General features: G+C 41.2%; 1 protein-coding gene and 1 long non-coding RNA gene across 5 annotated transcripts; one reads left to right on the top strand and one right to left on the bottom strand.

Annotated features, from left to right (window-relative positions):
- Positions 1-8293: 8293 nt before the first annotated feature.
- LOC114020047 lies at positions 8294-13607 on the bottom strand. The gene is made up of 4 exons (XR_006292643.1): positions 12539-13607; positions 10846-11005; positions 9586-9700; positions 8294-8579 (listed from the first exon to the last, which is right to left on the bottom strand). It is a non-coding gene; the product is annotated as an uncharacterized LOC114020047 (long non-coding RNA).
- On the top strand, positions 12119-119339 carry USP24 (ubiquitin specific peptidase 24). Of its 4 annotated transcripts, none has more exons than XM_037907490.2 (67): positions 12121-12559; positions 33816-33981; positions 35068-35135; positions 37432-37575; positions 38442-38564; positions 40351-40386; positions 40991-41056; positions 43733-43798; positions 45744-45818; positions 47171-47329; positions 48411-48525; positions 49092-49195; positions 53229-53336; positions 53813-53908; positions 54004-54165; positions 56033-56140; positions 56804-56953; positions 57646-57777; positions 58488-58599; positions 58865-58941; positions 60008-60148; positions 60312-60365; positions 60901-61016; positions 62312-62378; positions 62576-62686; positions 63082-63180; positions 63262-63432; positions 64472-64557; positions 64715-64808; positions 65102-65257; positions 68666-68763; positions 69530-69625; positions 69805-70033; positions 71098-71257; positions 71501-71656; positions 72788-72858; positions 76261-76421; positions 77242-77303; positions 78097-78288; positions 79272-79389; positions 80142-80286; positions 80782-80901; positions 81400-81525; positions 82607-82705; positions 87972-88054; positions 88966-89107; positions 89799-89918; positions 90329-90549; positions 91337-91461; positions 91914-92055; positions 93225-93375; positions 94526-94621; positions 95391-95494; positions 96354-96467; positions 98193-98289; positions 100458-100574; positions 101151-101243; positions 101573-101675; positions 102673-102794; positions 103155-103268; positions 103561-103626; positions 106664-106730; positions 114130-114208; positions 114965-115040; positions 116783-116869; positions 117203-117313; positions 117545-119339. In XM_037907490.2, exons 1-67 carry the CDS (start codon positions 12236-12238, stop codon positions 117605-117607), a joined length of 7812 nt encoding a protein of 2603 aa, XP_037763418.1. In that variant the 5' UTR covers positions 12121-12235; the 3' UTR covers positions 117608-119339. The 4 variants fall into 4 exon arrangements, 3 of the variants coding, with proteins under 3 accessions (XP_037763421.1, XP_037763418.1, XP_037763419.1); XM_037907491.2 differs by having other exon boundaries at positions 101154-101243; XM_037907493.2 differs by lacking the exons at positions 114130-114208; positions 114965-115040; positions 116783-116869; positions 117203-117313; positions 117545-119339 and adding an exon at positions 108065-108203 and having other exon boundaries at positions 12120-12559.
- Positions 119340-122740: the final 3401 nt, after the last annotated feature.

A 122740-nucleotide genomic window follows, 5' to 3' on the forward strand; every position in this document is an offset into this window, starting at 1 on the left:
GCAGAGCCATGGCGCTCAGGCCTAGTAGTCAGAGCTGCAGTCAACATCCAGGAGTCAGAGCCCAGGGGCAGGAACTGGGAGTCAGGAGCAAAACTGGGAACAAGGCAGGGACAGACACAATTGCAGCTGCAGGCGTAAGTGCTGAGTAGCCACGGGTCAACCCCTTCTGCTGGGCCTAAGTGCAGTCCTAGCAATGCCACTCAGTCAGATGATCTGGCCAATTCGGGGTTTTGGCTGCAGTGAGCTGACTGATCCCAGGCCCTGATTCCTAACACTGGGCTTTCTTTAGAAGTCTCCCATCCTTTAACTGACCTGGCTGGATCTTGTTTAATTTGAGATTTGGTCAAACCAAGAGACCTTCAGGAAAAAAAAATGGGTACTATAAGAAGCAAGGATGGTGATTTAGCAGGTCGTACCGTTCCCCGAATCAGTATGAGCTCATGTCCCTGCATGGATGTATGGGGCACCATGTTGCTGTAGGTGGTGCCTTTCAGATGAGCCTATGAGAACCCTCATGTCCTGAACACATTTCATCTTTTAGCCTATGGATAAATACCTGCTTTTGCTTCACCTGGTGCAGTGATTTTTCAGGTCAGTTTCCTAATGACTGTGTTGTAGTGTTACTTCCTTTGATCTCAGAAGTAGTTGTATTTCCGCACTGGGTCTATGATTTCTAGTTTGTAGAGTTATGGGATTCGTCTGGATTTTAACCTACTCTTTTGTTAGGATACCTAGCTGCTGCAGGATGTGATTTTGGTAATTCATTATTAGTAGTATCTACTTGTAAGTTACACAACACTAACACCTGTAGCCTCCAGTGATGCTTCATTGTGTTAGGTGCTGTACACATATAGCAAAGAGACAGTTCCTCTCCCAAGAGTTTATAGTTAGGCTAATAGCAACAGATGGATAAGATGAGCAAATATGGTGGGGAGAGGGAGGACAAGGTCTCAATCATTTTGACATAGACTAGCTGTGTGCATAATGTTGTTCACCACTGACCTAGCTGTTATCTACTAACAGCGTTTGGGAGACGACACACTAGAAGTGAGTCTTGAGGAGGCTAAAAATGTGTCTTTACAATACGTGTGGGGGCAGAGGGAGAGGAGTTTCTGCGATGCATAGGGGCAGCAAGGTAGAAAGCAAGGAAGTGCTGGTGGGAGAAGTGGACAAAGAGGCTGGAGATGCTGGTGAAGTAAAGGTAGCCATGGATGATGTTATAAGGTAATACTGCTGATAAGTGAGGTGGAGCTCAGTCCTGGGTATGCCTTAAAGGGTAAGGGCAGGAAGCTCCTCCTATTGAGTCATTATTAGACCAATATCCGTTTGATTTTAGGGATACATACAGTACTGCTTTAGCTGAGACAAAAGAAAACCAAGGCCCCTATCCAATCATGACTACTGAAGATCTCTTGGTACTTCTTGAAAGCTAACCCTGCTGTTCTAACCAAATTGAATGGCCTGCTTGAAATTCCCTTGTAGTTCCATCTGCAGAAATTATTCCTGAATTCCTTTCCTAAACTCTTTGACACAGAATGGCTGCGGCCTTCCACCCTAGAGTGGTCCAAGTTTTGGTGTTGGTGGGTGAGTGATCCTGGTACGTGCATTTAGTAAAGTGCTTTGGAGCCTGTTCGAATGAGAAGTGCAGTAGAAATGCTATTAAGTGCAATGGAAATCTAGAAATGTCCCAAAGGGAAGTACTCTTCTACCACAACAAAAACTGCTCTAAAGATTTCTGTCTAAATTCCCTGTGGAATTTCAATTGGAGAAATTATTTATCATTTCCCTTCTTAAAAACCGCTGCATGGTGTTCCAGGTGCAGAATGGCTGCTGGATGCTACCCAAAGCAAAGCCCCAGTACTAAGAACGTGACTGTGTCCTTGAAGACAAATAGGGTTACATTTCTTTTCAGTATGTGCATGTACCTCCCATGAGCATGGTAGGAATTATGGACCAGATCTTCATGTGATGTAAATCAGCTACGCCATGCTGATTTACACCAGCTGAGGATCTGGCCCTACTGACACCCACTTGTTTAATAAATGTGTATTTAGTGCTAGTTTTTGTTAAAATCAAATATAAAACCACACAGGATCTGCAAAGTAAGAGTCCATTCCCCCTCCCTCTTGTTTAATTTCTTTCTTGAGGCTCTTCGTCAAAATAATAGCGTTAACGCCCATCAGCCAAGCGTCTCCCCCCGCAGAATGTTTTATATCTATTTAATGCTTTGTTAATAGGAGCTTTTAGAATTATTTACCTTTATAGACTTGTTTCTTCAGCTCTGACATTGAATTTACACAATGAAGAGCTGAAGAGGCAGGTTCTGCTTTAAAGGTAACACAGTTGGAAAGAAATCTATACAGGGTGAAAGACCAAAGAGGAGTTTCTCTGTTGCTTCAGCATGTGGCACTGTACTGCAGCAAATCAATACAATCTGAGGCAGGAAACTCTCAAGCGGTTTTGTTTCCTGCATATTCTATATACACACACTACAAAAAGCTGCCTTAACCCTCAGAGCACTGCACACTAATACAATCATCCTCAGTGCATTGCACTGCAGTGCACTAGACAAATTTGCTCCTCCATAGAGTGCTCTCATCCCACCAGTGTTAGGCTCAATCTAAATTCCTTCCTAGCTACCTAATTCTTCCATTATCCCCCACAAGTGACCTGATTCTCTCTACCTCCTAACACTCACAGTTTGTCCCAGATGCGCCCCCAAGATGCTCCCTGTCTAAAAACTGCATTGTAAAAGTGAAAATTATGTCAAGGGTGTGATTGACCACAAAAGCCACAATATTCAGCTGCAGACAGCGGTCCTTATACCACAGTCACAACATTACAGTGGATGACCTAAAGAGGAGCTCTATGGAGCTCCAAAGTGTGTCTCTTTAACCAACAGAAGTTGGTCCAATAAAAGATCTTACCTCGCCCACTTTGTCTCTCTTATTCCTTTTATTTACATATGCTTCTGCATCACAGAATGGAAGATACGTATGATCAGAGGCTGTTCTAAGGTTCCTCTGAGAGCTACAGCACACAGGTATACTGGGACAATGAAATTCTGAAATAAAATCACCTTGTTTTCAGCCCCTCCAGCCCCTAGAAGAATTCAATGAAGCTATTTGGACATTAGGATGCTAAAGTGATCGGAACTGAGATGGGCACATGTCTAACAGATTGGAGTGATCCAGGCATCAGCACTGGGAAACTTCAGATGTTTGTTTCATAACGAGTGTCTTCTTTAAAATGTCACTACATACTTGTATGCAGTGGTGTTATTGTAGCCATGTCGGTCACAGGATATTAGAGAGACAAGCTGGGTGAGATAATATCTTTTACTGGACCAACTTCTTATGATGATAGAGACAAGCTTTCAAGCTTACAAGAACTCTTCCTCAGGTCCGGGAAACTTCCTCAGAGACTTTCCCAGAGCTGAAGAAGAGCTCCGTGTAAGTTCAAAAGCTTGTCTCTCTCACCAGCAGAAGTTGGTCCAATGAAAAACTGGATCACCTTGCCTCATTACATATTTGTGCATATTGGTTGATTGCTTTTTTGGCCCTACAGAGAAGTATGGCCTTTCTTCCAAAAAGCCACGGTCCACTTCCTTTCCAAATCAAAGGACGGCATTTAGGAACGTTATAACTTATAGTGATCCCTGTGTCTTCACTGTTTCATTGCCACCAAGAACCTTATCCTGCTCTTTGAAGTCAGTGGAAAAGGCTTCTCTGTAATGCTCTTTCTGAATCCTTGGTCATGTGCTCACAAGCGTGAGTGCCCAGCCAGGTTTCCAGTGTTAACAGTAAATGAGGCATTTTAATGTAATTCAGCTTTGCTCTGATTGAGGTCTAGCATCCACTGTATTATCATCATCTTCATGCTCAGCCAGGTTTAATATCTGTGGTGGCTATGGTTGAAAAATAGCTGACAGTTATATTAAATTGCAAATCTTTATTCCTCCATGGTGATGTCACTGAATCTTCTAAGTAGTCTCATGGATCCTGGGTAAGAGCTGCTGGGTTACTCTGGTGGTCTTTCCTTCCTGATTTGTTGAACGAATGCTCATATTCCATACTTAATCTAGTTTTTGCATCCTTAAAAGTGAAACTTTCAAAAATTATGTAGATGCTCATTATAGCTCCTTAGTTAAGATTGAGTTGAATTTTGCACTTAAAACCTCTGTTATTTGTGAAGAATACCACATATCCTCCCCAAAACTGCTAGAGAGATGAACAGTGTGTGTCTGAATGTCTGTGGTTGTGTATATGATTGAGAGCTGATTTATGAAGGGGTAGGCTTTGCATAGTATTTCCTGTTAGGAGGACGGGTTGTTACTTTTAGTTTTGTGTTATTGTCCCTTAGTAACCTTAACTGTTTATCATAAAGGTGGGGTGGGGGGGTTTATGAATAGATTATAGGCAGAATCAGCCCAATAGCTCTGGTTATGCTTAACTGGAGCCATTGTGACATCAGAGATAACCAGCCATCATGCTCCTTCTACAGCTAATTTGCATGCTATGATTTTATTGACTGCAATGAGGAACTAAGTATGATGCTTTCCAGGGGTACCCAGGGTTGTGAGGCACCTCGCTATCACTTGCCCTTAGCATGTGGAAGCCTTGTCTGTGCCCACCCTGGGTCAGCTCCCCAACTCTACTAGCAACATAAGCCCTTCCCTCTAGACCTGCACAGGCACTGTTCTCTCTGACAGGCACATTCCCACCTCCAAGCATCTCTCTAGAGTGTCCAGACCCTGTTCTACTGAACACCCATAGTATTCACAGAAACCGTACACACCAGTTTACCAGCTCCACCTCCAATCACAATTCTGCTTAACACACAGTACTTAGATATGTTTACAGTGAAATGATGTACGAGTTTATTTAACAAAGTATAGTGATTCAAGTGATAGCAAGTAGAAGCATTGGAAACAAAAGGTTACATAGAAAATAAAATCATAATACTCATTCTAGAGCCTAGACTTAATTAACAAGATACTCTCACCAGTTCACCAGTACTTTACAACCAGGCTTGACTGTGATCTTCTGTTCATGAGACAAGTCACACTGTCAGCTTGCCTCCTCAATGAAATGTCTTTTGGTACCCTTAGATATACCAAGACAGTCCCTTGGTCCTTTTCATAAACAAGAACCCCACTCCACCCACCCCAACCCTCCACCCTCCTGCTGATTGTTCCTTCCTGTGGCTTCCCTCTCTTGTCAATTTCTCTTGATTAGGATCTGGTTCAGTATGCAAATAGACCTCCATTGTGAAGTGGACAATACAGAATACACATATGACCAGACAGGGAGATAAGCATCTGTTAGCTCCTGCCTGAAAGGAACCTGTCTGATGTAGATCACCTCTTCCAAGATATTAAAACACAATTTTCAGTATAGATATATAACTTCTTAAATACTATTCTTACATACATTTTGCAATGATTGTGATGACCAGCTGCCTACTGGCTCTCAGTAGAGGCATTACATGCCACCCGTCGGTGAACTAATATGTATATATCTGACCCAGGCAGTCTCTGTAAACCCCTGTGCCCTCTGCCAGTTGGCACTAAGTGGTCTCTGGGTTGCTCTAAGGACCATCATGAACTTCACCAGCTTGCACTCCAATTGCAAAGGTGAACTTCATTGACCTGCATTCTCTAACATAAATACATAGCAACTTGCATGTATAAATCATACCAAAACAAGATGCCCCACTGCACACACTTCGGCTCCTGAGGAGAACATGAAAGAATAAACAGCATGACAGATGTTAGTCACATCATTTAACGCGCTACTGGAAGACACTCAGGTACTACGATGAGGAGCGTGGTATAAGAACTTTTGTAGAACCGAATATTGTAAAAGCATTGCGTTTACTCAGCTCATGAGGGAAAATATAAAAATTATGCCTAGGAGTCTTGCATTTATTTGTTGTTTTTAACTACTTGCCTGTATCACATGGTGCCAAATAACACCTACAAACTCTTTGTCTCTGTTAAAATCTTCATTTATATATTTTGCCTATATTTGCCTAGATGTCTTAATATCTAACTGCATTTGTGTGTTTATTTTGTTAGTATCTGTTATTGTATTTGTATTTTATAGGATACCTTTCATGATCCTTACTGAGCCCTTTTGATTCCTCACTTTAAAATTTCTCTTTAAAATTGAAGAGAAGCTAAATTATTCCTTCACAACTTCACCAGAGAAGCTACTGGAGACAGAACTCTCTCCGATATCCTTTCTTCTGGTAATACATATTGATGTGTTAAAAGAGGAGGTGCTGCAGCAAATAGCTATATTAAAGAGCTGGAAGTCACCTGCTACTATAAAGCACACTCATTAGGCCATCCCTCGTTTATAATGTTTTAAGTTAATATGTATTATGTTTGGGGTGAATGAAGATAGAGACGGGATGTACCTGTAGCCGATGATTTAAGTTTATTATTCATTTATTGTGTGATTTTATGATTAATCAACATGTTATATCATATATATTCATTGTATGTTAATTAGAGTTAATTAGTAGGATTATAGAAGTATAAGATTGATCAGTATTTACAGGAAATTATGTATTAGATATAAGTAAGACAAGCTAAAATGCAAGAACCTGTAGGCAGATGCCTGCAAGATTTTAGTTTAGCTATTTTAGGCCTTGGAGACAAGAAATGCTGACATAAGTAAATGACCGACGAATACGCTCTAAAATTATGGGAAAAAAGGCACCAAGTGGTAATGTTGCGAAAGTCTAGCCGAAAGATTAAATTTTAAATTATAAAATGCTGTAAAAGCAAATCTTGTCTCCAACATGTATCTTAACATGTCGTATGTTAATGAGAACCTACACGGCCTATAGAATTCAGGGTCCCTTATGTTTCTAGGGGACACAAACCAGTAAGAGAGGGTTGACGCTTCCGTGTACATGCGCAGAATGTAAGTATAGACAAAATCATTATAAAAAAGGGTGCCCACAGCGGGAAAATTGAGCTTCCTATGGGAAACCTCCAACAGGATCCATCCCCATACTGATGATCAATCCATGAGACGGCCATCAGACTCTAACACCATCTAGGAGGATGTGAGTATGTCTGTAGTTATAAATGGTGCATGGATATATTTAGGAATTGTATATGCTGTAACATTTATAATTTGTTGGCAGCTTTAATAAAACGACTAAAAATAATGAACCTTCTTGTAATTGTGTTACTTGCCTTTGGTTTCATGTGTTCCTATGAGCTCTAAATATAAAACAAACAGAGATAACTCTTATTAAACTTAAGACTGTAGCCGCCAAAGGCAAACCCACTGTAGCATAACCATGCTAAAATTAACATTAAATAAAATAAAAGGCTACATACCTAACTAAAATAATAAAAACAACCATCTCAGCTCAACAGCAACGTACTATTAATTTCTTAATTTATTGCATAATCCTGCCATGTTTGTTGACAGTTGTGTGTGCCAAGTTCTCACCCACAGTTTTCACCCTTCTGCTCATGGAGAGAGATGCTGTTCATTTGGCTGGCTACCAGGCTGGAAATCTCCATTATCATCATCTGACCTGCCTGCGTCAGGTGCCTTATCCTAAACCATTAAAGTGAGTCAAAAAGAGTGTTCTTCCCTCCCAAACAGAACACAGCTGCTTTTATAATGCACATGACTTGCATACTCTGGTCACCCCTGGTCTACACGACAAACTTATGTCAGTATAACTATGTCACTCGGGATGTGGAAAATCCACACCTACCGACCGACCTACGTCCTGGTGTAGACAGTGCTGTGTCAACAGGAGGGCTTCTCCTGTCAACATAGCTACCGCCTCACGGAGAGGTGGAGTACCTACGCTGACGGGAGAAGCTCACTAAACGCTACAGCAATACAGCTACACCAGTACAGCTATGCCGCTCCAGTGCTGTAAGTGTAGACAAGCCTCATGTCCCTTCATAGAATGTCTGGAAAGAGAAACTCTTTGTGGAAACCATTAATATATATGTATTTCTTACTCCTGTTTTATGCAACTCCTATTGCTTACCTACCTGAGTTTTGAGTATTAAAAACAATAATGTACTTGTCTTTTTATTCCACTTCCCTGTATGTCTATTTATTCATAGCTTTAAAGGATTTATAAACAGGAAGGTTTAATCTCATAGCAAACTCTCCTTGATAACATGTTACTCTGCTACTTCAGGGAGTCAATCCTTTAGCATAAATAAATTATACAGACAAAATAAAGGATTTGATGGCAGTATAACAAATTTAAATTCTCCTCTACTAAAATCGCCAAACATTTGTTAGCCACTTTCAGCTACAAGGAGCTGAAGCTTTATTTATAATAGGCACATAGGAAAATAAAAACATGATCACAAAATTTTTTTCCAGTAAATTCAAAGATTTTGGGTGAAATCCTCACTCTGTTGAAGTCAATGGGGAAACTCCCATTGGGCCAGGATGTCACCCTTTGCCTGTGCTGTGCATGCATGGTCTCCACAGCAATACAACTGTTTGTTCTCACAGAGTGAAAATGTTGCATTTGCTGTTTAAGTAAAGGTGATCTCTAAAACACAGCATTGCTTGGATCTGTGAAGAAAAGAATAAACAGCCAGTTAAAAATATAAATCAACACAACAGCCCTGCATCAATATCTCTGCAAAAGTCATTGTACTTGATTCAGTCACATCTTATTTTTAGGCTGGTTGTCTATCCAAGCTATCCAAGGTAGCTATGACTGCCATCCCAAAAGCTGTCCACAAGGTCATGTACTTCTGGCACCTACCAAAACATTAGTGGATACTGCAAAATACTCTTTTGTGAGTAAGTAACATTCTTGGGGGTTCTTAGGTATTTGCATACCATTGATTCTGTAGGAACTGGTTAACTTCTGTAGAAATAACACAATCCAAATAGCCGGTAAATTCACACTATATTAAATAGGAACACAATTAAATCAATCACTGAATACATACCCACATTCCTGGTGACCAAAGTACCCATTTTGATGCTCTAAATTAGGGGTGGAAAACCTATGGCCTGCAGGCTGGATCTGACCTGTTGCTTAATTTCACTCGGCCCGTGGCAAGCCCCGAGCCTAGGCACCCCGCAGGGCTGGAGCTGTGAGCACTGGCTTGCCCCGCCATGGGCGGGAAGCCCCGAGCCTCGATGCCCCCCTCCCCTACCCCAAGGGGCTACATGTGGCCCGCCATTGATTTTTTCTGTAGGCCAATGGCCCATGATAGAAAAAAGGTTCCCCACCCCTGCTATAAGCATCCTGTGACCTTAAGAACCCCTCAGTGCCAATTGGCAATGGGATTACAAGAATAGCCTGATATGTACATTCTCGTTCACCGAAGAATATCACGTGAGGTCTTAAATGAAAGCCAACGACATTTTGGTCATTAATATTGTTGTGAAATGTGAGTACAGTAACTATGTAAGGAATTATGTGTGTATATTGAGAATATGTTCCTAAAGTCTGTATCAAGGCAGAATTGACAGACAGGTTTTCTGTCATAAAAATGATGTTTATCACCTGTCTCGCTGGCATGTAAGTTAAGCATATAAGTTAACACAATGGAGACTCACTTACATATGAAGTCAATGGGAGGGTTGTGAACTCAACAGGGAGGCAGCACACCAGAGAATATGCTATGAGGGTAGGGGTCATCCAAATTCTGAAGTTCAGACAATGAACTTTGGGGAAACTAAGGAGAAAGCAAGGAAGACAACCCTTTATCCTGCACTGAGCACGTAACTGGGTAATACAATTACATTCACGAAAACAGGATCACAACCTGCCATGGTGGGAAATGCTACAAAGAACATTTGGATGAGATAAACTTCTTTAGACAGAAAGTTCGCCTGTTAGGTTTAGTCTCTAGAAATCATGTTATAAATATACATGTTTTATTTGACCCTTTTGTTCCCTTTATCCTTTTTCATTGTCTCTTGTATCTTGAACCTTTGATAATAAATGTATTGTTGTGCTTCCTTGCACCCTCCAATGCCCTTCTGGGTCTCTAGGCACCACATCCTCTTTGCAATGCTCCATTTGGGCGCGTTTGCTCAGCTAACCTCCTCCATCTGGGGCATAAATTCCTTCTAGTGATATCACAGGAAAAATGTGTGCAACTTGCGACCCACAACCTTCCTGGAGGATTATTTGACATCCTCCCCAGCACCTCCACTGAGCTGTAAAACGTGGTCTTTGCCTGAGGGCAGTCTCCAATGAACCCTGTCTGGTGAGATGGTAAAAGGCACCTTTGGGACTGGCACTCCTGGTTTCTAAAGTGACACTGCACTGTTATCACTCAGTGCTACCTCCACACTTGGCCAAAATGTCATCAGTTTGCCCAATATAAAATTACAGCTAGCTAGTTTCAGCACTGCTTGACTATAATAGAGCATCTATCACTACAACTGAGTCCACGGCATTCTGCTTCCCTACTACTTCTGCCTGCAAGCTAATAAGACTTTAATTCATTCACCTGCATGCAAAATTACAGATGTAGTCTGCTGAGCTGAGTGCTGGGCTTCCTCTGTATAGCCTTAGGCAAGTCACTTAAACTCCGTGTGCCTCAATTTTCCCATCTGTAAAATGGAGATAAGTCTGACCTACTCACAGTGTGTTGAGGACTAATTAATGGTTGTAAAGTGCTTCGAAAATGAAAAAGTGAAATATAAGCACTACTGTAGGTAATATGATTGACTGAAGAGTCAACATTCAACATATTAAATGGATCAACCAGAAATGCTGGAATTTTTCTGGAGCCTGCCACATTTGAGCCTCGGCAGCTCAATGAACTCTAGTACCTCATGACTGGAGTCAGTGTGAATGAAAGTGCCCTACCTTGTTCTGGAAAGTGAATTCCAAAACAGCTCACAACTTCCACACAATTGATTTGTACGTAGTTCCATTAAAAGAGTGAGAGGAATTAGAAAGTCTATATTGCGTGACTTTTTCTGCCCATTGGTTTGTTGACATGAGGAGTGTGATGGCTAGTGACATACTGAAATACAAAATGAGTCAACATTATGATGTCAAGTTGTCCGTTGTTTCACCTAAAAACTGTGTCTCTCAAAATCTTGATCTTCATAGATAAGTACTGTAACAAATCCAAGGCCATCTGGGACATCAATGTCACTGCATGCCATACCATGGCCACTTGGAATTTCATAAAGATAGTGAAGACGTAGACGATCCTCCCACTCCAAAAGCACAGGTCCTACTTCTTGAGTTAAAGGAGACTCTTCATTAATGGCTAGCAGTACAGAGCCTATGGCATACAGTTGAGCAATTCTAATTATAGTCAGTAGAGAATACATACACAGTACTCAGCTCATTACAGCATTATAACCAATGCCTCTTTCTTACTTGTAGTGTCCCTGATTTTAGGATCAGCTTTTCCAATTTCCTCCTAAATTGCACCCACAGGGTTTGCCTCTACATCTGCAGAATCCACCACGTTTGCGCCCGCGCTCCTTGAGCCTGCCTGACCATTTGCACACGTACCTCACATTTACCTCTGTCAAGTCCTCATTTATGCCACCAGTTCTGCCAGCCTGTGCAAGTACAGGGTTTATGGGCACAGCAGAGATAGGCACAAATAAGCAAAGCAGGCAGAGGCAGGTTTGGGAGGCTCTTTCCCAGTCCTCGCTGCCCGCCCTCTAAAGGACAGGGTGGCATTAGTCTGGAAAACCCTCGTCCACCTCGCTTTCTGTCTCCCCCTAGCAGCCTCCTTCTTCTCTCCTTGCCTTGCAGCCTCCTCCATCAGATCCCTGGCAGCCCCCTCCATTACCCTCCTCCTCCTCCTCCTCCACTCCTGGGAGCCTCCATCCCACTCCCTCAGCCTCCCCTGGCACCCCCCTGCCCTGAGACCCTTCGCCCCCTCAGGATCCCAGGAGGCGGCATCCACCCCCTGAGAGCCCCTCCCTCCTGTCCCCTCTCCCTGCCCCCGCAGCAGCCTTTCCAGGTTCCCATGGCAACCTCCTCCTCCCTCATACCCCGCCCCTGCCTCGCCTCCATTCATGCCCAAGAAGCCACGCCCCTCCCTTGTCACGTGACCAGGGCCCCAGGCGCGTTCCCCACCAGGGCTTTCCCGGCCGCTTCCGGGTGGGTGCGGGGCTCGCGGTCCTGAGGTGGAGGGGGAAGGCGGCCGTCAACATGGCGGCGCGCAGAGCGGGCAGCGCCTGAGCCCGGCTCCCGGCCCCGATCCCCCCCCCCCCCCCCCGGCCCGGCCATGGAGAGCGAGGAGGAGCAGCACATGACCACGCTGCTGTGCATGGGCTTCTCGGACGCGGCCGCCATCCGCAGGGCCCTGCGCCTGGCCAAGAACGACATCAACGAGGCCGTGGCGCTGCTCACCAACGAGCGGCCCGGCCTGCACTACGGCGGCTACGAGCCCATGGACAGCGGGCAGGGCCAGCCGGGGCAGGGCGGGCACGGCTCGCCGGCGGGCGGGCAGGGCTCCCGCGGAGGGGACGGAGACGGCGGCGGGGGGAGCGGCGGCGGCGGCGGCGGGTTCGACCCACCTCCCGCTTACCATGAGGTGGTGGAGACCGAGGTGAGGCGCGGGGGGCTGCCTGGGACGGGGCCCCTCACCGCTGCCTTGGCTCCCGGGCGAGCTGAGCGCTGTCAGCCGGTGCCGGGCTGCGCCTAACGGACCGGCCGGTGTCGCCTCATCCCCGGGTTAACGGGCCGATCCCCCGCAGGGGCCCGGCCCGGGAGGGTGGGATAGCGACCCTGTGAGCAGAGCCCGTCCGCTCTGCTCAGCTCCCACCGCTCGCCCGGCAGCGTTGCGGGCAGCTCGGCCACCTCCCAGCCCCGGTGCACAAAATACCTGGCCGGGGCCCCGGCATCTTGGTGTAAGGGTGCCGGTCGCTAACTCCACCCAACCTGGATGACTGGGCTACTGGGCCAAAGGCATCGGGGAGCTGGTAGGTCTCCAGTGCTGCGTTGGGGCGGTTCCAAAACTCAGTGGGTGCACGGGTGAGTGCTGCTCCCTGATGTGCTGGCAGAGCAGAGTCTGATGGTAGCTTTAGCTTCTCCCACAATATGGATCCTGTTGTAGGTTGCCCCCAAAATGGAGCAGCTCTACCCGTGGCATGTGGTAGCCAGTTTCAGCCATCATCAGCTCAATTAATTCAAGGTATCGGTGCCACCGCCCCACTAAAAGCGTTTTTCTCCTCTTTGGTGGTTGTGGAGAGAATATGCCGTATTTATTTATTTCAGTTTCTGGAAAGAGAAGTGCTTGCCATTCGCTCTAAGCATTTTAGGAACACCGCATTATCTGGCTTTGCCAGGCTTATTTTTTTTTCTTTGCCTCATTGCATCAGCCAGGTGGCTCTACACTGTAATGTTCTTTTATTATTATTATTTTATTTGGTTAAAAGAAAGAAAAAAGAAAAATTACAGTGTGATTACCTTGGTTTATGTTGCACAAATCAAAATAGAGTTGGGTTTGTTACTGGATGCTAGGTTAATACAGATAGAAGTAATGGGAATAAGAATAAATGACAACTTAAAAGATGGTGAACTGGAATAAAAATGCTTTAAAATATTGATTTTTCAAACATTATAATTTAAACTTATCTGTATTTCAGAATAGCTTTTTGATAAAGGTACTGAAGAATACTGCCCCTTCACAACTTTGTCTCTTCCTACTGGTCTGCTTTTGTCTCTTCTTTCATCTCTCCTCTGTCAGTTATGCCAGTCTTGTCATCAACCCTTATGCCAGCTTCTCATGCAAACCTCTTCATGCCTCCTGTGCTGCCTCTTGTGTGGATGCCTTCTCTGACCTTACGTGTAAAGCCATTACCCTTTCTTCCCTCAAATCTGAATTCAAAACTCACCTTTCCCATGATGCCTTTAAGAAATGAGGCAATAAATGTCTAGATTGTTGAATATAGGGGGATGGCTGGTGCTTATCTCTATTTTTTAACGTTGCTATTATATGCGTGTGTGTATGTTGTACCCCTACTTTCACTGCATCACTTTACTTAGGCATATCTTAGGAACGTGAATAGCCCTGTTGAACTCAATGCGTTAAATCTTCAGTAGATGTGCTTTGATGAATTATCTTACATGCATAAAGTTACTCATGTGGAGGTGTCTGCAAGATCAGAACCATATATTGTTTGAATCAACAAAGTTACAATGGGTAAACCACAAACTGGTTTTTAGTGTCTGCCTTGGAGAGGCTGGTGGGGGACGGGTATCGTGATCCCAATATGTGTGATCTGTTGTCAGTAAGCAGTTTATGACCAAAGAAGGGATATTTAACGTCTTTAATTTCAAATAAACGTGTATAGTTACACATGAGATAACACATGCTTTTTTCAATATGATATTTAAAGGGACACGGGCCATTTAAACATTACATTTGTCTTTTTTTTAACCTATTCTTGTTACAAATGATATCTAAGATTATGATACTACCTCTGATAGAATAGAGGGGGGAAATTCCTTTGCTTGTGTATTTGATGCTTTGTGTGTAGTGAACTTCACTGTTTCCCTTTCATAGTAAAATATTTCCCTTTTAGTGGTAGTGTTACAGAAACTAGGGAAACAGAAACAAAATACGAAAAATATGACAAATTGCAGAGGGTTTAGGAGCATTTGGGAGTACAATTTCAGCAATAGGATCCACACAGATGCAAGGGTTCTTCCACACTGACAGATCTGATTACAAGATTGAGAGCCTAATTTTTTGTAATGTAAAAGTCTTACTCACAGGAATAGTTTAGGGAACAAAATTAGATATTTTTGTATTGCATTGTTACGGTTCTTTACTTATTCCAATTTTTCCTCTTTTAAGGTATGAGCTGTGACCAGCTATTGTATTTTGTGTTCATTTTTTTTAAATTGTAACCTGGAGCATTCCTATATATGCTCATATTAGGAGACTACTATAATAGACACCTTCTGAAGCAGAGCTTCAAGATATACAATTGGTTAAAGAGACACAGACCACTGAGAAATGTTTGTTTGCAACATAAGATGCTCTTTCTCTTACTAATGCTAGCTTACATTATTAAAAACTAATACATTTTAAAATCCAGTTTACATTTTAATTTATTTTTCTCATCTTGGACAATGAAAATTAAGAATCTTAATGTTCTTAATGTTGCAGTGTTCAGGTTCAAACACTGCAGGGGAGTTGCTTGAGCGGGACTGGTTATGTTTTATAAAAGCTTGTCTTTACAAAATTAAAATTTTGGCCAAATATATGTTGATGCTTTTTCTTGTTTCCTTATAGTAGTTTTAGATGCCCCCTTTGTGCTTCAGCTGAGTTGTTTCTGGGATAATTTTAATGAGGTTTTAAATAAGGTGTTCTCTTGAGAATCCATGAAACTTTCCAGAGAAAAATATTTCCACAGCATTTGGATATTCCTAGAAATGCCTATATATTATGTTTGTTGTGATTACTAGAGTTGCATGTTAAGCACTTGTATTCACAATTTTTGATAAATAAGCAAGGTGATGGAATTTAGAATAGTTCTATAATTCACTTGCTGATTATGATGCATGCCATTATGGTGGGTTATATTATTGCAGAATTCCCTACCCTGAGCTACCAAAAAAGTCTGTTCAACCATCATCAACTCCATCCATCTTGGAGATATATAACGGGGAGCCTGTTTGCTTGCTGCATTATCTGCCTGTGTGGGCATGGAGTCCATTAAATTTAAGGCTTAAAAAAAAACCCAAAACACATTTGACATTTTGGAGACATTTCTGTGCTCTTAATTCCCCTTATACTGTCCTGTTCTTTGAGGCCCCATGGGACTGGGGCTTTTGAGCCTGAGGCTTGCAAGAGGAGATTGTGTCTTGGTGGCTCTGGGGTTGTGGGATCTCTTCTCTTTGGAATTTATGGTAATAACTTAATAAGTCCTCTTTAGAAATTCAAATCCTTTTTTATTTCAAATCCTGTTTTAGTATGGCATGTTTCTTATTTTTGAATTACAAATTATAAACTTTGATTCAATGATTAAAATGCCAAAACTGCTTGTAAATATATGCTACGTACATTTAATAATAAAGTCAGTGATGTACATTGTAATTGCATAAATAATATACTTGTTAATTTGTATTTACATTGCACGTTAAGGATATGCAGTCTAAAACTAGACAAAGCCAAAGGATGAGAATCTAAAAGTTGGAGTGTTCAGATAAAATCCCAAGAAAATACAGGAAAGGAAGAATTTAATCAGGAAGGTAATATCTTGATCAGGAATACTCTGTAGTACATTAATAAAAGTGATGTAATTAATAACATCTCTTGGTTTAAGCTTCGTGGTGAATGGGTGAGTTTCAGTGAGCAAGGCCCAAGGGTCTTAAACATTTGTTATGTGGGGAGAAGAGCTAAGGAACTTTCTCATCCTTTGAAGATAGTAGGGAGGATTGTGACTGTTATATTGTTACCATCCTCTAAATGGATCAGAATAAAAATTCTCCTGTGAAGTCAGAAACTGATCTTAAAGAGAGAATATGGTGGTGGTGGTAACTCTCTTACTCCGGTTATTGAGAGGAAAATTTAGAGGGCTGGGAGCTCATTATATAACTTAAACCCTGCAGTATGACAGAGTGGTAACGTGCTGTGTGCTTCACCCATACTAGATGCACATGCTGATCTGCAGTTTTATGTGCTAGTTTCATTTCCTAACTTTGCAATTAAAAAGAATCTGGAATTCATATTAGTTTTTCAGGTTTTTTAGATAGGAATTTCCTTGGTGCTCACTCCCTAGTATCTGAACAGTTCACATACCTGAGGTGTTACTGCTTTTTTCAGCTACCAGTCTAATTAGCAGTGATGGCTGGGAAACTGAAACTATGTGATTCAGTGTCTGATTCTTGGTGTAGTCCGGAATCAGTGTCATTGCGCACCAAGAGCCAGTAGTACAAAGTTTGATCAGTTTCATCAGGCTAAAGGTGTGTACCTTCTATCTCTGTGAATCTGGTTGTTAGTTTTGACCTGAATTAGGGGTCTGCTGCTCTCTTTCTCCCCCCTCTTATCTCCTCCACTGACTGACACTTGTCTCGAGTGCTGAGCAGGGCAGAGCTGAGGCCCTTGCTCAGTACTGACTTCAGGGGGACTGCAAAATGGGATCCTCCAGCTTGGGGAGTGCTGAGAATTCTTGCAATTCTTGAGCATGGCCAACCCTTGAGATGGGATAGCAAATATAAAGTTCTGAAATGTATGAGATATGAAAAGACAGCACGTTTTCTGTTCAGCATTTACTTCTGGCATATAATGCTGTTTAAAAGTCAATGAAAACAAATGATAGTAATAGCATTCAGCATACACTAGCATATTTCTGCTGTTTCTGTTGAACTTCATGTTAGCATTTTAAGACTTGCCAGAAAGTGTGCACGGTAGAGTAATTGCCTGTCTGTTAAATCTATTTCTAGATTATCACTTAACAAGTGGCACACAGTGCAGGGATGTTATGCTTTTTTATCTAGATGGTATGTTTCAATACAGTTCATGAACCTGTGGATGGAATTTATTTTTTTCTACAGGATGTTTTTCTCTGGACAGAACTGTGGTGGTCTGGTGAATTACATTGTATTAGTGTGTTTGCCTTAAAAAAGTTACCATTTTTTGTAATACAAAATGGAAGAGCTTCAGGCATAATATAGGTTACAGAATCGTTTTGTATTCCACATTTTCAGTTGGAGTTCTGTTACCTCTGTATAATTCATATTGCAGGTGTAAATAGATTTATAAATGATTGAGTGCTTTATGTAGTGGTGACTGTGAAGGCAAATGTGACCATTATGCGGTCGCTAATGTACGCAGAAACTTGGATGTTAGAATCTGTTACATTGAGTGAGAGAGAATGTTGGCCAGAACAGAGGTTCGTTCACCTTTTTTCCTTTTGAAGATGACATGACACTGGATATGTATTGAATGCTGGAAGAATGTCACTTTAAGATAACATGAAGGATACCAGATCAGCTGCCCCTTTTCTTCCCCCCAAGTACTGCAGTGTCAGCCTGGGAGGGGATCCCTGATCATGGTGTGAAAACTGTATGCCTCATCTACTAGCCCAGTGGTTCTCAACCAGGAGTACGCATATCCTTGGTGGTACAAAGAGGTCTTCCAGGGGTTACTCAACTAATTTAGATCAGTGTTTCTCAACCTAGGGGTTGCACCCCAGGGAGGTCACGGGTTGGGTTAGAGGGTTGCAAGCGCAGGGCTGGCATTAGGGGGTGGCAAGCAGGACAATTGCCCAGGGCCCCATGAAGCTAAGTTACATGCTTCAGCCTTGCTGCGTGCAGTTCAATCTTCAAACAAGGCTCACAAGTGAAAAACAGCCTGAAATATCACGCTGAAATGTAAGTACAATATTTATATTCAAATTGATTTATTTTATAATTGTAGGGTAAAAATGAGACAGCAAATTTTCAGTAATAGTGTGCTGTGACACTTTTGTATTTTTATGTCTGATTTTTGTAAGCAAGTAGTTTTTAAGTGAGGTGAAACTTGAGGTATGCAAGACAAATCAGACTCTGAAAGAGGTACAGTAGTCTGGAAAGGTTGAGAACCACTGCACTAGCCCAGAAGTAAGGCTGCTAACACTGAGCCATCCTGACGCACTGAATATATTTTGTATGTCATGGTTGAGAAAAAGGGAAAAATTATAAATTCCTCTTTGTATGTAGACTGAAACTTGAACTATACAGCAAGCTAGTTTATTTACTTAGAGTGAACTAACTTTTAACTAAATGTCATTGCAAATAGGTGAGGCCTATCGATTAGTTAATCTTGTTTGCATCTTCATGCGCATCTCACCAAGAAAAATAAAAATTGAATGTCAAAATTCAAAGAAATGCCCCCCCCCCCCAAAAAAAAAAAGTTTGATTATTTTTGCTACTCTTCTAAAACATAATTATCACAGTAGGGTTTCGGTTGCCCCAAAAGGTCCTCCCTGTATAAGACAAAACACCTTGGACCAGCTAAGTTATACCTGCTTATACAAGTCTTGATTAGGCCCTGTTAGCATAACATAAATTGAATGCATATTAGATTTACTCCAACCAGCAGACAAATTGATTTGGAAAAAATATAGAAATCTGCACACCACATTCTTTAAACAACATGGATTTTTAAATTAAGCTGTTTTCACAAGAAGTATGAAGTGTTTACTCTTTTCATATATCTCTTGCTGATCATAATAGAAGCTGTTGTACATGCTTGAAACAGGGTTGTGAATGAATGATGAAGATGAATGTCAATTTTTTAGCAGTAAATCTACATACTTTCTCTTCAGAGAGTGGTATCAGAAAGTGAGCAAAATGTGTAATTCTCTGTCAGGAGGTTGACTTCTGTAGAAGGAAAGGAAGAAAGCAAGAAAACTCAAGAAGTCTGCTTGCCATACAGACTTCCTTAAATTTGAGCATTTACTGAGCCATATAGGAAAAATTCTTCTCGCCTTATGGCCCAGTATTGAGTATATTATGATAAAGCCTCTCCAGTGAAAAATCCTGTCATACTTAAAAGCAGAAGTGCAATATCTTTTTCAGCTTGATTGGCTTTTGTTGAATGTGCAGGATCCTACTCAACCAGCTTCCTTTTATTCCTACTAACATTGCAAAGTGAAATGTGTAGTAAAATTTTAAATTTTATTTTATAGTGATGTCTTGCCTGGGAGGGAAAGGCTCAAAATGGAGCAGACCCACCAGTGTGCAGAGACCAGATGCAGGGATTCTGTAGCGAGGAGCAGCAAGGGTTTTGGTAGGCAAGCCAGGAGAATGCTGGAAGCATGACCAGAGAGTCCACAAATTCTGTTGATCCAATAAGAAACCATGACTGATATTAAACTCCCGGAATGTAGGAGCAACCATGCATGTTATAATGGTTGTAGTGTCTCGTTGGATATTCTCTTACTCTGTTAAATGGTTTCTAACCATCATTACTGTGATCTTCTTGTTAAAGTGTGACTAATAGATTGTATGCCTTCTAGCTGTCCCTGACTCACTTTAAATATGTCCTCTCTTCGTCAATTTGTGATGTATGAGTTTTGGTTCCGCTTTATACCATATTGCACGAGGATACCGTTGTACTATAGACTCATCAAAGATTGTTTTCAAAGGTAGTTTTATGTTCTAGGTAGAATTCCATCATTCTGCCAACATTCTTCCCACGTTCTACCTCATAGAAAAGAGACTTTGTAAGGGAAATGGGCCAGTAACCTTTGTGAACAATGTGACAGCAGCAATTTTTCACTAGCTATACTGTACGCATCTCAAAACTGTGTTGCAATAATGAGGCGAGAGAGTAGTTTTTGTGTTTAACGGTAATGTGACTCAGGAAGTGTGGATTCTGTTCCTGGCTCTGCCACAGATTTACCGTGTGGCTTTGGATATAGTTCTCTGTGCTTTTGGATTCCCTCTGTAAAATGAGAATAACGATACTTGTCCACCACATAAGTGTACTGTGAACGTTAAGGCTTTTAAAGTGCTTTGACATCATGGCATAGAGGGAGCTATATGTTTGCAAAGAATAATTCTTTTGTCATGTGTGATAAATCTTAGTCTTTAACTAAACAAATGTGTTAAATTTAACCCCATGATCTTGCTGTAAATTTCAGACAGTCCTGTTTATTGCACATAGTGATTTTGAATTATACAACATGAAGATCTTTGCATGTAATTCTGGAAGTTTTTACAATGCGTTTTACATAAGAATTGGCCTTGTAAAAGAATTAAGTAATCAAATAAAGCCTTGTGGTGGATGCTGTCATTAAATTCCTGTCTAGCTGCCATGTGGCTATCAAGTGGCATTAGAATTTTAACACGCTTCCAGTTCTCTGCACTTGCATTTCTAAAGATACTGAGTAAGCTAGAGTACGTTTCTTGGTTTTGCCTATTTAAATTTTTCAGCACTTTTTTTTTAAGTAACTTGACATATCTTTCACTGTTTACAAATCTTGATGGGCCAAGAGTAGAGACAGATACCAAGAAACAACTTGAAGAGGGTAGTACTGGATGAGAATTAGACTGAGTTGCTAATGCTAAATTCTGGCTTTGTATTCAGAGGACTTGCAAATCAATTGGCATGTAATCTGCAGTGTATTGAAGTAGTTGTCACATAAAAATTAATGCTTTTGAATTACTAGATTGACTCAGGACACATGTTATAGAGGTGATGTTTGTAGTCCATGCAGATGAGAGGTCGACTTCTCAGCTGGGCAGGAAGTCTCTTTGATATAACATTCTCTAGCTGCATTTTCTGGTCATCTTCCCAGTCTAAAGCACTATTCTGTGGCAGATGTTTAATAAGGAAGTGAAATACTGAAGGAAAATGGGGATAAAAACAAATTGCCAGTGTTAGAAGTTAATTCCAGCAGATCATTAGGAATGCTTTTGGATTAGCAAACAGTAGCTCTTTGTAAGAAGAGGGCTGGGAGGGTAAGGGAAGTGCTTATTTATTTGTAACCCTTATTTTCAGAAGCACTTGGGTATGTTAAATTTGCAATAGGAATAGTTTTCAATATGTAAGTTTCTGCCACACTCTGAGCCAAATTCAGAGGAGTCTGGGGTAGTCTGAATTTACCTTGCTTCTTCAGCTCCTCCACTTGCCTTATTTACACTAATGCAGACTCCCTTTCTACTTGCACATGCTTCACTAATGTGAAGTTTACACCTCCTTGCTCATGGTCTCTGTATGTGGCCTGTGGAGTTTAGGGAGCCTAGCATGGTGTAGTTCGCAGGCTGTAGGGGTAGAGGAAAGGACTGTTGTGGGGGGAAAAAGAGCAGCTAATAGAAGCGTGTAAGAAGATGAGTTAAAGAAAGCCACCCCCTACTTAAATTTACATTTATCATAGCTCCTTGCTGTGTAAGTTTCGTCATTAGACTCCTTTTACACTCCTACATTAGTAGGTGGGAGTAAGTAGGACTAAATATCTGAGTTAAGCTCCATGTATGGAGGCTTAGAACTGACGTGATATATTATTGTTCTCTTCATGGCAAGCAGGATTAGGCACTTGCTGATTTTCATAAGCAAGATGGCCTAATGGCTAGTGCTACATACTGAGATTTAAGACAAATGTCAGTTTTGTTTTCCTTACTAATTTATTGTGATCACCCTAATTTAATACCTAGTTTAGAATCCTGAAAATCTTTCCCTACTGACTTATTTTGTCACTGGGCAAACATTTTTATATCTCTAGTGATCTTGCAGCACTGTAATGTCAATACCTAGTGTCCTGGCAGAAGCAAATAACACTACTGATGATTTTTTTTTTTTTTTAAATTCTGGAAATCTGTCATTCATTAAGGCACAATATTTAATTCCTACTAAAGATTGTTTTTTGGAGTTCTGGCAAGCAGTATGTTTGTGTGTGATCACTCCAAAATGTTTTATAATTATTTACTCCTCAGGATCGGCGCAATGACTAGTCTATAGAATTGCATCTATGAATGTGGAATATTCCTGTACACAATTCTGTTTAAAATATTTCTTGTCATAGTATTTAAAACATTTTCACCTTCAGATATGTTTTTACATGTACATGGCATATACACAGCCACAGAAGAAGCTTACAGTATCAATGGCATTCCTTGTAATGGCTTTATTTTCCCCTTTCCTAGACTAATGCTAGTTACCTAACTTTAAAAATGAGGCCAAACAATGTTTGCAATAGGTGCCACCTGATCTCTCATGGTTTTCAGGACACATGATGGTTACACTAAAGCAATGGTTCTCAACCTGTTTACCATTGTGGGTTGCGTATGCAGCTCTCTGTGTTGTTTGGGCCGTATCCACACAATATATATACTACCTGTATGGCCCTGAGGATGTCACAGGGGCTGCAGCTGTATGCTGATTGGGCTGCAGGTTGAGAACCACTATGCTAAAGGGATCAATATTGCCCTTCCTTAAGCCACATATCTCCCAGGAAATCAAATATGTGCAAAACATAGGCTTAGGATCCCATTGTCTTTTTTTCAGCTATAGCCCTACTAATATTTGTGCACTGTGTTGGACTCTGAACATCTAGTCAGTTGGGCTGGGGAACACTGAATGGTAACGTCACACCATTACCCTGGAAACCAGGAATTGCAGTTCCCACCAGTACTCTTATAAAATTTTAATTAAATAAGTTTAATTTCTAGACTGGCTTTGGGCTAAGAGGATTTCCTCTTGGAAATGTGTATAGCATTCCTGTATCCAGTCTTATACAATACACTGGCTTTGTTTATGTAGCTTGCAGTTTTGAATGAAAAATAGGAAATCGAAGAAGATAACTTTATTGGGCCTAATTTTTAATAGTTATTAGGGATTGTAACAAAGAAGATTAAAAAGAACAGGAGTACTTGTAGTCTCTAAGGTGCCACAAGTACTCCTGTTCTTTTTGCGAATACAGACTAACACGGCTGCTACTCTGAAAGAAGATTAAGCCCACTGATAGACCCTTGGTAACAGTCTGAAGCAGTGGTGAGCTGGAGCCGGTTTGCATGGACCAGTTGTTAAATTTTGAAACCGGTTTAGAACTGGTTGTTAAAGGGGTGGGCAAACTCCTGCCCACGGGCCACATCCAGCCCGCGGGACCATCCTGTCCGGCCTGCCTGAGCTCTCAGCTGGGGAGGCTCCCCTGAGAATCCCTTTTTAATTTTTACTCACCCAGCGGTGCTCGGGGTCTTCGGCGGCACTTCAGCAGCAGGCCCTTCAGTCGCTCCGGGTCTTTGGCGGCACGACCAGTAGCAGGTCCTTCAGTCGCTCTGGAAGTGCCGCCAAAGATCCGGAGCGACTGAAGGAACTGGTTCTTTAGCTTTTGGCAGCTCATCACTGGTCTGAAGTAGCCTCAGAGCCTATATCTTGCTCTGTGTGTGTACACTGACTTAGAGGCTTGATGGGAGCATATTTAAATTCACCTGTAAAAAGGATCCCAGTTAGCTTCAGCTAGATGGAGCTAGCCCTAAGACTTCTCTTGTGAACTGAAAAGCAATCCTCATATACAAGTGCTACAAAATGTTAATTGCTTCCCATACCTATGCTGCAAGCTACACTTACATTTGTGTGTAATACCACAAATTTGAGCTAAAGGAGTTGACTTTCTGTAGAAATTAGGTAAATCATCCAAATGCTTAAACAGTCTAGGACTTTTTTGGTATCACTTTGGTAGCAGAACAGCAATAAAGTATAACCTTCCTGACTTTGCTAATCAGCTAAAACTTCATAATTTTCACACATGAAGCAGTCTCCCTCCTTTACAAAGATGTAATAGCAAAGTGCTGTAGTGGCTTCTTGTCTTGCTAAAACTTAAGTGTTCTGCATATATATGGTTAGAATAATTATCTAAATATTATGAAGTATTATCAACAATTTAAGCTAGATTGCACTCTCAAAATAAATAAACACTATATTTATAGTACATTTTGGCATGTACTATACTTACTAACTGGTAAAATTCTTGTAAATCACAATGAGTCTCTGTCACTAACTTGCACTAATGAAGTTCTGCAAAGTTTAGTTTTGATTCTCTTAAGATTAGAAATGGATGCCAAGTTTGCTGCGAGCAGTATGTATTAGATGAATTTAGGGTAATGTTGGGAGTTGAAAATCTTTGGTTCTGTTCCCAGATCTTCCACTTGTAGGACTTTGAGGAAATCACTTAACCACTGTGCTGATGTCCACCAGTTTATAAAACAAATAGAAGACAAACATTACATCTCACTTTATAAGGTAGACAGTGTTTTGAGATATTTGGTTGAAATTACTGTGTAAGATGCAAAAAAGTGACTCTGGGTGGTTGATTTAAAAAAAAAAAAAAAATTCAGCTTTCAGCATCTGCCATAATAGATCCTAGACTCAGAGACCAAAAGGTGGATTTGTAAATTTTTTTTAAAAATTGAGGTTCACAGACAGACTGCAGAACATACGTGCTGTCTTAAATATGAAAATTCCTCTGGATAGCTAACTAGAAGAGGAACTGGAACTGTCATGTGTCGATTTCAGGATTCATTTCTGTCTCTTAGGTTGACAGACATCAAACATTACAGATCAGGGAGCAGAGATAAATGCTCCCTGTTTTTATGAGTATCTGATGTAGTGCTTTTACACTGCCTTTCATCTCAGCATTTTGAAGCATTTTGCAAATACTCATGAATCGTGCCTCAACACACTGAGGTAGGGAAGTACCATTATTGCTATTTTATAGCTGAGGAAACTGAAGCACCAGGAAGCTGTGACTTAGCCATTGTCACTGAGCCATGCCTATGGAAGAGCTGGAAACAGGTTCCATATGTCTTGGCTCCTCATCCTGTGCTTCTTAAGCACTAGGACGTATTCCAAATGTGTTACTTACTGATCTTAAAATGTGAGTTGCGTTTACATATAGGCACAGATTGAAATCACTGGGGAAGTCTCTGAAACAACAAATTGAGGCACTTAGATCTGTTTTCTTGGCCGTGAGACATTCCCTTCATATTGTAAAAACCACAGATTTATTAGCGGGGACTAGTGAGACTTTTAGGTTGACCGCTAGTATTCATCCCAGGTCCTCAAAGGTTCTGGTCCCCCATTGCTTATTGAAAGAAATATGATTCCATATCTGTTTCTATTTTAGGAACTTCATTAAAAGTCTTAAAGTAAAACTAAAATTAAGAAAACATCACCAGAGTTAAGTTGCTATTAATAGTACTAAATTACACTAAGAATAAAATGCTTTGACTGTTAAATCAGAATTAAATTAACAAATGCAATCTTAAATTAATCTTAGTATTGGATAAGTATTGGATAAGTGTTAAATTATCCATTTAATACCAAAAATATTTAATACTTTTAAATTCTGAGAGGGAGTTGAGGAAGGTGGCTGTCTGATTATAAATCATAACTAGAGAATTTTGCCAAAGTCAATTAAATCTACAGTTGGGTCTCAGTAAATAGTGTAATACTGAAACATGCATGCATAGTGCATTTCTGCAGGATATCTGGCTCTCACATCTGCTATTAAACCCTAATTTTCAAGAGCACTACACTAATGCTTTTTTTTAAAAGTTGAATAATAAACCATTTGAATTAGTATCCAAGGATGATATTAACAAGAAGCAGCCATGCATTTCTAGGGGAGTTACTACCCATTTCAGGTGTGTTGTAAGATACAAAATTGAGTCCTTGGTAGTATAAACTACTTGAAAAAGGCAATAATATTCCAGAAATGAAGGGTCTGAAATTTTACTATTATGAGGTAGAAGCTGACTTTGCCTTGTAAGCCATTTCTGTGTTTGCTAAAGGCCGACGACATAGGCTTGACATCACTTGTAAAGCTGCTTTTCTGTCTTGAACACTATATAATTACTATTTAGTTGTTTGATATCTTTTTGGGGCAGGGTTTTAGCAGAAGAAAAACTCAGCTATATTTTCTCCAATCAAAGGAATATGACAAGGGATGCTTTCCCTTTCCCAAAATGATGGCTTAAGTTATTAAGTCAACTTTCTAACCACCCAACATCACCGTTTCCTCATGTAAATGGCATTCCTTTCTCTATACTGTTAGTGAAGGTATGTGGCTGACCCCCTCAGAAATACACAGATTGTTGGGGGAATTTGTATTTAACATCTCCTCTCTCATTTCCTCAGTGGTACTGACTTAAGTGATCACCTTCTGTTGTATGGTTTTTAATCTCTGTGGGGAAGGAAGCATAAAAGGTCAGTACTGCTGAAAGATAATAGTGACCCACACAATGGACAGCTGAAGTCCTTTAACATGTTCAGGGTGGGTAGTAGCAGTTGAGTATCCATGCCAATTTAAGAATAGGGACTGGTCTACACCTGAAACTTCGGTCGACCTAGCTAAATGGCTGAATTTTTCACACCCCTGAGTGACATAGGTCAGCTGACCTAAGTCCCAATATAGACACTTCTAGATCGACAGAAGACTTTTTCCATTGACCCAGCTACCACCTCTTGGGAGAGTGGATTTACTACGGCGACGGGAAAACCCCTTTCATCGCCGTAGCAAGCGTCTGCAGTTCTGCTGCTGTAGTGTAGCTATGTTGCTGTAGCGTTCGTAGTGTAGACATACTGTTAACCTCTCCTAAAACTGCCAACAAGATGCAAACTGATGCCAGCAGTGGATTTATTTTTTTAAAAAACACTGATGCTTATCCACTAAGAAATGGACTGAGTCCACAACTTACTTCACGTAAACGAGTCACTAAAAAGTCATTTTCAGTCAATACAAGCCTGGATAGGAGTCAGATCCATGACCTAGGTTCTGCACTGATGTGCCACTGACACCTCCTTGAGTTATTTTTCTTTTTTACTGGACTAATAATTATCCTATCTTGTACTAGAAAAAGATGACTCATTTTAATAAATGTACAGTCTTTTTTTCTGGTCTACATGAAATGAGTTGTGGTTTCAGTCCATTTCCTGGTGGATAGGTGGCTGTGGTAGCACCTGTTAGCAGTGTTTGAAGAGGCCAAGTCTTAAACTGGTGTGAAGGTTCAGCTGTACTACTTACATTGTATGTTTTAGAGCAGTGACTCTCAACCTTTCCAGACTACTGTACCCCTTGCAGGAGTCTGATTTATCTTGCGTACCCCAAGTTTTACCTTACTTAAAAACTACTTGCTTACAAAATCAGATATAAAAATACAAAAGTGACACAGCACACTGTTACTGGAAAAATTGCTTACTTTCTCATTTTTACCATATCACCTTGATCGAGCAATCCTTCAGCCCTCATATAGATTGTGCCAATCACAACACACCTTCCATTCTTCTCATATCCTGGCCTTCCTTTTTCATGTGCGGCCATGTATTTTCACGATAAAATCTTCCCATCTCTTTGGAGGTCGGGCGAGTGGGCATTTCGGTCCCAGGGGTACCACTCGGCGACAGATGCAGTCCATCGATAGTGAGCCTCGCTATATGCCCGGCCCATCGCATTTTACTATGCATGCTCTCAACAACAACATCCTGCACTCCACTCTGCTGTCTGATCGCTTCATTGGGGACTCGGTCGCTGTTGGAAATTCCCAGAATTCTTCTTTCCATCGCCCTCGCCATGACAGTCAGTTGCTGTTCCTCTGTCTTCGTCAGCTCCCATGTTTTGCTGCCATACAACATTGCTGGCAGTACTGTTGAGCTGAAGAGGCTGGCGCATGTTGCCTTGTTGGTTTTTCTGCTTGCTTTCTTCACGAGAGCTCACCTTCCTGATCGTGGCACATGTTAATTTCTTGGCCAAAATAGACACATTGCTCAACTTCTACTTGTTCTCCTGTGATTTTTATTTGGGCTTTTGGCAAGGTATCAGACCACATAAATTTTGTTTTGGAACTGTTAATTTTCAGACTGACTTGGCTGCTTTTTGTGTTGAGTTCTCGCAGCATTTTCTGTAGTTTGGTAGTATTTTCTGCGATCACACAATATCGTCCATGAATCTGAGATGGTTTAAGTGCTCTCCATTGATGTTGATTCCACCCCTCTAAATCATCTGCCTCGTTACCATTTTGAGGCTGGCTGTTAAGAGTTTCTCTGAAACGGTGTCTCCTTATTTCACACCTTCCTTAACTGGGATGCGAAGGGGAATATCAAATAAAGTTATATTTGTAGTGCAGTCAGAATTTGCTTCCTTTAATGGTTTGATGTAGTTTGTGTCGATGCCCTGCTCTGCAAGAGCTGTCAACGCTGCATTGATCGCTGTCAAACGCTTTTCATAGTCGACGAAGGCAGTACATAAAGGGAATTTGTATTCCCTTGAGTGTTCCAATAGCTGTTTTATAGTGAAAATATGGTCCATTGTGCTGAAATTCCTTCGAAAGCCTGCTGCTCTCTCGGCTGCTGCTCATCCAGACTCTGTGAGAGTCTGTTTGTTACTTTGGTGAACAGCTTGTAGACATGTGAGAGTAGGCATATTGGACGATAGTTCTTTAGATCTTCATGATCGCCCTTCCTGTACAGCAGAATGGTGTTGGACTCCTTCCAGCTAGATGGTATCTTCTGCATGTCCAAGTAATGGCTAAACCTCTGAGCAAGGGTTTCCCAGAGGTCTTGGCTTCCAGCTCTTATAATTTCAATTGTCAGTCCATCTTTATCTGGGGCTTTTTCCTTCCTTCATTTGGTGAACTGCATGTCAAACTTTGCTGGCAAGGACTGGGAGTACGTGCTCATTGGTTTGTTGAAGTGTTGGTACTGGGACATTTATCTGAGAGGCGAACAGTTCGGTGTAGAAATCTTTGCAGACCGCTTTCATCACTGTTCTGTCAGTTACTGGTTTTCCCTCCCTGTTCTTCAGTGCCATTATTGTATCATATAATTATAAAATAAATCAATTGGAATATAAATATTGTACTTACATTTCAGTGTATAGTACAGGGATGGCCAAACCTACTGACCCTCTGAGCTGTGCATGACAATCTTGAGAAGTTCGAGAGCACCTGCAGTCCTGAATCCCCTCCCCGCCCCACTGCCAGAGGTGATGCATGGGGGGAGGCACATGGGGTCATATCTCCCCCGCCCCCTCCGGATTTTTGCCAGGGTTTGCTGGCTCTGCTCGGTCACATGATGCTGCCGGGCCCCCTCCCTGCCAGGCAGCTGCTGGAGCCAGCAAGCTGGGAGCTGTGGCCATGGGGAGAGACAGTGGCAAACAGCTGGGAGCTGCAGGGAGAGCTTCTGCTTTTACTGCTGCCTCTCCTTGTGGAGCTAAAGCAGTGCCTCTCCACACGGAGCTACCACCTGGAAGTTGCAGGGAGGAGCTGCTGGGGGACGCCGGGGGGCATGCCTGGGTGTGTGTGACTTAAGCTGTTGGGGGGGGGCCTTTAAATTGTGCCCCCCACTATCAGTAGGCACCAGTTGTCTCGCACAGAAGCTCCTAGACCCACCACCCTGCCACAGAGAAGAAGCCCGAGCTTCTGGTAGGCAGAGAATGGAGGGAGGCGTCGGGGGCTCCGTGAGCCACACTTTAACTGTAAAAGAACCACTTGCAGCTCATGAGCCACAGTTAGGCAACCCGGGTATAGTATAGAGAGAGGTATAAACAGGTCGTTGTCCGTATGGAATTTTAGTTTGTACTGACTTCGCTGGTGCTTTTTATGTACAGACGCTCCCTGACTTACGCAATTGTTCGGTTCCGGAAAGCCTTGCATAACTCTAATTTTGCATAAGTCAGAAACGTATACCCGAACGTTACGCCAAAAAAGAAACCAACCCCAAAACCCTCCTATTTCTAGCTTACGGAACTTTTTCCATAAGTGTGAATTTGTGTAAATCGGGTCTTGCGTAACCCAGGGAGTGTCTGTAGCTTGTTGTAAAACTAGACCGATATCTAGATAAGTTGATGACCCCCGGAACTCCTCTGTGTACCCCTAGGACTACATGTACCCCTAGTTTAGAACTACTGTTTTAGATCACTTGTGTTGTCAGTTTTGTCTCCAATATCTTTCAGCATAATAAATTCATTAAGGGTATGTCTACTCTGGAGCTAGAAGGTGTAATCTCTGGCCTGAGTAGACCTATTCATGATGCATCTGATGAACTAGCACACTAAAAAAGCAGTGTAGCTGCCGTGGGATGGGCTAGCTTCCCCGAGTACATTCTTAAGATCTCAAATGGGATTGTGTTCAGGTCGATTAACCCATCCCACCACTTGTGCCACTGCAGCTACATTTCTGTTTTAAGCACACTAGTTCTATTAGAGCTAGCATGGGTATGTCTGCTTGAACTGAAAATTACACCTTCCAGCTCCGTACATACGCTTAGACTTTCAAACTCCTCTTACCTAAAAAGCTTACTAATCCGCCCCCCCCCCCCCCCAAAAAAAAAAAAACTAATTTCAGACATAAATTACATAGGAATGTATTTACCACATCAGATCAGGCTGTTTCAACAGCAGTGGCCAACACCTGATGCTACAAACGAAATACAAAATCCTATAGTTGCTTGCCAACTACATAGTGTTTTTCACAAAGTTGGATGTGGGGGAAACTGCTTCCTGTCTGCTGACAAGCTTGTGCCCTGAAGCTTTGGACTTAATTACTCTTTTGGGCTGTGCAGCTGCAAATATTAATGGTCATGGTATCCAGCCTTGTTCTGTTTTACTTCAGCAACTGTATCCCAGTAACACCTGTAATAGTGAATGCCATAGGTCAGTTATATACAGTCTGAGTTTATTTCTAAACCTACTGCTCTTGAATCACTGTTATAGTTAGGGTAGAATTTTTTAAAATAAACTGGACAAAACCTCCATATAGGGGATGCAGTGAGAACTAGGAGCTCCATTATTTGCTCAAACAGACTGAATTCTTTACTACTTTCTCATGGATTCTGTTTTCTTTTGATTTTCTTTCTTTTGTTCATTTCGCTTCCCTGACACTGGTGTGGGGGGTTTTTTGGTTTTGTTTTTTTTTTTTACACTTGAGTATGTTTTATCCTTGTCCTTCCTCCCCACATTACTCCTAAGGGAATTCTGGCCCCCAAAAATAAAAATTCTGCACACAATATTTTAAAATTCTGCAAATTTTATTAATTAATAAACAAATATGGAGGCTCTAGCATTGCAGTGGGGAGCACCCTGCAGCCCTTGCCCTGGGAAAGGGACTCAGCGGTGAAACTGCACCCACCCCTGACAAAGTACAAGGGCTGGGCCTGCCCCAGAAACACCCTGGGGCCCTGCCCTTCTGTGTCAGGCACACCAGTTGTGGGCAGGCAGGCTCAGCCCAGCAGAATCCAAGTGTAGAGGGATTTCATGTGGGGAGAGCCCGGTGTGGGACAAGAGGGCTCTTTGTGGGATAATCTGGGTGCGGGCAGCTCATTGGGGGGATCTGGATGCACTGGGACTCATTTGGGGCTTTCTGGGTGCAGGGGGGTACAGGTGAGGGTGGTTGGGACTAGGCAGGAAAGGTCTGGGTGTGTCATGATGGGGCTTGGTGGGGGTTTATATCTGTGGGGGTCTGGGTGCTGGGACTGTGGGGGGGCTCATTGAGGTGGTTCAGGTGCAGGGGGAGGGCTTGTTTGGGGTTCAAAGTGCCTGCTTATTGGGGGAGCCCCAGCTTCTGCCACCAAAGGGATGCCACATGCTGGGCTCCCGCTTCCCCTGTCCACTTCTCATCCTCCTTCCCACCGTCTCCTGCCCTCACTCCCACATCCCTGCCCTATCCTTCCCTACTGCCTCTTCCCCTATCCTGTTCACCTTCCCCTGCCCCCCTTGCCCTGCCCCACTGCAGGCACTCATTCCTGTACAGAAGACAGGATGGCTTCTAGCACACAGAAAGGGAGGACCCATGAGGCAGCGTCCGAGCGGCACCCTCCTTCAGCTGGGCAGCCCTGTGCTCCAAGAAATGGGAGGGGCAGTAGCATGTGACCCTGAGTGCCCCCCATGCCTAGCCTTTGTTTGGGAGGGCAGTGCCCCTCCAAACTAAGCCCGTTGGCATCCCCTGGGCCCCCACCCCCTACGTGGCTTCCCTTTACTTCCGTATCATTTTCTGTGGGGAAGCAAAGAAATCTGCGAGGAGACATGAATTCTCTGCATGTGCAGTGGCACAGAATTCCCCCAGGAGTATCACATGGCTTTTCTCCTGAGTGCAGTCCTGTTGCTGTTACTGTATTTTTGTTTTCATTTATTTCCAACTGGTGCAGGACCTGAGCCAAATTCTGTCCTTTCTCCTGTTAAAGTTCTGCCTCCTGTTTTCGTGTCAGAGGGAAAATTCCTCTTTGTGAATCCCACTACCCCACCCCACGCTGGGTGATCAGCATTTGAAACAGAAAAAATGGTAGCTTGTTTCCCAGGCCCTTATTTTATCTGGCATCACTGCTTTACCTCACGTGGCACTTCACAAAGAATGTTGGGCTAATTTTGTGTGTTCTCTCTGTGTGCAGGAATAATTGCAATTCAGTGGCAATTACTAGGAAAAGGATAACGTTGATCTGAGCAGATTGCTGCTTGTCCTGTGTGGGAGGGGGATGGGAAAATACAGCACTGCTTTTTTTAATGACTCATTTTGACTGTAAAAAGGGCAGAGTTGTGATTGAGATTTGGGTTTTTTGATAAATCACTACTTTATGTACAGCATATTCGAAATATTTTAGTCTGTCTTGTTTCTTAAAATGGGGGAATGGTCGTGTCATGCAGCTGAATTACCTCAAATGATACAATATCTTGTCTAGTCAAATGTTTCACAGTGAATATTTAGTAGAGAATAACTGAGATGAAATTGCAGAATTCTGAAGTGAATAGGATACTTCACACTGTAAGCATGAGACATTTATTACCTTTAGTATGTAATATGTTCTGTGATAGTGTTTGAGTACAGAATATTTGGTATTTAATTATTAGAAATCAAATTATAAAAATACTAGGGGTGTTTGTTAGATATTATTTAAATACAGTATTGCTAACCCCAGGTGTTCAAGAATCATGAGGCAGGCCCCCCAAAACTGAGAGTGGCTTAAAAGCTTAAAGCTTAGAAAGAAACCGAGCTTATTTTTAATTTGTCTTCTAGTTTTTGAACCTTTAGGGTTCATGTTTTCCAGCTTTCCTTCACGACCAGGGCAGTTTTTTATTCAGCTAAGATTCTTCTGTCGCAAGACTCCAGGAATATTAATATCACAAGACTTAAGTTTAAATCATTAGTTGGCAAGCCTGGAAATAAGACATGTAAATACACACATGTATAGAGGAAAGTACAGTCCCTGTATCAATGGGTATTCAATTGAAACGTCAAATTCTGACCTCAAACATACTTGCAACTCCATTTGAAATCAGTGGGAGTTGTACATGCTAATTTTGTCTTAAAGGAGTTGATGAGCTAAGTAATCACTAGCAGCGGCTAAAAATGCCTTCTTCATTTGTATCTCTTTTCATTCACAGAAAAATGATGAAAATGGGAACTGCTCTGGAGAAGGTATTGAGTTTCCTACAACCAATTTGTACGAACTGGAGAGCAGAGTCTTAACAGATCACTGGTCCATACCATATAAGCGAGAAGAGTCCCTGGGCAAGTGCCTAATTGCATCTACCTACCTAGCAAGACTTGGTAAGTTCTGTTTTTGACTTGTTTTTAATGAGTCCAGTGTGTATTTAGGAAGAGTACTTACGAATTCTGTGTAAAGGTGTATACAGAGGATACGCTCTAGAAAACTGCAATTTTTATACTTGCTAACTAGTGCCATACAAAAATATTGCTAGAACAGTTAACAATCTGCTGTTGTGAGCTCATACTGGTTTTGCAAAGAGGGTTTCAATTTTGTCTTGCTCATGTGTGCTTGATTGTAGGATAGAATAGGCATGCAGTTCTTTCTATGTTTTAAAGATTGTAAATATTTTTGTATGTAAAATGGTTTCATTTTAAAAATTACTGTCAATAAAGAGCTGTATTAATTTACTTGGGCATTTATTATTATATTAATGATGTTTGTGTCCAAGCTCACTCCATATTAAGCTGTAGAGTGGGTTATTTGACCAGACTGTCCTAGTGGAAATACTCTCTATTGCCATATCATAGACTTGGGTTGATTCCTCTCCGGTCAACAAGTTGTCAGGGGCTGAGGGTGCTGTGGAGGCAACATGTTCAACTCCTGAAGTTGAAGGTATACATGAACTTGCTTTTCAGTATGCCCTCTGGCGAGTTAAAAGGAGGTTATGCTATGTTGTTGCATTGGTGGAAGACAATACAGTGCGTAAAAAAAAAAAAAAAAAAATTAGCTGAGTGTACTGTAGTCTGTCTGTGAGTTTGTTATGGTGGATGAGCAGCAGCAGAATGATTTGTGCAAGTATCAAAACATAAACTGTGTCGTTGAAAGGAAAAACACCTACAGAGGTGAGGTTCTGTTAATGCCATGTAGTTGTACCAGATGGAATGTTTGGAAACTAAACTGCCCCTAATTTCTAAAAGGCTGGAAATCTAGTTTCTTTGACCTCCAGTCCCTTTTGGTGGAAGATGTAGAGCACGAGTAATGTAATCCCAATAGGATGCTTATTGCTTTGTGTTGCAAACCCCTTATTTGATGAGCTCATCTTCTGTGACCTCAGTAGCAAGGCTTTGAGATCTAGAGCTCAAGAGCCTGTAGGAAACCAGCGAGAGGTAATCCTAAATTATATACCCTCTGTCCTTTCTGAAAAGGTCTTTCTGATTCTGATGAGAATTGCAAAAGATTCATGGACAGATGTATGCCTGAAGCATTTAAAAAGGTAAGGGGGAGGAAAGTGCACAAATCCAACTTTTGTGTTTGGGAGTCCATTTCATGAAATGTTCTGTTCCATTCTGATGTGTCTCTGATATTATGGTGACTGGGGTCATATAAATTTTTCAGTAAAATTGAACGCTTATGCCCCAATCCTGCATCTGTGCTGAGCTCCATTTAAATCAATGGGGTCTTTCATATGGATGCGTCCCTGCATCCGTAGTCAGTTGCAGGATCACGGCCTTAACTGGTATATGTTGATACAGTGCTTTTGAAGGTCTAAAGTTCCATAAATATTAGGATGTATTATTGTTTAGTACTAATGATCAGTCTTCCTCCCTCATTCTTCCATTGCAATCGTTCTGTCCCCCAGGTCTGAAAAATTGGAGTCATCGATTCCTCTCTTCTCTCCATTACCCTACACAGTTAGACCCCTAACTCCTGCCACTTCTGCCTTTTACAGCCTAGCCATAATTTGTCCCTTCCTTTCTGTGCTTACTGCCAAAACTCTCTTCCATGCTTGGTTTTCCTGCCTGGCCTACTGTGAACTCCTACGCTTTGGAGTTCTCAATATCCATCTTGCTTTCCTCCTTCCTATTCCATATGCTGTGGCCTAACTTTGTTCCTTGCCCATCACTCTGACTATATCACGCTATCCCACTTAAAATTACCTTTACTGGCTTCATGTCACCTTCCACATCAGTCTCAAACTTTGTCCTTCCTTTCAAAGCTATGAACAAACTCTGTCCTGCTTCTGTGTCAACACTGGTTGCATGACACTTTCTTATTTGGACCCTGTCTTCCACTAATTCTTCCTCCAGACCACTCTCTTCCCTGCCCCAATAATAGTCTCCATGGCTTATCCTAAGCAGCCCCTACACTTGGAATGGTCTTGCTTACCTTGTATGCTTTGCAGCTTCTATCCCCCTCTCAAATCCTTCCTTACAAGCCATCTTTTTCTACAGTCCTTCCAAACCATGATTTTCTGAGCCTCTTTTAATATAGTAATTTAAAAATATCAAATCCAGATACTGACATGTACCATACCATATGAGCAACTCCATTACCCTGTTTCTGTGTATTTCCCTCTCCATGCCATTGCCCCTTCGTCCCGTGCATTCTTTCTTGTCATGATCATGTCACATAAGCATGATGGTGCACAGACTACCTTATCCTGCTACATAATGTGCCATGCGCATCTATGGTCCTATATTCCAATGGTAAACAAGGGATAGACCTTTGAAACTAACTGGTATTTTAGGAGTTAAGCATAATGGTCTTGTGTATGATTTTCTAAATGTACATCAGTTATTAAGCCCTATAATTTCCAGGAAAAATTGTATTTCAGGTAGAAGGATTTAAAGAAAATAACATCATGTTCCAATTGGCTTCAGAGTAATGTCTGTGCTTTTTAACCACTGAGTGCTTTGTACCTACTTAGTTTTCATCCTGTATAGTTGGGGTGTGGGTGGGGAGGAGGAGAGATGGAAAGAGGGTAGCTGAAAGATTCTGTTTGCGGAGGTTAAAGTCTTCTGCTGGGTTACATTTACTCTAAAATACCCATAAGCCATTCATGAAGCTTAATGCACTGTAGTTTCTGAAAATCTTAAAAAATAAATTAAATAGTCTTTGGGTTCTGTGAGGTTATAAAGCTTAGTAATTTGAATGCAAGCCCAGCAAACACAGCGGGTAATGTTTACCTAATTGCTGTTTCTACCTTTTAAAAACCTAATGTAGTTCTGTTATCAGTTTGGCCTAACATGGCGGTTTAATGCTGCCTCCCAATCCATTAAAAATGTTCTTTAAACATACATACTCTTCAGTAGTGACATTTTCCTTGATTTCTAAGAAAAATTATATTAGAGAGGTGATGTAGCAATCCATGACTGCAAGCAAAGTAATGTGGCCATGTGACAAGCTTATTGCAAGAATTAAAAATGGATTATCTAACATCCTACAAACATGTCAACAGAGTTACTCAAGCATTTAGGAATAAAAACATTAAAGTGAATGGCTCTCTTCCATACAAAACTTTTCTGAGTTAAATAGTAATTTCCAGGAGAAACCGTCAGTGTATTTTGATGATTACCTCTTAGTGTCTGCTATATCCTGTTTCTAATTAGGAAGTTTTAAAATGGTGGAATTATAACTATCACTGTTGCTTTTCCTACCTTTCTGCTGTATAAAGATATCATAAATAGTATTTATATTAGAGTACTGCTACCAAATACTGTTACGGAAAAGTGTTACTCTGAAAATAATGATCAGTGCCAGAGATTGATGCATCTTTCTCATTTTGGTAGCTGCTGACATCAAGTGCTGTTCATAAATGGGGTACTGAAATCCATGAGGGAATCTACAACATGTTGATGCTGCTAGTAGATCTGGTCGCAGAGAGAGTGAAACAAGACCCAATTCCTGTTGGCCTTCTGGGTGTGCTTACAATGGTACTGTATTATATCCTGCAATCTCTTGTAATGGTACTATTTTACATCCATGGAGACATTTGACTCACTTGGAGGGAGGATAGAAGGAATTAATATTCATTAGTTTTATTAATGTCCTTAAAATATGAAAGTCTCTAGAAATGAGTTCTTAAACATCACAGATGGTTTGTTTACAATCTTCAGGAAAGCTCTTGTGACCTCTAATATTTCTGCTGGTACTGTTTACCATTTAAAGCATGAACTCAAACTGTGGCCAAAATATTAAAAAGTAAGTAATGATTTTTTGCATGTCTCAGGTTTTGTGTGTCGAACTTGAGAGATCTGACCGGGGCCTGATTTTTCAGATTGAGTGGTCAATGCTTTCTGAAAATCAGCCCTCTTTAAGGTATTTCATGTGTAGCATTCAAATCATTGGTCACTTTTTAAAATCTTCCCTTGTATTACTGCTCTAAAGAGGCTACCTTGCCAAAAGAATGACCATAGCCCTGGGAGGGGGGAACTCCTGTCTTCTGATCCCTGCTCTGACACTATTGTGGCCATGTGCAAATCACTTTAACCCCCTTTCAGTCTGTCCTCCCTCTCTGTAGAAGAAAATCAATAAGGGGATATCTATCTGCCTCACAGGATTGTTGGAGATTGTTTGTACTGTGTTCTGAAGTTGTAATACTGTATACATTAAGTACTAAGTATCATTGACATGAATTATCCACGCTAAACTGTTAATTTATATTTCACTTGGAAAAATTAGCCATGCTCAAGAACTGTGTTCAACTACTGAAGTCAAATATTAACAAGATCAGTCTTCGAGACTCACAAATAAGCCACGTTGTGACTGGTTTTTTAATGTTTTTTTTTTTTTTTTCAAGGCTTTTAACCCTGACAATGAATACCATTTCAAGAATCGAATGAAGGTATGCCAGAGAAACTGGGCAGAAGTCTTTGGAGAAGGAAATCTGTACGCTGTCTCACCCATATCTACTTTCCAAAAGGTGATCATACATATTTTTGTCTGTTTTATAGAACAGAAATGCTTTATACCTAGAGTATAAAAGGCTTATCCAATATATGTAAATGCTTATCCAAAATAAGCTGAAGTAAATCTTTAAAAAATATTGAGTAGCTTTTGAATACCAAATGTGGTGGTTCTTTAGAAGAGCATTCCCTTTTCATGATTGCGAGAATGTTCTACCAGAGGGACTGGATCTGGGGATTGGTGCCCATTCCTCTCTAAATCTGTCATCATTACTACTAGTCCAGTAATAAACAAAAGACCATCTAACACAGTGGTCATCAACTGGTAGATCGCGATCGACTTGTCGATCCTGGTGCCATTGACAGTCTATCACAATCTTCAGCGCTAAAAATCTGGTGGCGCAGCGGGGCTAAGGCAGACTCCCTGCCTGCCTTGGCCCATGACGCTCCCAGAAGTAGTCTGCATGCTCCTGTGGTCTGGGGGGGCAGGGGTCTCCATGTGCTGTTCCTGCGTGCAAGCACCGTCCCCACAGCTCCCATTAGCTGGGAATGGGGAACTGCAGCCAATGGGAGTTGCGGAGGTGGTGCCTGCAGGGGAGAGGCAGTGTGCGGAGCTACGCGCATGCCACCTCCCCCCCAGGGGGGGCTGCAGGGGCATGCTGGCTGCTTCCGGGAATGGCATGGGTTGAGGCAGGCAGGGAGCCTGCCTTAGCCCCACTGCACCACCTCCCGTGAGCTGCCCAAGGTAAGTGCTGCCCAGTGGGAGCCCGCCCCTGAGCCCCGTTGTGGAGCCAGCACCCTGTACCCCCTCCTGCTCCTCAACCCCCTGCCCCAACCTGGAACCAAAGTCTGTCCCAGAGCTTGCACTCCTCACCCTCTCCTGCACCCTAACCCCCTGCCCCAGGCTCAGCCTGGAGGCCCCCTACACACTCCGAACCCCTTGGCCCCAGCCCAGAGCCTGCACCCTCTGCCCCAGTACAGTGAAAGTGAGTGAGGGTGGGGGAGAGCAAGCGATGGGGTGAGCGGGGTGGGGCCTTTTGGAAGGGGCGGGGTAGATCCTGGGTTGCACTTAAATTCAAAAAGTGATCTTGTGCAAATAAAGGTTGGAGACCACTGATTTAACATCTCTAGCTTTTGCTATATAAAATGACCTAGTTGCTCTTTTCCAGATCCTAATATACCAGTGTCCACCTCACAAAACCGCCGTCTTAATTAACCCTCTTGTTAGCAGTCTCAGCAGACAGTTCAAAACTGATCAAGTCTACATGCTCATTCAGTCTCTCGCACCTAAAGGTGGTCCCTTCAGGTCAGGGTGGTGGCACTCCGGTAGAGATGCAGTTTGAGGCTTGCAATGCCATTGTGGGTGCTGTATCTGTTGTGTGGATGAAAATTGTTTCAGTCTCTGGTTATCACTCTGTTGCTAAAAAGAAAGCACGGGGCTTGTGAAAACAAAAAGAAACTGCCAAAATTCAGGGAAGATTCTTCCATCATATTCCACACTACTGATAAGTTATAATTATGGCTGTGTGTCAGTCAGCAGCCACATAGCTTAATGTTGCCGCAACCCATAGTCGGTAATGACAGGCATTGTCCAAAAAAGGATGATGGTAATAAGAACAACTCAAAGCTCCAGCTGCACTCAGTAAAGGAGGTAGCATAAACACACAAATATATTCTTTGAAGTAGTAGCACATACATAAAGCTAATTAACCCAAAATGCTAAATACAGCACACAATAAAAAAAACTGCCTTTCACATATTGTTTTAAAATATGTTGCCAATTAACTTTTTTTAATTATCTAGGAACCTCATGGGTGGCTGGTGGATCTGGTAAACAGGGTAGGTAAAGCTAAACTGAAAAGAACTGTTGATAGTATCTGGTGTCTGTCACTTGAATTCATTGCTCTTAAAAGTGATGCTTCATATTTGTTCGCATAGAGGATGGCAACTGTAGAGCAATGAGTTTTATACTTTAACCCTGCCCAACATAGATGGTAAGGTCCTTGCCAAGGCAATCATGCTGGGTTGCCTCCCTCTTCCTTTCCCACCTTTGCACTACTGATTTGTACCCTTCAGCTGAGGAAGGCCAAAGGTCACCTTTGGGGCTGCCATGCCATTCCACAAACAGCTGCTAGGGAATGCTAGAGAGATGCATCCTGCATGCTGTCCCTCAGCTTGTCATCCTGTGTGGATCTTCTATGTTGTGTTCCCCAGTGAGCCATCAAATAGACATGAAAGCACAAGTCTTATGTTAAACTTAAAATCCCACTGTGGAAGATCCTTGTTGACAGCTCAAGCATCTCGTCTTGAATTCTTATTTCAGAGATGATCATTGGAGAACAAAGCTTTATACGCTCCAAGTTAAAGCTTGGAATATTTGCTTTAATCACATATTTAAAATGCAGACAGTTGTAATTCATTGACTTGATACTGCTTTTTGCAGTTTGCAGAGTTGGGTGGATTTTCAGCAATTCAGTCTAAACTCCATTCAGAAGATATTGAACTTGGGGTAAGTTAATCTTCTGTTGATGTCGTTCTTTATATGTTAATGTTCTATAGCAAGTGATACTGGTAATTCGATACATAGAACGCTTTCTTCCGTACTGAAGAAGTACTCCAAAAAGAATGCTGGGAGAATTCTTTGGTATGGGATGGTTGGAGGTCAGGGAACTATATATTTGAGATGAGACTTAGAGTTGGTCTCTACAGAGAGTTGACACCTGGCAAGCTGGGATGTAAATGTACACATTACATTTGCATCCTAACTAGCCACATGTACCATGTTAACATGCTCTAAAAGTTCTGTAATGCATTATGGTCTACAGCTGCTTGAAAGAAAAACAAAGGCTTGACCACTTGTTACTAAAGATCCCATGAATCTACCCAGAAGAGAGCAGTTATTAGCATTGGTGTCCTGAATTAATTTCAGTTTGGGTAATTATGTTCAGCATACCAGTTTTAAGTATGTGTAAACTGTTATATAGTTTTAGCATTCATCACTGAAGTAGCTGCATTTCAGTTGCAGGGAAGGTGATTCCCATGTGTAAATTATTTTTAAAATATCTTTGGTTTATATATTTCGTCTGTCTATCTTATCAATGGAAGAAAGCATAAAATCATCACTCATGAAGTTTGCAGATGGCCCAGTCATTGGGAGAATGGTAAATAACGAAGAGGGCAGGTCACTAAAACAGAGCAATCTGGATCACTTGGTAAACTGGATGCAAGCAAATAATATTTTAATATGGCTGAATGCAGGCCATACTTACACAATGGGGAAAAATATCCTGGGAAGAAGTGCCTCTGTAAAGGACTTGGGAGTCATGGGGGAGGATCAGCTGAACATGAGCCCCCAGTGCCATATTATGGCCAAAAGGGCTAACGTGATCCTTGAATGTGTGAACAGGGGAATCTCAAGTTGGAGTAGAGAGGTTATTTGTCACTGGTGCAAGCGCTGCTGGAATTCTGTGTCCAGTTTTGATGTCCACAATTCAAGAAGGATGTTAAAAAATTAGAGAGGGTTGAGAGAAGAGCCACAAGAATGGTTAAGGATTAGAAAATGTGCCTTATAACGGTAAACTCAAGATGCCGAATCTAGTTAGCTTAACAAAAAGAAAGTTAAGGATTGACTTGATTACAGTCTATAAGTACTTACATGAGGAACAAATATTTAATAATTGTATGTCCAGACTAGCAGACAAAAGTATAATGTGATCCCTTCCCTGAAAGTTGAAGCTAGACCAATTCAGGCTGGAAATAAGGTGTAAATTTTCAACAGTGAGATTAATCATTGGAACAACTTACCAAGGGTTATGGAAGAGTCTCCATCACTGGCAATTTTTAAATCAAAATTGTATCTTTTTCTAAAAAATATTCTCTAGGAATTACTTTGGGAAAGTTCTATGACCTGTGTTACAGAGGAGATCAGACTCTGTGATCACAGTGGGCCTTTCTGGCCTTGGAATCTCGGCACTAAACTCTAAATATGTTAACTACTGCATCAAAATTTGACACATTTAATGACTACATAAACTATACGAGGTCTTAGGTCCATAGAGCCTAATGGTGTTTGGTGTTGAATGTAATCTAGAAGACTCGGATATAACAGATTTCAAATCTAAGTAACCATGTCTGAGAACCAGAATACTGAGAGGAAGCACATTTTTTCAAATTTTAATTGTCTGTAAAGTAATTTGTTCATCACCTGCAGTTGAGCTACAAATTTGGAAAATTCTATTTCCTTTTAGTGGGTTGATTTCTTCTTCCTCCCTCTTCTCCTCCCTCTGCCCTCCCACACACACTTATTAAGGACAGGCAAGTAGTTTATATGCAAATATGAGAGAAGGGGAGTTTATCTCATTAAATTTAGACATTGCTATAGATTCTCTCCTCTTAACTTACTAGTAACTCCTTTCTTAAAGTGATTTTTGACTAGGGACACTTAACTTACAGGCTGTTGGTTGTAGTGAGACACTCACTATTATGTAAGTCATTGCCTCTTCTCAGGAGGAAATTGGTCTTGGTATGTCATAATGGCAAGTGAATTTCCTTCACTCTACTTGAAAATTGATAAAATTTGGGAACCTTGGATCTCAAGATTTTTTTCATTCCATATGTGAAGGAAAATCCTTGTGTGACTGATCTGCATGAGAAACATTCTTCAGCATTGGGTCCTACACAGAAATCCACTTTCTCTTGAAGCCGTCTGGCAGATAGTGATAGGATTGATGAAGAAGGTGAATGTTGGATTTGGGAGAAGAAATTCTCTTTTGTGGCTTTCCACCAGAGAACATGCATTTGTACTCTACAGTGCTGCAGCGTGAACCATCAAAGCATTTATTGGCTCTTGCATTGGACCAAAACAGACCATGAACAGACTATAACAGAACCATAAAATGACCAAAACCACTGAAAGTTGAGATGGTCCTTTTGTGTTAGCAAGCAAGAGATGCAATACTTAATGCATGCCATTATTTTAAGTCTGTTTCTTGAACTGCGTGTTGTCAATCATAACTAGTCAAGACGTCCCTTCAGTGCTGAAACAAAATTGTAAGCAATGGGAGGATAATTGGGATGTATGATACATGCTGCTTGTAAACCTTCACCTATGTTTTAAAGAATTTAATCATCAGTCTTGAAAGGGATTACTGTGTCTGCGCCTAAATATCTACTATCTTTCTTCCAGGCAGTCTCTGCATTAGTTCAGCCATTGGGGGTGTGTGCAGAGTATCTCAACTCTTCTGTAGTGCAGGTAAAACACCATTTTTATGAGTTAATTTCAGAAAGTAGAAAAACAAACTTTGAAACACACAGCTATATTGCTCCCTTGAGTTTTGTATTTATTTTTCTGTGTTAAAATGGATCTCTTAAAAAATGGCATCCAGAAGGCAACACTACTGGTACTTAAGTTTGGCATGAGAATCGGAAAGTTAACATGGAAAACTGAATTAGTTTATCACCGACTTAGTATCAAAGTGGTGGTTAATTTTGAAACACTCTTAAACATGTCTGGTTTAGGGTGCAGGGTACTTGTTTTGCATAGGCTGCTAATATTGGTTGAGTGACACATTTTGTGCTGTAAGATGTGCAAATACCAATTTTTAGATGCATTCACAAGTGAAGGTGGGGAAATAAGTTGCCTTTCACAACACATGGCTAATAGCCACCAGGTTTAGATATGTCAATTTTTGAAAACTTTATTGAAGAAGATCTCAGCATACTTTCTTCATAAACAAGGGCTGAAGGAAAGTTGCATGCATTAGAGAAATGTCTGCATATTACAGTGGTGGGGAGCTACCCAGAACAAGGAGACCATATGTGCCATTTGTTACCCAAGAGAGTAGAAATGCCATTTTTAATTACAACTATGTAGTCACGGGATGAGATTTTCAAAGTCAGTTGAAAATCTCAACCTAATTTTTTGGTTTATACAGAGTAGAAGGGTTTCTCACTGTGTGAATATTCATTTGCTGAGGATGGTAATCCTGAATCTCCTGATCTTCATCAGTGTAAATCAGAAGCAACTCCTTTGCAGTCAGTTGAATTATCCCAGGGTAAAACAGGTGTGACAAGAATCTGCCCCAATGAGTACCTCTTGCTTTAGACTGCTAGCTTTGTGACTGAGATCTAGTGTGGGTATGTGAGCATCAGTTGGAAAATACGTTGCTAGAGAGAAGTGTCTCTGATCCACATACCTTTGCTAAATTGTGGCAGATATTGCAACCCCATGCAGTATCTTTAGGGGCCATTGTATTAAATTTATGAGTGGATTATGTGTGATTGTGTTCTTCTTTATGGGGGAGGGCTACCAGAGCTCCTCTAAAACCTAAAAACAGTGAGGGCGGTTAAAGTGAGTCACTGAGACTGAACAGTTAAAAGAAATGCCACACCCTGTGGTGGTTTGCAAATGTACTGGTTCAAACTGAGTTTTCCAGAGACCACCAGCCAAAGAAAGGGCTTTTGGGGATAAAAAGACTGGATTTAAACTGATTCAGGGCCTTCTCCCGTTTCTTGGATCAGAAAGGCCCCAGCTCTTGTGAAAGAGTTGGAAAGACTTTGGCCTACTAGGGTCCTGTAAGACTTGTGGGTGAGTCCTAGTATGTTGTTTAAATCTATTTATTATTTTTATATGTTTTTTTTTTCTGTAATATTTTTACCTTGAGAATAAATGTGCTTGCATAGAAAGAGCTGTGTGGTAATTTCTAGATGCTGGCAATACACTATTCATAGCCTTCAGAGAGAAAGCAACACAAGTTCTGGTTGTAAGGCACACTGGCTTGCTGGGAATATTGCAGCTGGTTTTGGGAGGGGGGTTTGGTCACTCTGTTCAGAAGAGTGGCAGATAGGAAGCCACTAGGTGTCAGGTTGACTTCATTGTACGTATAGCAAGTGTTGTGTGTTGAAAAGATTAGGTCTCTTTACTAGATACTTTTATGGTACGATCTGCTGTTAATTCATCTGGGAAATTTTGACTTCTTCCTTTACATTACTTCATTCTCTGTTCATACCAGCAGGATGGTTTATGTATGCCATATTTGTGTTAGCTTATGTATTCAAAGTAAATGTGATCTTAAGTTGTTTTAGCCTTTTTAGAGAGAGAAGCTTTTGTATTTCATTTTACTGCAGCCAGATCTTCCAAGTAACTTGACTTTGGAAAATAAAAAATGATTGTCCTTGTATTTTCTCAAATTCCTTAGCCCATGCTGGATCCAGTCATTCATAAAATGATTAAATATGTACAGAATGTGGAAGAGAAGGACCTAAAAGACAAGGTAACATTCTGATTATATCAAATATACATGTAGAAACTACTGTAAATGTTAATGCTAAACCACCATAACTTGAGAACAAATTATACTAGTTTCTGTTTGGAAAGTATCACTTGAGCTAAATTTAGACTGAGAATGTTTGTAATAGGAAATTGTGCTAGTGGGTTGGCTGAACTTACCAGGATCCACTTTAAAATCTTACTCAGTGTTAGACCTTCCTGTCTAAAAAGACTTTCCCCTCATAGTTGTCCAACATGTTCCCCTAGGTCCAGTCATGCAAGGTGCTGAATACCCTCTATTCTTGTTGACTTTCAGGTGCCTAGTACCTTGCAGCATTAGGCCCTATAGCCTACATTTTTAAAGGCATTTAGGCATTGCTCTGCTGAGTGTTGCAACACCTAACTGACTAAGGAGGCTAGATTTCATTTTCAAAAGTGACTTAGGTGGAGCAGAGCCTAAATATCTTTTAAAATCCGAGGGCTACATGGCTGCTTTGCTCTGCCGTGGCTGCAGCAGATATAAAATTGCATTTCTTTACAGATACAAATATTGTATTGTTTCCAAAAGAGTTTGCTGATCTTTATCAGAGGAGATCATTAGATTTCAACATCTTCTGACATATTTTTGTTCTACATTGTACTGAATTTGTCCTCTGTTTAATGAGTCTTTATAGTGTCTTTTTCATGAAGCTTATTTTAGGTTATAGCTGCACTGAAATTTTGTGGGTAAAACTTTTGTCAGTCAGGGACGTGAGAGAAACGTTCTCCTGATGGATGAAAGTTTTACTGATGCAAAGCCATGCTGTGGACAGCACTTTGTTGGAGGGAGACGCTCCCCCGCCAAGAAAACAACCGCTCTTCATTGTGGGTGGTTTTATTTTGTCAGCAGGAGAGCTCTCTCCTGTTGATGACAAAGAGCAGCTACACTGCGTACGTTGCAGCAGCATGGCTGTAGCAGTACACTAGTGCTGCTGTAAGGTGCACAGTGTAGACGTAGTCATAATGTTGTGTTGAAAATGTTACTGTTTGTGCACTTAAAAAATAGTGATAGACATGAAATATGTATCTTACAAATTAGAACATTTTAGCACATTTAACTTTCAACAGAAGTTTCTTCATTACCCCTAAACTTTGTCTTCAGAGTGATTCTTTCTAGTAGTGTGGGTAATACTTCTCCAGATGTTCACAGAAAGACAAAGTATTGTGGATTATAGATCAAGCAGCCTTCACCAGGTTACTGTTGTTACCCTTAGTGTCTATTATCCACGTCTAAAACATGACAGAACTTATGCTTAAAATAAAATGTCTAAAAATCTGTACAGCCATTACTTTAAAAAAAAAAAATGTTTTCAACAGAGGCTAGTTAGTATCCCTGAACTCCTGTCTGCTATAAAGTTACTGTGTATGCGCTTCCAACCTGACCTGGTAACTGTGGTGGATGATCTACGATTGGACATTCTGTTGCGCATGTTAAAATCTCCCCACTTCAGTGCAAAAATGAATTCCCTCAAAGAAGTAAGTCTGAATTTTTGTTTGAGTATGACAGGCTATTCTTGCTATACTAAAAGTAGTGTCTGAAAGGCAAAGGGGCGGGGTGGTTTTATGCAAATCATGTGGACTTAGGGAAGTCTTAATTCCAAGCAAAGAACAAAGGAAGTCAGTCTAACAATTATTATTTTTGCAAGTTAGCAATGGATGCAAGGGTTTTGGTTTCCTTGGAAAGAGTCCAAGTCATATCAGCCTTCTCTAAGGACTATTGTTTCAGCTGTATTTGTGAGCAGTAGTCTCTGCCATGCCTGGGCCATTCATGGGTATTCCACAGTAAGATAAATCTTAGATGTATCCCAAAGGCTGTGCTGAGCTAGCAAACGTTTTATTCTTCATGTGGAACTGCATAAAAAAACAAAACTCTAAATTCAGCCTCTCCAGATGTCACTTACAGTATGCAGGTGTAGTCATTCAGTTCTTATTTCCAAAGCGGGTATATCTTAGTACTCCAAGAAATTGCTTTTTTAAAAGCCCACCAAATTAAAAGTATTTGAAGGCTTTCTTGGTTCAGTTCTTGTTTCTGGGATATATTAAACCTTTCTCAATTGTCATTTGAAATCAGTAACTCCAATGTGTTTATCATTAATCTTGGGTCCTTGGTCATAAGTGTATTGCATTCCTCGTGAAATTACATAAATGCAGCATTTTGGGTTTCGTCCAGAACTTGTACTTTGGTCACCTTTATCACTAGGCTGAGCTGAAGTGTAATGGTTCCCTACCATGGAGACAGGGAACTAATTTGAGAGCCACAAAAAGAAACCTGTTCTGCAATAATAAAATTTTAGTAAATCTAAAGAAGTTTGCGGAACAGGAGGGCCCTCCTGTCTGTGACAGAATGGGATTAGGAAATTGATGTAATAATGGTACCCAGCAGGCTTTTCTCTTTTTAATAACTGGCCTTTGGCAGTGCATTGTTATATTCTCCTGATGCTTGTACTACTTTGGGCTTTGCAGGAGAGTGCGCCTTTTGAATGGACTCGTGTGTGTGTGTGTGGAAGAAAGAGACATATATAATACAGCAACAGTTTTAACATTCTGTGATTTATAGGTAACCAAATTAATAGAAGACAGCACTGTATCGAAATCTGTAAAGAATGCAATAGATACAGACCGATTATTAAACTGGCTAGTTGAAAACTCTGTTCTATCAATTGCACTAGAAGGTAAGCTTTTTTACCAATTGTTTTACACTATGAACTTTGAATGAATGTCATAGGCTTCAAGGGACTGTCAGCTGGACTTTTTTAAAATTGTTTTCTGATAGAGTACCCTTTATAAAGAAGTGCTTGGATTTTTCTACAGTGTTTTGATTATTTAGAAGGGTTCTGAGAATACCACCACCAACCATGCTGAAGCACACTTCTTTCCTTTTTGTCTGCTGATGCCTCCTTCAGTTGCACTTTCAGCTTTGCTGGTCTTATAGGTTACCACTTGCTGAGTCTAGGGGAGAGTGTGAGGTTTTTCAAAGCTGACTAGATGCAATATGCTGTCAATTACACAGAAAACAAGCTGAAAAAATAGAGAAATTATGGGTATTTCTTTGATTTTTTTTCTTTTAGTAATCTTAAGAATTGTAATAATAGCAGGCACAGAATTTTCAGATGGAAATGGCTTTTCAAATTGATACTCTTCCTCTGAAATAAAGTACCAAGTTTCTTGCTATAACTTGTATTAAATTATTCATTTTTATATTATTCACAATTTCTAATTTAGCTGTCTGTCCGATTAGGTAATATAGACCAAGCACAGTACTGTGACCGCATAAAGGGAATTATTGAACTGCTGGGCAGTAAACTGTCTTTGGATGAGCTCACTAAAATTTGGAGAATACAGGTAAGCTTAAGGATTGTTCTATTTTATGTATCATTAAAAAAACACTTAGGCCAACATTTTCAAACTTAAGTGCCTAAATTTAGGCATATAACTTTGAAAATAGTGAAAATCTAGCTGTCCATTTATGTGCTGGATCACATCACTTTGTTCGTTCCCTATGGAATCGTGGTGTACATTATTAATGGACTTAAATATCAGTGTAGACTCCTTACATTCAGTTTTCAGCCATGGTCGTTAGCATTTCACTTACCTCATGAGCACCATGGCCCTGGCCGCAAAAGTGCTTCTGGGAAAGAACGCCTTAACATGTACACGTTTACCAGTCACTTACTATTGTAACTACTGCCTTCAGCTAAATAAGTTTAGATTCCTGTTTATTTTGTACCTGTGTTAATCTTTATTTCCTAATAAACATCTCTCCCTTCAAGGCTGCACTCCTTGTTCTAGCTCAGTGTTTCTCAACCAGTGGGCCATGACTTTGTGGGGGTGTCACAAAAGGCAATTGAGGGGATCGTGAGGTATTGAAAAGGTTATTACAATCTAAACCAAATAAAACCTCTCGCCCATTTCCCACGCACCCTTACCACTTAGTCAAGTATTCTGTTAACCTCTCAAAACACATTCACATAAATTAAATAGGCTTCTCATTGATACCCTTTTTTACGCTTTTATAGTGAATGTAAGAGGGTTACAAAAAACTTAGATTTTAAAATAAAGGGTGAAACATTATATTAGCCTATGACCATACTTCAGCATTTTAATTTTCTTGTATGAAGGTATGAATCTGAATCCAACTCTCTATCTGCCTTTAAATAGAGGGAGCTCAAATTCTGTTAATTGTCTCTTAATGATTTCTACTCTATTACATATTTACTATTGACAACAATCTGTTGGTCGTCTTACACTCACATTAATCAATGTGTAGAAAATGATTCTCAAATTCTTAATGCAAACTGCTGTTTGAAAGCTCTCTCCTCAATCAAAACTGCTTGGTCTGAAATTTAACATGCTAGTGCCAAGTTGTAGTCAACACAGAAACAGTTTAGCCTTTTATATTTTGTACTAAATAGTTTAAGCCTTTCGGACACTTTGTATAAATTTACAGTAGGATTGGGGATAATAGCAAGTCTCTCTTGCTCAGTGAAGCTGTGACATTGACATGACTCATCTTGCACTTCTGAGCTCAGCTGTAATACTTTGTCTTCCTGCTGGCCTGTTTGTGACATGGCTTTTGTATTAAGAGGCTTTGTATCACTTCCCTCTGAAGAGTCTAAATGTGATGGGGGAGGGGGGGTGAATAGAGTGCCCTGAGCGTAAAACGGTGTAATGTTGGTGGAAGACTTCGATTTTAACTAGACTTTGGGTTCTGTTCAAAATTCCCAGTCTGTAATGTAAAGAAGTTGTTGATAGCTTGGCTGGTCAATGCACTATTGCATATTCAGATTATCGTTCTGTTATCGGCCTGTTTTCACATCCTGTACAGGATGGTATTCATGTGAAGTTTCCTAGGTTCTTTTTAATGATCTGGTAGCTGCTGACACAGCGCGTCACCTCAGAGGAGGACAAATCAGTGCAGCATTTTAAAGATGCTGCACAAATGAAACCGTTGATTTTATTTTCCTTCCGTTTCCTTCGAGACTGAGTGTGTCCTCTCTGCCTGAAGAGTAACATTTCTGTACACTACTGAACTTGAAGGCTCTTGGAGCTTGCATAGAAGGCACTCAACTATTTGCATTTTGTTTTTAATAGGAACATTTCAACTGGGCTTCCCCCACTTCTTGCTACGGATTGATTAATCTGGTGTGTAATGGTGCATTCAGTGTTGATGGGTTTTTTACTTTGTAAAATCATAATGCAAAGATTTTTTTTTTTTTATTCAGTGTAACTGTTTGGCTGCAGCCAAACAGGACACTTTAGCTGAATGATTATCATGTCATTGTCCAGATCTCAGGAAGAGCTGTGTGAATCTCAAAAGCTTGTCCCTTCCACCAGCGGTATTACCTCACCTGCCTTGTGTCTCTCATTCAACTTGGTATTTTAATTCCCTCAGTTATAAACCCTACCTTCTGAATGCAGGAACTGTATTGAATGCTACAACTTCCTCATGCTTCCTTCTGGGATCTACCGATATTTCGGCCCAAATCTCCTCTTTCCTATTTTTATTTCTGATTTTATTTTATTTTTAGGGAGATGCATAGCTTAGTGGTTAGAACACTACAGACTAGCAGGAGTTTTGGTTTCTGTACCTAGCTCTGCTGCTGATTTGCTCTGATCTTGGACAAGTTGCCTATATCTGTGTTTGTTTCCCAGTGTGTGAAATCTTGCCCTGGGGTGTGTACATTGTAAATGGAGTGCGTGGTATGTGCCAAGAAGCAAGTGTGTGAGTGGTGCGTTTTAGCCATGGGCCTCATTTGGAGTCATGCTTGTGGTTTTTTATTACTTCATGGTCATTTGCGAGTATGACTAGGGTGCGTAGGACACCTGGAAGAAGCATGATGTTGAGGAAAGGATGGAAGCATAGCAAAGCCAGTTTTGGGTTTAGAGAGATGCATAAAAGAAGATGCACAGAAAAAGAGAATACAGGGTGATGAAATGTGTTCTGGGAGACATCAAAAAGATTTGATTGCCCCCCACAGCTGGTGTAGAGTGAAGGTTTAGGCTCCACTTTTTGATGCAGCATCAAACCAGGATGACACCATGCAGTTTAGGTTCATCAGGGTTATGTTTTTGGAGCTGGGATTCCCAAGCCAAATTTTAAATTAACAGCACTTCTGTTCTCATAATGGTAGAAACCTACTGGTCACTGAGTTCAATTTTCATTTTCCCCCCCCTCTGGTGAAAGCCTCCCATGCTCATTCTGTGTTCCCATGTAATGCAATGAAAAGTTCCAGCACAGGAGTCGCGGATACTGCCAGCACTGCAGTCAGTGGAAGTGCTTCAGCTGCAGCTCCCCCACTGTAAATGGGACTGAGCAATTGACAAGATATTTTCTCTGAGAACCCTTGATTCTGGATTTTACTTCTTCCACTACCGTATCCCACAGAGCCTGGAATCTAGTAACTTTCTGATCACTGTGCAAAGCCTACTTCATCTGTCAAGCACTCACTGGGTTGTATAGATTGATGATTGGGGTGGGAGAAGTGTTTATAGAAAGCTACTTATTTATATTGCTGGTGAGTGTTTGAAGGCTATGTGAGATTCAAGGATTGTGATAATTTTCCTCATGAGGGAATCCCAGTGGTTTCAGTGGGGCTTTCTAGAGGTGCAGGAATTGGGGCCTTAATGTTCATAAACAGAAAAAACATTTCTATATATGTACGTAACTTCCATGAATAGCTTTGGAAAATGTATGGATGGATGGATGGAGAGGAGAGATCTGCCATTGTCGTGTGCAGTGGTGCAAGACAATTGCGGATAGCATCAATACCTTCCTGTTTAAATGTTAAAGTATTTCCATATGTAATTTTAGACTGAACATCTTGACAAGCAATAAACTGACAGCTGTACATTCAGCAGATTGATGGATATTGTGGTTCCTCGTTCTACTTCTATGGGTTCCACCATCCTACCTTAATTGATGCAATCAAAATTCTGTAATGGTGGCCACTAGGATGTGGAAATCCTGCAAACACCTGTGTTGGCATATCTTTTCCTAGTTCTTAAAATGGTTAAACACTGAAATAGAAAATACTTCTGAAAGAGTGAGCAGTTAATTTAAAGTCAGTTACTCCTGCCCTACAGTATCTGCCTAGAATATTTACAATTAACATAGCATTTCTCACAAATATCAACTGTTTCTTTTTGGACAGTATTTCAACCACCTTTGGGGGTTTGGTAGATTGAGAGTACTGTCCTGTCTTGTTCTAGAATGATTCTCTAAATGATTCTCGATTTCCATGAGATGCGGCGATACTCATTTTTTCCATGGTTGCTCAGACATCTGAAGGATTTTACATGAAACGTGTACAGTCTTGACTTTCTCCTCCTTGCAAAGAACTAGTTGTTGTCTCTCATTTCCTCCCCTCTTATTTAGTCAGGACAATCATCCACTGTGATTGAAAACATACACACTATTATTGCTGCAGCTGCTGTGAAATTCAGCTCCGATCAGCTTAATCATCTGTTTGTTCTTATTCAGAAGGTAAATCTTTATCTGAATTTAAATTCCTCACTAAACCAGGAATGTTGATATGTTTGAGCATCTAGTCTACAAATAACATTTCTAAATACAAATTTCTTTTGAAACCTATAATATGACTTTGTGAAGATTAAAATATTTATTTTAAATAACTCAGCTCCCATTGTGCTGTCGATTTAATCTTTTAACTCAGGTTTCAACCATGTTATGCGTTCTTACTGCTAAAGTATGTTCAGAAGAAGATTTCATTATTGCCTCTAGCCACTCATGATAAATTTTTGGAACAGTGTTTGGTGAATTAGATCTCCTATTAATGAAACTGAGTTCACATCTAATCAAGCTGGCAGTGGCACATGTTGAAACTGTGCCCCTTTATTAATTGGTGATATCACAGTAAAATAGGTCATAGGTGGAATCAATTAATTTGAAACTTTGCGTATTTGCTGCTGTAATAGAAATTCTATTTCTTTGTCTTGCAGAGCTGGGAGACTGAGAGTGACAGAGTGCGACAAAAACTGTTGAGCCTGATAGGACGCATTGGTCGGGAAGCTCGCGTTGAGACAACCACTGGAAAGGCATGAGAAATAAAATCTGCCATTGTTAGGATAAAGAATAGAATTACATCTTTTGTAATTACTAGTGTCCCTGACCATTCATGCTGTTCTTGAAGGTCCTAGAGGTGCTTTGGGAACTGGCTCATCTTCCAACGTTACCCTGTGGACTAATTCAGCAGGCCTTGGAGGAACATCTGACAATTCTTAGTGATGCTTATGCAGTGAAGGAAGCAATCAAAAGGAGCTACATCATCAAATGCATAGAAGACATTAAGAGGGTTCGTTTCTCTGTAGAATTACTTTTTTTTCCAAAATGGCATATTCTCTAAAGAGTGGCTTGGGCAGTATCGACACTTCTTTCAAATGACATGGAATTGGACACTTGTCGCATCTGTAAGCTTGTACCTCGGGGGACTCTGAGAGGGGGAGATTTTACGTGAGCCAACTTGTTTACCGTGAGACTCATAGTAAGTCTCTTGCCTTTGTTTTAAACAAATTTGCAGCCCCAGGAGTGATTAGTTTGGGGGAAAATTTGAGTCGACTCAGGGTTAGAATTTTCAGATGGAAATACTATTAAGATATGTCAGTGTTGAAACTGTGTCCCCTTAATATAAAATATTTCAGATTTTTCTTTGAAAGAGTAAATCATGTTTTCTGGTTTGTCTGCTAGACAAGTCTCAAAATACAGATTGGTTTTTAAAACCCAGTAATATTCTTTGTTTAAAGAAACAGGCATGAAAAATGTCTTCTGATATAAGAACCCATTTTGCAGCAGAATTTGCCAAGATGTCTCCTGGGCAGCAGCAGCATGCTGTTGCAGGGAGAGGGTTTTGACCATGTGAAATTCATGGCACATAGCTTAAAGGATTTCCCATTCTATTTACAGATCTGCCCACATAATAAATGATCTTTCTGTAGACCTGCAAGAATGCACCTGTCCTTTTTCCATAGTCCAAAATGAGCCATTATGAAGGAAATGGCTTGTTGTTACTTCGGTTTCCCCCTCTCATGCTAACCTGACTTAGACTAGCCTTTCTATCTTTCCAACACCATCCAAGAGGTGGGTTTTTTTGGTGGTTGTTTGGTAGAACAGATATTCCTTCGGTGCCAAGGTACCTTGCATTCTTGCTTTTCTCTAAAAATCAGAAGTGTAGATCTCAAGCTGTCTGCCCTAGGGGAAATGTTTGTTGAAATCCAGAGTATTCTGTATCTGGTGTTCACTTCTCTTTCCTGTTCTTGCTAGAAACTCCTCAAATATATCCTGAGGCATCCTTCTGTAACAAGTTTTTTTTCTTACTGCTCCCTGCCGCAGTATCTCCATCTAGAGCTTTGATAGTATGTAGTTTTAAGCCAGTTTTACAAATGCAACATTTACCTATCTATCCCCACCCCAAACACATACACAAGGAGAAATTAAAACAACATTTGAGAGAATATTGGCAGCACTGTCAAAGGTATGGAGAAGTCTTCAGTGTAGCTTTCTTTCTGCCATGAACAGGCTACTGAGAACGTAACATTGATTGTTAGCATCTAACCTAGAACCAAGTTACTGCTTTCCCAAAACAAATTTGGTGTGCCAGCTTCTAATGTCAAACTTTATGGAAAATAAAGCCCCCTAAGGGTTCAGTCCTGCAAAGTGCTGAATGCTTCCACCTCGCAGGATCAAATCTTAAGTTCTGTTACAAAACTGAGTTTAAATATCTTATCAGAAGGCTCCTTGTGACCCGAAAATGTCTCATTGAGAACCACTGATTTTCCCCCTTCCAGCCTCTGAATGCCATGGTAGTATTATAATAGTTAAGTTCTGTTTTTCCTGTCTCCTCTCACCACCTCCACAACCTAGTCTTTCATTGAGTAGCTGTATTTGGTTACATTTGCCCTCTAAACCTTGGCTTGCCTCTCCATCTTACCTGCTGTCAGCTAGCCATCTCCTTCCTCAGCTATCTGGTGTAATTGTGAAAGCTGAAACTGTCAGTGGAGATGAACCAAGGACTAGTGACTGCAGATTTATGAAAGAAAACTATTATCCTGAAGCTGGGGCATGGATGATAATAAATAGGTTTCTAGGAATCTCTTACAAGAAACAATTCTAGTATTGTTCAGCATGTACATATGTGTAATTATTTTAACTTCTTTTGTTGCTAGTCATCCCAACATCATAATCCCCAATTTGTTTGGGTGGTACCAGCTTTACGTCAGCTCCATGAAATCACACGTTCGTTTATTAAACAAACATACCAAAAGCAAGATAAGGTAAGGCACTTGCTAAAATATTTTTGAAAGCACAGTTACATCCATCAAACTTCTTCTATAACAAAGTTAAGTTAAAAATATGGTATGTATTTATGGCACTATTTGAATTGAGGCGTTTAATGTTGTGGTAGTGTCTTGACAGTATAATTTTACAGTGGTAATTCCTTAATACTCTGTGCTGTCCATTATATGCGGATAAGCTTATTTCTTTTGATATGTCTGAATTATCTCACAGTATCTTTGCCATTACTAACTACAAGTGAACCTGATTGACAAATTTAAGGGAACAGTTTGTTTTTTTTATTGACTTTTGACTGAAGTAATAAAATCAGTTATGACCTTTAGGAAAATAGAAATAAATGGCTCCAATCTACTACCAAGTTGTGCTTTGCGTTATGCCAGCTTTGAGTGGAAGTGTTTGGCTTTGCATGCAGTGCTACATAGCCAGAGGGTGAAAGCAGTTGTCTTGGATGGATTGGTTTGTAAATGGATGGGGAAGGATGAAGGTGAACCTTCAAGGCTCCTTTGTGACAGTTTTGATAGTGCTGAAAAACCCCACAGTTCTCTCAGATTTTTTTAATTCCCATAAAAATGCAAAACCTCTAAGTGTGTCTGTGGTGGTGCTGCATTTCTTACACTGTCTTTCTCAATGTTTCTGCCAAGAGCATTATTCAAGACTTGAAGAAAAATTTTGAAATAGTGAAACTGGTGACTGGAAGCCTAATAGCATGTCATCGATTGGCTGCATCTGTAGCAGGTCCTGGTGGACTAGTTGGAGCAACATTAGTTGATGGCCGATACACTTACCGGGAGGTACTGAACACTGCTTTCTAATGTTAGTTACTAGAAATTGTCAGATGAACAATGCTATAAATCACCCCAAAAAAGCCATGGTCAGCTGAAACACAGAAGGCTAGACAATGTACAATATTGGACACTTAATGTACACTGTATCTGTATGTGCTGCATTTCCTCCCTCCAAAAATTGTACTCTGTTTTGTAATTTGGAATAGAAATATACTGAGCTTTATTACTTACCCAATAAATTAAATGGTGGGTTAGCCTCTGTATATTAAAACCTGTGGCATATTTTAAATGGCTGAATTTGGTGCTGACTACTTAAAACCAAAAAATATTTTCCTATTAGTATATGGATTCTATATATATATAGTATATATATCCACAGAGCACTTGCAGCACAGTATTATTGCACCTTCGATCTCCTTTTTTATGCCAGGTGGCAGCTCAGGCTAGTTACTGTTATGGGGATTGGGAGCAACCTGAGTGTTTTCTGAAGGGGCGCCTGAAATGAGGTCTTTTGTTTAAAATAGTGAAAATTAGAAATCATAATTGCAGGCCCTGCTTTGTCCACATGGAGCTTGTTACAGGATCAGTCAGTTTTTGGTTCTTAACACTTCGCAACATGTACAAAAAATAACATAACGTATTTCTGAGTTTAAGTTCTCTTTTGAAAAGATGACAATTTTTTGTTATTCCCTTTTCAGTACTTAGAGGCGCATTTAAAATTTCTGGCATTTTTTCTGCAAGAAGCCACCCTCTATTTGGGTTGGAATCGGGCCAGGGAAATCTGGGAATGTCTTGTGACGGGTCAAGATGTTTGTGAGTTAGATCGAGAGGTAAGAAGCCCAAGAGATCAACGTTTGGGGGTGGGAATGGAATTTAATGGCTCATGACTGGAATACATGTATAGAAAATAAATTGTTTATAATGTTTCTCACATTCAGTGTTTTCAAATGCCTTACAAAGCACTAATGCATTAGATCCTGTTAGTGCAAGGACAAATGGAGCAGCTATTATGTGTTTAACGATAAATGGCATACTGCCTTGAACATTAAGACCTATTTAGTTGAAAGGGAATGTTGATCAGGAGTCTAGATGAGGGTTATCCAGTCTTTGAGCTGTAACTTCCATCTGAACAGCCAGAGATGTCATAAATGAGCCTTCACTTAATGTTTTATGGAGTAGACAGCACTAGTAATGCCTAGTACCCTAATGCGGCACTGCAGGCTTGTGTAATATGTAAGAACCTGAGTCCTGGTGTGGAATCTGAACCTTCTGCTCCAGAAGAAAGTCTACTACTATCTGAATTATTCTGGTACATAGTAATGTTGTGTGCAACAGCTGTACACTTCAGGTGGTTACAGACTGCCGAATGTTTTAACTATCTTGCCTTTTCATGACATGTCCTTTATCTAAACTTTTTTTTAATGCACTCATCACTATAGTGTCTGAAATAATTTGAAAAAGCAATGTTGATGTACTTAAAAAAAATCTTTTGATCTTCAAAATACGGACCGTACATTTATACACCTATACTTATTCACAGATGTGCTTTGAGTGGTTTACAAAAGGACAACATGATCTGGAGAGTGACATACAGCAGCAGCTCTTCAAAGAGAAAATTCTCAAACTGGAGTCATATGAAATTACTATGAATGGTATGAAAATGTTTTTGGTCACCAGGCGTAGGAATAAATATATACCAGAGTACTAGATAGTAGCCTTCTAATAAAACATTTAACTTAGTTTTTTAGACCTGTGAAGAGCTTTAAAAACTAACACTAAGAGGTCTTTTTTTAATGAGTAAAAATAAATTTTTAATTGCTATTAAGAGTATCCTTTATTATTTGTGTATTTAATGTCCTGTTTTAATAAAAACAGGAATTTATTCTAAATAAAATCTTTCGTGATTTTTACATACAGGTTTTAGTTTATTTAAGACATTCTTTGAGAATGTGAACCTATGTGATCATCGACTAAAACGACAAGGAACTCAGTTGGTAAGTGTGTTGCCCTTTCATTCCTATGAACAGTACATGAGATCTGGGGAACAGGTCCTTTTTAGTACAGTATGTGAGATCTGGGGAACAGGTAGGTCCTTATTTTAAAAAAAACAAAAAAAACAGCCATTTTATATGGTCATATTTGTACTAAAATCCTCAGGTCCTTTTAGTATTTTCATTACAAATTCTTGCTTTTTACCTTGAGAAATTAAGGGTGGGATTTTTGTAAAATACCGAAGCCACCAGATGTTGAAAGTCAATGTAAAAGATTTCAGGTTGGAACGCAATAACATCATGAAACTTGAAAGACCAGTCCCAGTTTTCCTTTGCATTGTTAATGAGCAAATGAAGTTCTAGTGTGTGTAACTTGTTTTGCTGACCCCTAAAGAAAAAACCTATTGTATGTTTAGTTATTTATGTACCTTTTTACAAGAGAGATGTTTAGTAAATTTAAATCTTAATTACATTGTAATGATTTTTAACTTTGATATGATCCTGCACTGCTATTTAAAATAAAATTATATGATAAAAAATACATTGCAGTATACATCTGGATCTGCTCATTGTCAGGAATGTTAATTTACTTCAGACTTATCTATGGTGTTCATAGACCTGTTGTGAAGTTTTGCAAGATTAAGTACATGACCAGTATATGCCACTTGATGAGCATTTTAGCGTATGATTTGTTGCTCTTTTGACTTACCTGTGTGAAGGAAATGTTTTGTATGATCGTTGAACTCCTAAATTGTTCTTTGAATTCTTCATCATTCCATTGCTTGGTTGAACGTTTACCTCAGAAGTCATCATTTGTCTACATATAGACAAAGTGGGTTAGACTTAAAATTTCCACTGATTATGTAGGTTTGAAATTATATAAATTTAGTTCATATTGTATAAATATTTTCATAGAGTTGACAACACACTGAAAAATACAGCTTCTAAGACTTCAGGCAAAAGTTACTTTTCCAGCAGATCTAAAACAAGCGTGATTTTATGATTATACATACTTATAACATGTAACAAAGTCAAATTGTATTTTACTAATGTATTTTCTTTTAAACAGAATGTAGAAAAACTGGAGTTAATAGGGATGGATTTTATTTGGAAAATAGCAATGGAATCACCTGATGAAGAAATTGCTAATGAGGCCATTCAGTTGATCATAAATTACAGCTATATTAATCTAAATCCTAGATTGAAAAAGGTAAGCGTAGTCTGTTACCAAGAAAGGTATTTGACCCACATGCAGAGGTTTAATTCTCTGGAAGTTGTGATATATATTGCAATTAACTAAATTTGTTGTTGACCATTTTATTCTTATGAAATTATTTTTAAAGTGCTAATGTACCTGTCCTTCATACCTTCAGGATTCAGTGTCGCTACACAAGAAATTCATTGCTGATTGTTACACAAGATTAGAGGTAAGTGGCAGACTTAAATTTGTTCATGTTCCTAAAGCCCTTTCTGTCTTCAGTGTTATTTTACTTGCAGAATGGAAGCAGTGTTTTGCAGTGTGTTTACAAAAAACTTGCTTTTCAAGAACTAGAGAATACAATCCTATGCACTCTCCCAAAATATTGCTAATCTTAAATTGAAGGTTTATAGAGGAGAATTCACAAGCTTCTGCATTTTAGCTGAAGATGTTCGAACTTCAAATCATAGTGCAAACTGTACTTTATGTGAAGACTAGAATATTGAATTGTGGTAAAGATGCATGTTAAATTCCTTTGAACTTGAAAATCAACTTTATTGAGGGCTTAAGGAAGATTTTTCTCCTCTGACACACTATTTCTGCAATGTAATTTATGTAGAAAAGCCACAGAATGTACTTAAACTTTGTAACCTTTCCTATTGCCTAACTAGGAAGATCTTTAATAGTTTTCATATAACTTCATCACTCCAGAATAAATAATACAATATAAATGCTGTTTTACATTGGTGCATCTTAAATTCTAGGCAGCCAGTTCAGCACTTGGTGGTCCGACATTAACACATGCTGTTACAAGAGCTACAAAAATGCTTACAGCAACTGCTATGCCTACTGTAGCAACATCAGTACAGTCTCCCTACAGGTAAGTCTGTGTTTGAGGATAAAATCAATATTTTTTTTGTAGGAATACAAGGTAATTGTAGGCCAGTAACACATTCTGGTGACAGTTCCTCAGCATGCTAGATATGACGAGCTGGGCTTCCATAGTTTAAATACTGATGCTCTGCTGCGTTGCATTTCTGGTAAATCATTGGCGCACAGAGTCATCGATGAAATATTCAGCTTCTCCTCTTTATAGCCTTTTACATCTCCTTATACAAAACAGATTGCTCAGTTGTAGTGCTTCCTTTCCCTACTGAGCATATGAAGGCAGGGAGCTGAGAACATTGAAGGACATCAGTAGGGAGAGAACATAGAAGGGAGGGGAATATTTTTGTACAAACTTAACTGATTAGAATCTAGTAATTACCAAAATGTAAGTTTTGAGTCATAAGGTCGTCCATCTCAAAGGATCACCACTATCAGCATTCTTGTGGACAAAAATCTCTTAGGTTTTAGAATACCAAAACTGTGTGTTTGTAGAGAATGGTCCTTATTTTCACTATCCATCTCCTATTCTGAACAGGAGTGCACTATGCCAAGGTTGCTTACAAACAATCTTCAGGTGTTTGCATTAGTGGCCACGTACAAGAACAGCAGCTCTCTGTATGTGAACTAAGCCTCTGTGTTTAGAAAGGGGAGCGGTTACTCTCCACTGTGTAGCAAGTTCCGTTCTTACTGTTTTTTTGAAGTAGCATAAACCAGTTAACATCATGGACTAATATTTGCAATCCTAACTTTGTGTCTCTTCCTTTTCTTGCAATACTTTTGTCTCTAGGTATAAGTTTGTAGCCACTCGCACAGTAGCTTTTCATATTTACATTAAAATGTATTTGATTTCAGAAGAGATTTTTTTAAACAATCTCAATATAAGGAATGAGACTGGAAGTCTAAATGCTGAAGTCCTCTAAACTACAAAGATTATTGCTGCTTAAGAGCTATTAGATCTGTGGAGTAGGAGATATTGGGCGAGGGGGTTTGACTGTCATCCTTGAGGGGACTGATGTTTCTAAATTTGTGTTTTTAGTACCTGGGCACAGGGAAGGGCCCTTTAGATATGCACAATGTATGTCCCCAAACCTAGTATGACACAGGAAGTGCAATTCAAGACTTACACTTTGCTTTGCCAATGTGCCTCAATCTAGCTACGCCACCTCAAAGAGTGAGAGTTGTATTTAGTCTCTACTAAATTCAGTCCTTGCCTTCGGCTGTTGTCTTTTGTGATTGAACTGAAACCACTCACCTTATCCTTTTTAAATTTTTGGATACAATCTTTAGGTCAACTAAACTTGTCATAATTGAGAGACTGCTACTTCTGGCAGAACGCTATGTGATAACTATAGAGGTAAGAGATTTTCTTGTTACTAACATTCATGTCCTTTCTCATAACTAGACAAAAATTTAGATGCTAACTCAATATTTTTAACAATACCATGAGTTGTTTCAGCCCAGGTACTGTAGAATCAGTTACTACTAATACTGTGAAAATGTTTTTGTTTTTCCAGAAGTGTTTACACTGATTTTTTTTTTTTCTTTCTGTAGGACCTTTACTCCGTTCCTCGTACTATTCTACCTCATGGTGCTTCTTTCCATGGACATCTTTTAACACTTAATGTTACATATGAGTCTACCAAAGATACCTTCACTATAGAGGTTTGTTTACCCAAAGTTACACATGTCATGCCATATTGACCTTACTTATTTGTGAAAACATAGTGTTCACTAACCGCGTTATGGTGCATGGATGACTTGAAGCACAAGCTAGAGAAGTGTAATGGGCACAGCTAGCTTCAAAACCACATTTTTCTAAAAGCTTTGTCTACACACCTAAAATCATAATAACGGAAAGGTTTGTGGAAAGAAAATATTTTCTTGCAGCACTTTCACTCTTCTGCTGTATAGTTAGTATCCCTGGCTGAAAAGACTTTTATTAATATTAATAATAGAGGAGCAGAAAAACCCTTAAAAATGTTAACAGAACACTTAAAAAAATCAGGCCCTACTGTTTAAACAGCTTCCTCCAAACTAGATCTCGTTTTATTTTACAGGCTCATAGCAATGAAACTGTAGGAAGCGTCAGGTGGAAGATAGCAAAGCTGCTGAATTCTCCTGTGGATAACATACAGATATTTGCAAATGAAAGTCTGGTATGTTAATTAGTTACCTTTTATCTTGTGAGTTTGAATCGTTCCTTTCACCAGAACTAAGTGTTAAATATTTTGTTGCAGCTAACGGTAAATAAAGATCAGAAGCTACTCCACCAGCTGGGCTTCTCTGAAGAACATGTACTTACAGTAAAAACATCAGGAAGTGGAACCCCCTCGGGGAGCTCTGTCGATTCCTCAACCAGCTCCAGCAACAGTAGTGGTGTCTTTAGTTCATCTTATGTGATGGAACAGGTACAGTATAGTACTCTGAAATCTACGTTTACAGTGCACCCTTTCACAAGCGTGTCACAATTGGGGAGAAGTGGCAGAGTAAGCTAATGCTGTAGTCCTTCACTTCCAGATTTGATTTCAAATTCTGCTACATATCAGAATTAAAAATGGGAGAGTTTGATTTGCATTTGTTTGTGTTACAAAATCAACACACAATGCAAGACTCATCTCAAGTGATTTAGGATTGGAATACCTGGGGTATTACAGGACTACAGGTCAGGGTGGTTCATGTTTTGACAGACCCAGAGAATGAAATAACTGAGGTATTTTCAGTCAGTGAAATCCTTTGACAGAGCGATATGGAAAAGCTCGTGCAGTGGCTATATACTATGTGGGTGCATCATGCTTTTCTCAGACCAGGACTTAAGTAACTATTAATTCTGAGCATTAAATTCACACATTTAAAAAAAGAAAAACAACTGAGACTGTAGCAAAACTTTTTTTAATGGTGGCTTTGATTTCAAACAAGTAATTAAAAAGGCATCATCTTTTGTAATCCAACTCAAATGAACTGGATTTAAAAGCTGCATTCAGCTACAAACAGCTGATTGTCCGTTTGTTTGCTATGTATTGATCACCTCTGCAGTGTCTTCTGTTAAACTTTAATCTTAATTAAGATTTGCATTTGACTTTAATATCTGGTGATTTGTGGGCAATTAATTCTAACACCAAGTGAGATTTTTTTTGAACAAGTGAAGCTCAGGTGTGTTAAATTAAAAATCTGGGAGTGGGTCAAGATAACTGTACCACTCTGCCATTGCTCTCCAATTCACAATTAATAATTCGCCTAGAGGGCATCTTTTGTCTGATGTAGATGTAATGCTGCACAGTGATATGCAGATATGAGATACATACAGGGGTTTTGTATTAGAATTCAAATTGTGTCTTGGGCTAGAAAGTAGCTGAGACATCTCTGGGTCATTTGCTTCAACAAAGAGTCCCACAAAATAGCTTAAAGGGGGGAAAACAACCTTTGTAATTGTGTTTGTTTAATCCTCAGGAGAAATCCCTCCCTGGAGTAGTGATGGCTCTCGTGTGTAATGTTTTTGACATGCTTTACCAGCTTGCTAACCTAGAGGAGCCAAGGTAAACAAGCTAAATAGTTATTAAACATTGGAGAAATACTCTTACTGAAAGTCCAAATAACCACATTAAAAATTGTTACCAATTTATGTGGACTCTTGTCCAATATGACACTGAGTGAATCCTATCTTGTGTGGAATAATTGCTTTGAACTTTCCAGGATAACTTTGCGTGTACGGAAGCTTCTGCTGTTGATTCCTACTGACCCAGCTATTCAGGAAGCACTTGATCAACTAGATTCTCTAGGAAGAAAGGTATGGATTAAACCCATATTAAATTCTTGTCTCTGTAGGGCTAAAAAGAGGCATTTAACATTGGGATTTTGTAATACTGTGTTGGGTGTTCATTTGTGAAGTTTTCAAGTTCTATAAAGCTTAGTGATAAGGCAGAATAATATTGTCTCAGGGTTTTTAATGCTTTGTTTCTAGGTAGCTGGGAGGGTGGAGGGGGTTGTTACTGGGACTATACAAGATGCAGTTCCAAGGCCTACTTCTCCTTAAGTGGTATTCTAAAAGTGTAGGTTTATATCTGTGCTTATTCCTCTCAGAAAACACTGCTGTCCGAATCAAGTTCTCAGTCTTCAAAATCCCCATCCTTGTCTTCAAAGCACCAACACCAGCCCAGTGCTAGTTCGATACTGGAAAGTCTCTTTAGATCTTTTGCTCCTGGCATGTCCACCTTTAGAGTGCTCTACAATTTAGAGGTAAGAAACCCTTTTGTCAACATGCGCCTCAGTTTTCGAGCATTGCAGTTAAAGCAATTGATACAGTTTGAAGTCCTGCAAAATATATTGTCAGTTGCTAGAAATATCATCGGCTGAACTAGGATTAATACATTACACAAAACAAGTGATGTAAAGCAGAACATTACATGATAATATGGTAATGAAAAGTTCAAAAGAGCTTGGAGCATGAAGTATGAAGCTTCTCCTTAAGGTTTCATTACAAACCCCAGGCGCCTATTGTCATTGTAATTGTAAGATGACTTTTAAACGTGTTAGTAAACAGAACAGACAATTTTGGAATTTATCTGTATGTTTCTCTCTGCCGTCATAGAAGGCCTTAGCTATTGGTTTAAATCTTTGGCTGGATCTGCAGAGGTTCTGAACGCATGCATCTCTATTAAAAATGAATGGGAGCCAGGGGTGCTCAACATCTCTGAAAATCAAGCCAAATTTAATTTGGATTGTTTGGATTACAAAATAAGCTCTCCATTAAAGTGAGTCACCGTCAGATGTCACTGAAGATGTGAAGGGGGCTGACAAAGCAAAACATTAACTGCCTTTTAAGAAGAAATATGCCAAGGCTCACTTTTAGGGCCCAGGAGGTGCCTTTTTAGGAGATTAGTGTGGTGTACTGTACTTCTGAATCTCCAAATAGACAGGGATATTGTTCTAATGGATACAAATTCAACTGCAGGAAAAGGGCTGAATATATTACACTCACTTTCTCAGTCTCTTCTGTTGAAGCTGTTTCAGTCTCTGTTCCAATGACTATTTATACAAATGTTGGATGCAGTTTTGTTGTAGCCATGTTGGTCCCAGGATATTAGAGGCAAGGTGGGTGAGAAGTTGGTCCAATAAAAAAATATAACCTCCATCACCTTGTCTCTGTTTACACAAAGTGGGAGTGAAAATGACCCAACTTCAAATCCCTGCTCCAGTGAACCCAGTCTCCCGCGTCCTGGGAGAAAGCCCTAACCACTGAGCTAAAGCGTGTAAGGGAGACACCACCAATGTCATTGCTTTTTGACTGAAACTATTTGGTGAATGTGTCAAATTTGCAAATAGTGACGCTGAGGGGGAAAAAAGGTGCAGCTCTAGGGTTGATTTTATCAGGGCACTGAGATGTAGTGCAGACCCAGGACCTCTTCCCAGGGATGATCGTTAAACTGGTCTGAAATGCTTCAGTGAGGAGTTTGGTGGGGAGTTGCCAGGCCTTTGTGGGCTGACAAGACCAGAAGATATTGAACATCTGGAACAGGGAAGGAGGCTAATCGGTCCCCAAAAATAGTATTTGGTATGGGAGTTATTCAGAGCGATGGGGTAGGCCTCTCCAACAAGGGAGTGCATATATTTTAGCAGATTTAGGTAAGAAATTGTTAAGAATCTGGAAACCTAGGTGAGAATACTGGGGGAGGCAGATAAGCGAACTGCTGCTGTTAGTTTCTTTGTGGCTAATGTCCAGTGCATGTACGTGTTCCTCATGAGTCCAGTTCCCTGATAAACTGGAATTGGAAGTGGACTGAGGGGAAGGCATCCCCTAAAGTTGAGGTACGGTGTTGGAGCTCCTAAAGTCTGAGAAGACAACCTTCTTTCTCCAGCCCCTTCACCTTTGTACAACGGGAGGGCAGTAAGGTCCCAGGAACAGGCTGGGGACCAGCTGGAGGGGTGGGGTCCTGACAGCAGCCCTCCACCAAATTCAGATGACTAGGGATGGAATCGTGACCTGCACTGTATGAACTATTGTTGGATAATTCCCAGAGCAGTTAAGTTAAACTTGCCGCTGAATTAATCCACATCCCTTGTATATCTTGTCTCCTTTCCACATGTTCAGAACAGTGAGTCAAAGCTATCATAAGATGACTCTTTACAACTCCATTACAGACCCATCTAGATTAACATGTACAGGTTTGGGGTCCCATTGCCAGACATTGTTGTCAGCAGCAGGTTAATTTCCTAGTGTATTTCGGGCATAAGAATCCATCCTGGAAACAACTGATAGAGGCATACGCTCATCTCTCATCCCTGGTGTCTGCAAAGCCTTCTATAGGAATTTTCATAATCGCCATTTACCTTCATATGTCTGTTACTAGTACTGCAGTTCTCCACCTTTTCTATACCACATCCCATGTTCTAACAAAAAGTTTCAGGCTCCTCCTCTTCCAATGAGCCATGAAGAAAGGTAGAGTGGTCGTAACACCCCAAAACCTGTTTGCAACTCCCCAATTGTGAGAGCAGTCTGCTGTGTCACAGTACAGATGCCCTCCTGGATGCGAGGATTCTGTTTTGCAGTGGGACTGGTATCCCAAAATGATTTTTTCACTTCAGAGCAAATAAGTAACAAAATGCTTATTTCCCAGCAGTGAGGCTAATGAGGAAGCAAACCTCACTAAATATTTCTTAGGTCCGATAATTAAATGGATTATATTAGCGGATTTGTTCCTGAAGTTCAGTCAAGTATAATGGAAAATATTTTCTCTCTTAACAAGCCAGATTTTTTTTTTAATCCCTCGTATTTGTTAGTCTGCTAAAGCTATTAAACACACGGATCCAGCCAAGAAATTAGTGTGGCTGTTTACTGAAAAATGGCTCTGCAAATTTGCTACCGAGTCACAGACACAAACATGGAATCTTACAGAATATTGCAGAGAACTGAAAGTCACGATTTGTTCTTTCTGGGTTGTGGATTATAGCTCTTGCATTAGTAAAGGTTCTGCAACTGGAGTAAGTTAATAGTAAAAAAAAACCTTGTGTTAAATGTTAAACGAAGAAGATTCAACTCGGAATACACATGAGGATCTTGCCTGTCGGATAAGCAGGTCCCTATGTGGTTGCTTTTCTGATAATCTTTGCACTTTATGACTCTCATTGCTGAGAAGGGTACCTTCTTGCAAATGAGGAGCAGTATAATAAAGATGACATTCCTAAAAGCCATAAAAATTTCTTGGATCCTCTTCCTTTTTTTCACACCTCAAAATAAAAGTAGAAATGTAAAATCAAAACCTCCTTGGGAGCTCTTATTTAATAATTATTGTTTCCGTGGAATAACATCTTCTTAACAAGAAAGGTGATAGAATTGTAACCCTCCAGTGCCCCGTTAAGCCTGAAGAAATAATTCACATGTGAATCCAGACTCCTCCCTTCTTACTATGTGAGCCATTTATGATTATATCAGTCACTTGTCACGGAATAAAAACAGAAGGCTATGTTTTAAAATATTGTTTGGTTCTTTATGAGTCAGATTGTTGCAAGGCTGTATCTTTGAATTACTGAGAGCAGGAAATGCTCGGTCTTAGGGTGAGACTGCCTGGGATATTGGATGCCACTTCAGAGATGCTATAGTTTTTGTATATACTAGTTATGAAACATTTATACTTGCATGCATTTCAGGTACTGAGCTCCAAGCTGATGCCAACGGCAGATGATGAAATGGCAAGAAATTGTGCCAAATCTTTCTGTGAAAACTTTCTAAGAGCAGGAGGCTTGAGGTTAGACCTTATAGACATTTATTTTTTTCCATAACACTAACTTCTTATCAGTGATAACTGTATAGTTTCTTTAATAGGCTCTAACACACTGCTTACAGTATAGCACACTTGCATAGGTGTTCAGTTTTTTTCATCTAGCAGTATGAAAACTAAAATGGATTGGGTCCTGTGAATAAAAAACTACCTGTAGATTTAATTACTTTCACTAGTAATGTCTGAACAGCCACTCTGTATCTAGAGTATGTAGTGTATAATCTATATGACATTAAAGTCTGAATCAAAGCTAATTCATTTGCATTTTTTTCTCTATTACTATAGTTGGTATTTGGGTGCTAAATAAGTAGTCCCACTTCAGTTCAAGTATACAGATGTGCGTATTACACAACCTCCCCGCTGGCGCTAGTTGGCATTTTTAGCAGTGTTAGAATGGACCAAGAATTGGTCAGTGCAATTGATCTTTCCACTCTTACCAGGAGGGACCAACTTTATGGATAAGAGTGGAGGCACAGTGGCACTTTGGAAAAACTTGCAGAGCTGCTGCCTGTTGTATCACTTGATAAGTACAGTACTTTGCTCCTACAGCAGTTTTCATCTCAAAGCCCTTTGTAATGGGGGGGAAATAGGGATCTCCTTCACCAGAGGTATCGGTCTGGTACTTCTGTCAGCACTAAGTCGCTGAGAATGGCTGCGGGGGAAATACCTGAAACTCGTTACCAGCAGTCTCCTTTTTACACCATCTTATAAAATAGTGTCTCTTATTTTTAAGTTTGGTGGTGAATGTGATGCAGAGAGACTCCATCCCATCAGAAGTGGACTATGAAACGAGACAGGGAGTCTATTCCATCTGCCTGCAACTTGCAAGGTATGAGATTGCCTTTCATTGTATATAAGGCCACTAGTAATGCTACTTGCATTTTTTAGCAGTTGGCCTGTTATCTCGAAACGTAACAGTGATTTGAATTCTGTACTAAAACTCTGGTCACCCAATATTCAAAAATAAACCTGACTTTTTTTTTTTTTTTTTTTTCCTTTGTGTTTTAGGTTCTTACTTGTTGGCCAAACACTTCCTACCTTACTAGATGAGGATATCCTCAAAGATGGGGTAGAAGCACTGTCCTCACGCCCATTTCGTAATGTAAGCCGACAGGCTAGCAGGCAGATGTCCATTTGTGGAACACCTGAGAAGTCATCCTACCGACAGTTGTCAGTTTCTGACAGGTCCTCCATTAGGGTGGAAGAGATCATACCTGCTGCACGGGTTGCGATACAAGTAAGTGAAGGTTTTACAGTCTTGAAGATATAGCACTGTGCTGTAGAGTGAAAGGTGAAACTTGCTCTTAGTTTCTGGAGTTTAAGATAAGTAGTGCTGTGAAACTGGTTCTCCAGGCACAGGTCTCATCTCAAGGCTTAGGAGACAATCCAGCTATCCCCCTCCCCCAAACCTCACCCTGACTTTTATTTTTAACTACAAGGTGTCTCTGAAAGATCTATAACATACTGAACTAGTAAACCAATAGATTGGCTATTCACATTGGTTTGCTAGGGATGTTTGCAGACATTGAAATGTAATATTGTACTTTGCTGTTCATTTTATTTTACATGATACGTATTGTGTGTCACACTGTCCCATCTGCAAAGAGAAGAGGTGAAGTATTTGATTTCATTGTACCATCGCAGAAAGCAGAATTGAGGGGTGACCACGTGCCTTTTGCCAATGTGACTAGACCCCCATGCTTACCTAGTTAAAGTCCTGAAGTTTCTAATCTACCAAAATTGCTTTTAACTGTAATTTTATAAAAATGAAACGTGCAATAGCTTGGGAAAAACACATCTAACTTTTTTGTAGAGAGAGCAAGATGATGATCTTAAGCATCCAGAATCAGAATTTCCTAGTGATTAATCTGTTGGGAGAGGCCACGTACTAAAACACAGTGCTATAAAAGGAATAACTTGACCCATTTTCCTATTGTCAGATTGAAAGAAATTGCATGGGCTGTGATCTATAGCTAGCACAATGTGTTAACATGTGTAGGATCTCAATTTAGGATTCAGTTGGTGCTTTCCTACCAGAAGGAAGTTTGCATGCTTAGCTCCAGATGGAAGGAGGGGAGTCTTTCTGTAGTGACTCTTCTTTCTGTTTCAAAGGCAGTGCTGCTGGCTTTCAATAAGCCATGTTAACCACTGTTTCATATGAGCAAAAAGTCCTTGTGTCATGGCACCAGATAATAAGCAAGGAACAAAACTGAATGGAAAGACCATGTGGTTCCTCCTTTCCTCGTGGTAAAGGAGACTATTGGGTGTGGTGAAAGTAACCACTCTTTCCTGTTCCTTCAGACAATGGAGATAAATGATTTCACGTCTACAGTGGCTTGCTTCATGCGACTTTCTTGGGCTGCTGCTGCAGGACGACTTGACCTAGTGGGGAGCAGTCAACCAATAAAAGAAAGTAACACTTTATTTCCTCTTGGGATTCGAAACAGACTTAGCAGCTCAGGTATGTCACTTATAGGTGAGACTGCATCATTTAGTCTAAACAAAATACTCTCAAATTACTCCAGTTTTGTAACACTTCTAGAGTTCTTAGAAGATGAACTCCTTCTAAATTGCTACTTAAATCTACAGTACTTGCTGAGTTCTTACAAAGTTTTTAAAGTACTTTTTAGAAGAGAAATGTTGATCAGAAAAGCCTTAAAAACCACAACTGATTATTACATTTGTTGTTTCTAATCTAATGCAGGAAGCAATTGTAGCTCAGGAAGTGAAGGAGAGCCAACAGCACTCCACGCCGGAATCTGTGTGAGACAGCAGTCTGTATCCACCAAAGATGCTCTGATTGCTGGAGAGGCCTTGTCTCTACTCGTTACGTGCCTACAGTTACGCAGTCAGCAGTTGGGTATGCAGTAGACTCTTACTAATTCAGACTTTCAGTATAATGTAAATAGTGGGGAGTCAGGTTTTGAAGATGAATTTATAAATTTTGTGCTTTCCTCCTTACTGAATTTTGCTCTTATTGACGCATCTAAATTCGCAGACACAATTGAATTTTAAAAAAATGGAAAGGAAGCTTTCAGTCTGCTGGTTTTCTCTCCAAGATTTAATATTAGATGGCCTGCTGATATTTTTATAAATGTATCAAGGTAATTGGGATACAATATTTCAGTCGCTTTTTAACAAAATTAATGAGGTGTCTTCTGTATTCATTATTCTGCATTATGTAACTTCACTATAGAACTGGAGCTTTGGAGATGATAAACAATATGCTTTCAATAGCTCTTTGAGGGGTATCTACGATGAGAGCAAATGGAACTGAAACATTTGGGATTGTATACTTTATTGATCAATTACCACAAGTGTGTTGCTCGTGTAGACAGGCTGCATTACTTATTGGCTGCTATTATTTTCTTTGTCAGCTTTTCATTGCAGATTAACCTTTTTTACACTGAAATCTCCCTCAGCATTCGTTTCTGAAATAAACTGCAGCAGTGCAATAAACATAATTTAAAATGTGCGCAGGGGTTATGTTTTCTAGGCTTTGATTCAGCAAGATACTTGTATCAGTGGAACTGCTTATGTGCTCAGGTACCTTGCAGAATCATGGCTTTAATGAACTGTGTGTGTTGGGCAAATTTACTTAATGTTAGCATCAAAATGGTTGCTGCTTTGCTTGAAGTAATCACTTCTGCTGATGTTACTGTTTGCCTACCTGTAAATTCAACCATAGGGCTAGTAAATCACTTCACTAGCACTTGTGCCTTCACATACAGAGAGGCTGAAACCTTTACTGGGGAGAAAAGAGGAGCTGTCCTATTTATATTAATAATCTACAATCTATGGAAGGGGAGAAATCAAGGTGTAAGAAGATTTTTCCATACCCATATATCTCTCATCCTTGGTGTTGGCGAGATACATTTTTATTCTAGTGGTAGTTAAATAAATAAATATAAATGTAAATAATAATCAGTTGTTTATATTTTTAACAAGTTCCATTGGCAAAAAACATTGACTGCGATTGTTTCATTTTTAGGATCGTTCTACGGCTTGCCTTGTGTTGCTGACTTCATCATTGACATTCTACTTGGATCACCAAGTGCCGAGGTGAGTGGCTGGAATTAAGATTTCTAAGTCATTCAGTGATCCCACTGCAATATAACATCTTGTTTACGTTACTGGTCTCAGACAAAAATATTCATTTCAGCACTTTCATTATCTGACTGAGTAATATATAGAACATATTAATCAGACATCACTGATTGCAGTATCAATCCCTGTCTCAGTTAAAAATTATACCTTTTTATAGTATTATGTCATACTGTGAGAGTATAATCTTGATTTGTTAGCTTCATCTATGACTAGTTGTCACAGGGCAGTGTTCCCTTACCCTGGATTCCTCTCTGCAAACAGTCTTCATGGGGGATTTGTGGCAAGTTCAACATCAAGTGCTTTATGTACAGTGTGAATATAACTGAACAAGTTCCCCACAGCTCAGAGTTCTTACATTTTCCCTAGGCACTGGGTGAGGTGGGGAGAGATCTCACCTCCCTGAGAACTTGGGCTTCTCTAGCTCTTTCTTCCCACTACTCTTCTTGTCTCTCTTCTAGATGTCCTCAGCTGATGAGCTGAGCCACCTTGTTAATTGGCTAATTGTTCAGTCCTTAACCAATTATCTCCCTAACTTTCCCCATGTGGGGATGTTTACCAAGTGCTCAGGCTAAGTCTACTCACACTCTGTCACACCAATGTTAGTTGAAAGTAAGACTATGCTGACTAGTTTGAATAACCCAGTTTTGGGGAGGTCTGAAGGCTAACACTATCACTCTTCCAGTCAGGACTGAGAATCTCACAAGGGGCTGTTCTTTTTAGTTTTCCAGCCAAAGAGGTTTGGAGAAGCATATGAATTCTTAGGTGCTCACCCAAACGTCTGAAACATACAGCTAAATGCAAAAGCCTCTTAGCATTAGTTTTCTATGTGATTGAGAGCAAGCCCTCAAAAGTTTGGATATTCTGAAAGTCAAGGATGTGCCAACCACACTAATTTGGTCACATAGCATATGCTGTATATTTTATGATAGGTAGTTTTTTGCATTCTCCTTTGTCTGTTTACACTTCTTCTTACCTTTTATTAATATATTGCAAAATTATATAGCATGTCCACCACGGGCAAGTGAACAACATTTGGGGTTTCTTGGCATTTGGATGCTTGACTTTGCAATCTTAGTGTTGTGTTGATACTAGGACCGTCGATTTTAATCACAGTTAACTCATGTGATTAACTCAAAAAAATAAATTGTGATTAAAAAAATTAATCGCAGTTTTAATCACACTGTTAAACAATAGACTACCAATTGAAATTTATTAAATATTTTGGATGTTTTTCTACATTTTCAAATATTTGATTTCAATTTACAACACCGAATACAAAGGGCTCACTTTATATTATTTTTATTACAAATATTTGCAGTATAAAAAGGATAAAAGAAATAGTATTTTTCAATTCACCTCATACAAATACTGTAGTGCAATCGCTTTATTGTGAAAGTGCAACTTACAAATGTAGATTGATTTTTTTTGTTTTTGAGTGCAGTTATGTAACAATGTAAAACTTTAGAGCCTACAAGTCCACGCAGTCCTACTTCTTGTTCAGCCAATCGCTAAGACAAACAAGTTTATTTACATTTACAGGAGATACTGCTGCCCACTTCTTATTTACAATGTCACCTGAAAATGAGAACAGGCATTTGCATGGCACTTTCGTAGCCGGCATTGCTAGGTATTTACATGCCAGGTATGCTAAACATTTGTTTGTCCCATCATGCTTTGGCCACCATTCCAGAGGACACACTTCCATGAGGATGACGCTCGTTAAAAAAAAATGCATTAATTAAATTTGTGACTGAACTCCTTGGGGGAGAATTGTGTGTCTCCTGCTCTGTTTTATCTGCATTGTGCCATAGACTTTGTGTTACGGCAGTCTCGGGTGATGACTCAGCACATGTTGTTCATTTGAAGAACACTTTCACTGCAGATTTAACAAAATGGAAAGAAGGTACCAATGCGAGATTTCTAAAAGTAGCTACAGCACTCAACCCAAGGTTTAAGAATCTGAAGTGCCTTCCAAAATCTGAGAGGGATGAGGTGTGGAACGTGCTTTCAGAAGTCTTAAAAGAGCAACAGTCCGATGTGGAAACTCCAGAACCCAAACCACTAAAAAAGAAAATCAACCTTCTGCTAGTGGCATCTGACTCAAATGATGAAAATGAACGTGTGTCAGTCTGCACTGCTTTAGATCATTATCGAGCAGAACCCGTCATCAGCATGGAAGCATGTCCTCGGGAATGGTGGGCGAAGCATGAGGGGACGTATGAATCTTTACCATATCTGACACGTAAATATCTTGTGATGCCAGCCACAGCAGTGCTATGCGAATGCCTGTTCTCACTTTCAGGTGACTTTGTAAAAAAAAAAAAAAAAAAAAAGAAGCAGGCAGCATTATCTCCGGCAAATGTGAACAAACTTGTTTTTCTGAGCGATTGGCTGAACAAGAAGTAGGACTGAGTGGACTTGTAGGCTCTAAAGTTTTACATTATTTTATTTATCAATGGAGTTATTTTTGTACGTAATTCTACATTTGTAAGTTCAACTTTCATGACAAAGAGATTGCACTACAGTATTTGTATTAGGTGAATTGAAATACTATTTCTTTTGTTTTTTGCAGTGCAGTTATTTGTAATAAAAAATAAATATAAAGTGAGCATTGTACACTTTATTTTCTGTGTTGTAAATTGAAATCCATATATCTGAAAATGGGGAAAACATCCAAAAATATTAAAGAATAATAGAATACCATTTATTTAAACAGAGCAATTAAAATTCTATGGAGAGTTTAGTAGGTCAAGTTACTCCAGTTGGAATTTGGCCAGCATCCCTATCTATGAATAGAGCCACGTGCTTAAAGACAACAAGTGATTAGGATCTTACTTTAATATCTCAGCCAAAAGAAGGCATCTCTTCAATCCTCACATGCTGTGTTAGGTCATTGGCTCAATACTGACTGGGAGGGAAGAATGCCATCTATTAAATTGCCAACATTGCTTCTACAGCACTTGCTGGCTCTTTAGAGGTCTCCCATTCTATTGATTCATATCCAGTGCGGCTTAACTTGAGATGTGAAAGGATTACATATGGGATGGTATGCTTTGTAATGACTCCCCCGAAAGGGTCATCTGCAAGGGCTGAAACAGACCTATGGATCTAAAAGCACAAGTCTCTGCTAGTTGAGCTGAAGGACCCAGGGCCATTAGCTCAGAGGCAGTAGCAAATTTATAACCAACTTGATATGGTGTTGCCACCACAGGGGGACAAAAAGCCACACTCGGTGGGTCCCACAGTCCATTATGGCTTTCCTATTTCTAACTTATATTTCTGTTATAGATTTCTAATCAAAGTATGTGTACCTTGGGGAACGTGAAATACAGAGTACTTTCAATGCTTTTATTTCAGATTCGTCGCGTTGCCTGTGACCAATTATATACCCTTAGTCAGACAGACACTTCAACTCACCCAGATGTACAAAAACCAAACCAGTTTCTCTTAAGTGTCATTCTCACTGCCCAGCTGCCTCTTTGGTCACCAACCAGCATCATGAGAGGAATCAACCAGAGGCAAGTTACATGCATGTTTGTTCAGAAAGGAAAATTCACACGTTTTAGAAAGACTTTTGCCTTAAGGATTTTCAAAATCTTTGAAGTCTGAAGAAGATGTAACCTTAGCAGTCAACTAATACCACACCAGTCAGACTTTTTAAAGTTTCCTGTCTACAGTAGACCGTGAACATTAGAGTCCAATTCATTTGTATCTTCGGGTGTAACCTTCAGATCTTGGATGCTGCCCCGGGTGCATGGAAGTGCCACTATGTGCTTCCATCTATCCAAGGTTTAATGGCAAGAAATTTTATTCGGGAGAGTTCAGACTGAATGCCAAACAAACGTGTTTGGTTCTTTGAACGTTAAGTCTGGACCCATCAGTTGTGACACTGACCTCACACATTCCATCCCTGCCCATTACGTTTTAATTAGACTGTAGATATCAATTCCATTGACTTTTCTGAAGAATGCTTTTTAGTTGGGAAATTGAATTCAACATTAATTTTGAAATGCAAATTCTATGTCCACCATGGTAGAAAAAGAATAACTTAAGAACCTGAAGCATCTTATCCTCATTCTAGCAACTGTACGTGATCATCTGATATGTAGTTTTGTGAGGTGAGGGGAAAAAATTGAATTGTCAGTCCAAAATTCAAAAAGTGGCTGCTATGAAGAAATCTGCTTTGAAGCTACAGTGGTGTGCATGTGGAGGTATAAATATGTAGATCTATAACAGTGTGATTGGGTGGATGGATGGTACATGTTTAAGCAAATGCTCTAAGGTCTAGACTTATTTAAAAACCCTCTCCCCATTTGTAATTACTCATCTTTGTTTTAGGCTCTTATCCCAGTGTACAGAGTATTTTGACCTGAGATGCCAGTTACTGGACGATCTCACTTGTAAGTATGTGTTAGAGGTTGGAATGCGAACTCTAATATGACATTTATATAGCAACCAGAAGTGTTCTAGGCACTTAGACATGTAAGACAAGTCCCTGCCCATGACAGCTTACAGTCTAAGTAGACAAGACATTGAGAAGTCAGGGAATGGGGGCAACAGAAGCTTTTATATTTGTGCTTTTTAAAAAATGGTTCACCCCCTCAACTCATACTGCCTGTACCCTTGCTTAATACTCATTTTTGTTTGTATATTTTAATATTTGTTTTTCATTTTAAGATTCTCTCCCTTTCTCTCTCTTTTTGCCTATTGCCCCTCATATCCCTCCCCATCTTGTCATGTAGTGACACTTGGCTTTTGACTTGGCTGCCTCCCTGTGTGGCCTGGTTTTCAGAGGTACTGAGCACCTGTGGCCCTCAATGCCTTCAGTTTAGGTGTCTAACTATGAATTTACATGCTTAACTTAATTTAAAAATGCTCCCCTTAAAGACTTTGACTTCTTACTTCATCTTTTTTACACATGGTTATGCATTACCTGTATAGATATGTACATTTCCCCTCTTTTTCATGTGCTAAATTTCTTTTGACCAATTTACAATGAACATCAATAAGTTGGTGGTGAGCTGCAGTTTCATGAGCTGTTAATTAGCTGCATAACTAAATGCCTGCTGTTGACATGAAATGTAATGTGCCATATCCATTGTTAATGACTGAATCTGTGAAATTCTTGGGATTGTCTATTGGTATTTAAGTTCTTCATGTCTGTAACTTTGATTTTCTCTGTTTATTCTATAGCTTCTGAAATGGAGCAGTTGAAGATCAGCCCAGCTGTCATGTTAGAAGACGAGATCACTTGGCTGGATAACTTTGAACCCAACCGCACAGCTGAGTGTGAGACCAGTGAAGCTGACAACATTTTATTAGCAGGACACTTGAGGCTCATTAAGACTCTTCTTTCACTGTGTGGGGCAGAAAAGGAAATGCTCGGTGAGTGTCCTTTTGTGTACCAAAGTACATAAACCAATTTGAGTTTGATCTCTTTGTCACTTGAAGATGTCTGGTTTTGGTTAATAAAGAAGTAGGTAGTGTCTTTGGCAAATCTATGCTTATGATGGCGTGTAGAGTACAGGCACTACACATAGCTACACACAGCAGTGAAAGGCAACCTACACCCACACTTGTCTCTACAGTGTGTAGCTACATGCCTCAGTGAAAGGCTCTAACAGTTCCCCGCTGCCAGAGCCTCTCTCCACTGCTGGAGCCTTTCACTGCGGTGGGGAAAGGCTCTGGCAGCAGGATGCTATGCTGCAAGAAATAGTGGTGTGGACATTTTAGTGGTGTGGACGTTTTAGAGGTGTGGACATTTTAGTCACTGCTTGGGCATGTAGAGAGCACGTGTATATATACCTTTGGGGTTCAAACGTTTAGGGCACTCTACTCACCAAAGCCATGCTTTCCCTTCTACGCTGCTGTTTACACCCATGCTAGCTGGGCATGCAGTGTTTGTATTTTACACACCACCGTCAGTGAGACATAGCTTTATGAAGCCATTTTGTACCGGGCGAAGTAGTGAGGGGTTACAAGGAAAAATGTACCTGAGTTAGTAACCATGTTCTTCATTGCAGGTTGTTTGGGATTTGTAGTGAATTATTTAAAGGTATTTTTTTCTGCCATGGTCGGTGTGGAGGAAATTTACAGGAGAATATCAATATTGTGGCTGCATATAGTTTTGTTGCTGCTGCACCACCGCTGCAGTATCTAGGAATTCTGAGCATATTTTCCTTTGATAGTTACTAGTGTCTGATTTGAAAAAATCAGTCATGAAGAAAATAGGATAGTTCCTGCTGCTGCTGAAAGTCTAGCATGGTGATATTCTAAATAGGTGGCTTTCTTGATATGGACAAGATTTGACTGTCTTTGTAGCAATAAGGCAGATATTTAACATTAAATGTGGATTTGCTTTCTTACAGGTTCATCTTTGATTAAACCGTTATTAGATGATTTCCTCTTCCGAGCATCTAGGATTATCCTGAACAGCAATTCTCCAGCTGGCAGTGCTGCCATCAGTCAGCAGGACTTTCACCCAAAGTAAAGAAAAGAATTTGCATTTTTGTTCATAGTGTACAAGTTCTTGCCTAGCTAGATTGCAGGCTGGAATTGTAAGATATGGGGATTAGTGCAATGGGTTGACTTTCCAGCTATATCTTTGAGTACTTTAATAATCAGCTACTGGTGCACTTGATAAAGGATTGTACCAAAACTTGCCAGTTCCTGTTTGCATTTAAACTCCCACTAATCTCTAAATCCCAAAGGATTTGCCTGTCAAACCTATAAAGAACTTCACATACAGCAGAGAGTTGTACCCAGTGGGCATGGTATCTTGGCCTACAGGTGATGGAGTCCTCTAGCCTGAAGAATATTCATCACTATGGGGAGATGGGTAAATAACACATACATGGAAAGTTAACAACTACTTCAAGTGGTGTCCCTGTGGGTGCTCCACTTCAGGTGTCAGTGCGTCCTAGCACCGTTGATCGGAGATCTTCAGTAGCAGTGCCCAGTCTGGACGCATGTGCGCAGTTGGTGTCTTGTGGCTTCTTTTTTTGATCTTCAGCACAAATGGATGTCTTCCCACAAAATGAGTAGCATTCACTGGTACAGGTCCAGGGAATAAAATTCTCACAGCAAGTTGTGAATCAGTCACTAAACATCTTTTGATTTTGTTTTCCTTTGACAATTATAAGTGGGTTACACAGTCTGACTTACAAGATTTACCAGAATTTAAAATTATGGAGTATGACTACCTACCAAATAGATCCCAGTTGTGGTTTTCTTTTTAGGTGCAGTACAGTGGATAGCCGATTAGCAGCTTATGAAGTGCTAGTGATGTTGGCTGATAGCTCACCTTCCAATCTTCAGCTTATTACAAAAGAGCTGCTTTCGATGCACCATCAGCCTGACCCAACACTTACCAAGGAGTTTGATGTAAGTAAGATGCCTTGATGCAATTTAAATTATTCAGTGTGATTTGAAATACTGTTTTTAGCCACTTCCTTGTTCCAACCGCAAATGTTCCAGAGCCTTCATTTTAAAGTGATATAATCAGATCTGAATTAATGCATACCTATTGATCTTTCCCAAGAGGAAGCACACTTTTGAGTCTATTAGGCAGGTGTCATCTTGATAAATAAAATTATTGCCTAAAAATCCCTGACTGGTTTGATTTAAAAGGTATACAACTTTGTAGACTGTTCTTAGGTATCTTATATTCAATATTGGCTGTACAGCCAGTTATAATAACTTGTGTGCATTAGCGCTCACAAACTTGACTCAGATCTCAGTGAAATGTATGAAAATGTTGTTTAACAGCCAGCATACCTTTTTATAACTGCCTATATAATAATAATGTGATTTACAAGCTGTTGGAGTCCATAGTTTGTATAATCTACTGATACAGAGAAATGTCAATTTTCCCCTTAGTATCTTCCACCTGTGGACAGTCGATCCACTTCAGGATTTGTGGGGCTGAAGAACGGCGGTGCCACTTGTTACATGAATGCAGTCTTCCAGCAGCTATACATGCAGCCAGGTCTCCCTGAGGTAAATTTAACTTTTAATTTCTGACAGATGCTTTCTGCCAACCGATACTTTGATTTTACTATAAATCAGAGCTGAGTAAATAAAAGGGTTTTTAGTCAAATATTTGTCAAACACTGCAAAATTAGTCAAATTATTTTACAAATATTCAATTAGTTCTACTGTAAATTCATTTAAGTCCCAAAATAGATTCTTATTGCATATAAAAATGTGGAGTGTGTGAAATATGCTGAATGGCTCAGGACATGCAAATTCTTAAGAGAAATGATAGGTTATAATATCAAAATCTGTTTTTAAAAAGGAATTTTTTAAATGAATCTATTGTTTAGCACTGCAAGTTTTATCTAAAATGTAAGTTTTTATTCACAAACTCAGTTTTGTCTTCTCGGAACACTTGTGCCTTGTTTAAATGCACAGTAGTAACAGAATTATTAATTTAAATTCTTACGTGACATTTTTGCAAATAAGTCATGTTACGGATGGTTATTTTTTCCCTCCAAGGCATTGCTTTCAATTGATGACGATATGGACAATCCAGATGACAGTGTATTCTATCAAATTCAATCTCTCTTTGGCCATTTGATGGAAAGCAAATTGCAGTATTACGTACCTGAGAACTTTTGGAAGGTATCATTTCCATTTTATTCAGCCTATATAATTTTCCTAGTTAGTAAATATGTGGGACTTGGATTCAGACGTGGTGAAACATGTCAATATTTCTGACTCTTACTAGTAATTATACATCTGTCTGGTCTGAAACTAATAAATATCCTTTTTAAGGTACGTAGAAGCCATAAAGGTGTAAATTTCACTTTTTACAGTTGTCAAGGTTCCTTCCCCGCTCTGAACTCTAGGGTACAGATGTGGGGACCTGCATGAAAGACCCCCTAAGCTTATTCTTACCAGCTTAGGTTAAAAACTTCCTCAAGGTACAAACTTTGCCTTGTCCTTGAACCCTATGCTGCCACCACCAAGCGTGTTAAACAAAGAACAGGGAAAGAGCCCACCTGGAGACGTCTTCTCTCCCCCCCCCCCCCTTCCCCCCCACAAATATCCCCCCAAGCCCTACACCCCCTTTCCTGGGGAAGGCTTGATAAAAATCCTCACCAATTTGCGTAGGTTAACACAGACCCAAACCCTTGGATCTTAAGAACAATGAAAAAGCAATCAGGTTCTTAGAAGAAGAATTTTAATTGAAGAAAAAAGTAAAAGAATCACCTCTGTAAAATCAGGATGGTAAATACCTTACAGAGTAATTAGATTCAAAACATAGAGAATCCCTCTCGGCAAAACCTTAAGTTACAAAAACAGGAATCTACATTCCATTCAGCACAGCAGTTTTACCAGTAATTAAACAAAAGGAAATCTAACTCATTTCTCGCTAGATTACTTACTAACTTTTTACAGGAGTTCTGAAGAGCATTCCTGATCTGTTCCCGGCAAAAGCATCACACAGACAGACAGACAACCTATGTCCCGTCCCCCCCCTCGCTCCAGCTTTGAAAGTATCTTGTCTCCTCATTGGTCATTTTGGTCAGGTGCCAGCGAGGTTATCTTAGCTTCTTAACCCTTTACAGGTGAAAGGGTTTTGCCTCTGGCCAGGAGGGATTTTATAGTTCTGTATACAGAAAGGTGGTTACCCTTCTTCCCTTTATATTTATGACAACAGTGGTTACTATAAAACTGCTAATCTTTTTGGTCTTTATAGATCTTCAAGATGTGGAATAAGGAACTTTATGTTCGAGAGCAACAGGATGCTTATGAATTCTTTACTAGCCTTATAGATCAGATGGATGAATACCTCAAGGTAGAAGTGTGTGTGGGTTCCTGTTGTGTTTTTGGTGGGGTTTTTTGTCCCTGCACCTTTTGGAAAGTAAGTTAAGAACTGCTGTCATTCTTAACAATTTTAGTCAAGTGCAACAAAATCTTACTAATATTTGATAACAAAATACAGAGGTTTAAAATGAACTGTAGTTTTGCCCTGCCAACCTTCCGCCCTGCACACCTATTGCTCCTTGCATTTTGGATGGGCTTTTGGGAAATGCAGTTTTGATAGACTGAGAAGTTCATAACTTGTGGCTTTAGCACCTTAAATCTGCTAAACCGGTTTCTTTGTGTAATTTGCCTGTGGTGTCCAGAATTCTGGCAAAAATCACTTTGGTTATATATATTGATACGTAAATATAATTCCTGCCACCCTAAGTCCTTCACATGATGCCTCTGATCCCCACCACTTAAATTCCTGGTAATGTAACTTTAGGTCAAGGCCCCACACGATTCATGGCCCAAAATATGGCATTTATTCTAAGTCCATCATATAACAATTATGTTGATTAATACTGTATTTTGGAGTGGAAATTGTTCCCAAACTTCTCTCCAGAATGGGATCGTTTGTGGGGAAAGAAGTCATTTCTGGTGACTGCATGTGATCTTTTAGAAGGCAGAAAATTAATATGATATATTGATGTAACACAGGTGCATTTTTATTTAAATTATACCGATGGTTCAGTGAGGCTAGTTAAATTATGCCTGTCTTTTGGACTCAGTGACGTGAGGAAGATGTGACTTGCCTGAGACTAGGATTGAATCTTTGTTTCCATTGATTCTGGTTAGTGATAAAATAGGAGGCCGCGTTAAGGTGTGTTTGGGTGACCTTAATTGTTCGTTTACTGGCATTCTAATGTGGAGGGCCTAGAACGCCAATATTCTCAGTGTGTGTTCCCCTTAAGTTATTGACAGATATTTGTCTTTAACTTTTATTAAGATGGGAGTGTTTGGCTTGGGAATTTTCTTTTGGCTAAGAATTGCTCAGTGAGATCAGTTCCCATGGTGCTTGTAAGTTGCCCAGAAATGAACCACATCTCCCTATGCATGTTGTTTCACCCTCCCACACCCAAAAAAGGCCCCCTCTCTTTCACGCTCCAAGTGTGGCTTCATGCCTCCCACTCTCCCAGTCATGGGAAGAGACTTACTTTGAGGGAAGGTATGGAAAGCAGTCTTGAAGAGCAGTTTCTAGTCTACTCAATGGCCCACCTTATTATTTTACAGTAGTCAAAAAGTACCAGGCCTCCATAAACCGACTCTCCCTGTCTGGATTTGGGGAACTCACAGCTATATCTGCACTGGCGCCATAATATATTCAGGAACTACTTTAATTCCATCCACAAACTCACCACCTCCCTCTGCCCCCAAAATACCACAACTAATCAAAGAAATCATTCTTCATCCAGATAAACAGATAAAACACACCTGGAATTTCTAGGCCATTGCAGTTCTTAGAGATTGCTCATGTCCATTCCATTGTAGGTGTGTGCGCTCACCCCATGCATTGGTGTGCCGTAAGTTTGTTTGTTTGTTTGTTTTTTCCCTCAGTGGTATAATCTGTAGGGGACTGGCTCTGGTGCCTTCTGGAGTGGCGCGCATATGCCCCCTGCTGGCCCCCTCCCTCCCTCAGTTCTGTCTTACCACCAGAGTCGGTGCTAGAACACTCCCCTTGTTCTAGCAAGTAGTTTCTCTTTCAGTGGTTCTTTGAACTTTTATTGTGTAAATAGTTGTATAATTATCAGTTCCTAATAGTGTTAGTGTACTTATTCATAGTCCCCCGAGGGCCTTAGTCCAGAGATGGGGCATGCCCACCCATGGGCTTCAAGCCTGCAAGAAGCCCATACCGATCAGCAATCCGCATCTTATTTGTTTGAAGTGTCTGGGTGAGACCCACATTTGTGAAAAGTGCCCCATCTGCAAGGGATTCAAGCACTGGACCAGAAAGGAGAGAGACATCAGGCTCCGTGTGCTCCTCATGGACTCTGCTCTTGTACTGGCCTCGGAGATGGGACATCCGGATTCAGTGCTGAGTACTTAGGCATTGACAAGAAGTGCACCCCCAGCACCGGCTGCCTCCTGATGACAGACCTTGCACCAGTACCAGCCAAAAGGCACAAGAAGCACACTGGGATGGGGCGTTCCCCGGAGTCCCGCAAGGATAAGGGAGTAGACGAGCCTGGACCGAGTCAGGCAATCTCGTTGCCACCAGAGCACAGCCACACGGCAGCCTCACCTATTGGGCCTAGTCCACCCCACAATCTGCCTCCTACCCCAGGGAGTGGTAGAAGTATGTGGTACCTCACGGTGCCGTCCACCCCAGAAGCCTTTCAAGTGGCAAAAGACCTCCTCCTCCTCCTGATGCTGCCTACTCCTCGGGAAGAGAGGCCTAAGGATCCCTCCCACCCACCCGTTTCTAGGGGAAAGCCCTCAATGGCACCCCTGCAGAAGTCACCCCCACGGCACAGTACCCACGCCCACTCGCCAGGACTACTGCTGTGTCCCGAATCACAGACCCACAGCAGGTTCTTGGCACCGAGCTCCAGGATCCACACATCAGTCACCGGACCCCCGGTACCGGGCCACAGAGGCATGCTGCCGGTCCCCAGAATGCCAGCAGTGGTCACCGGAAAGGCGCCGCTCCCCAGTTCACAGTCGCCAGAGCATCGTGGATGATCCCCGCACTCCGGATTCCGGTCACCGGAGCCTGCGCACCATTCCTGAAGCATTGTTCTCCAGATTATTACCAGGCTTATGAGCAGTGTCGCTGGATACGCATCATGGCTCAGCGGGGTCCCGATACCGCTCCCCGATTGGCAGGCACAAGACTACCAGACATAGTGGGGAAGCCTACTCTATGGTGGCGCTGCTGTGCTCACCAGAGGAAGACCATTCCTCCTCGGGCTCTGAGAGAAAGGAGTAGATGGCCCCCAGGGACCAACTGCCACCTGCACAACGAGCAGGTTCTTCCCAGAGCCAAGCTGCAAGCATGTGGCCACAGGGTCAGTGGCTTGGACCCTGGTAAATCTATAACCCATGGGCAGTGCCCCAGGCTGGCGGACCTCAGGCCCATCGCTCAGTCTCAGAGGTGTTGGAAAGACCTTTGGCCTTGGTGTCTGGACTGCCCCCAGGCTCAGACGTCATGTTGGTCCGAGGAGCCCAAGAGACCCTTCCTCCAGTGGCCGTGGTTCCCCAGAAAGGGGATGTGGAACCCACCCCTCATCCCGGGTTGGCTGCCTCATCATCATTGCCTGGTGAGGCAGGAGGAGGCCCGTCGCAGACTGTGCCTCAGGATGATGGCAAAGCCCACCAGAAGCTGCTTAAATGGGTGGCAGCCAACCTGGGACTGGAGGTGGAGAAGATGTCCGAATCCATGGATTCCCTATTTGATGTCTTGGCAGCAGCGGCCCTGGCAAAGATGGCTCTACCTGTGCATGATGGGGTAGTCAAAATCGTAAAAGCTCTGTGGCAGACTGTCATCCCTGCCCCCCATTTCTAAGAGGGCAGAGCTCAAATACTCTGTTCCTGCAAAGGGGTTTGAGTACTTATATACACACCCCTTCCCTGGGTCACTAGTGGTTGTGGCCGCCAACAAGCGTGACAGGCAGGGGCAGCCCAGCTCAACCTCGAAAAATAAAGATGCAAAGTGACTTGATTGCTACGGCAGGAAAATTTATTCTACAGCCAGCCTACAGCTTCGCATCGCAGACCAGTAGGCTCTGCTCAGCTGGTATCACTTCAACATATGGCAGTCCACTGCCAAGTTTGCTGACTTGCTCCTGCAGGTCATAAGCAGGACCTTGATGCCATGCTAGATGAGGGCAGGGCAATCGTGAGAGCCTCTCTCCAGGCTGCCTCAGATGTGGCAGACTCTGCAGCCAGGGTAGCGGCCTCTGTGATGGCTATGAAAAGGGTGTCATGGCTTCAATCATCTGGTCTGTCGGCAAAGGTCCAACAGTCCATCCAGGGCCTCCCATTCAACAGCTCGGCCCTTTCTGTTGAACAAACAGACAGCAGATTACACAGCCTAAAAGACTCGAGCCACTCTTTGCTCGCTGGGTCTGTACACCCTGTCCCATGCTAGAAAGAGATTTAAACCACAGCAAGCGCAGAGATTCACAGGCCAGACCAGAGCGGAACCGTACCGCAGAAAGAGTAGGGATATAGGCATGGCCAAGGCCAACCCTTCCATGTCAACCAGGATATCTTCCTCCCAGTGTGCTGTCCAAAGCCTCACGCAACCAACGAGGAGAGGCGCCTGCACGCTCAAGATGTCAGCCGTGCCCTGGCTTTCTACTTGGAGCGCACCAAGACCTTCCGCAGATCAACTCAGCTCTTTATGGCGATCGCTGAAAGGATGAAGGGCCTTCCGGTATCCTCTCAGAGGTTTTCAAACTGGATTACCACCTGCATCCGCGCTTGTTACGAGTTGGCACAGGCTGTGCCTCCACCAATAGTGAAGGCTAACTCGACGAGGGCTCAGGCATCTTCCTGGTGCATGTCCCTATCCAGGACATCTGCAGGTCTGTGACATGGCCTTTGGTACACACCTTCCCCATGCATTACACCATTACCCAGCAGGCCAGAGATGACGCTGGATTTGGCAGAGCTGTGTTGCAACTGACACATCCTTGAACTCCTGCCCGCCTCCAGAGGTACTGCTTGGGAGTCCCCTACAATGGAATGAACATGAGCAACCCATCTCGAAGAACAATCGTTAAAAACCGGTTACTAATCTGTCATGTGAGATCAGCCTGTTTTTTTTTTTAAGCTTTAGAACATCACTTCCCAAATGCCTGTTCCTATTTGCCTTAAACTTCTGTGAAAAAATTCTAATGTGGCATCAAATTACACATGCTGCATTTTAGGAGGATTGATTTAGCACTAGCAAAGTAAAATGGGGAGGGGGAGTGATGAAATGGGGATTAAAATAAGACTATCTCTAATCTTAATTTTAGACCGACTTGCTTTTCAGGTTTTTGAGGCGATGCATGTTGGTGATGTAGCTTGTATGAAACACTGAAAATCAAGGGGGGGGTGTGTATATATGAAGTACTCTGTACACAGTGTAAGTAAGTTAACATTGTGATGAGTTAACTTCTGCAGTTTCTGCTTTTGTACTTTGCGACCTTAACATTGCATTAGCACAGGGTTTTTTATGTAATAGATAAAACTGGGACTAAATTCAGGATGCTGCTCTTTGTACATTACAAAAATATCCAACTGATACTTTAACTTTCTATCTTCAACAGAAAATAGGACGAGACCAGCTATTTAAGAATACTTTTCAGGGCATCTACTCGGATCAGAAGATCTGTAAGGACTGTCCTCACAGGTAAGTAACTAGGCAGTATGAGGCGTCACTACATCATGGAGTTCACTTCTGCTTCTTAAAGTAACAGATGTGGGAGGAGGAATAAACTTTCAACTCTGTTGTAATCTTAGTATTGCAAATCCCTTTAATATTCACTGACCGTTTGCCCTGTACAACATAATTTCCTATACCTGTGTCCTACTGGCTCAGAATTCAGGACCACTTTTCTTTCTTATTTAAAATTGCTCATATATTAATGTCACGTGAGCAAATTTGGAACCTTCTCACCTAGTTGTACAATACCATGTGATGTCTCCAGTTGTAAAAAGGAGAGCACAATGGTACTTTGTAAACAGTTGGTGACTAAAACGCTTCCAGCACCTTGTCTATTATAGGAAAAATCTCGCATTCCCAAGCTAAAATTCTAAGGCTTTCATAATTCCTTATGTTGGTCATCACATTTTTTTTCTAATTAGTGGCTCCAAAATAGAAGCCGAAAATGAGAGCAGGAGCCCCTTAACCAGTGGATGGCCACTTATAACAGATCAAATAGAAAATAATTCTAAGTCATTGTTCTCTTGTCAAGTCAGATAGGTGTGAGAAAATAACCCTAATCAGCAGCTGAAATCTCAACAAAAGTGAAGAAAGCTCTGACCAGAAATTGTAATTACTTTCAGAGTTGATCCTCTTTATACGAGTTATACTTTCCAGAAGTGGCTATTTATCTTTATGAAAACTGATAAGCAGATTATTACTTGTCTGTGATCACTTAGCATGCCAGTAGCAGAGCTGGGAATAAATCTCACATTTCTTGATTTCCAACCTTTGCTCTAACAATTGAAGATTCTACCTAGGAAGACATATCTAAGCTAGATATGTTTTGTTTTGTTCTCTAATATTTTAATGGGTTTTTTTTCCCCTCTTGAATCTAGGTACGAGCGCGAAGAAGCCTTCATGGCTCTCAATCTAGGAGTCACTTCATGTCAAAGTCTGGAAATTTCATTGGATCAGTTTGTTAGAGGAGAAGTTCTGGAGGGAAGTAATGCATACTACTGTGAGAAATGCAAAGAAAAGGTATTTTACTGTAGTGAGGAGAAATTAAAATACACACTATGACTTAGACTACGTGTACACTGTGCCACTGAAGTCCTGCCACTGTAAGGCATGCAATGTAGCTGCCAACAAAATAAAACCACCCCCAACGAGGGGTGGTAGCTTCGGTGGCGGGAGAGTGTCTCCTGCTGACACAGCGCTGTCCACAACTGCGCTTTTTGTCATTACAACTTTTGTCAGTCAGGGTATGTTTTGTTTTTTCACACCCCTGATCAACAAAAGTTTTCCTGACGTAAGTCAAGTGTAGACATAGCCTTAGTATTAACTTGTTTTCTACGTGGATGTAGGAAGAAAGATTTCATATGGCATATGAGGGATCAATGTCTTTCATTCACGATCACAAGATTAAATCCAAATCTATAGCCCTAACCAAACATCAAATTCCATCCCCTATGACTTGAGTTTTCTATATCATGAACACTCAGATAAGCAACTGGATAGTATAAGATGTTTTTTTCTAGAGGTGTAAATAACCCAGTCTGCGTGGGTTCTATACACATCGCTCATTGCTTGTGTGTGTGTTTCTAACATTCATCCGGCACTGTGTACAATTTTGGGACATTATTCTTTAAAAATCATTTAGACTAGACAGGAATTGTACAATGTTTTATGATGAGTATCTAGACAGAGGTGACTTTCTTCTCTCTTTAAGAGAACTACAGTGAAGCGCACCTGCATTAAAGCTCTGCCCAGTGTTTTGGTGATCCACCTGATGAGATTTGGATTTGATTGGGAGAGTGGCCGCTCCATTAAGTATGATGAACAGATAAGGGTAAGATAACTGCTCTATATTCTCCCCCTGGGGCTCCTCTTGAATTCCCATATTTCCCTTATCCCTTCCTCAAAAAAGCATTTTTTCAGAGACCATTGTACAGTGATCTTCTCTGCAGTGATAATGTTTGAATGTAGCTCCCTGTGGAGCCTTTCAAGGGCTTAGTCTGTTGTTTCCACTTTACTCCCAAGTCCTTGATGGCCTGGAAAGCGAGAGCAAAAACCTGCTTCTTAAAGAAATGCTGGATAACTCATACATTTTGTGGATAAGGCAAAAACACAGCACTTCCATTAGATATTTCCTGTGTATAAGGCATTTATGAGTAAGTCTGTGTTTTTATACAACTACAGTAAGCTGGTAACATACCAGATGGTGTCTTAGTTTAATCCAAGATGTTTGCTTTTGAACAGTTTCCCTGGATGTTGAACATGGAACCCTACACAGTTTCAGGAATGGCTCGACAAGATTCCTCTTCAGAAGTCGGTGACAACGGGAGAAATACAGATCAAGGAGGTGGAGGATCCCCACGAAAAAAAGTTGCCCCTACAGAAAACTACGAGCTTGTTGGTGTGATTGTGCACAGTGGCCAAGCCCATGCAGGGCACTATTATTCCTTTATAAAGGACAGGAGGTAACGAATGAGAATGATCTCACACGTTAGTGGGTTAGGACCAAAGCAACTGGGTCTGAAGATGACTTGTTTTAAAAGGAGCATCCCAGGTTCCTTGTTAAACGTAGTGAGTCCTTTAAAGCTACCAACAAAGACGCGAGCTACTGAAAAAAACGTAAGCGCTTCTGGAAAAAGTTGAAAATCTAGTGTGAACGAACGTCCAATCCTGTAAGCTACCCCAGTTAATGTCATTTGGTGTGTCTACGCTGCATCTGATCACAAGCCACCCAGCCAGGGTAGACAGACTTATGCTAGTGAGCTAAAAATAGTTGTGTAGACATTGCTTTGACATTGCAGCTGGGACTCAAGCCTGGATGGGGAGGGGCAGGGGGCTTGAGAGCCTGATCTCCAGCCCAGGTGGCAAAGTCTATACAGCTCTTTTTAGTGTGCTATGGTGAGCCCTGCTATCAGAAATCTGTCTAACCAAGCTGGAAGGCTCTTTCCTAGATGCAGTGTAGACATACCCATTTGGGTTCCATGCAGGCTTGCAAGATTGCAGCTTTCAATGATATCTCAACATTAGATGACATGTTTCATGCTTTTGAATTTTAAATCGCGCCTTTTCATTAAAGTAATTTTTATTTTATTTTTTTTGGTAACTTTAAGAATTGTTTTAAGCCCTTCTTGTTCACCATCAAAGCAGACCCAATCTCAGGAATTTCATTGCTAGAGAATTGCTTTTTTTTAATTTAAGGCACTCAAACCTATCTTGTAACTTCTTTCACCTTTCTGTTGTGTTTGACCATAGGGGATGTGGAAAAGGAAAATGGTATAAATTCAATGACACCGTTGTTGAAGAATTTGAATTAACTGATGAAACCTTGGAATATGAATGTTTTGGTGGAGAGTATAGACCGAAAGTATATGATCAGTGTAAGTAATAAGTATAGGCTTAATGAATAGTGGCTTTGTTTCATACTAATTCACTGCAGAGTTAAAATTAAGTAAATGTTATCCAAACATACTAGGAGTTATTATTTTGAATTAACACTTTGACCCGGAGTGACTAGAATTAGAATGTCTTAAGTTACATTTTGACTAGGAAACCTTCCTAAGCAACTTTTCATAAAGTTTTCCACATTACTGAGGAATGTTTTCACTGCTTATAGAGAGAGGGTTGAATAATACTTATTGAACCAAATTCCCTGTAGCCCCATGCCTTATGTGCTCACTTCCCTCAGAGTAGACTGGGAGTAAAATGGTTAAGATTACTTTATATAGTTTACCTTTTGCATTAATTGTCTATTGAATTATGTTTCCTCTGTAGAGATTATAAAGCTAATTATACCTACAAAGACTGACTAGAACCTCATTTTTCCTTAAAGCTAACCCTTATCCCGATGTACGTCGGCGGTACTGGAATGCCTACATGCTGTTTTACCAGAGAGTCTCGGATCAGAACTCTCCAGTCTTACCAAAGAAAAGTCGAGTCAGCGTTGTACGGCAAGAAGCTGAGGATCTCTCACTGTAAGTTTATCCTCCTATCTGAGGCATTGCTGATGCCATGATATCTAGATACCATAGACAAAACTAAGAACAGGATAATTCCTGTCCCTCAAAGGAGCATGCTGTCTACCCTGTTTTTTTTGAAGGCTCTTAATGAGTACTTTTTTATTGCTTCTGTCAAGGTTCCCTCCCCACTCTGAACTCTGGGGTACAGATGTGGGGACCCTCATGAAAGACCCCCTAAGCTTATTTCTACTAGCTTCTGTTAAAAACTTCCTCCCCAAGGCACAAATCCTTCCTTGTCCTTGGACGGTATTGCTGCCACCACCAAGTGATTTAGAGACAGATTCAGGAAAAGAACCACTTGGAGTTCCTGTTTCCCCAAAATATCCCCCCAAGTCCCTTCACCCCCTTTCCTGGGGAGGCTTAAGAATAATATACCAACCAAATAGGTAAACAAGGTGAGCAGAGACCAGACCCTTGGGTTTTTAGGACACTAAAAACCAATCAGGTTCTTAAAAGCAGAACTTTATTATAAAGAAAAAGGTAAAAGAAGCACCTCTGTAAAATCAGGATTGAAGGTAATTTTACAGGATAATAAGATTTAAAACACAGAGGATTCCCCTCTAGGCAAAACTTCAAAGTTACAAAAAACAGGAATAAACCTCCCTCTTAACATAGGGAAAATTCACAAGCTAAAACAAAAGATAATCTAACGCATTTCCTTGCTTTACTTACAATTTTTGTAATCTTAGATGCTTATTTCAGGTACGGTTTTAGGAGAGGTTTTTTTTTTTCCCGCCTGGTCCCTCTCTCTGTCCTGAGAGAGCAAACAAAGAGAGCACAAACAAAACCTCCCCCCACACATTTGAAAGGATCTTCTTCCCTTATTGGTCCTTTTGGTCAGGTGCCAACCAGGTTATTTGAGCTTCTTAACCCCTTACAGGTAAAGGAGGGATTTTATGCTACCCTTAACTGTATGTTTATGGCAGCTTCCATGAGTAACTTTCATGCTCCCACCACTGTTGTAGTGAGAGGTCTGACATTGACTCAAACAGCCTCCAAAAATATATGTAGATAAGGATCAAAACACTTTATTAAGATGACATTTTCCTGTTGGTATATTGAAAATTGCCTTGCAAGATTCTCTCAGGATTCAGTTATCAGCATTAAACTTGTCTGTCTCTTAGATCTGCTCCATCTTCTCCAGAAATTTCACCCCAGTCATCACCTCGACCACACAGACCCAACAGTGACCGTCTCTCCATCTTGACTAAGCTGGTCAGAAAAGGAGAGAAGAAGGGACTCTTTGTAGAGAAAATGCCTGTACGAATATATCAGGTAAAGAACTCCAAAAATAGGGACTGAATGCTGCTTCTGTCCATTTATTCTTAGGCACAGCAGGTGAAATACATTGTTTTGAAGCTGACCCTAATGTAGAAATAGATTTGTTGAAAACAAAACTAGATTAAAGGTGGAAAATGTTTCAGGACTGTTTAACTCATTCCTATAGCCGTCAATCCAATGCTAATAACTAATTGTACAGCACGGTACTTTTACACCATATCATTCAAAAACATCGATTGACAGATTCCCTGCCTTGAAGAATTTTTAGTTTAAAACAGTCTAAATGAACATTAAAATCCATGTATATTAGGGAGAGTGAAGAGATAATTGATGAGAGCAGAAAGGATGGAGTCCTTGAAGTGAGTCTAAAGAAAAATAGAGAAGATATTTGGCAGATAAATGGGAATTCTATCTAGCTGTCCTTGTTTTTGGAGCAAAATGTCAGAGCAGTAAGGTGAGGAGAATGGGAGAAACCAAAAGGAAGAGAAGGAGACAAGCTCAGACATACAAATGTTCCCTCTTCCTGTGAGGGCTTTGAAGTTGGCTTGGTAAGATGGAAAGTCAATGGAGGGAGAATTGGTGACCATTTAAGCAGTGGAGTACAGGAGGATTTACAGTGCAGTCTCGTGTTTAAAACATGTAGTCACAGAAAACAGAATTTGTTTTAAACTTATTGTGAGGCTTCTAGTGCAACTTGCTTGGGGGAAACTCTGCATGCATGTACATTATCATGACTTTGTTGCACCTGCTAATTTTATGGTCCAATAACTTGTGTAGCACATGTTAGTGATATCCTAAGCTTTCATTTTCTTGGCACGTAGTCTTGTAACATTGCTAAACACAAACAAAACCACAAGCTATCTTTTGCTGGGCAAGTGGGTAAATTAGTCTCATTCTGCTAGTGTGATTCTTACCGTATTTTGGGAGAAAATAATTGCCTTTATGGAAGTCTTTCAGTACTAACTTCCCCAGAGCAATACAGTGAGCTCAGAGCACAAACAAGTTCATTGCCTGACCATGTGCCAAACACTCCCAATCCCTCTGGAGTAGGTAGGATTGGAATGTAAATGTGAGCACTGTAACCTGGGAGGATGTAATGGTTTCTTGCCGTCCATTACTAACAATAACCACTTTTCCTTTACAGATGGTGAGAGATGAAAATCTGAAATTTATGAAGAATAGAGATGTGTACAGTACTGACTATTTCAGTTTTGTTCTGTCGTTAGCTTCTCTGAATGCTGTAAGTAGCAGAATTTTAATCCTTGGGTGCTATAATATTGGACCGGAGGGCATACAGAAGGCTGTTTGGGCCCCAGTCTGAAGAAAGGCAGCTGGGTGGACTAATTGAATTCTTGTTTAAACTATTCAATATTTCCAGTTACCTTTCCTAGTGACAGCATCCAGTTAAAAGCTGGTGCTATCTTCCTGTTCCTGATAATGGAAACAGTTGTCATCAGGCTGCAATAAAATGTGCAAAAGTGTGATTTAAATTTCTATAATTAAAAAACTGTATAACAGGAGTGCAAGTTGTTAAGCTCTGGCTGGTTAGCATTCCCTTCTATATGAAGGGTGGATCACAATTGATATTAGTCACCATCATATCGTTCTTTTTCCAGTTCTTGAAGCTTTGTGTAAAACAACGCTTCCAACTTTAAAGGGACATTATTTACAAGCCTAGTAGCTCTGATAGATGCACTCTCCAGTGTCCTAGAGCTCATACAGTCCTGTCTACTCACAATAATGGAACAGTAAACCAGCATCCTGGGTTGGGTGAGGTTTTCAGCAAGTTAGTTCATATTTTAACGAAGGTATAGGCCTAGTTTTAGATTGCTCTTGTGTTCTGAGCTGGAGAGTCTTCATTTCAGTGTAGGTAAAATTTGGAGCCTGCCAATGTGCCTCCAAATAAAGCAGAACTTTAAAAAATGAGTATTTTGCTATGTTTGAGTCTTTACAAATATGAACAGAAAAATGGTACTGCTGGACTGGAGTGAATGTGTTGTTTCTTTCAGACTAAGCTAAAACACCCCTATTACCCATGTATGGCAAAGGTGAGCCTACAGCTAGCGGTCCAGTTCCTCTTCCAAACCTATCTACGAACCAAGAAAAAACTCAGGTAAGGATTCATGTTAGTGTTCTATGGGTATACTCGCTGAGATCTGCTGACTTGTAAATCCTGTAACTTTTTGAAGCATTGCATTTAAACCTCTTGACTCCACAAATCCACTTGATATTCACCAGCACAGCAGTAGTCTCCAGCTGTGGGATTCCAAATACAAATGGAATTTGCCCAACACAAGAAAATCCCGGGAGGGAAACTTGACAACTTATTTCTACTGCAGTTGTCTGTTTCTATTGGTGTCATCCATAACATTGTTGTGGGGGTAGAAAGGATTTAAATACAGGTAAAATGATCAAAGATTTAATTAGCTTGTATTCTGAGTTGAGAAATAAGAACTCTACATTCTGGTATTTTATGAGCCCAAGTAAATTCTTAATTTTTAAATAAATCCATACTCGTTCTGACTATTGCAGAGTTTATGAATAATGTCAAAACCCACCCTTTGGATCTCAGTGCAGGAATGGCTAGGCTGGATTTGAGAGAGTAAAATGCGATGCCTGGTTTTTTCCCCTAAGTGTTTCACTATTTTGTCCTGTGCTGTCCAACGTCTTTGCAATTCAAATCAAGACATGGGTCATTTATGTGCTGTAGACAGGTGAAACAAAAAGAGCATCTGAGTTCCTGTATCTTGTTAAATTCTTAAGATATTTTTCAGTGGTGGAAGCAGCAGCTCCCCAGAAAAAGGAGTCAAACCACTCCCCTTTGATTGACCAGTCGTTGGGTCCTGCTGTCCTGAAAGCTGCACAGCAGAATAACTACCTCTAGAAACACCAGATCTTGATGATCGGACAAGAAAAAGTCAGATATGGAATTCTGCTGTTTTACTGATCCTGCTGTCTCTGCTTCATTAAAGGATTGATACGGAAGAATGGATTGCCACCATTGATGCATTGCTTTCTAAAAGTTTTGATGCTTGTCAGTGGCTAGTTGAATATTTGGTTGGATCAGAGGGACGAGAGCTTGTAAAGTAAGTACCAATATCCTCTCTCAAGTCAATATAAGTAACGTTTCTTAAAGGCGTGGTTTGTCAGTTACTAATAAAAGTAGAAGAGCTGTTGAGTATCTTCCGTATCCCTTAATCAGATGTTTAGAAATAGTATTTATCATAATCTGATTGCTTAATTTTTCATGAAGAAGCCAATAAATATAATAAAATAGTGATATCCACTTACATGGAGAAACAAATGTCTAATAATCTAGTTTTAGTGATTGCTTTGAAATGCATCTTGAAGAGTTTGTGGAGCTCCTTACTTGTTTCTGTTACAAGAGGAAGGGAACAGAAAACATGATTAAATATATTTTAAAAGATCGTTGCAGGTATTCTCAATTTTGTTTCTCTTACAAAGATGTAGAAGCTAAAGTATATGCTTTGAGTAAGTTCATCCACCCACTGACTCCTCTACAGTGAAGTCCCTAGATGAGCAATTTAATGGATCAAGTTGCTCAGAAGGATGTTTCAAACAGCTTTTATTGTACTTAATAGAAGGGGAAGGTAATTTGTGGTCAAGAAACAGAGCCCTCTCCCCCCGAAATGTGCTAGTCAGGTCTTATTTCAGAATGCCTTTCATTGAGAATTCTCAAGTTATTTTTCAGTTCTCAGCTTTTTATGAAGGTGGTTGTTTACAAAAGCTCTTCAGCCTAGTTTATTTCTTTCTTAGGGGCATTTACATTAAATCCTTCTCACAGATTGTTGGTTTTATCTTGCACTATTCCAAGGTTTCAGTGGGGATTTCCACAGCAACTCTTTTGAGCATAATAAATCCAGGCCATTGCTGACAGCTGTTAGAGTTTAAATGATTGGAGAGCTCACAACTTAATACTGCCTTGTTCTGGGATTACAAGAAAATTTTGTTTTGCATCCAAGGCTCTCTTAACTTTTTAGCACATATTCCAATGTATTAGAAAACTTCATGATCTAAGTTTAAGCATTTTCTTAATTGTATTAAATATTTAGATGATAAATCATAATTATTTTGAGGGAATAACTCTTCTGCTGTCATACTAAGTGATCAGGTGATCCATGGAAATACGGTATATTTCTAGCTAACTAGCCATAATAATCACTAATTGAGGCAAGGAAATTCAAAGTTGACGCTCATTCCTTAACTCTAGTTGTGAGTGGCTTTGTTTTTCTGCATCAAACTCACCAGTGTTTAAACAGAGTTCTCTCTGAATTACCTATATGCTTTGGGGTATTTTGGATTTCATATCAGGAAGTAAGTTTGCTGGTTCTTGTTCAGAAAAGGAAATATCTAGTGTTTAGGCATTTTCAAGGCACCTGTCTTGTAATCTAAGATGGAAAATGTTGGAGTGTGCCAGCTCTGAGAAGTTGAGGCAAGATCCCATTTAATCACTTCTAAGTGGCTGAGAACATATGCTAGGAATCTGCTATGCTACCCTACTGTATGCTATGTATAAAAGCGCTGATTGAAGAATGTCGATGCTATATGTATAGATGTCTCTTATGAATTGTACTATAACTTCAGTTTGGTCTTTTAAAGTGATAAAATGCAGTTTCACTGCTCTAAAAAAATAAATCCATTGGAAATTGCAATAGGAGCAAGCATGTGAACGCAAGCTTCAACTCTTGTCCTTTTACATGCCAAATGCCAAACTTCAGCATGAAGTAATAGTGTAGACAAATCAAAGATTTGATCCCAAGCTCCCTTCAGCTTTGTTGTGTATTTTCCAGGACTTTCCTACTGGAGTGCAGTGTAAGAGAGGTTCGCATTGCTGTAGCCACCATTCTTGAAAAAACTTTAGACGGTGCCTTGCTTTATCAGGATAAGGTCAGTGATATTTCATTCTGAATTAGTGTATTGATTTTTGTAATGTTATAGCTGTCACTGTATTGCCAGAAAATACCATGCACCTCTGTTAATGACCAAAGTAGAAGGCTTTAATAACCTCATTCTCCATAGTTCTTCAGTTCTTGAATCTCTTCATGCTCATTTCCTCTAGCCACAATAATGCAGTGTACACCAGTCTTGGACTCCCAAGTTGCATATTTTGAATGTCGGGTACACATCATGAGATCTCAGCACTCAATCTATATGTAAATAGCAGTTAAGTTTGCTGGGGAATGACATGCACCTTAACTTTGCGGTAACAGAGGATGGAAAAGTCTTGGGAGCAAAATAAGGACCTCTACATGGCTTTCATCAATTAGACAAAGGTCTTTGACTCTGTCAATTGTGAAGCCCTGTGGAAGGTGCTGGCCAGATTTGGCTACCCTCCAAAATGTGTTAAGGTCCTAAGGCTTCATGATTAGGTGACTGCCACAGGTCTCTATAATGGCCTTGAGATGGAATTTTTTGTTATAAAAACTGGGGTTAAGCAAGGATGCGTTATTGCCCCAATCCTGTTTCCATCTGTTTAGCAGTGGTTTTGGTCCTCATTAAAGATCACCTCCCCAATCACCACACTAATGCCAGCATCCTCACTGAAGCCAATGTCACCAGCATGGAAGCAATGATCCTCATGTACCAACTTCGCTGGGCTGGACATTGTGTGAGGATGCCAGACTCTCTCCTCCCAGAACAAGTCCTCTACTCTCAGCTCACCCATGGTCAGAGGAAACTCTACAAAGAGACACTGAGAATATGTCTTTAGAAAACTGATGTGGACATCACAAGCTGGGAAGAGCAAGCCACCAACCGATGCCAATGGTGTCATATCTTCCATCAGGCAGTGGCCCGATTAGAGGAGAAGTGCCTTACCCTCAAAGCTGAAAAGAGAGAGAGGAGGAAGGAAAAAGAAATAACTTGCTCCCAGCAGGCCGCTGGCCTGCCACAAAATGTCTGTACCTACTGTGGGCGGATTTGCGGTTCCAGGATCGGACTCCTGAGTCATCTCAGGACCCATATGTAAATCCATGGTAGAGATCATCCTCGAAATCAAGGGATCACCAATCAATCAATCAATTTTAAGGGCTCAAGTTCAGTTAAAACACAATATTTCCTGTAAAAATATATAAATAACATTCAGGTTTGTTGTCTCAAAGAGAAGCTGACCCCACAAAAAATTTTGAAAAATTTGTTTGGAAATCATTCTTTGTCATGTTTTGATTTATTCTCTTTTGATATTACCAAGAATGGTTCACAAATTCAGAATCTAAGAGTTACCTGCAACTGCTTCCCCTTCCTTATCTGAAGTCAGATGTCTCTGACATCAGCATAGTATAGTACGCTGGAGTGAATATAGATGCAATGGTGATTAGAGGATTAACTTTGGGTGAGAGCGTCTCAGTAGGTGAGCTTTTTCACAATGTTCCTGCTTACATGCAACTGTCCCTAGTAATACCACAAGGGAGAAACCACAAAAAATTATGAAACAAGGAGTAATTTCAAAACAGTGCTGGTTTTTTTTCCGGGTGGGGCAGATGAATTTAGACCTCCTGTCATACAATTGTCCTTGAGTTGTAAGAGAAATTGAGAAAATATGATCACTGTTCTGTGCTTCTGGCATGCGTTGCCAATGGGCTTTTAAGCTAGTCTTAATTGCCAGACAACTGTTCACAGTGGGAATTAATTTCCTAACTTTGTATATTGACTTTTTCAGTGAATGCTTCTGTGTGATGGATTAAGATAACACTCTCATGGGGAGGAGGATGTTCCTACCCCTTTGGGCCACTGTTTAGGAAGTTGTCTAATTAAGCCTATAAGGAAAGTCTGCTAAATGGCCCAATGAGACACAGCTGGCCAAATTCCATTTTTCTGAGCAAGTTCTGCTGAACGTTGATACTTTGCTTTCATTTTCATAATGTACATATTACTGTCTGAAAGGGGAAAGCTGGTTTTGACCGTGCTTCATCCTGGTTTGATTTTTCTCCTCACAATAAGTACATCCGAATATAAACACAGTGGTGGTCACTAGCCCTTAACCTTGATAGGGGGTGTTTTGAATGATTTGTACAGTAGACAATTGCCACTCTAATTTAAATATTACTTTTTGACAGTTAAAAAGTCTGCATCAGGTAATGGAGGTGCTACTTGCTCTGTTGGATAAAGATGTTCCCGAGAACTGTAAAAACTGTGCCCAGTACTTTTTCCTGTTCAACAACTTTGTACATAAGGTAACTAAATGAACTAATCACTTTTCAAACGATTTGAATTTTAAAAGGACACGAGAAAAGGAACTGGTTATGGATACTCTAGAACCAATTTAAGAAAACAGTGGTAATGAGAACTTTCCAGAATTCAAATGAGTAAAACTCCTATCTCTGTAAAGTACATGACTTTTGAACACTAGATTGGGACAAAAGAATATAGAAATACAGGCAATGTATACATGTTAAACCCTTCCTGTGCTGCTTAAGTCTAAATGCAATAATTTGACAGTATTTAAAGAAATAGGCTGAAAGGTTTGCGGTAGAAAGCTGAATAGCGGAGAGGATGGGGCTGTACATCACAGCATGGTTTCTTACTGTTTTAAAGCCACACAAAGCTTACAAACCACTAAAGCAGAATTTCAGAAAGCATCCTTTATTCAGTGCTCTTGCTATGTGAAGGTGTAGCTTATTGATAGAGAAACACTTTCTTCGTACGTAGGGAATTTAGAGTCTAGCCTATGCAGCAAATTACTTTTGCTCCTGAAAAACGTCATTCTGTATCTGTACAACAATGTAACTTTGCATTCTGTCTTTTGACAGCAGGGTATAAGGGCTAGCAATCTTCTTCTCCGACATTCTGCTTTAAGGCATATGATCAACTTTCTCCTTGGCCCCAACCGGCAAAATAACCAGGTAACTGCCTAACTGGCATGTATGTCGTGTGTGCTTAGGTTGGCTATTCCCATATTTTTCATATGCTTAAGTCAGAGGACAGACTTTTCATGAGGTTTAAAAAGGAGCATTCCTCTGATGATTTTATCATTTTCCTTTAAATCTGTGCTTAAACTCCACTTTTGTCTGTATGAATTGATGTTTCGTAGCTGTGATGGTCTGAGTGTAATACAGGAAGTTTCCACTGCGTCCAGAGAAGAGAAAGTTATAGATGCTTGGCTTCTTTGAATGTGTTACTACCGATGTAAGTAGGGAGTGATGTATACTTTGCTCCTTCCTTTGCCAAACAGAACCGCAGGTGGAGTTCAGCACAAGCTCGGGAGTTTGGATTCCTTCACAATACTGTGGCACTGCTGGTTTTGCACTCCGATGTCTCCTCACAGAGGAATGTGGGTAAGAGTTACCTTTCGGTTTTTATATGGCACTTTGCTGAGATGATCTTACATTTGTGGAGGGAACTAATTTTGTCGTCACTGGGGAAATAAAATTGCCTTGAACATGGAAAACAATAGTGTGTGTGTGTGTGATGTACAGTTGAGCCCGTGTGTTTTTTCACCTGGGTACATGTAGAGATACTTGGGTCCCGTGGTGAACTAAAAATATGGCTGGCACTCTAGGAATATGTGAATATATCATTTTTATAGCACCCTGTCATCCAAATGTCCCAGAGAGTTTTACTAGCATCTGTGAATTAAGCCATATCAATCCAGTCTGGGCCACGTACAGACACGACCAGCTTTCAACATTGTACTTTGCTTGCATTTTCCATATCCCTTCCAGCCCTTTCAAAAGGATATTTGATTAGTAGGTAAAGTTAAATGAGCAGTTAAGTATCCAGCCACCTGCAGCAGAAAACGACACTCCTGTTAAGCTAAGTGCTGTGGAAGGGATGAAAAGACAAAAGTTGGGATCCTCGGTGCTTGAAGTGAGACTTGAGAGACATCCCCTCCCTCATTTGAAAGAAAAGTTTCAGTACTGAACAGGATTGTTAAATTTGCCAAACTCTGAGCTGGGAGTGAGGTTTTAAAGCACTAGAAAGGTGTTAAGCTCTGTTGCACCACTTGAATGTGGTGGTAGTGATTGTGTTAAAACTTGATAGAAGTATCCAGGGTTAACCTACGTAAGTAAACTCGTTTGCTGTGGCCTTTTAGCGCTTTATTAAGTTGTCACTAGGATGCTGACAGTGTAATAAATGGTTCATTTTCTGTGCTCAAGTGATTGTGTGGTGATGCCTATTGTAGGTGGTGCAGCACTTGAGATGAAGGTTCTTGGAAACTATTTGCTGCCAACAGAGATTGCAGCAAACTCAACATTGTCACAGAATGATGGTGGTTTTTGAAGTGCAGAACAGTGTTATATCCGTGGGTTGTGTGTTCTGTTTTTCTTTTAGCTCCTGGTCTCTTTAAACAGCGTCCACCTCTTAGCATCACTGCCTCAGGTCCACTTCTGTCCCTCCATGAAGAAGTGGAAGCCTTGTTGTTCCTGTCTGAGGGGAAGCCTTACTTACTGGAGGTAGCTATTGTGCTAAATGTCTCCATATTTTGTGTGTTTAAAAGCTGGTGTTACGTTGGTTCTTTGAAATACCACTACACTTGAGATATAAAATGAAAATTTTAGCCTTTGGAACACACATCAGAAAATATCAACTCAGCCTTTTTACACTGAGAAATTTCAATAAAATAGCTCATAAGTGGGCTGCAAGCCAACTTACTGTTGAAGGCAAGCTTAGCAGAGATGGAAAGCAGCAATGTTATGGAATGCTGTTGGGGTGGACTGACCTGGCCTCTGTGGGGTAGGAAGCAAAATTACATCCCTTCTAAAGGATACTAAAAAAAATCCCGTGTTGAAATGATATGTGTATCTCTCCGTTAGGTGATGCATGCATTCCGGGAGCTAACTGGATCATTGTCCGTTCTCATTGAGATGGTGGTGTACTGCTGCTTTTGTAATGAGCACTTTTCCCTCACCGTGCTACATTTCATCAAGGTACAAAGCTAATCAAAGTAGATTTTCAGCATATGTTCTGTTCCAGGCTTTGAACTTAGGGTTGTGTTCCAAGGGCTTTAAATATTTTTGTGGGGATCTTAAGTATAGTCTGTACAGCTCCTTGGAATTTTCTTTAGGTTTTAAGGTTCAAATAAATAGTTCTAAGAGTTTTTTTATAAACTACAAACAAGGAATGTTAAATATGTTATATTTTGAACTATTATTAAATTACATCAGATTTATGCGGGTGTGTATTCTACCATCTGATGAATTTTGTATTTCTAACATACAGAACCAGCTGGAAACTGCCCCCCCTCATGAACTGAAGAACATATTCCAGTTACTTCATGAGATATTGGTAAGTGAAGAGTAAAGACTTGTATATGAAGCACTGCCCAAGCAGGCTGGATTACATTTAACTCCCTAACTGAAGGAAGGCATTATTATGGTGGTTACAGTTCTGACACACACATCCTATAATCTTTCCTCCTTTCAGCTGTGTTACTTACTCAATATTGCAATAGTCAGTGAAATGCTACAAGTCTTGTTTTTTTCGTTTTGGACCTGAAGAGAATCAGGTTCATGATTCTAAGGAATGGTAGGAGGGAAAACAGCACAATAAATTTAATGGATTTCAAGAAGGCAGACTTTACCAAATTCAGGGATTTGGGGGGTAATATCCTATGGGAAGCAAGTCTAAGGGGAAAAGCAGTTCAAGAGAGTTGGCAGTTTTCAAAAAGACATTAAGGGCACAAAAGCAAACTATCCCACTGCATGGGAAAGAGCAGAAGTATGGTAAGAGACCATTCCGGCTTAACCAGGAGCTCTTCAATGATCTGAAACTCAAAAAGAGTCCTACAAAAAGTGGAAACTAGGTCAGATTACAAAGGATGAATGTAAACAAATAACACAAGTATGTAGTGACAAAATTAGAAAGGCCAAGGCACCTAACAAGATTAAATTAGCTAGAGATATAAAGGGTAATGAGAAAACATTCTACAAATACATTAGAAGCAAGAGGAAGACCAAAGACAGGATAGGCCCATTACTCGGTGGGAGCGGGAGAAGGGGAACAATAACAAAACGTGGAAATGGCAGAAGTATTAAATGACTTTTTGTGTGTTTTTCACCAAAAAAGTTTAGTAGCAATTAAACATCTAACTTAATGAATGCCAGTGAAAATGAAGTAGAATCAAAAGTTAAAAAATATCTAGACAAGTTAGATGTCTTCAAGTCACCAGGGCCTGATGAAATACATCCTAGGGTACTCAAGGAGTGAGCCATTAGCGCAGGGGTGGGCCACATTGGGATTGCAAAGCTGCATCGAGGGCCAGGTAGGGAATGCTGTGCCTCCCCAAACAGCCTGGCCCCCTCCCACTTCCTGCCCCCTGACTTCCCCCCTCAGAACCGCAGACCCATCCAACCCCTGCTGTCTCCTGAGTGCCCCGACCCTTATCCGCACCCCTGATAGGCCCCCCGGGACTCTGATGCCTATCCAACACCCCCGTCCCCTGACGGTCCCCCCCAGAACCTCCGCCCCATCCAACCCCTCCCTATCCCCTGACTGCTCCTTGGGACTCCCTGCCCCCTTATCCAACCCCACCGCTCCCTGCCCCCTTCCCATGCTGCTCAGAGCAGCAGGAGCTTGCAGCCCCACTGCCTGGCCGGAGCCAGCCATGCCACCGCTCTGCCTGGCAGGAGCAGAGGGCCAGAGCTCTGGCGGCATGGCGAGCTGAGGCTGCGGGGGAGGGGCTGGGGCTAGCCTCCCGGCCGGGAGCTCAGGGGCCGGGCAGGATGGTCCCGCAGGCTGCAGTTTGCCCACCTGTGCATTAGCGATTATCTTTTGAAAACTCATGAAGGACAGGAGAGATTCCAGAGGACTGGAAAAGGGCAAATATAGTGCCAACGTATAAAAAGGGGAATAAGGACGACCCAGGGAATTATAGACTAGTCATCTTAAATTCAGCACCTGGAAATATAATGGAGCAAATAATTAAGCAGTCAGTTTGCAAACACCTAGAAAATAATAATGTGATAAGTAGTTGTCAGCGTGGATTTGTCAAGAACAAATCATGTCAAACCAACCCAATAGCTTTCTTTGACAGGGTAACAAACCTTGTGGATGGGGGGAGGGGGGGAAGCAGTAGATGTAGTATATCTTTACTTTAGTAAAACTATTGATACTGTCTTGCATGACCCTCTCATAAACAAACTAGGGAAATACAACCTAGATGGAGCTACTATAAAGTGGGTGCATAACTGGTTGGAAAACCATTCCCAGAGAATAGTTATCAGAGGTTCACAGTCAAGCTGGAAGAGCATAACGAGTGGGGTCCCGCAGAGATCAGTTCTGGGTCCAGTTCTGTTCAGTATCTTCATCAATGATTTAGATAATGGCGTAGAGAGTACACTTATTAAGTTTGCAGACAATACTAAACTGGGAGGGGTCACAAGTGCTTTAGAGGATAGGATTAAAATTCAGAATGGTCTGGACAAACTGGAAAAATGTTCTGAAGTAAATGGGATGAAATTCAATAAGAACAAATGCAAAGTACTCCACTTAGGAAGGAACAATCAGTTGGACACATACAAAATGAGAAATGGCTGCCTAGGAAGGAGTACTGCGGAAAGAGATCTGGGAGTCATTCAAGCTAAATTTGAATCAACAGTGTAACACTGTTTCAAAAAAAAGCGAACGTCATTCTGGGATGTATTAGCAGGAGTGTTGTAAATAGAACACAAGAAGTAATTCTTCCGCTCTACTCCACGTTGATTAGTCTCAGCCTGGAATATTGTGTCCAGTTCTGCATGCCCACATTTCGGGAAAGATGTGGACACATTGGAGAGTCCAGAGAAGAGCAACAAAAATGATTTAAATGTCTAGAAAACATGACCTATGAGGGAAGATTGAAAAAATGGGTGTGTTTAGTCTGGAGAAGACTGAGGGGATCATAACTATTTTCAAGTACATAAAAGGTTGTTACAAGAAGGAGGGAGAAGAATTGTTAACATCTGAGGATAGGACAAGAAGCAATGGGCTTAAGTTGCAGCAAGAGTGGTTTAGGCTGGACATTAGGAAAAACTTCCGAACTGTCAGGGTAGTTAAGCAGTGGAATATATTGCCTAGGGAGGTTGTGGAATCTCTGTTGTTGGAGATTTTTAAGAGCAGGTTAAACAATCACCTGTCAGGGATGGTCTAGATAGTACTTAGTCCTATCTTGAGTACAGGCAACTGGACTAGAAGACCTCCCAAAGCCCCTTCCAGTCCTACAATTCTGATTTATAACACAAAAATCTGAAGAACCTTTGAGACCATGGTTATAATGAAGAGACGATCTTGCACGTACCTCTCACATAACACTAAGTTCTACCAACCTTTTTTGTTTTCTTCACAGGTTATTGAAGACCCTTTACAAGTAGAGAGGGTCAAATTTGCATTTGAGACTGAAAATGGATTGCTAGGCAAGTAGCCCTACTGTGTGAAATGTTGTCATTCTTTCCTTTGAGAAATGTCCAAATAACCTATTGGTTTTTATACCTTGCTGAACTGAAGAACCTCATAGTGGAATTGATTTCACATGTTATCCAAAAGCAGAGCATAAGAATATCGTGGTGATAGATGAGAGGAAATGGACTCTTATTTCTCCCAAACAAAACAAATCATTGAGCTGATAGAGGGATGGAGCGTATGTACATCAGGGAAGGCCATTCAGAGTTCAAATTCAGATCAGGCCCAAACTATTGGGGGGCGGGTGTACACACAAATATACAGTATTGTCATAAAGGTCCTCTCCTCAGCCCCATTCTGCAATATAGTCCTTGCACTGGAGACAAGGAGGAAAAGTGGTTAGTATATAGGAAGCAACCTATATACTAATATTAACATTTTTGGCCTTTCCATGGGGGGGGAAGATGTGAAGTAAATGTGAAGTAAGTGGAAGAGATGGGAATTTCTTTCAGTTTGCTGGTTGATTTTCAACCCAGTTGCAAAACAGATTCCTTGAGAGAGTCTCCTCCCTACACATCTTAGTATTTTTGCTGCCTCCTCCAGTCTTCCTCCCTTATGAATGTGATGATCCCTGTTCTGATTCAATAATCTTACCAAGGACTGGATGCATGCCTCCTGTCTTTAAAAGAGCGTAAGCCTGTATTCAGGCCTTAGGTCATCTCCAGGTGCTCAGAGGGCTGGTGTCCAAATGCAGGCTCTCCATAGCTAAGCTTTTTCCCCCCCACCCCCCCCACCCCATGCGTCGAGGTTCTTTCCCCCAGAGCTTCTCTGACCTGGAAGGTAAAGTTCAGGGGCGGGGGGAAGGGGGGCAGCAGCTCTAACCTCATATGGAATGATAGTAGAACCTTCTCTTACTGTGTGGAATATGACACACACATACAGCCCCATCCCAGGATTTGGTTCTAATGTGTGCTGCCCCCTTCTAATAATGGTATTACCAAGAGCTCTCTCCAGTCAGCAAGTTGCTGAGCCCTTCCCCACCCCTTTAAGATGGTGGCACCTTAAAGGCTAACAGATTTATTTGGGCATAAGCTTTCGTGGGTAAAAAACCCACTTCTTCAGATGCATGGAGTTTTTTTTACCCACAAAAGCTTTTTTTACCCACGAAAGATTATGCCCAAATAAATCTGTTAGTCTTTAAGGTGCCACTGGAGTCCTGGTTGTTTTTGTGGATAAAGACTAACAGGGCTACCCCTCTGATAATTGCTTTAGAAGTTTTAGCTCCAGTTGGAAGTTGGTGAGCTGGGTCCTTTATCCTGGCTTTGATCGTTAATTTGCTTCCTAGTAGATGGAACCATGTAAAAATCTGTAGTAGGATGGATAAGAGGAAGATAACGGTATTACCAGAGATTTACAGCTTGTCTGTAAACTGCGGTTTGAAATCCAGGTACAGTGCATAAAATAATTTCCTGCAGTTTTACTTTGATCTAGGTTAGACAAAAAGGAAGGTTCAGATAAACTGTAAGAGAATCTTGAGCAGAATTAGTACTGTTAGCATGAATATTTAATAAATGTCTAACATTTCTGAAAGCTCTAATAAATTATAGGATGCTGGTAGTTTTTTTTACTTTAGCCTGATGTTTTCAATCCAATTTGTAGCTGTTTGTATCGCAAAACTGTGTGTGAATTATGTTTTAAATATTTCTGTTCTTTTTCGAGTGCTTGCTCATGTCAATTCCATTCTAGGTGGGCCCGCGCCCACATGCGCAGTAGTCAGAGATGTTTGCCTTGGCGGTATCCATAGGGTCAGCTGTGGCGCCCCCTTGAGCGCCAAGCTCATGCGTCGGTATATCAGGCCCTGCCGGCCCTATGTTCTCTCAGTTCCTTCTTACCACCCGTGGTGATTAGTCGAAGCTCCTTTCCTTGCATAGCAAGAGCTAGCGATTTCGTCTCTTCTGACTTAGAGCCTTAGGGCCGTGTAAATAGTTTGTTTAAGTAGTTGTTAAGTGTAGTTAGAAGTTAGAGTCCCAGTGGGGACTTTGCCCCAGGCAGGGCACGCCCCGGTCTCTCAGGTTTAAGCCCTGCGTGGACTGTAACAGGCCTATGCCTGTAAGTGACCCCCACAGCAGCTGCCTCAAGTGCTTGGGGGAATCACACGTGAAGGACAAGTGTCATATTTTTAAAAATTTTTGACCCAGGACTCAAAGAGCAGGATATTCATTTGCGGGCTCTCCTCATGGAGGCTGTCCTTTGTCTGGATTCCGAGCCATCCTGCCAAGACTCGCCTAGTACCTCGGCCTCGCTGCGCAGTGAACCCCCAGCACCAGGCTCCACCCAGCACTGCTCCCCATCGCTGGTGCCCAGAAAGAAAAAAAAGAAGCACGGCTTCCCAGGACTGGGCAAGAAAGGCCATCAGGCAAAGGACCCAGTTCGGCTGCCCTGCCACTCCAGAGCCACGTGGACATTCCTCCCCGGTCGGGGCCCTTAGCCCCAAAGGATCCACCACCGACTCCCGAAACCAGTAGAGGACCCAAACTCCTCACTGCATCAACACCTTCCCAAGCTCCCCCAGTGCCAAGAGAGCAGAGGCCTCTGCCTGCGCCACCTTGGCAGCACTGCCAGTGGCCAGCGCAGTGGCCTTATTGGAGTGCATGGGACATGCCAGTCATGATCATAGAATCATAGAATATCAGGGTTGGAAGGGACCCCAGAAGGTCATCTAGTCCAACCCCCTGCTCGAAGCAGGACCAATTCCCAGTTAAATCATCCCAGCCAGGGCTTTGTCAAGCCTGACCTTAAAAACCTCTAAGGAAGGAGATTCTACCACCTCCCTAGGTAACGCATTCCAGTGTTTCACCACCCTCTTAGTGAAAAAGTTTTTCCTAATATCCAATCTAAACCTCCCCCATTGCAACTTGAACCTCCCCCATTGCAACTTGATGATGCCCCCTTCGCACCACTCCTCAGCCGCTGCCTTGGAGCAACAGTTGGCGGCACCAGACTCGGTTCATGAGTCACACTCAGAGGTTTGGGTAGAGGAGACTGCGCCCACCCCTAAACCTCCTTCCCCCATGGGGGATGATGCCCCGGGGCCTCACCCAGTGGTACAGTCATCTCTTCATCCCCAGACAAGGCGGGTCACGGGACTCTCGAGGGCTAGCACGCCTGACAACTTTAAAGAACACCAGGCCCTGTTTCAATGGGTGGCCGAGAACTTGGGCCTAGAGGTGGAGGAGATGGCCAAGCAGGCGGACACCTTGTTCAACATCCTCTTAGCCTCTATCCCGGCCCGTGTTGCACTACCAGTGCATGATGGGGTCCTCAAAATTGCCAAGGCCCTCTGACAAACCCCATTTTCCATCCTTCTCATCTCCAGAAGGGACGAAAAGAAGTACTTTATCCTGGCCAAAGGGTTCAAGTACCTTTATACCCACCCACCTCTGGGCTCGCTGGTTGTCTCTGTGGCCAACGAAAAAGTCAAGCAGGGGCACACCAGCTCAACTCCCAAAAATAAAGAGGCCAAAAGACTGGACCTTTTTGAGAGGAAAATTTATTCCACTGCCAGCCTGCTATTCTGGGTGGCAAACCATCAGGCCCTCTTGGGCAGGTACGTTCGAGTCCTTCCCACAGGGTTTGGCCCAAGAATTCGGCACTCTGGTGGAGGAAGGCACCTCGGCGACTAGTTGCTCCCTCCAAATGGCGTAGGATGCAGTGGACTCAGCGGTTAGAGTCGTCACGTCGGCAGTGGTTATGAGGCACAGCTCCTGGCATCAGACCCCCGGCCTGTCCCAAGAGATGCAGAACTTGATTCAGGACCTCCTCTTCAATGGGAATGGTCTCTTCTCTGAACAAACAGATGCAAGGCTGCGTGGGTTGAAGGACACTCAGGCCACCCTTCGCTTGGTGGGCATGCATACACCACAGTCTTCACAGAAGCAGTTCCGGCTGCCCCCGCTGCCAAGGCCTGGGCAGCCTCGTCAGGGGTCTGCTGAGAGAATGGGTAGACACATGAGCTTTAGTTGTTTCCAGCCTTCATATTCCCGCACAGCCTGGCCCGGCAAAGCATCTCGGGGACCAGAAGTGCTCATTTTGAGGGTGCAGTCGAGAGCGACGCCCCAGTTAATTCCCCGGATCCACCCTGTTCTTTCCTCGAACGTCTTCATCCCTACCGTTCAGCCTGGTTGTAGGTCACCTCAGACCGCTGGGTGCTGGACATAATATCTTGGTGCTATACCCTGCAATTTTCGGCCGCCCCCCCTTCTTTCCCATCCTCCTTCAGGGACCCTTCTCACGAGCAACTCCTCGTTCAAGAGGTTGAGAACCTCCTGCACCTGGAGGTGGTGGAGGAGGTCCCTCAGGACATGAAAAGAAAAGGGTTCTATTCCCGCTACTTCCTAATTCTGAAGGCAAAAGGGAACCTCAGACCCATCCTGGACCTGCATCTCCTCAACAAGGTCTCTCAAAAAGTTGAAGTTTTGCATGGCCTCCATCATCCCCTCCCTGGATCTGAGAGAGTGGTACACTGTCCTCGACTTAAAGGACACTTATTTCCATATTTCCAGGTCACAGACGCTTCCTCCATTTCATAGTGGGCGGGCACCGTTTTCAATTCACAGCGCTGCCCTTTGGCCTCACGCCAGTCCCCATGGTGTTTACAAAATGTATGGAGCCAGTGGCCGCTTACCTGAGACGTCGAGGCGACCGGGTCTTCTCGTATCTCGACAACTGGTTCATCAAGGGCAGGTCTCGGGAGCAAGTGTAGTGGAGTCTCAATCTGGTGCGTTCCACTTGCCGTGACCTGGGCCTGTTAATAAACGAGAGAAAATCCACCTTAATGCCCGTCCAGTGAATAGAGTTAATTGGGGCAGTTCTCAAAACCACATGAGCCAGAACCTGCCTTCCAGAAGCGCATTTTCAGGGCATGTCAGACCTGATCTCCCATCTAAAGAACCACCCGCTCACCCAGGCTCACACCTGCCTGCGGCTGTTGGGCCACATGGCCGCATGTACATACATGGTCAGCCATGCTCGGCTCCATCTCCGGCCCCTGCAAGCATGGCTGGCATCGGTCTACATTCCCAGCAGGCACGACCTGGACTGGGTAGTCGGGTGCCAGACCACATCAGGTTGTCCCTGAATTGGTGGTTGGACCCCAGGTCGGTGTTGGAAGAAGTCCCCTTCGTGATCCCATACCCATCGCTGATCCTGGTCTCCAATGCTTCGGGCCTGGGCTGGGGAGCCCACCTAGGTGAGCTGAGCACCCAAGGCTGCTGGTTGCGGGACGATCTGGCCTTCCACATGAACGTCAGGTAGCTCAGAGCAATTTGCCTGGCCTGCCAGGCTTTCTTGTCCCACCTGAATGGCAAGGTTGTGCAGGTCCTGTCGGACAACAGCACCATGATGTACTACATCAACCGGTAGGGCGGTGCCAGGTCTTTGGCCCTTCGTCAAGAAGCTCTCCGCTTTGGGGATTTTTGTGTGGCATGCCATTCATCTGATAGCCGCGTACCTGCCTGGGACCAGGAACATCTTAGCAGATCACCTCAGCAACACTTTTTCTCCTCTCGCCATGAGTGGTCGCTCCATCCGGAGGTGGTCACTATAATCTTCCAGAGGTGAGGGACTCCCCGGGAGGACCAGTTTGCATCCAGGCAGAACAGAAAATGATGCATGTTCTGTTCGATTCAGGGAATGGACAGAGGCTCCCTATCAGACGCCTTCCTCATTCTGTGGTCGGAGGCGCTGATGTATATCTTCTCACCAGTGCCACTGATTCACAGAGTCCTTGTGAAGATCAGGCAAGACAGGGTGAAAGTTATCCTAATAGTCCCCGCGTGGCCTCATGAGCACAGGTTTGACATGTTGCTGAGCTTTTCAGTAGCCACCCCACTGCAGCTGCCCCTCTGGCCGGATCTGCTGTCACAGAACCACAGCAGCCTTTTGCATCCAAACCAATGCAGTGCTGCACTTGACAGCTTGGCTACTGCATGGCTAAGCGCAGGAGAACGGGCATGCTTGGCCCTTGTCCAGCAGGTCTTTCTGGATAGCAGGAAACCCTCCATCAGAGCAACTTACCTGGTCAAATGGAAAAGATTCACGTGCTGGACCTTGGAACAGCGTATTCAGGCTGAGCAGGCCTCGTTGCAGGAGATCCTGGATTATCTGTTGCACCTCAGACTCCAAGATTTGTCCTTGTCGTCGATCAAAGTCCACCTGGCCACTATCTCGGCTTTCTATCCTTCGTTCCAAGGCAGGTTGATCTTGGCTCGAGACGTGACGGCACAGTTTTTGAAAGGTCTGCAGTGTCTCTAACCTCACGTCTAGGATCCCATCCCCTCCCTGGGACCTGAATCTCATGCTGTCGAGACCATGGGGTTTCCATTTGAGCTGCTGGCTTCCTGCTGTCTCCTGCTTCTCTCCTGGAAGGTCTCGTTCCTGGTCACAATAACATTGGCCCACAGTGTGTCCAAGATCAGGGTGCTTACTCTGGAGCAACCTATATGGTGTTCTACAAGGATATGGTCCAGCTGTGACCACACCCAGCGTTTCTGCCCAAGGTCATTTCCCAGTTTCAGAATGGCCAGGTTATGTACTTATCAGTCTTCTTTCCAAAGGCTCATGTCTCACATGGGGAGCGCAGGCTACACACTCTGGACATCAGGAGGGCGCTGGACTTCTACACAGATAAAACAAAACCGTTCCCTATGTCAATGCAGTTGTTCGTTGCAGTGGCAGACAGAATGAAAGGTCACCCAGTGTCTGCTCAGAGGATTTTGTCCTAGATCACAGCCCGCATCCGTTACTGCTATGAGCAGGCGAAGGTGCCTTCGCCCGCGATCATGACAGCGCACTCGACTAGGGCACAAGCGTGGTCAGCGGCCTTCCTGGCACAGGTATCAATCCAAGAGATCTGTAGGGACTCTACCTGGTCTTCTGTCCGCATCTCATTATAGACTTACCCAGCAATCTTGAGATGACACTGGCTTTGGCAGAGCAGTGCTGCAAGATCGTGAACGCTGAGCCCACCTCCATTGATACGTACTGCTTGTGAGTCACCTAGAATGGAATCAACATGAGCAAGCACTCGAAGAATAAAAAATGGTTACCTACCTTTCGTAACCGTTCTTCGAGATGTGTTGCTCATGTCCATTCCATTACCGCCCTCCTGCCCCGTCAGAGTTGCTGGCAAGAAGGAAGTGAGGGCACATAGGGCTGCCGGCCCCTGATATACTGATGCATGAGCGCGGCACTCGAGAGGGCACCACAGCTGGCCCTATGAATACCTCTAAGGCAAAAATCTCCGACAGCCGCACACGTGGGCGCACACACACCTAGAATGGAATGGACATGAGCAACACATCTCTAAGAACAACAGTTACAAAGAGGTAGGTAACTGTTTTTTTCTCATTCCAGCCTTGATGCACCATAGTAATCATGTGGACAGCAGTCGTTGCTATCAGTGTGTCAAGTTCCTTGTTACTCTTGCTCAGAAGTAAGTAATGGTAAAAGAAAGTGAAAAGTTCATGTTAAACTCTCCATAGTAACAACCTCACAAATTTTCAGCCTGTCGCAAACCTTCCTGTTGCTAATATGGATGCTGTTACCTACACCTTTGTCACCTGTAGGCTGGGTTACTGTAATGCAGTTGAAGTTCAAAGGCCTGCTCTTGAAGTCTACTTAGAAGTTTGAAAATGAGATGCTAGGTTCCTTGGAGATGGATTGAAGTTGTGTGGGGTTTTTTTTTAAACCTACTAGTAGCTGAGTTGGATTTCTCCTGCCACAGCTGATAATACCAACATCTAAAGCCAAAGCAGGGGAGCTGCATTCTGTATTTGTCAGTTCTTGCATGAGAAATGCAGGTTTCTGGCAGATAAATACTAGGAAGGATTTCAGATCTGTTATTTCAAAATGTTTGAGTTTTTAAATCTAATCATGTATTATATTAATAATTAAAGGTTTAAAATATATGCTTTTGGCTCACCTTTAACCATAATGGCCTATGTGATGTAAATTTCATTCAACTTTATTTGTGTATATGTAATATACATTTTTGCTATCATTAAGCCAATTAATTTTTATAGCATTTGTCTTCAAAAAAAAAAAAATTTGTATTTGCAATAACGACATGTAGAGAAGACAATGACTGGGTTCTTGTAATATGTGTGAAGGAAGAGCGGTCTTTAAATTTCAGATTTAACAGAAAGGACTGCCTCCATTGTGGATAATAAATATGCTCTTGATTTCCAAGGTGCCCTGCTGCTAAAGATTATTTCAAGGAGAATTCTCATCATTGGAGCTGGGCTGTACAGTGGCTACAGAAGAAGGTAATTTGACTGCGGCAATATTATGGAGAGACTGTCTTCTCTTCCCTGTTACATTTGCAGCCAGACTTCTATTATAAGTTGATTTAGGTGACATTTTTTTTAATTTAATTTTTGTTGACCCAAAACTATTCACGAATTTCCCGATAGTTGAGGCTGGGGAAAGTTTTTCACAATCGGCTTCAGAAAACTGTCTGTGTGTCTGTCCTTCCATTTAAAACTCTTACTCCAGTAGTTAGGGCACTTGCCTGGGATGTGGGAGACCCTGTTCCAGACCAGGGATTCACATGTGGGACTTGAACACAGATCTCCCTCCCTCCCTCCCTTGGCTGTTCTGTGGTAGATTGCTCTCTGTCTCTCCTGTTGAAAGTTTCCATTTTGTATAAATTCGTAAATATTCGTTTGAGCAGGTGAGTGCCCTAACCAATGGGCACTAGGCTATTCTGTTGTCAGTCTCCACAATTCCACTTTGTATAAATCTATAAATATTCATTGGACTAAAGAGAGAGTGGGAGAGACTGTTGCCTAGTAATTGAGGGACTCACGTGGGAGGTAGGAGATGTGGATTCAGATCTTCTCTCTTCCCGAATCAGGAAAACCAAAACATTTTCTAAACAGACCTGGATGTTGTCCCTGATTTTTTGGGTTTGCTGGCCAAAATGAAAAATCAGTCATTCACCCAGCTCTAATTATAAGCTCAAATCTCCCCTTGCCGTATTTTTGGGATAGGCATGAGTTTCACCTTGGTTTCAGTGATCATTATTATGACAGAGTGCAAGTTTTTCCTGGAATCGCAAGTATTATTATGACATGGCTAAACAGATACATTTGGAAAAGGCACTTTATTTGGCTCCTTACTTTAAAATGGAAAGGTTTGTGTACACACAAATGTACACATAGGTACCAGTAAAGAAAACTCGTACATAGTTTTTATAAATCAGAATATTTTTTAAATCAGTGATGATCCTCCTGACTCATGTCCCTCCCCATGAAGAAAGCCAGCTTTGGAAGCTTTCAGAGGCTGAAGTTGAATGTAGAAAATCCAGTATGGAGACCTTCCCTTGCCAGCATGCTGGTCCAAATAGCCACCTTCCACAGGAGATTTCTTGCAACCCATTGCGGTTGAACACAGAAAAATGTATGTGTTAAACAGACACCACTTTCCTCTCAATTCCCACTGCCATGGCTAGGAACTCTAGTTCCCATTCGCTCCCAGCTAATGCAGCCCCGGCGGTGGCTCTCCAGTACTCAAAGACACTTAAGTGTGAAGTTCAGTAGAACCAGTCCGTGTTCTGCTTCTGCAGCCCAGATTAGGCCACGGTCTCTCTGCGAGCGCTGCATGGGGTATCTTTGCTGTCCCACAATCCCAGACTCTCCAGCTGCAAAAACCTCCGTCTTTCTCTGACAGCTTTTACAAGGCAGTTGTGTTGCCAGTGCAAAAACTGCACCACACTGAAAATTGAAAATGTGGTAACAGGCATGAAATTAAATTTGCTGTAAAAATAGAGCAGTGTTATTGTACTGATATTATTCATCTTGGGTTTGGAGCCTTTTCATTAATTAAATAAGAATGTTTCATTGATGCTGACACAGGCTCTCCAGTGTGCTGCACAGGTATGCCACAGATTTGGGGAACCTTGACACAGACTTCTGGCCCATCCTGCTGTGGAATATACAAGCAAGGCCTTAGGCATGTCATGTGTTTCTGCTGCTCAGGGTTAATTTTGACTTTGGTTTTTATTTAGATGTCCGAACACTATTGGGCTCCACAGAGTAATGTGTCCAATGAAACATCCACGGCAAAAACCTTCCAGCGCACTATTTCAGCACAGGTACGTGTCGTAATCACAAGAGGTAGTGTGTGTTGTTTTCGTTTCCCTTTCCTACTCCGCACTGAGTGGCCCTTTTCTTGGCATCTTACTACAGACAGATGTACTTAAGTGCATTCTTCTTGTGGGGGTTGGATCTTAAGTCTGTTCCTGGCTACAATGGGCACGCTTAAGTGAATCCACGTGGTTACCTCAGTTACTTCCTGCCAAACTATGGCAGGTCCATTAGCATGTGATAAATATTGGCAGATGTTGAGTTTTTAATTACAGTCATTGAATGGATTGGGTATATGGCCTTCTTGGCATCTAACCTCCTGAATTTCCATCCTACCCTAGGACACGCTGGCCTATGCCACAGCCCTGTTGAATGAGAAAGATCAATCAGGAAGCAGTAATGGATCAGAGAGTAGTCCAGCCAATGAGAATGGAGACAGATATCTACAACAGGTAAGAAAAACAATCATCATCCAGTCTCGTGTGAAGAATGCATTATGAATGATTAAAGCAATGGGCTTCATACTAAGAATTCCCCGTGCTGCACACTTTACCTAATGACTGCATTTTAAAGATGTGATACAGACAAAATAACCCGTCTGCAGGCAGGGTGCTAACGTTTCACTGTATACCTTTTTAAAGAACAATGTGTGTACTACCGTCATTATTTTTGTGTGTTGAAAGGGCTCGGAGTCTCCCATGATGATTGGTGAGCCTAAAAGTGACCTTGACGACGTTGACCCTTAAAGGATATCTACGAACTCAAGAGCAAGAGTTAAACCGAAATATTTAATGCCTGGCACCTTTTTGAAACTGGAGTCCCATCGCTTACACCTTCAGAGGAGACTGGAGAGAGAATGCTTTCTAAGAATCAGTGGCAACCCTGAAGAATTTTGTTTCCCTCAGAGTTAAAAGCATTCTTCATCTGTGAAGGTTTAGGAACTTTAATGCTGCAAAGAACTCCTGCGGTAGCTAGTGTGATTGTCCAGACAGGATGAAAGTTTGTCAGGAAGATTTTATCAAGTTCAAAAAAAGCTAGTGGTTGACATTTTTATTATGTGAACATTAAATGAGTGAATGTAAAACTGTTGCTTTTTCTGTGATGCTGCAAAAAAAGATTCTTTTGGGTTTTATACAGAAAAAAAATCAGTCTGCCTTTAGGTATGGGGGGCAAATTTTTACTCTTTCTGATAATATTGAATAGGAATATTCAAAATTCTGTAAAGATGTGTGATGACTTACATTGTAAAATATTAGTTTAAGAATCCGTCTACACAAGGACCTTTGTATTTAATATGTCTCCCCGCTGGTTTGTATAGCGCCTGACAGAGGGGTCGCTAAGAGAGCTCTGAAAGGACTGTGATTCCTTCTAGAATGACTTTGGCACAAGAACTCTGGAATTGGTGAGCTTTTTCTGATAACCTTCTGATGTCAAATTGGGAAGAGCAATAAAAAAGCTTTGTTTTCTCTAGTAACAGGTGTGTATGAAATGACATAGGTGGATTTAAAAAAAAAGTTTAATGTTTAAAAAGAAAAAAAGCACTTTAAGATTGAATTGTTGCAGTTTGACTCCATTAAATCATCTTTTTAAGACTTGGAGACATATTGAATAAACTGTAGTCTTAATCATGTGATCTGCAATCATTTGCTTATGCTTTGAAGTTACTGAGAAAGTTGGTATTGGTTGTATATGATGAATAATTCCTTGAGTGAGTTGGAGCCATTGTTGTGTGGATTTTATAATAATTTTAACGCAGGGAAAGAATGATTTGGCTTTGTATTGTCACTTGCGCAGGCAACATCTAAAATGCCGCAGCTAGGTTTATTGGCTCCTAAATAACTGGAAACCCGCTGAACTACATGAGCGGAGTTTTGTTTTCCATGTTGAATGCAATTCAGTCATTTCTAGTAGCTCGGGATACTAGCTTCTTTTGTGCCAATTGAGTTTTCATATTTGTACATTTTGCATTTTCAGTTTCACATTGTCTGCACTGCTTTTGCCTTTATTTATGGATTCTGCCTTACTTTAAAAAAATAATGCACAGAATTGGGGGCAATCTTAAGGAGTGCCCGCGTACCTCCAAAATGGATAAATTTGCCAAGTCAAAGGCACAACCAGCCAAAAAGTGCCTTTTTTCTTTTTACTTTTATGTACTGTTGTCAAAACAAGAACTGGCAGATGGCTTTTCACTATTGTGCACTAATCTGGAAATTAACCAGTCATTTCATTATTGAAGCAACCATCCGATAGGATTTCAGTTGTACAGCTCTATAACTTATTGCCGGTTAGAGAACCCGGGTCAGAAACTGCGTGTTCCAAATAAGGATGGCATTGTAGTGGATATTTTTTTTCAAAATAATGCCGTCATTGAAACATGGCAGAGTTAGCAGATTTTATAAATGTTTCTGATAACATGCTGGGAAATTTTAAATGTGATGTTTTAAATTAATTTTGAATAAATAATTCATTTCTCACTGACACCTCTTTCCCCACCTTCCCTATTACTTCATAACAGGTCATAAATCATCTCAGAAATAGCCCATATACAGTGGTGATGTGATGTCATTGTTGTTCCTAGGGGTCAGCATCAATTGTCACTTCAAATCCCTATTATTTCCTATGGAAACTACGCCCTCTGTTACTGCAGGCCACCGTAGCATCACTTGCAAAACTGCACCAAGATGGCTCAGATTACCACTGTATATTCCACATCAGTACAAACTTTTCATGGTTCTGCTCATGCTGGTACGAAGTCAGTGGCTATAATTTTCAGTACTTTGGTTTCCTGCTGCTGTCATTTGAACCTGCTGAAGATGATTTGGGGAGGGGGGGAGGGGTTTGAAAATATCGTTTGACAAAAGTAGCTTTTTGTGTGTGCAAATTGTGACGTGTTTCTATGTTGTAATTTTTACTGCCAATCTTTTGGATGAAAATGTTTTTATACATCTTACAGTATGCTCAGTAAAGGAGCAGCCATAGCCTGCCTATGCGCTCTTGGGGATGGATCTGTCCAACTAATGCATAGACACTAGCACTGTTAAAAATAGGCCGTCCTGATGAACAGTCCTGGGACTCCTGGTCAGTGGAATAAAGTTATTCCTTTCCCAGAAAACGAGGGCAGTCTTCAGATTGTTCATAAAGCTGTGCTGTCATGTGGTTGATCCTCTGACCTTGAACTCTCCCATAGCCAATCCTTCAGGTAATGAGCGATAGATTATTATCCTGATACACTTTTTTGACAGCCCCCATAAGATGACCTCTAATTTGAAAGAGGTGAATTACTTTCAGTGCTATTCTACTGCACACCCTTATAGTGCGGCTGTCTGCAAGCACAAGAATAGACAGGTGTAATAGCCATCTGCACCACTCCACCCTGCTTTCTTACAGCAGAATAAAGTCACTTGATTAGACTGCCTAAACGCTGTGAATATTTTGCTTGTCACGGAGTAGGATTAGCTGATAGTTGCCTGAGGGCCAGATTTTGCCCTTATACTGACTTCAGTTTGTGCGTGATGCATAAAACAGTGAGATTCTGCGTACTCTCGTTATGCTGGTTCAAAGAAAGAACTTATATGAAAAGCAGGAAACAAAAAGACATCGTATTTGTTGTTGTATGCGCCGGGTCTTCCTCTTTGTAGAAAGAGCAGACGCAATAGCTACAACCAGGAATGTAAGTCGCAATGCTACATTTCTTAAGGAAACAAAACCCTTCCTGACAGATGCCTACTCCCTGCAGTTGAATGGTCCAATCAGCAAAGCCCCTCTGCACTGTTGAGAAGAAACTGTTCTAATCTTCAAGCATGATCAAGGCTGCCATGTCCCATCATGTTAATTACTTACTCAAAACCTTGAGCCGGTACACTCGTGTGAAATATACTGGTGCTTTACCAGTTGACTATCTGGATCTCCAAGCAAGCTAGTACTCCACACTTCTCAGGGGCTTAAGCATTGTAAGTGCTTTCTCTTATCTGACCCCTTCACCAAATGGAGCGATGCACTTCGCTCATGTATCAACCACGAAGCAGCAGACACCATACTGGAATTTGTCCGAGGGCTCTGAAGTGCCCTAGTATGCCTCAGGGTAGTAGAAAATACTAATTTGCCACGGGTAATGCTGCTGTTGGGCCTCTAAAGAAAGAGCTGCCCCTGTTGCTACTGTTTTATTATTCAGGCACAGTGGCAATTATTCACTGCTCTCCCTATCATTTAGGAAAACCAATTTTGATCTCCTTGGGTAAGCTGTGAAACAGTCCAATTAGCACAATAAAATGCACATAATTTTCCATACCTTTTTTGAGCTTTTATTAATTCCGTTTCTGCTCTTTAAGGAGCATCCTACTGACCAGCAATGTTTTCTGCCCTCCAGCCTTCTCGCTTAAGTCGTTTTAAGTTGAAGTGAAAAGGTTTCCTATTTTCCCTCAGATTTAGATGTCCTGAGTTCAAAATCGAGCAGGCTGTCCCTGCTTGCTTAAAAAAAAAAAATTACACCCCGCACCCCCCCCTTGGATCTTTGCAAGAATCCAGTAAGAATCCTGGCAGCTCTACCATAGGGTGTGTTTTTGGCACAGGTACGTAGGGGCTAATCTTGTATTAAAACTGATTAATATCTGTAAGGAAACTGAGTAAGTGCTGGAAACATCTCAGGTTGTAATAAGGCTAATCTGTTGAGTGTTTTTGATTTCTTAATGTTAATCACATGGCAGTCCTCAAATGGGTGATTTGCTGTTTAGTTGAGCAAATTAAACCCCTTTATGCAGAACAATCCTTGCTTTCAATGTCTTTATGATAAAGCACCTCCCCAGGGAATTGCTTAATGTGGATGAAAGTCTTCCTGTACTGTGTTCAGATGTGGCATAACCAAGACTCTGGTGTTCTCACTGACAGCCCAGGCTTTTGACGCTGGTCAGTTCCCTAGCTAACGCACTTACCTGCTTAGTCAAACTAATCTGTCTTCTACACTGGATGAAATTGTGCCTTAACGCCAGACAGCACAAAGGAGCAGATTCAGCTTCATTCCTGTCTGGGGGGGATAAGTGCAATAGAGTCGTTCTTTGTTTAGGGTGCAGAGGAAAGAGAGAATTTTGTCCAAGAATTTGAGTGCAGATGCCAGCTGACTCCATGCTAAGCTGCTACCTTCTTCTTTTCCCCCTGCAGAGCACACTGCAATGCATGTACTTAAAGTAGAAGTTGGAGAGATGCTACATCATAGAAGCCACCTTTCCCAACCCCATAGCATCCCTACTCGTCGTCTTACAACAGCAAACTGTACTACAGCCACCCTTCTTTAAATGCAGGTTAAGTCCTGCTAGATATATTTTATTTAGTGCACCAAATTGAGATAACTGACTTCTCAGAAAATCCTAGCCAAGGCAATTGTAATTCAAACTGATCATTTTCCCAGCTCCTTTGTGGGCTATATCTTAAGCTGAGTGCATGGTCCGATTGAGTATCCAAGTCAGTTTAAAGTTCAAACCTTTTACACATTAAAACAGCCCAACTGTTCCCTTATGAAAACTCCATGTACTTCTAAATTAGAGCGCTTATCCGATATTTTTTACTTTGAGACAATAGCTCAAACGTTCTTAGGAGGTTAGCTTTATTATGGATAGGTAAAAGCAGCTTATAAGTATAATGAATAGAAGCAAATCTGTGAAAGCCTTAATTTAATCAGAGGGACACCAATGTGCTATTTATTAACTGGTAACTTTCCATCTAAGGCCTCATTTAACACAAACCAACAGGAAGGTTATGCAGTTCATTCTTGCAGTCGAATCTTTTTATTCACCACTACTGCTATCATAGGTACCTGTGTAGAAGAGCTTCACTGTTAGTCACTTCTGCTAGAGGAACTGATTCTTCCCATGGGCTAACAAGTAGTT

Source organism: Chelonia mydas, chromosome 8, assembly GCF_015237465.2.
Source record: "Chelonia mydas isolate rCheMyd1 chromosome 8, rCheMyd1.pri.v2, whole genome shotgun sequence".
NCBI lineage: Eukaryota > Metazoa > Chordata > Testudines > Cheloniidae > Chelonia > Chelonia mydas.

Bases quoted from the DNA above. Each gene is read 5' to 3' on its own strand.
- USP24 (XM_037907490.2), top strand. From the start codon at position 12,236: ATGGAGAGCGAGGAGGAGCAGCACATGACCACGCTGCTGTGCATGGGC. The intron at 33,982-35,067 runs GTAAGTTCTGTT...CTTTCTGAAAAG, and splicing joins TACCTACCTAGCAAGACTTG to GTCTTTCTGATTCTGATGAG. The intron at 117,314-117,544 runs GTAAGAAAAACA...GTGTGTTGAAAG, and splicing joins GAGACAGATATCTACAACAG to GGCTCGGAGTCTCCCATGAT.